The 144,179-nt window shown below is 43.5% G+C and overlaps 2 protein-coding genes and 1 pseudogene across 3 annotated transcripts; 1 reads left to right on the forward strand and 2 right to left on the reverse strand.

The window, feature by feature from the left end:
• Positions 1 to 13,704: 13,704 nt before the first annotated feature.
• Positions 13,705 to 19,026, reverse strand: LOC147896763 (sulfate transporter 1.2-like). Its single transcript, XM_087381146.1, has 14 exons — positions 18,697 to 19,026; positions 18,551 to 18,599; positions 18,275 to 18,418; positions 18,151 to 18,232; positions 17,798 to 17,975; positions 17,645 to 17,710; positions 17,129 to 17,242; positions 16,913 to 17,029; positions 16,227 to 16,353; positions 15,673 to 15,959; positions 15,233 to 15,423; positions 14,158 to 14,243; positions 13,983 to 14,059; positions 13,705 to 13,848 (listed from the first exon to the last, which is right to left on the reverse strand). Exons 1-14 carry the CDS (start codon positions 19,024 to 19,026, stop codon positions 13,705 to 13,707), a joined length of 1,992 nt encoding a protein of 663 aa, XP_087237272.1.
• A 26,569-nt stretch (positions 19,027 to 45,595) lies between these two features.
• On the reverse strand, positions 45,596 to 49,273 carry LOC147896764 (pentatricopeptide repeat-containing protein DOT4, chloroplastic pseudogene; annotated as a pseudogene).
• A 17,329-nt stretch (positions 49,274 to 66,602) lies between these two features.
• LOC147896765 (WW domain-containing protein) lies at positions 66,603 to 117,057 on the forward strand. 2 transcript variants are annotated; one of them, XM_087381659.1, is made up of 13 exons: positions 66,603 to 66,833; positions 76,434 to 77,796; positions 78,084 to 78,118; positions 78,326 to 78,398; positions 78,611 to 78,686; positions 106,766 to 107,136; positions 107,433 to 107,492; positions 113,683 to 113,851; positions 115,313 to 115,538; positions 115,651 to 115,815; positions 116,161 to 116,286; positions 116,419 to 116,470; positions 116,584 to 117,057. In XM_087381659.1, exons 2-13 carry the CDS (start codon positions 76,456 to 76,458, stop codon positions 116,734 to 116,736), a joined length of 2,847 nt encoding a protein of 948 aa, XP_087237785.1. In that variant the 5' UTR covers positions 66,603 to 66,833; positions 76,434 to 76,455; the 3' UTR covers positions 116,737 to 117,057. The 2 variants fall into 2 exon arrangements, with proteins under 2 accessions (XP_087237785.1, XP_087237784.1); XM_087381658.1 differs by having other exon boundaries at positions 66,604 to 66,833; positions 76,376 to 77,796.
• Positions 117,058 to 144,179: the final 27,122 nt, after the last annotated feature.

Raw genomic sequence — 144,179 nt, forward strand, 5'->3', positions numbered from 1 at the left:
ACGGAGCCATGGATGATTATTGTGGCATAATCCAAGATATTATTATGCTTGACTTTCGACGCTTCTTTGTGTATGTTTTGGATGTAAAGTGGTTTAAGGACGTGGTGGAAAGAGGCCCTAATGCAACAATCAAACACCATGCAAGTGGCTTTGTGACTATTGACTCCACAAAGTTTTGGCAAAGTAGGAAGGACACACTAGTACTATCGCAACAATGTGAATAGGTACTGTGCACACATATAAAAATACTCGCTTTTAAATATTTGATGCAAGAAAAATAACATGATTGTATTTGTGTTTGAATTAGGTTGTCTATCAACCAATGGTGGATAATAATAGATGGTGGCATGTCATACCTACTATGCCACGTTCCAAAGTGATGTATAGTACATTTACTAATATGGAGCGTATGGAGGATGATCATGGCCATGGACGTGATGATGACTATGATACGAGAGAGGAGGATGATCATGCGATAGGAGATATAGATATTGAGGCCATTACCCATGAGGACGAGCCTACCATTGGTGATGCTGATTTCGATGAGCACATGAGTAGCACAAGTAGTAGTGGGTTGAATGTATTTGTAGATCTAAACACTTGTTTGGATTTTGAAGTAGATAGATTGGCAAGGGTTGATCTCATTGAGGATGACATTGAACCACAGCCCCATCATTGATATTGGCAGAACTATTTTACATATTGTCTCATTCTCCTCACCTCACTTAATTCTTGTATATGTGGGCTTGCAAAAAAGCATTGATGTTTTTGTTGAAATTATGTGCTTTGGTAATCATGGGCAATGTTTGGAAAGCAATGATGTACACCAAAATCTCACTTTCTGTATTCTCTGGTTTGCATCTATCTACGCATCTAAATGCGGGTCTAATTCTCAGTGTAAACGCATAAATAACTGCGCTAATACATGTGCAAATAAACGCGATGTTAGACGGGCCCATATTTTCTCAGTTTAGATGCACAAATAGACGTGTTAATACATGCACAAATAGACGAGTTGTTAGACGCACTTTTAGATGCGACTGTAATTCCTCTACTAAAGCAATGCCTATAGATGCGCCTGCTATTTTGCACGTCTGCCAAGCACGTCTATAGTTGCTTTGTGTTGTTGTGTTGATAGTGATGTGATGAAAAGATGGGTGACAAGATACGAGGATGCAAAGGCAAGAAGACAAGAAGAAAGGGCCCTCTTTCGTACACACCACGGATCTCATATGCCATACCCTCAGTATCTAAGAGCACTTCCAAAGGATATTCATGTGGATTGGCTACTTGATGAAATGGAGAAAGCAGAGAAAGACGAGGGGATGCATATCACAATGGAAGAATGGGAGTATGCTAGGGGATGCATGAGCAAGGTCGGTATATAGAATCTTATGCATAAATTAGGAGCTTTCAATAATTTAGATTGCTTATTTAATTGATTTTTTCTTGGTGTAGTGCACTATGTTCAATGCTATATGGTCTGAGGGCAAGCATTTTCGAACACAACGGATTGATGATAAGAGAAACACACAGGATTGTGGCGTCATTGCTAGCTTTGAGGGAGCCAATGGAGCCATGGATGATTATTGTGGCATAATCCAAGATATTACTAAGCTTGACTTTCGACGCTTCTTTGTGTATATTTTGGATGTAAAGTGGTTTAAGGACATGGTGGAAAGAGACCCTAATGCAACAATCAAACGCCATGCAAGTGGCTTTGTAACTATTGACTCCACAAAGTTTTGGCAAAGTAGGAAGGACACACTAGTACTACTGCAACAATGTGAACAGGTACTGTGCACACATATAAAAATACTCGCTTTTAAATATTTGATGCAAGGAAAATAACATGATTGTCTTTGTGTTTGAATTAGGTTGTCTATCAACCAATGGTGGATAATAATAGATGGTGGCATGTCATACCTATTATGCCACGTTCCAAAGTGATGTATAGTACATTTACTAATATGGAGCGTATGGAGGATGATCATGGCCATGGATGTGATGATGACCATGATACGAGAGAGGAGGATGATCATGAGATAGGAGATACAGATATTGAGGCCATTACCCATAAGGACGAGCCTACCATTGGTGATGTTGATTTCAATGAGCACATGAGTAGCACAAGTAGTAGTGGGTTGAATGTATTTGTAGATCTAAACACTTGTTTGGATTTTGAAGTAGATAGTTTGGTAAGGGATGATCTCATTGAGGATGAGATTGAACCGTAGCCCATCATTGATATTGGCAAAACTATTTTACATATTGTCTCATTCTCCTCACCTCACTTAATTCTTATATATGTGGGCTTGCAAAAAAGCATTGATGTTTTTGTTAAAATTATGTGCTTTGGTAATCATGGGCAATGTTTGGAAAGCAATGATATATACCAAAGTCTCACTTTCTATATTCTCTGTTTTGTGTCTAAATACGCATCTAATTCCCAGTGTAAACGCGCTAATAGATGTGCTAATACACGTGCAAATATACGCATTGATAAATGCAATGTTAGATAGGCCCGTATTTTCTCAGTGTAGACGTGCAAATAGACGTGTTAATACACGTGCAAATAGAAGAACTGTTAGACACGCTATTAGACGCGCTTGTAATTTCTCTATTCAAACAACACCTACACAACAACACAAAGCAACTATAGACGCGCTTGGTAGATGCGCAAAATAGCAGGCGCATCTATAGGCGTTGCTTTAGTAGAGAAATTACGGGCGCGTCTAACAACTCGTCTATTTGCACGTGTATTAACAAATCTACTTGCGCATCTAAACTAAGAAAATAAATACCCGTCTAACATCGCGTTTATCAGCGCATCTATTTGCGTGTGTATTAGTGCGTTTATTTGCGCATTTACACTGAGAATCAGATGTGCATTTAGATGCGTGGATGGACGCAAACCAAAGAATACAGAAAGTGAGATTTTGGTGTACATCATTGCTTTCCAAACATTGCCCATGATTACCAAAGCACATAATTTTTTGCAAGCCCACATATACAAGAATTAAGTGAGATGAGGAGAATGAGACAATATGTAAAATAGTTTTGCTAATATCAATTATGGGGCTACGGTTCAATCTCATCCTCAATGAGATCAACCCTTGCCAAACTATCTACTTCAAAATCCAAACAAGTGTTTAGATCTACAAATACATTCAACCCACTACTACTTGTGCCACTCATGTGCTCATCGAAATTAGCATCTCGAATGGTAGGCTCGTCCTCATGGGTAATGGCCTCAATATCTGTATCTCCTATCTCATGATCATCCTTCTCTCTCATATCATGGTCATCATCACGTCCATGGCGATGATCATCCTCCATATGCTCCATATTAGTAAATGTACTATACATCACTTTGGAACGTGGCATAATAGGTATGACATGCCACCATCTATTATTATCCACCATTGGTTGATAGACAACCTAATTCAAACGCAAATACAATCATGTTATTTTTCTTGCATCAAATATTTAAAAGCGAGTATTTTTATATGTGTGTGCAGTACCTGTTCACATTGTTGCGGTAGTACTAGTGTGTCCTTCCTACTTTGCCAAAACTTTGTGGAGTCAATAGTTACAAAGCCACTTGCATGGCATTTGATTGTTGCATCAAGGCCTCTTTCCACCACATCGTTAAACCACTTTACATCCAAAACATACACAAAGAAGCGTCGAAAGTCAAGCATAATAATATCTTGGATTATGCCACAATAATCATCCATGGCTCCATTAGCTCCCTCAAAGCTAGCAATGATGCTACAGTCTTGTGTGTTTCTCTTATCATCAATCTGTTGTGTTCGAAAATGCTTGCCCTCACACCATATAGCATTGAACATAGTGCACTACACCAAGAAAAAATCAATTAAATAAGCAATCTAGATTATTGAAAGCTCCTAAATTATGCATAACATTTTATATACCGACCTTGCTCATGCATCCCCTAGCATACTCCCATTCTTCCATTGTGATATGCATCCCCTCGTCTTTCTCTGCTTTCTCCATTTCATCAAGTAGCCAATCCACATGAATATCCTTTGGAAGTGCTCTTAGATACTGAGGGTATGGCAACGAGATCCGTGGCGTGTATGAAAGAGGGCCCTTTCTTCTTGTCTTCTTGCCTTTGCATCCTCGTATCTTGTCACCCATCTTTTCATTACATCACTATTAAGCACGCAAAAGAGGTTGACACTATTATGCAACTCCGTGTCTATTACTTTGTTGCGTCCTTTTCCTTGAGGCACAATAGAGGTCATCCTTAGGTCTTCATCATCTCTCCATAGTCGTGGGAGAGAGCTATCCACATCAATAAGAAACTCAGAAATATATACAAGTGACTCTTGTACCAACCAACCCTCGGCCATGCTACCTTCGGGTCTTGCATTTTATCTCACGAAGCCCTTCAAGGTCTTCATGAAGCGCTCGAGGAAGAACAACCATCGTGCATGTATAATACCGCATATAGCAATCTCATCCACCAAATGCACTATAAGATGTAGTTGGCTTATGAGAATAGAATGTGGAAATGTCTCCTCCACTAAACAAACCACCTCCACTGACATAACTCGAGCATTCTCAAGCGTGGTGGGATCTATTTCCTTTGAGCTCACATACCTAGACATGAAAAAGTACAACATATTAGCAATATGCATTCAAACTTGCATGGAGCATTGATACGCATCATATTTTGTATCATGTAAAGTACCTCACAAGCTCACCCATCTTGTAAATACAATCTTTATGTCCTTCGATGCACTACGTGAAAAGCTAGTAGGTAGTATGAATTGAACCCATGAGGAGGTGGTTGTCTAGTTGGTTATAACTATTCACTCACAAATTTGAAAGGAAAAAGATATTATGCACATAAAATACTTACTTGGAGCATCTTGTGCCAGTCATGAGATTTCAAGCCATATAATTTCTCTATACCTCTTTTCTTGCTCTTTGTAAAGGCTCCCTTCAAACACCTCATGCATCCAGTGGGAGTACGAATTGTAGTAATAGCACGCTTCACCGTCGCCATCTCTAGCTTTGATAACATCCATGGTGCACGAGGTAAAAAAACATGCCCATTTGGTCTCTCTTGAGGCCGAGCTTCACGCATCCTCCGTGTGGTACGTAGATCCTCCCTTATGCCTGCGGAATCTCGTGTCCCATTCAAATGCTCCCAAATGGTGGATGCCACATTCTTGAAGATATGCATGGGATCAAGCAAGTGATTGATCTTGAGGTGGGACCAATATGGTAAACGATAAAAGATGGAGTATCTAAACAAAATAAAGTGTTAGCGGGCAATCTTTACTTCCAGCCAATATAGCACACAATAGTTACAAACCCTTATCGGCTCATGCCAAGTGGTGGAGTCGTCATGGAACCATCCCAAATTCTCATCCAATCTCCCACGGTGAGTGATTGTGGGAGGACTTCATTCCAAGGGGCACGTCCAAGGTTTTGAGATCTGCTCTATATCTTGCCTCTCCACAAGTAGGACACTCTCTTGCATCCTTATGTAGTCCACGAAACAAAACGCAATCGTTGACACATGCATGGATGCGCTTGTAATCTAATCCTCCAAGAGAGGTCACATGTTGCCTTGCCATATCTCTTGAGGTCGGTAGTTTATTGTCCCTTGGAAGAATTTTACACAATAGCATGCACGTGAAGACCATAAATGAGGAAAAGCATTCGAGTAAGTGACCCACTAGCATAATTCACCATGTTTGCAAAATAGACTTTAAAGCTTACTTGAGTAATGCATTCAAACTTGCATTGCTCCATCCATAGATGGTTTGCAAGTTTAGTAACTCAAGGGAGGCACGTAGAATAGAGAATGTGCACTCCTCAAACAATGGAGTCGATGCTGTAGTAAAAAGATCATCCTACTCCATGCTATCATCCCTCCCTTGATGGACATATAAATCCCGCACCATATCATCAAACACCTCCTCCTCCATGGCTTCATGAGGTAATGGCGGAGGGCTACTATCACCATCACTCCATGCATCCATAACGGTCCCTCCTGAAGATCCCACCTCATATCGCTGACACTTCGCCTCCTCATGGCGAGCATAGGGCAACATATGCGGGGATGGCACTGCATCCTGTATCAAATTAAAACGGGATCATAACTCAAACATATGAATACCCATAGGTATCTCAATCAACCTTAACTTACAAACCCTTACCCTGTTTACGGTCACATCCCATTCTCCATACTTTGAGATGTGATTGAGTGTAATCCTGCATGCACGATACATGTTTTCTTGACATCGATCACGCAGACATTTGATTTTTTGCTCCAACCACATTTTGCGATGGTGGATACGGAGGGATTCATCCTCACTGGAGCTACTTGTTGAAGTTGAAGACATTCTATAAACAAACAACCCACCAAATTTGCTCTTCTTCAAATGTTTAATTTTAAACTTTGTGGCGCGTCTAAAAGGGCGTCTAAAGGTGCATCTAAAAGCGCATCTAAAGGCACATCTACTCTGTGTATTTAGACGTGCCTATAGACGCGATTATAGACACGGCTTTTAAACTTGCTTTTAGCGTGCTCGCTTTTCTTTTCTTCACATTACTTATACTTCGCACGGCTTGCTTCCTTCCTTATTAGCAGATCCACAGTTTCGACGCATAAGAGGAAGGCTCCCATACTTACTTCCAAGCTTACACTTAAGAGGAAGGCACCCACACTTACTTCCAAGCTTAAAGGAGAGAAGGACGAACAAGGAGGAGAAGCAACTTTGAAAAAGAAGAAGAACCTTCTATACCTCTATCCAAGGTAAGTCTTTTTGTAGTTGATCTTTTTTGGAAGTTTGCTCTCTTTAGATTTGTACTTTCTCGTATCCAAGAAACGCATGATCTGGGTAGCAGTGTCACGTTTGTGTGTCGGGCGCAATGTCCTTTTCTACTTTTTAGAAATTCCGTCTATCGGAGCATGTCTATAGGCGCGTCTCAGAGCGCGTCTAAAATCGCCCCTACAGGCACGTCTAAACGCGTGTCTAGCCTGTTTGCAGACATAGACAGACGCATCTATAGATGTGCTAATATATGCGAAAATAGACGCGCTAATCAGATGCGTCTATAGACGCGCTCCGACAGTAAGCCTCTCTTCCCTTCCCCTTTCTTCTCAACTGATCAGTAATAGGTTTTTTTTCTTTTTTCCAGTTCAACATGTGGCCAGGAAGCGCTTCCAGCTCACCTGATCCCTGGGATTCTATTTGGAAGGACTTATATAACCTTTTAGGGCACCCTCCTAGTCCTGCAGAGTTATACGGGTATATGACGGGTACTCTAAACACTCCCTAGGAGTCAGCACTATAGACTCCAAACCACCCCACACTGCCTGAGATCACCCCAGCGGAGTCAGCATAGCCATCTTATGCCCCTTGCCCCATGCCATCTTATGCCCCTTCCCCCATGCCGTCTTATGCCCCTTCTGCCATCCTGTCTTATGCCCCTTCCCCCATGCCGTCAGGAGGTCCTTCTGTCTCGCAGAGCCATCGACGTACTCCTGTGCCATCGAGACTCGGTTCTCCAGCTACGAGTGGTCAGCGTAGTCCCGTGCAGTCTCTAGCTACGAGTGGCCAGCGTACGAGCTCGACATGACACGGTAGCAGGCGTAGTAGTAGGGAGAGCAGTGGGGGATGCATGGCACAGTGCTTTGGGAGGGGTGGTGGTAGGGACGATGATGATTCAGATGATTTAGACATGCCTCAGGGTGATGCTACGATATTCTATGACATCACTCAGACAGGAGGCATCTTGATGGATGCGCGGGGGAAGGACATCATGGCCTTCATGCACTCTGTAATTGCTAACAATTATAGAGATTGCTTTATCCACTTCAAAGACCAGCCAAAGAGGTTGGCTGATGAGACCCTCGCTACTGTTCGCTCTAGGTATCCTAACCCCCCCAATCGCCAGTTCACAGATAAATGGGCCAAGTCAAAGATTGTTACGATACTTGGCAATAAAAGATCTTTGGTTAAGAGGCAGGCACTAGCGGAGCTATAGTTGCTTGAGGGAGGTCAACCACCAAGGGGCCCGCCCCACACCGCTCACAAGCGTGAGTGGAAGAAAGCAATGAAGTCAGCGAGGGAGGACCCCAGTCTGTAGCACATGGAGGCACGAAGGATCCAGATGGAGGAATATGGAAGCGCGCATTTTGGAGCAGGGGGTGTTGAATCATAGGAGGCCCAATTTGTAAGTATCGATCTCAAATTATATTGCTTATGTAGTTTATTAGGAGGTTGTTTCTTTGTACTAATCCCTCCGCAAAGTGTGTCGTCTTGCAGCTTGAGATCGTGGGCAGATACCCTACTCCTGTGGAGACAGCCTACCACCGCCACCATCGTAGAGGAGATACATGGAGGCACTTCTATGATGACGGGTTGATTACTGAGGAGCAGTATACCCGGGCTACTGGAGCGGCCCCCAAGGTATTTGAAAGTAATTAAATAATGCCAAATTTATAAGTAAAGATTTGATTTTTCATACATTGATATATGTTGTTCCTTGTTTACAGGCCCGCGCACAAGACGACGAGGAAGACGAGGAAGGAGGCGCAGAAGGGAGCATGGAAGGCAGTGAGGCTTAGTCGTAGAAGTAGTGCTAGCTACTCTTTTTTGTACTTAAAGCCACTGGCTTGGCTTCGCGCCTCTTGTATATACACTCCTCTTATTTTTTGTACTTAAAGCCACATGACGTGGCTTAGCTTCCTTATTTTTTGTACTTGAAGCCACATGACGTGGCTTAGCTTCGTGCTATATGTATATACAAGCACTTTTTGAGCTTTCAATTTTATTGCGTTTTGGAGTTATAATGTTTTATTTGGAATTGTAATTAAAATGTGGTTGGCTATAAGAATTGAATTACACAATGTGGATATGGGATTCTTGTAACTATATAGCATACACAACATACACAACATTCTGTAAATTAAAAAAAATATATTATAAAGCGTGGCTATCGGTGCGTCTATAAACACGTCTATATATGCGTCTGTCTGTTCGACAAGCGTTTATTTTTGCGTCTATAAACGTCTTTAATAGCACGTCTATTTTAGCGTCTACGTGCACGTCGACACACGCGTGTGTCTGCTATATAGACGCGCTGGTAGATGCGGGTCTCCAGACGTGAAAATAGACGCGCATATAGACACGCCTGTAAGTTTTTTATTTAGTTCAGTAAACGTGTCTGTGTGCGCGTCTATGGGTGCTTTGTCTTGTTGTGCTATAGACACGCCCGCTATTTTGCGCATCTACCAAGCGCGTCTGTAGTTGATTTGTGTTGTTGTGGATATCATCTGTATAGACTTGGACAACCTATCCTTGGAAGAGCTCTGGAAAGAACATCAAAGACCAAGGCATCCCCATGTAAACATCATAACCCTATGACCTAGAACACGGGATACTTGATCTTGTAAAGGCCCAAAGTCAAGTAGACTAAAAGTGAGGCCTGTCACTTACATGAACCCAATCCAAGGGTAGGGCTACATCAATCTACTAAATTCTCCCTACACTTCCTCTAAGGTGACTTACTAATTGGATTCGAGGACCATGTGGAAGGTTTTTGAAATCCTTCTAAGAACCCACATACCTCTCCCATCTAAACCACTGCATATAATGGAAGTGCCATGGTTCGCCATGATGATCAAGTATATTGTCATCCACATGACAAGATGCCTATCAATCTCTTCTCTAGAGTAGGGGAAAAATCTCAAGAAAGTACTCTTAAAGCTGGTCCAAGCTTTCAAAATAGCAGAGCCATAAAAGGGGAAGATGGATCTATGATATTGAGACCCCCATCCCACATAGGGAGACCTTGGACCACTACATATAATGGAAGTGCCATGGTTTGCCATGATGATCAAGTATACTGTCATTCCACATGACAAGCTGCCTATCAATCTCTTCTCTAGAGCAGGGGAAAAATCCCCAAAGAGTACTCTTGAAGCTGGTCCAAGATTTCAAAATAGCAGAGCTATAGATGGATCTATGATATTGAGACCCCCATACCACATAGGGAAGATCAAGGTCTCCCAAGCCATCCTGGCATTTGGAGCACTTGTTTTGGGCCATATCGTCAAGGTGAAACCCGATCCCTTGCAAAGAGAGATTTAAGTAGAAGGATCTCTCATGCTTTAATAATCTTTAATAATTATGTCTACATTTTTTTAAAATAATGGTATGCTTAATGATGATGATATGGAACAAGTAATGGAAAAAGTGGCTCTTAACATAGAGTCTACCAATCATGCTTTTGGAACTGAGAGCGTTTTCTCAGAAGGATTGTAACATGTTTATCAACACCAATATTAAGTTTTGAGATTTTAAAGACTATCACATTAAATGAACCTCTTAGAGGGCTTTTAAGGTGTTCATCAACACCAATATTAAGTTTTGAGAATAGGGGCCCGAGAGGGGCCCCCAACGACAGAAAATGCCCTACTAATTAATTACTTGCGGGAAGCTTGCGAAGTACAAAATCCAATTGTTATGATTAATCTAAGAGTTGCGAGTACAGTCTGCACAAGTCTCCAGAAGCGGCTGGAGGCAAAAGAATCCAAAAGCGCTCCCCCTCTACAAATCAGTCTCCCCCTCTATAAATTGCTCACTCTCTCTCCCGCTCTCCTCCCTCTCTCTCTCTCTCTCTCTCTCTCTCTCTAAGGAGGAAGAGAAGGGGGAGAGAGAAGGGGTTGAGCGGAAGGCAAGGGAAAAGGAGAGGAGTGGGAGAGGGAGGAGGGCGGCAGCAAGGTGGAGGAGGGAGGGAGAGGCTAGAAGGGGAGGGAGTGGAGGGAAGGAGAAGCGAGGGAGGGAACATCGAAACAACGAGGTAGGTAGGGAGGCACTTAGACGGAGAGGTAGGGACAGAGACCGGAAGACTTAGGTTAATTCGCAAATGAGAATTGATAGCTTAGGAGCTTAGGTTAATTTGCAGTTGAATACGAAACAACAAATTGATTAATAGTGATTAGTAGAATGGATAGTTTTGAGATTTTAAAGACACATAAAATTAACTAGCATGAAACCCGTGCTTTGCACGGGGTTGTAAGCCGTTGGTTTGTAAATGTTATTTGCCGTTTCGATTTTTTTCGTCCATTCACGTGGTTGATCCGATTGTGCTTTAAACGTTTCGCGAAGTTTTATGCCCTCGCTCTGCCCACGATTGAGAAGCTCGAGGATCGTTAATGAGCCGCGGTGATAGCCTAAATATTAAGTTGACCTAATTCTTGCAAGATTCTTGCACCACCTCCGGCTACAAGCAACAGGACTCCCTTGATCTTCATCTGAACGCCACTAACCGGCACAACGATGCTCCATGCAAACTCCAACGTCATAATCAAAGGCAACTTTGGCAATGGCCAGCAGAAGCTCTCATAGCGACTCTGCATCCCTTATTCTCGACGGCCCAATCGCCGTTCTTCAGTTTCCAGCTCGTTGAAGTGCTGGATGATCGGGCGGAAGGCATGAATCCACCAGAGAACGCATGACCAAGGCATTATCCCAGACGGGAGAGATGCAGGATTGCACCCAGTACTCATCTTCGGTCTCTAGAGAAAAGGCTCGAAGCGCTTCAAGACCACGGTGAACGATAGCGTCTGAAACGCTGTAACCTAGCCTAATCAAGGACCAGAGAGAATAGCTCATAGCTAGGAATATTCCAGCCCAGTCACCCGTCTCTATGGTGACGCCCAACTCGCCACCATCTCCAAAGTATAGGCATTGTCGCGCTGCCTTTGTTGGATGTATTTCTCCACCTTCTTCAATGGATACGCTTCAGCTGTGATCGCGACGTTGCTCTCCAGCTCTGCCCACCAGTATCCTTCGAGGTACTGCATGGAGAGAAGAAATTCTTGGCTCCGCCTGATAGCTGCGTCCAGGAAAGTACAGCAGGACTTCCGACTTCTGGGATCTCCTCCGGCTTGAAGGACAGATCCTGATTGTAGGGATACATCGTGCTCAAGAGGTTCAGAGAGACAGAGAGCTCTCAACTTACCTGATGCAAGACGTTCCCACCTATGCCGTCTTAGTTTGTGAGATTCTCTCGTCCCGTCCTCCAGGTCTATCTCTCGCTCAAGCTTCCTCTCTGTCTCTCAGCAATCCCTTCGTGTGTCCCTCCTTCAATTCCATGGCCTCGGCTACGAACGAACCGTAGCAGACATCTCCACGATCAAATGATAAACAAAGAAATGGATTGTTTTTTACACACAACGTCGTATTATTGCTTTTGTAATGTTGAATTCTCTTTGATTACGAAAGTCCTTAGTCCCTTCGAATGTTCTTCGTCCGAACAGACAACGTCGCAAGCAATCCTTTTCACTTTCCAAACTGACGCTTTTGCAGGGAATGTAAGAGGAAAGAAGAAGAAGGGTATATTAGGAGAAGCGAAATACCAAACGCCAAATTTGCATGCATGGAAACCGCATGTTAACTACCAATTTTGCAACTTTCCCAAAAACATTCATCAAATGGCCCACGATTGTCCATTCTAATCTAAAGATGGATAATTCTTCAATCGTCCTCCCCCAAACCTCTCCTTAAGAGAGAAAAAGATCTCATGTAATGTCATCATCCTTCTACAATTTTACTAGTATTGGCTTTTGAAAACTCTCAAATTTACCCGAACGTCTTTCAAGAGTTTTTTTGTTATATTTTATTATTTAGAGGATTTCATTTTTGTTCAATTTTTATTCCAAAGTATTTATAAAGTTTGTTTCGAAGAGCACACTGGTCCAGTTTATTAATGGAATGGGTGTTAAATAAGAAATGGTGAGAAATACTTGTTCCATGAGCCGCTCCTTAATCTATAAGAGTACGTCAAGCACTCGAAGGGAAAATCTCTCCACTTTTATACTTTAGCATTTGGTTAATTGTATACATATTGAAAACCAATGTCGTTGCGTAAAAGAAACATTCTTGCAAGTTTGCTTGTGTATGCCAAAAGATTTACATGTGTTTTCAAATTTAAAGCCCATCACTTTTTTTACGTTTCTCTTATCCACTTTTGAAATGGACTTGGCATAGGTCCCTTTTTAATATTATTTGTCTAACCACACCCCTACTTATATCCACTTGATCTCTCTTCACCAAATCACGTCCATATGTAGTTGAAATCTGACTTGTATAAATTTAACGGCCCACTTGTATTAAAGGGATGGCCAGACCCAAAAAGAAAAAGACCAATATACAAAAATTTGGCTAACTATAAGGGCAACCCGCCCATAGCCTTCAATGCCAAAGCAGAGAGAGGATTTCAATCCATAGCCTTCAATGCCAAAGCAGTAGAGAGGATTTCAATAGGATTTCCAGAGCCTTTTGAAACGGAAATTCATAAATACAAACATTGTATATTAAATTTAGTTAATTATTTATTTATTTAAAATGCTAAAAAAGGGCTAAAAACAGGGATATTAAGGCTTCAGTCCTTCCGTCTGAATATATTTTCAGACACCAGTGATTGTGACTGAAGGAAAATATAAGAGACTCGGTAGAACTCGATATTTCGTTGCATCCCTTTAGTGAACTATTTCTTAATGCTTCCCAACTCTTCTTGAGAGACTATTTACAAATTCGCATAAAAAACCAGGGAGATTTTGTATTATTACACTATAAAAAACCCTTATTGTACATAACAAATTTAACTTTGTCGTCTCTATACCATGCTTAAGAGACATTATAAAAATCAGAAATTGATTTTGACTAATCTTGAGCAAACTTGAACTGCCTCGCCTGCAGTGAGGAAAAACCATTCTTGCCCCAAAAGATCCACAATATTGGCATCCTTCAATCTTTGAATCACTCCAGTTCCAGGGTTTGCAATAGCTACCTGTATACAACAAAAAGGGAAAAATATCCTAGGCTTAGTTTGAAACTACAAACCCTCTATAATCTGAACAGAGCTATCAAAATTGAGTTATCAAAATTGTCTGAACATAGCTATATGACCGGTATGCTAGTGACCTGTATATGTTTATTTTTCAAAGCTCTATGCAGATCCTCGAATGCACGGATCCCAGTTGTATCAATGTTTGTGACGGCTGTATAACATATAAACAAGAAACATCAAGAACGATGCAGCACTGTGATCCCAATAACAAGGTGAACTTGACTTCACCAACCAAATACAAAAACTTACGAGACATTTCAATGATGACGTACTGCAGCTGAATCCCATTCTCCTTTTTAATACGATCCTCTTCTTCATCCACCCACCTCAAAATTCTGCAGCAGCACAAAGCGAGCATGTAAAAACAGTTGCTTATAATTCCATATCATAATAGCCAGTAAGCAAGACTACAGATATGGTATCATCACTTAAATCAAAGCCATTAAATTATGTTTAAAAACAAGGGATCACTGTGCATGATACATCATAAGTTCTAAAAAATTCAAACCCAATGATGCCTGAATAATTCCGGACTAGAGGGTATGATGTGAAATTGACTGCAATTTCTTTGAAAGTGTTCTGAGGATGGCTGGTGTAAAGGGGGAAGTCTGTAAGGGGACCAATGGTACAGTGAGGAGGCTCAACTGAAAGAGAATGTTCATGAGGAACGTCTGTACAAGGGGACTAATGTTACAGTAGGGAGGCTAAGCTCCAAGAGAATGTGCATGAGTGACATTAGCACCACAATAATACTTATCCGGGTGCAAATTGGTACATCCGTCTGATGAGTTGCACGTACATAAATTGCTCTACATATTGGGCTATCATTTTATCACAAGTATGTTGCAGAATGAAAATACTTCTACTCTTATAAGTATTTTCGGATAGAACTCACGAGAGTAAGCTCTCAAAGAGGGTAAAATCTTGCAATCAAAAACACACAAAATCAAGTGTTCAAACAATGTGAAAAGGGGGTGAAAAGAGGACCATAAGAAGTACACAAAATCTATATCTTTATCCAAATTATCCAAGTAAGTGGTAAGGTTCATATTCATATCACTGTCACCCTAGCTCCCCCAATCCTCTAAACTTGGCAAACCTTATCTCATTTTTGCATTTAAAAGTATCAATTATGGACCTGGAAACATGGTACAAAGACCTGAGGTGGAGTTGAAAAAATAGTACATTGAGTAAAATGATTCAGCACTATAGCTGTGAGACAGTGAAGAAATTACAAACTTCAGCCAAACTATAACACACATGAAAAAATCACGAAACTGTTTATTCCCTAGATGCATATATCTAGACTAGAAACAACCATTACCTTTCACGTATGTAGTTGGAATTGGAGAAGTAGATAGCTGCGTCAATGCGCACAATCAAAATTCCAGGCACCCTTGTTGCATCTGGGTATTGTTGAACATTTCTGTAGATAGAAGTCCCTGGAATATTACCCAGCAAGGCTGTGTGTGGCCTTGTTACATGCAATAGAATTTTTGCCAGGGATATCACAACCTAGCACAGAAAGGAGAAGAAAATAATGTAAGCATAGTTCAAGGACAACATGTAGTTGTCATGTAGTTAATCAAATTTTCAGATTATTATAATGTTACAATAACGATAATGTATACTCTTCCCTCAGATCTGGTAGACAGAACCACGTGAAGCAAATAATGCAGATGAACCACTCAGGCATGAACAAGCTTTCAGAATTATCAAAGCGAATACTAACACACAGTTTGGGGTTAAGAACACTAGTAATACCGCAATCAGAAGACCAATTTCAACTGAAGCAAAGAAGACTCCAAAAAATGCACCCATGCATGCAAGGAAGTCCAATTTGTCAATCTTCCAGATCAAAATTGCTGCCTTGATGTCAACTAAATTAATGACAGCATTGATAATGATTGAGGCTAGGATGCAGTTAGGAGTGTTGTGGAAAAGGGGGGTTGCCACTCCCAAAACGATCAGAACTACTGCTGACAAAACCATGTTTGCAACTGGAGTTCTGCATCCAGCATTATAATTGACTGCTGACCGAGAAAATGAACCTGATTCCAGACAAGCAGAAAGTCAAAACAGTGATCTTTGCGAGGCGGACAATGATAATCATGCTTTGATTTGATTACAACCTAGAAATCACATTAATTTGAATTTCTCTTCTTACAACTTACAATCCTTTACAAAACTCCTCAGCATTGCATTGGATTTGAAACTACAAATGGACATTAAACAACAGCTGGATAACATAAGTGAAAAGAGACAACTGCCTCCCCCACATGCATGGGATCATGCTTCCATGCTTAATAAAAACTTACCAGTTGCAACATAGCAAGAGGTGCAGGATCCAGTTATATTCATGACACCAAGAGCTATCATCTCTTTGTTACCATCAAGTTGGTAACCCTTGAAAGATGCAAAAGTCCTTCCTATTGCAATTGCTTCCTGTACAGGTTTGGAAATGAATTCTTAAAAGAATACTTTATGCACAAAAATGCTAGAAGAAAAACACAGTAATCTTAAGCAAAATCTTTTGATATACCACGCATCCTTTTGTGTAAAGAAGAAAGGAAGGATAATGAATAAACAACTCTCAATATCGTTTCCAAGAGAGAAGGATAAAAGTGACATTAAGCAGCTCATAGTAATTTACATTTCCCTATCTATTACCTTCAGATGGCCAGAAGCACACATGACTTATACTCTGGCAAGAATGAAATGAACAAGCTCAGAGGGAACTTTCTATAGACGATTTTTGTAACTTCCATTAATCATGAGCTATAGAGATGACTTCATGAGACCAGAGTATAGCTTGTGTCCTGAGATTTATTGAGGAACCAAAGTAGGAAAGAAAAGAGCAGAGAGCGAGAGATGATGATGCTGATGGTAATGATTGTCCTGCTGGAGGACTCGACAGAGAGAGAGAGAGAGAGAGAGGACTCAAGGACCCAGCAGTATGTAGAAGGAGAAATATAAAATTGAAATCGTAAAGCGTGTTACTTACTGTCAGAGCTATCAACGCTGCCTCAAAGCCAATTGTGATACCATGCTTAAGCATGCTCCCTTGAAAGACTAGGCGTCCTACTGAAGAGGGATTTATTTTCCCGTCTATTTTACCAACCTGCAGCATAAAACGAGTCACTTAAACTCAAACATGACGTACTAAAATTCAAGAAGACATGCCCTTGACCAGAAATTGAGCCTTGGATTCGAGCCATACAATTGCTACTCCTTTCCGATCAACGTGAGATACTGTGACAAAGATAGTTGAAAGGATGACAGAGATGAGAGGAGCAATGGCTGGCACCCAGAAAAACCGAGGCTTTCTCTTCCCCTGAGCCATACAACAAGCATTTCTAAAGTTAGTATATAGGCTGTTAAATGATGCCAGTAAGTTCAAAGTTGTCACTGGCATAGATCGAAAGGATTTACAAAGGATTTCCAAATCCTACTGGCATGAAAATCACAACAGGTATGTATTAAAAATACATTTTAAAAACTCTGTTTGATGGTAAGCTGTGGGGGAAGAATGAGAGCAAACATATTTGACCCCAACTCAAAACCATTCTTGAGTAATTACAAAAGGAGTACTAGAAATGAGGGTAAGTGTAGACAGATGGGATGCCAGCATCGTTTCTGGTTTTAAATAGTTTACAGACACTTAGAATCGAAAAACGATGCATGACACAGGCAATTGAAACCTAACTGCTAGTTGTAAGGCCATTCTAGGACTTACAATATATTTGGCAGCCAGAAGAAAGAATAGGAAGAATAAGCCGATCAGAATCGTTTGCCAATTCCACTGCAAAATTCAGCAAAATTCATTTAGCTCGATGGCAGCACAGGAATCAATCATCTCAAGCGACAACCTTGTCTTGTTGGATCATACCTGATCAGTATGCTGCCAGACAGATCTCATGACAGAAACAAAGTCTGTTTTCTTCGTAAAAGAGGCAGTGGAAATCCCAAGAAGCCCTTTCAATTGCTGGAGGCCAATGGTGATGGCTGCCCCAGCCATAAAACCAACAATAGCCGCATGGGACAGAAAATCGACAAGGAACCCAAGCCTGTCCGAAATGTTCCAGGAAACTAATTAGGGGCGCGAACTAAAAGAAAAACGAAACATAAAAGCATTGAATCTTTCAGAAGTTGGTTCTTTCACCAGCACGTAAATATCAGAGTTTGGGGATAAAATCATGACTTAATAGATTATATTTGTAATGACAGAGATCTCAAGATGACCTAAGTAGCCCAAGTGCAGACTGGAATATCCCAGCGAAAAACGTTGCAGTGAAGGCAAGTGCCAAATAATTCTCTCGATAAGCTGCACAATCATTATTAATGAACGTTGTCGCGGTCGTGTCACACTTTGCCGTTGCAGAAGCTGGTAAAGGTAGTGCATCTTTCAAAAGTGTACCCAGCAATAACGAGACCACTGCAACTGGTCCAATGGCAATATCTCTTGAGCTACCTAAGACGGAGTACACCAAAGGTGGCACAAAACTCGAATCTGGAATCCAGCAAAACACAGAAGACAGATTGAATTTGCTTCTGTCAAATAAACGTCACTTTGATTAAACGTCCAGCAGAGCTTATAATGCTTCAAAATAAACATAAGAGAGAATCGAGCACAGAAACTTACACAGGCCATAGATGGGCGGTAGACCTGCAAGTTTGGAATAACCAATGTCCTGCGGCAGACAACCGTTAAATTATGTCGGCGTACAAATGGAAACGACTGACGAATGCGTATCCGATGCTGTAACTCAAAGGTTTAGGGAGGGAAACCTGTGGAATAGAAAGACTTCCGATTGTCAGGCCGGCAATAAGGTCGTCCTTAAAATAACGAAGATTGTATCCCTTTCCCCATTCCAGCACGGGAAGGATGGCTTTCAATCCCAGCGTTATTATGCGACGACGTGGCTGGTTCTTAAATGCGCGTAGTGGATCGTCTGGGAAAAATGTCTCTTTGATAGCGTCCTCGAACCCTTGAACGAGCGGTGCGCGCTGCGGGATGCCAACTCGATGTACAAGAAGTTCGTTCTCTGCGTTTTTGACGGAACCGGACTTGCGGATTTCTCCGTCCAATACTTCTGCCGCATCTTCGACCTTATTCATGACTGCAGGAGGGTTGTTTTAGCGCCGGGAGTCCAAACGAGGCATGGAAATAATATGGAAGCGCGGTCGGTATCTTGCAGGTGCGATGGTTGGTTGCAGAAGCTACACTTGCGCGCAGGCTGGGCTAGAGGTGGAGGAGAGACAATTAGGAAAAGCCAAAGCTACGGTTGGAAGCAAAGGCGTCGAAGTTCTCCGAGCGGGCGGTCTACTGGAAGAAGCAAAAGGGGAGCTGGAAAGCGTGGCAGGAAGGGAGGAAGGAAATGGCAGCGGGAGGGAGGGGGGGGATATGGCGAGGGAGGGAGGGTGGCGAGGAAGGCAGAGTAAAAGAGAAAGCTCGACGAGAAGAGACATGCATGCAGAGAGGTGAAAATTTATATAGATTTTGTGGCGAATCTAAACGAAGATTCTCTAGCGGCCGTACCACGTTTCGCGGCATCGTGCCCGCTTCCCACTGAAGTCAACCTTCGCCCCCCGGGGGGATGCACCTGGTCCATTTCCCCCCCCCCCGACGTGCCCCCACGCTGCCATTATCCACATCCCCGATTCCCGCCCTCTCCTCCTCGTGCACACCAAAATATTTTTGCCCTCCCCCTCGGCTAGGCCTTAAGCTATGGTGATTTCTGTAAGAAGCCAATCCCATTATAGTAATTTCGAAAATTTGGCCATCATTTTCTTCCCCTTTCTCTCTCTCTTTTCTTCTTCTTTCTTCTTCATCTTCTCTCTTTCTAAGCTTCTTCATCTTCTTCTCTCTCTCTCTCTCTCTCTCTCTCTCTCTCAGCTTTCAGTTTGCCAGGGAAGGCCTCTTGAATGTATTCACTTGTTAATGGTGTTTGGGTTAAGAAGCGAATTCGAAATTACTATTTTTAACCCTAGAATATCTCTCTCTCTCTCTATCTCTCCCCCCCCCTCTCTCTCTCTCTCTCTCTCTCCCAATTCATCTCTCACCCCTCACACACCCTCCCACTGTGTGTGTGTGTGTGTGAGCGCATGCTTTCAGCCCTCTTTTCCATGCTATGCATCCAATTCGTTTTCTTTTTCGATCTCAGGCAGGCCTCATGGATGATTCTCATCATTCAACTTGTTAAGTCAGTAGAAATTCGTGTTAGTTTGGGAGACGCCGGGTGTTTTGGGAGTGGGTACCCTAGTTAAACCACTCACATGTGGCAGTCAATTCGTATGGCTGGCCACGTGGTTTCTCAAGGCCTCCTCCCTCACTAAAGAGGAGGAGTCAGTAAAGAGGCCATCATTTGATCGACCGCCCTCCTCATGATATCTGCGACCTCCCACGATGCAAGGTGGAGGTTATAGCGCATGCTGCAGATGAGCACGATGTGGAGGTGGGCATGAAAGACTGACGGATGGCTCTCTTTCTCTCTTTCTCTCCACTCTTTTACTCTCTTTCCCTCTTCTTCTTCCACTCTCTCCTCCTTCTTTCTTTCCCTCCTCTTCTTTCGGCTCTCTTCTTTCTCTCTTTCTCTCCTTTCTTCCCCTACTCTCTTCTTTTCTCTCTTTCTCTCTTTCTTTCCTCTCTTTCTCTCTTTCTTTTGGCTCTCTTCCTCTCCTCTTTTTCTCTCTTTCTGCTCTCTTCCTCTCCTTTTCCTCTCCTTTTATGTCTCTCTTCTTGTTTTTGTCTTTCCGCGTTTCTGTCTTTTCGCAATTTTGCTTTTTCGCTTTTCTGCATGTCCATCTTTTTCGCTTTTTTGCATTTCCGTGTTTCTTCTTTTCCACATTTCCACTTTTTTGTTTTTTTGCAATTTTGCCTTTTCATCGTTCCGCGTTTCTATCTTTCTATATTTTTGTCTTTTTGTTCTCAATACAGCATGAGAGCGTTCTGAGTCTGGATAGTGCCCTTTGATAAATGGTACCTCAGTGACCTGAGATTGTCATACTTGAGATTGATCACTTGTAGGAGGAACATAGTGTTCCACATTGACCCGAGAGTGTCATTCAAAAGATGGATCTATTATAGGAGGAATTGTGGGAAGGCCATTAATTCATAAGAATGAAGTGTGTTGCTGAAGGCTCCTGCTATGATTTGTATCAAGCCACTATTCTAGAAGCCTTGTGTAGATATAAAGTTCGTCCTAATGAGTTTGTCGTAGCCATGAGTTGAGCAACGTAGAGGCAAAGAGATTCTTTTCTTTTCTCTCCTCCTAGAGGACCTCCACTACTCCCTCTCCTGCACCCCTTGGGGGTAGATCGGGGACATTGACAACTTTTCCTACTAGATAGTTGTCCCCTCTTGTCCCTTTTGAGGGATCATCAATCGGGCATCACCATCACAGATCTAGAAAGACTAGTAAGGGTTGAGGATGATGTGGTGGCATGGGAGATGTAGACGATGAGTCTGCACACTCCCAGTGCTCTAGGTTTCCCCCTATTCATGAGACATAGTTCCAGTTTGGTCTCTTGCCCACCCCTCTCACAAGCCGAGCATCGCTCTACTACCTCTCGCTCTAGCTTTGCTACTCCCACTCTACACTCTAGCTCTGCAACTCCCTCCACCACACATCCTTTAGACTATGTTTTGCTCGATGACCTCTGCTACCTTGTGAACACCATTGGTGAAGTTGTAGAGGATAATGAAGGGAGGAGGGTCATAAACTACATGAGGAGGTTGATGAGCATGCAGTTCCCCAAGGATATCTTGAAACCTTGGAGTTAGCAGGACCAAAGAGCTAAGGATACTGTCATAGATGCCCTCTGGTGAAAATTTCCCAATCCTCGTGGGTATGAGTTTGAGTGAGGTGCCATGCTCACGTGCATGGGAGAGCTCCTAAGGTCTCATAGATATGAGTTGAGGGAAGCTGTTAAGAAAGGTAAGAACAGGCCAGGGTGGGTAGACCCGAAAGCTAGAAGAAAGCAAAGAAGGACTTCAAGGAGAATCTAGATGCATTTGCGACTCAGTAGAGGGCGGCGAGGAGACGCCTGGAGATCGTAGGTGCTTTGCTCCTTGAGAGTGGCAGCAGCCAACGAGGCATGGGAGGTAAGTATATATTTATCTTCTATTAATATCTAACTTGTTCAGTCGTTCAAATGTTTTGTCATTCATATCTAACTCCTTGAATTTGGATCCATAGGAATTTGTGATGGGTAGGCCTCCAAACGACACCGAGTATAGAAGGACGTACACCATTAGAGCCAAGACTTGGTTTAAGGAGTAGGAGCAAGAAGGTCAATTGGCAAAAGGTGGCAAAGCGTCATGTGAGTATACCCTAATCCTCATCACTATCATTTGAGTATCATCGTTGTCTAACAATCGATGCTCTTATCTTATTTCCTAACTTGTTTTGTCCTTAGGGAGGCAAATTTGACCAATCCAAAGATCCGAACTTGGAGATCGGATCTCAAGAAAAAGAGTAGGGTGAGGGATCAGGCCTACATAGAGAGGCCATAGACAAGGAGGGCGAGGAGGACGAGGAGACTTCGAACAAGGAGGAGCAGTAGTAGGATAGGACATTTTGTCATTTTGTAATTTGGCACTTTAGCCATTTTGTAGTGCATTACTTCGGCAGATTTTCCATTTTCAACTTTAGCACTTTTTCCATTTTGTAGCACATATAATTTTGTAGACCTCTTTTGTAACATTTTGTTATGATTCTAATGAAAAAAAATTAATGATGCAGGATGGGATTGAAACAAGGCCCCATAATTTTTTTAAAAAAATTATGTCAAAGCATCAGTATATACCAATGCTTTGCAGTGTTGGTATATACCAATGCTCATATGGATGCCCATATCGACACTGAGAATATTGACCTACCGATGATGATACTGATGCTTTCTTTGCGGCGCACACACCGATTGACATTTTGATACTTTTCACTTGTTTTAAAAGAAAATTCTTTGTATTTAGCATCAGTATCGGCATCGAAAAGTGGCTTGTGTCTTGTAGTGGTTCATTATGAAGTGAATAAACATAAAACTATCAAAATAATCATATGTAACGAAAAAAAATTCTCACATCATATGAACCTAACAAAGTTAGAACTAAATTAAAAAATCATAGCATCTAGTAAGGTCACGAACACATTAAATAAACCACATCATGACCTACCTCACACTAGCTTGAAACAAACCTAGCACAATCCACAAAATAACACTATATACCCAAACTATGCGATGATTCATTTCTTTCATCATCTTTGTTTTATTTCTCAAGGTTTCATGCATCTTACATATTGAAGTAAGAAGACATTCTTGGAATACTCTCTCATGGGGGGGATCACCCTTGCTAAGGCTTAAGAGTGTCCATGTATTGGTGGTACATGATTGGCAAGATTTGCTTCTGGACTTGCAGGGGTTGGTCCATGTCTATTTCAAGCCTTTGATTGGACAGTCACGTTGTTGGCCCATGCATGGGCAACATTTGTTTAGTGAAGGCACTTGACAGTTCGGTGAAGAATTCTCTAGTAACTGCAACTCTTTGGATCTTTTTTTTAAAGGACTGAGAGGTCTTATGGAATTTCTCTCACATGAGAATTGATAGCATGTCAGATGCTTTGATTGTTGCCAAGCCTTCACGACTGGCTTTTATCTTCTCTCAGTATTTTGGGTGTCTCCTCAACTGGGTAGGCAGGTCACTTGTGTTGTTAATCGATTGTCTATGTACTCACTACAAAAATCTACATTTATAGTGAGCTGTGTTTGTAGTCAATTTGTAGTATTTCTCTATAGCGCATCTTCTTGTTGTGGTTTCATTGAGATAAATGAGTGCAATGAATAGTCGTGGGGATTCTAAGTTGGCACTATAATTTATGCAAAAGATCTTTATGGATATTGATAGAGAGAGAGAGAGAGAGAGAGAGAGAGAGAGAGAGAGATTGTGACTACTTTGGGTCAAACTATTGCTATCAATTCATTCCATCTGCATGCACTATAATACCAATAATTGGTATTAGAGCCCCTAGTGTGTCAGGGCTTTTGGAAAATAGAAGGTTTGTTCAATTCCTAAGAGTCCATGTCTAAGGTTTGTGACGTGTTGTCTCTTTGGTCCGCCAATCCAAGCTTAGCTTTTACACTTGAAATTCTCGATTGTATATCATGGCCTCTCTAAAGAAGGACAAATCTGAGGCAACTGTTGTTAGACTCAATGGTCAAAATTTTCTACTTTGTAGTTGTCCACTCGTCTCTAGTTTATGCACAAGAACCCATGGGGTGTGGTATTAAGAACTGGAAAGAAGCCAACAAGTTGTGGGACTAAAGCAGATAAGATTCTAGCTTGGGAACAAAAGAACGGATGGGCTTCAGAAATGATGGGTCATGCCCTTGGAGTAGAGCATTTTCACCATCTTGACATTTCAAAGACTGTAGCAAATACTTTAAGCAGAGTATTTTCACCATCTTGACATTTCAAAGATTGTAGCAAATACTTGGAGGACCTTAAAAGCATTGTTTAGGGTCAGAATGAAACATTCAAAGGCCTTGCTAAAATAGGAGTTATTCAACTTTTGTACAGATGAGAGAATCTAAAGGACTCAGGGTTTTCTTGGATCATATGCAAGCACTATTGAGGCAACTCAATGAGATTGGTTCCAAAATTGAGGGGGAGGATCAAAAAGCTATTATACTAAAGAGCCTACCTCCCAGGTATACTAAAATAGTCCAAATACTATGTCTTGATTATGGCTCTGATTTTCTTGATTGCGTGTCTCTTTTGCTAAGTAAAGAGAAAAGGGAAGAGGCTTTGCAACCAGCTAGTGAGCATGCATATGCTATGAAGGAGAAGTAAAAAGCTCAACAAGTTATCCAAATGAATTCTTGTGCTTGTCATTATTGTGGGAGAGAAGGATGCATTGAATGATTTTGTTTCAAAAAGCACAAGGATGAAGAGGTAAAGACAACTAGGGACAAAGTGTGTAGCATTGGCAAGACTCCATCGATGAATGAGGTTGTAGGACTTGTGACTGAAGAACCATTTGACAAGGATTAGGCCTTTTAGATCATAAACATGTTCAAAATTGCTCTGCATGGGCAATTGTATTAGATGATCATGATCTGTCCATGGATTTATCATGTTTTAGAGGTTTGTGATGTGGGCATTTTAATCTCCTTTATATCCAATTGTTTTGATAGTGTTTTGTTTTTGTTAGCTCCCCCATTCAGTCATAAGGGGGATTGTTGTGATACTTCCTCATGGGGGGGCTCACCCTTGCTAAGGTTGAATAGTGTCTATGTATTGGTGGTACATGATTGGCAAGATTTATAGTGGACTCGCAAGGATTGGTCCTCTCTCAATCCTTTGATTAGATAGTCACATTGATGGACCATGCATGTTTTCTCAATGAAGGCACTTGGCAATTTTGTGGAGAATTCTCTGGTAGGAGCTCCTGTGAATATGTTGAGGCAACTCTTCAGATCTTTCTTTTTTAAGAAGTGAGACATCCTATGTCTTTATTCTCTCTCACATGAGAGTTGAAAGCATGTGTTGATTGTCACCAAGCCTTCATGGCTAGATTTTATCTTCTCTTGGTTTTTTGGTGTCTCCTCAGCTGAGTAGGCAGGTCATTCATGTTGTCAGTCTCGATTGTCTATGTAGTCATAGCAAAAATCTACAGTACTAGTGAGTTGTGTTTGTCCAAACGGATTTGTCCCTTCTAGTTCTAATATATGTCGGTTTGTAGTATTTTTCTATGTTGCATCCTCTTGTTGTGATTTCATTGAAATATAGAAGAGCTATGAAAAGTCATGGGGACTCTAAATTGGCGTGATATTTTACACAAAAAATCTTTGTGGATATTGATATAAACAGAGAGACCATAACACTTGTGACTACTTTGGGCCAATTTATTATAATTTATTCCATCTGCATGTATTATAATACCAACAGACACAATTTGATGGAAAATGTAGATCAATCCATATCAAAGATGAATAAACATCATGATAAAATTTATTGACCTAAACATGAATCATTTTAAGTTGAAATTTTTATTGCCTATGGAATTGTGATGGTTTAATTGATCTGGACTCCTCACTTAACAAAACAATACTATTGAACTACTACATCCACAGAACTTCTTATTGAATCTCAATTCCATTTTGTAGATAAGTGCACTTTTGCCTTATTTTGTGAATCATCTACATTTTTCCCTTGATATATGTCGTGGACAATCAATTGCAAATTGGTAATCTTTGCTTGGTGCAATTAAAACCCGAGTATACTCTATTTTTCCTCCACTATATTCTAAAGCTTCCAAAAATCATAAATCGATGCCTGGTAGTTCAAATGAAGAGAATGAAAATAAAATTATCAAAACAATCATATGTGATAGAAAAATGTATGGGAAAAGAACAAGCACTTTACAAGAGAAAAATATGGAACACCATACATTGTTACAAGAGAGGGGGTTTTATGGGGCAGTTTTTTCTATAACAAAGTGTAAGTTCAAGATTTTGGTGCTTTTATCTTCCTATAATCCAACATGTAATATTTTAAATAGTTGAGATATAACTCACATGTAGGAATATCAATAAAAATAGTCTATTGAGATAGAACTCACATATAGGAATATTGTTGAAAATACTCTATAGAGACCCACTCGTCATATTCTACTTAAATTAAAACACAAAATAGCCCAATACAACCTCAAAAATTTTTAAGCTACGTTTGTGAAAACCTAGAAACTATTAGTTGCCTTGGAATTTCTTAAGATGATCCTTTAAGCTTTTTTATTATGGCTCCTATAATTTAGAACTATTTTTACTTTATATCATAGATCCTTGATTGAGCTTTCGCATTGATTCTAGGACTTCGCAGTCTTATGGTTCAGCTTGCGTCAGTTAAGTCTCCCATCTCCGAAGATATTGCTATTGCTGTGCTTCTCAAAAGCTTACCGGCACGATGGAACATTGGCGGTTATATATGAGAGGTGGGCATTACACATATACCAACAAGTAGCACCTGTTGGCACCACCACCTTCAGTCACGTTCCCGTCTTCGTACTCGAGCAATCCAAACGCCACGATTGCTGATTTCGTGCTTACATTGATTCAACACACGTCCAACGGATCCGAGGCTTGGAACATCTTGAAGAATCAGTACGAGACTCGCAATAGACTCAGATTCAAAATTTGAAAAATCAACTTGTTGTTGAAAAGATTGTAGAAGGGGAGACCGTTGAGACATTCATCACGAGGATCAAGAATCTGTGTGATCAAATGGCTACTGTGGGCATTGCAAAGACTAGCAAAGAGCTAGCTCGAAGGTACATTCAAATTCTTCCACACAAATTCAACGGTCTGGTGACTGCACTTAACACTCAAGTTCTAACTCTTGCACTCAATTTTGTGCATTACTACTTGAGAAGGAGATGCAGCTAAAGAGTCGTGATGGTGGGAGCCATATTGCTTTCACTACTATTACCAAAGGGAGAAGTGGCAATTCTTCAAGAAACAAAAAGCCGAAGAATAAGAAGTTTCAAGGGTCGTGTTACTATTGCAGCAAGAAAGGTCATGCTGCAAAAGATTGCAGAAAGAAGCAATACGATGAGAAGAATGGGACCTTAAAAGTAGAGGGCCATTTACATGATGGCTATGAGATCTAGCTGGATTGATGTTAGTTGTTTGCATTTGTCTTTCCTTCATTTTTCATGCGAAGTCCATCACTTGTTGAAAAATGATGGATCAAATCTAAAGTGACTTTGGACAAGTTATAGGTTGAAACACGTGTTAGAACAAAATAATTATGTAAGGTCACCAAGATAGTACTTAAACCACAACATAACCTAGCTCACATTACTTCAAAGCAAACCTAACCTAATCCATAGAGACAAAATATATCCCCAACCTATGCAATGATTCATTCCCTTCATCATCTTTGTTTTTTTTCTCAAGGTTTTCGTGGATCTCCATATAATGAGAATTCCACAGTGGCATTTGTCACCATCTTCCTTGGAGCAATGCTTTGACCCACAAATTACAACCATTGACAAATCCTGAGAGCAACCGACATGCGCACCAATGTGGAAAGAGTACAACAAATTCCTATGAATGTTAATAGTGCAACAAGGACATAGGCAAAGCAAATAGATGACTAGAAGAAACAATGAGATAACAAATGTGGATCAATCCACATCAAAGGCTAATCAAACATGAATAATTTTGAGATGTAATGTTTATCACCCGTGCAACTGTGATAGTTTAATTGATTTGTATTGCTCACTTGATAAAATAATACTAGTTGATATCACATCAAAGCCAAAGACACTAGATAGATCGAAGGAGTTCAAAAAAAGGAGGAAGTAGAAGGTGCTAGAGAAGTACAATAGGAGAAAGGAGAGGAGAAGAAGAAGAGGGGGCATAAATTGAAGATACATCAACTCTGTGTGTGTGTGTGTGTGTGTGTGTGTGTGTGTGCATGGAAGGGGGGAGGGGGGGTTATTTTATAAAGGGATAAAGGAAAGATGAGGAAGGGGGGAGGATAAAAGACGGGTTTGTTAGTAAAGTTAAGAGATGGGTGGGAGAGGGGGTTTAAGTCAAAGAAAGTGGGAGAAGAGAGAATTAAAGGAAAAGGGTGGGAGGGAAAGAACCCACGTGTAAGGGCAAGGAAAAAAGAAAAAAGAAATCCTATGAGTCCATTTGAGAGGATGAGATGACACTCAGTTTGGAGCAAATCTTGCATGTGTCACCTGGCTAGAAGTAGTTGCAGTCTTGAGAAGGGAAGAAACTACCATAGTTTGGAGTAAATGCACACGGATAGGAGAGGCACACGAATTACGAAGCCCATTTAGCTTTTAGGTATTGCACATTACAATAGTAGTAGAGGGCCAGCACGGCACCGCGACAATAAAGGCGAGAGTTTTAGGGCCCGTAATCAATTAATTGTAACGTCTAAAGTATAAAGTACCTGCATTAATTAGTCAAGTAAATCAAGAAGTACTATAAGCAGTGAAGTCGTGGGCATCGTGAAGTAGTATGCAACTGTATGGAGGTGCGAGCTTGTACTCAGTCTTGTAGAAGCAATAGATTACTACACAAAGAGGGGATTCTATGTAGAGGTCAAAGAAGGAGCGCACAGCCGTCGAGGGCCCAAAAAGTGGCAACTATGTTTAGTGTGCAGCGAGGGGTATTGTAGAGCCTGTAGAGGTAGGGGCGAGTCAGCAAGGCTGATGGTGAGACATGCTAAGCAACAGGATAGTCGAAACTAAATCATGGCATGGAGAAGGGGATTGGGGGGGTTAAATAGAGAAGGAGAGAAACTGGTCAGCCAGTTGATAGTCGTCGAGGTGGAAAGGGGGTAGTTTGGCTGCTTAATCGGCGTATTTTGTAGGGGAGGTAGTCATAGTGGTGGGCGTAGTTTAGGGAGTTGGGGTAGTAAATATGAAAAGCTTGAGGAATACTTAGAAACAAAAATTAGGGATACTTAGAAAAGTAGAGAAGACGTAAATATGAAAAGATTTAGGAGTACTTATTAACAAAAATTAAGACAAAAATTAGGACTCATCCAAAAATAATTTAGGAATAATTTAGAAAAAATTAGGAAAAATAGTAAGAAACTAGGAAATAATTAGGGGAAATTTAAAATTTAGGATAAAAATAAGAAAAAATAGGGTGAATTAGGAAATCAAGAAAAAAGGAGAAGTAGGAAAAATAAAGAAAAGACTAGGGGCAAGTAATAAAATTAGGAGAAATAGATAAAAAGTCAAAACAATTTAGGAAAAATTAGGAGAAATAGGGAGAAATAGGAAATAATTAGGGAGAATTATGAGATTGGGAGAGTAAGGAAAGTTAGGGAAAGACAACAGAACATGGGAAAAATACACCAAAAAAAGGAGATAATTAGGAAATTTTAAGAAATAATTAGGTAGAAATTAGTGAAAAGAATTGGGAGAAGGAAATTGGAGAGGGGGCCGAAAACGTTACGAAATATTACAAAAATAAGAAACGTGCAAGAGTGGGATAAATTGAGCAGTTTTTTAGGAGAATTTAGGAGAATAGCAGGGGAGAAGGGTAGAGAGAGAGTGAGGAAAAAATTTTAGATAGAGAGAGAAAGGGGAAAAGATAGTTTACAAGGGTTTTCAAGGGAAGATAAGTAATTAGTATATGTTCAAGAGGAAAAAAGAGGATAGTATGTGTGTGTGTGTGTGTGTAGTAGTAGTAGATATTAACAACACCCCTTTCCATAGTGAAGAGTAGACAAATTTGAAGTAGAAAAGAGAAATGTTTAATAGATAATCTTAGCAATAAACATCCACAAAACGTGAAGTAGCATCATTAAATGATGAACAATTATTTTCAAAAGAGAAAAACCGAGCTGTAGAGCTTTGATAATTCAAGAGGGGAGTCTACCTACCTGCCACCATCCAATAAGAAAAACATGGTGAGAACCAGTTAAACCTTAGTTGGGAAGACAGGTGTCATAAAAACCCCTCCCTTGTTATCGGTGTCAATAAAAATAAACACTAACCATTGACTTACAAAGCTAGTTGAAAAAACTGTAAATGCAAAATTGTATGGAGTAATGGTGTGATCACTAGGGGTGTGAAGAATTATGCTAAGGGGGTGATAAAGTGGGGATACAATGAAAAAATACACATAAGCAGAATGAAAGAGAAATTAAGTTTAAAAATGACAGTTATGAAAAATGGGGAGAGAAAGGAAGTTTTTGGAGAGACCATTTAGAAGAGATTATGCTAAAAAAGAAAAAGTTTTTCAATATTGAGTAAAGGAAAGGGAAGGGAGAAAAAACGTGATAAGGTTTAGAAGTAATCTTTACAAATTTTAAGAAATACATCTTTTGTGTAACAAATTAGAAGTATAAAAATGAGCTAATGGAAAAAAGACTATGGGGAGTGAGAAGAAAGAATAAACACAATGCTAAATAATTGTAGCGGGAGTTAAAGGGGTTAGAAATGGATTTTAAGAAGAGGGACTAATATAAGAGAGGAGAAAGACTAACTAAAGACTAATATAAGAGAGGAGAGTGAATTGTATAAGAGAGGAGAAAGAAAGAGGGGAGAGAGATAAGAGAGAGAGAGGAGGAGGAGGGGGGGGGGTGTTAAATGAAAAAAGGAGAAAAACAAGGTAAGGAGTCTTTAGAGAAGGGGTAAATGTAAAATAGAGAGGGGGAATTTTATGTATAAAGAAAGAAGGGGGAATTAGATGTATTTATATAGAAGGGGGGGAATTTAAAATAAGTAAAAGAGGAAAAAACCAGTAAGAAGAAAAGAAGGGGGTTTATTGATTGGGAGGAGGGAAAGTTTAAAAGTGAATAAATAGAAAGGGGAAGAAAGGGGAGATTTATCTATAATTTTCTTTCTAGAAAGGGGAAAACTTAAGGGAGAGAGAGGGGGAAAGGGCGTTTTTAAATCAAATAGTCAAAGTAGGAGCCGAGGGATGTTTAATTAACTAAAGAGATTTTAAAGAAACGAGAGAGGGGAGGGGGGGGTATTAAACAAGACAAGAGAAGGGGGTGTAGAATGAAAAAGGAAAAGTAAAAAAGGAACTGAGAGTCCATAGTGGGCGCAAAGTCCATGTGGATGCATAGAGCCTTGAAGGGGGGAGCCATGTAGAATCTAGATGCAGGTGAAGACCAGCGGTCCAGAGTGGCACAGCCCAAAGTGGAAGGAGTGGCACAGTCACAGGAGAGGTGAAGAAATGTACGGCTTTGGGAGAATGATAGGCGAGGGGCAGTCAGCAGAGTAGCATCAAATGGCAATGGGGGCTTCCGGAGCATGTGTCGTGGGTGGAGTAATAAGGAGAGGTTTGTAGGCTGCAGGAGTAGTAGGTAGTGAGTGAAGGCGAGGGGGTTAATATATAGGGATAAAGTAGGCTAGTCAAGGGAGTCGAGCAAGTGAGCATTGAGGAGCCCGAGGAAGCAGAAGCAAGAAGGATGGTGGGTGCATAGTTCGAGGAACTAGACCAAAGCACAGAGAGAGAGAGAGAGAGAGAGAGAGAGAGAGAGAGATAGAGAGAGAGAGAGAGAGAGAGGGAGATTACCATCCTCGGGAGGCCTCACAAGCCCATTGGACAAAGTACACCAAGAGAAGAGACCCATACAAGCCCTTTGTGGGCTGAAGCAAAGGGTGCTCTAGAGCCCTTGCTGAGAGAGAGAGAAGGGCATAATTTCATTCATCAATTGGTGAGCTACATGTCCTCATGAAAAAGTTGTTTGTTGACTTCAAGAAGGTATTACTTAGCTTATGGATGAGATTGCAAAATTAGGAGCATCCTGACTAGAATAAATGCACATGTGTGATGTGAGATCAAGGTGGAAATAGGGCTCTCAAAGGTCCTCTCACATGACACTAAAGTCAAGCAAGGCAGAAGATCCACCAAGACACTAAGCAAAGACCTCATGGGGTAGGAGGTAACATTAATTCTCCAAGCATGCTTGTCAAGAACCATGCTAGTATCCAAATATCACTTCACACAAAAGGTAAATTATAATCATGAAGAAGAGGATTTGCATTGAGTTTTGGTAGCCATCAGAAGATATTTGAAGCTTAGTCAAGAGGGCACAAAGTGTAGGAGAGGACATCACTTGCTTTGTATAAAGATATAGGCTCTCCCCTATTTGAGAGGTTTTCATGGTTGTTGTTAGTGCAATTCTTAGTCTTATTCTTCTCTGGTGGGATATGTAGACTTATATGTGAGTGGAGACCTACAAGTTGATTTTTATATTCATAGACATTGTAAGGAATGTAGACTTGTGTGTGAAATGAGACATAAGAGTTGCCACTCATGGAGATTGTAAGCATGTAAGCTAGAAGCTCAAAACGAGTCTTTATTAATCACATCCTCATGTAGTACAAAGATATGTTTTGCTGTGTGTCCTCACAAAATGTTGTCTTCATTGACAAATCGATTAAGCAAGATAGCTAATAGTAAGTGTGAATAGGATATCTCACTTCTTCTAATGGTGCCCCTCCCTAGCTTGCACTACATTTTCTCAAATTAAATTTATAGATGACATATAGTTTTAACTTTCGTGATGAGTTTTCCCCCCTTCATCCCCACATGAGGGATTGCTAACCCTATCTGTGTATCAATCTAAGAAGCAAGCCAAGGAACAAACAACAAGATCATAGTAGAATCATTTGTTCAGTAGTAGGGAATAGGACTGCTTTTTAATAAGCAATCTCTCTCAACTAGCCTCATAATGAGCATCAAGAAATTCGAGGAACAAACACTATCAAAATATCTTGAGGACTCATCTCTAGAACTTTGTCAAAAGACCATCTATCTATCTATCTATCTATCTATCTATCTATCTCTATATATATATATATATATATAGATAGAGAGAGAGAGAGAGAGAGAGAGAGAGAGAGAGAATCGTTAATAAGGATATCCTTGTAAGTTAACTTTGTAAGGAATTCTTAGTAAGGAAAAACATGATAGGAAATGCTTGACATGAAATCATTGATAACATGTTATAGAGGGAAAAAGTACTTGAGCCATGTTTAGGATGGAGAGAGCAATTCAAGAATATGTATGAATAGCTCATAATGGAATGAAATGGGGTTCAATGCTCATCTCACCTTTTCCTTGTGTTTGTGCTCCCTTGCATTATCAATGTGTACTCGCATGTCTCTACCCTTGTGACAACCCACAACCCTTGCAAGCCCTCTTACCCTTGGACCCTCCAACCCTCTTGCACCCTACAATACCCTCTCCTTGCTTGCTCTTTCCTCTACCTACCCTTTATTTCTCAAATCTTATCCCATTCTACCTTCAGAATCCTTCTCTTCTAGTCCTAATCTATCCTTGCAACCCTTAAATTCCTAGCATATACTCCTCAAATCTTAAACCCTTAATTTATAAAGGATATTACTCTCTTCTTTCTCAATCTTCCAAGCTCTCTAAACTCTACAACCCTTCTTGAACCGTACAAATCTTACTATACTTTTAACCCTTACTAAACCATACACATCTTTTTGAATCTTAAAGTCTAACATAGGCTTCTCAACACTTACCCCCCTTTATTTGTGAAGGAGACTAGCAAAACTCTATCGAGATCATAAACTTAGCTTAGGCTTCTCAAATATTTTCTTCTAAACCTTACAAACTCTTTTGAACCTTAAGCCCACAATGGAGATGAGAACCCCTATCCATTCCATTTCTCACTTGAGCTAATTTAAGTGACTACAATCTTGTAAGATATACGAGAAATAGTGGCAATATTTTGGCACCATTGCAAGGGAAAATAGTGCCTTAAGTAAAAGTTGGTCATGCATAAGCCCTGCATAAGCCTACTTGATGTGTAGCTATTTGAATACACTACAGTATTCATTGTTTTTACTTGTTAGAGAGAAGAAATCATTAATCCTTGTTTAGCACAGAGAGAGTAAATTACTAGAACATTATAAATGTCTCATAATGGAATCAATTGGGGCCCGTTTGTGTGCATGTGCGTACTCTCTTGCAGTATCAATGTGTACTAACATGTCTCTCTTTATGGAAACCCACAAGCCCTCTTACCCTCTTAGGTTTAATCCTATTCTTCTGAATCGTACAAAATCTTTCAAAACCTCAAACCCACAATGACGACCATCCATCCCATTTACCGACACTCCTCCACTTGAGCTAATTTCTATGACTACAAGATTAGAAGGTCAATGATAAATAGTGGCAATATTTTGCTTCCATTACTAAGGAGATTAACACCACAAGAGAAAGCGGGCCATGCATAAGCCTAGATGGACCACTAATCTAAAATATTGTGGTATTCACTACTTTTAACATGTTGACATGATAAATGGATAGATAGATAGACATCTAATAGATCTTGAGCTTAAGATAAGTGATTTCACATATTAATATAAGAATGAGTGGCATTCATAATTATTAAATGAGATTAACAAATATAAGCCAAAAATTTGACTAAAAAAGATCCAAGATGACCACATCTCATGCCACGAATGATTGAGAGTTCTCAAAGGAACGACGAAGAATGGTGATATACAACATGGCATATTTTTCACACAAGCTCCATTGCAAGTGACCAGATGTGATCATATTTGACACAACCACCCAAATTAAGATACTTAAAATGTCCTAAAGCCTTCACACAAATTTTAGAATGATGCACCACACACCATAGAGTTAATGAAACCCCATATCAAATAACGTCTAACTGGGGATTCTAATAGTGCCCATAAAGAGTATTAAGCCAAGGATATAGATGAGGCTAAAAGTAAGGAAGAGGAAAAGGGTGAGGATGAAGATGAGGCTAGGACAAAGAGAGGATGTTCTTACTTAAGACCACATTTATGAGGTAAATATGAAAATTTGAGAATGACTTTGTATATTTAGTGCTCTTTCTCTATGAGGAAATCGAGAGAAATATCAATTTTAGAAAACACATATGCAATAAGTAAAAAAAAGGCACTATTCTGAGGTGGATAGGAAAGCAATGGGTAGCCAATAACAAATGAAAGACTTCAAAAACCCAAGCATTAAGGAGTAGACCAAATTTGAAATATGACAGTTCAAGAATGCAATCCAATTAAGAATAGGTCTCTCCAACTTGAAAAAAGTCCTAAAAGTGATAGAGTGGGGGATTTTAGGCTATTGGCCAATGCCTTGACCTCTTGCACCACCCTCGGCCCCTGACCCACTATGCTTCCCTTGGCCCCTCATGCTCCCATGCCTCGCACTACACTCTTGTGATGCCCTTGGCCCCATCACCTCCCACATCGCCACACCAAAATCCCATTCCCCCCCCCTCGACCCTCCATGTTGCCCCTTGCTCCGTGGCCTTCTTTGCTTTACCTCCAATAGCCTCGACCTCTCATGTCTCCCTTAACCCTTTGACCTCCCTTGTCCCCCTTGGCCCTTCAATGCACCTCCCTCTTGTGCCTCGCACCCTTGGCACACCGACCTCCTACACCATGCTTGACCTTTCAATGCCTTGCCCCTGACCCCATCCTAGTCCTACTATCAGTGCCCCGACCTCCCACACTACCCTTGTCCTCCCATATCTCTCCTCAACCTTTACACATTTCCCACCCGTGCCTTGCCCCCACAACCCCATTTTCCCATAGCGTGCCTAACCTCCCAACACCTTGCCCTGACCTCACACCTTGCATTGCCCTCTCGACCTCCCACACTCCCTGGACCTTGACACACTGCACCTCGACCTCCCACACTCTCTGGACCTTGTCACCCTCCACCTCGACCTCCCACACTCCCTGGACCTTGACACACTACCTTCACCCACCTCTTGAGCTCCCACCCAAGCCCTCGACCTCTTACCTAAACCCTCAACCTCCTATGCCTCACCTCGAACCAAGCCCTCCCACGCTTTGCCCTTAGCCCCGACCTGCCACACCGTACCTAGCTCTCTACCCTCCTGTGCCTCATGCTCAGCCCCAACCTCTTGCACAACACTCAAACATCAAACCTCTTGGGATGCCATCCTACGTGTCCTGCCTAGGCCTTGGCCTCTCCAACCATGCACAGAGCCCTAACCTCTCATCCCACACCTAGACCCCCAACCTCCCGTGACTCGACCTCAATGCCTCACACTGAACCCCACCTTCTTGTGCCTTGCCCTCAACCTCAATCTCTCACACCATGCCCACCTCTTGTGTTGCCCCAAACCTTTGGCCTCTCGCATTGCTCCCAACTTCCACCTCCCACCAACAACACTCCCATGCATTGCCCCTAGAACCCTAGCCTATCATGCCACCCTCGGCCCCCCTCACCCTCACCATGACACTTGCCCTCATACCACCCTCTTGGGTCTTGCCCTTGGTGACGCCCGACACCATGCCTACCCCCCTTGAACCCCATCCTCCCATGCCATGCTTCAACCCCAATGTGTTTATCTCCTGCATGTCATGCTTGGGCTTGACCTCCTACATTACCCCGACCCTTGCCCTTGTGCTGAGCCTCTCACACCTCACCCCTTTCCCCAACCTCTCGAATCGTGCCTAACCACCCAATTCCATGCTACTCTGGGACCCTCGGCCTCTCACGTTGCCCTCGACTCCCTGCCCTCCTCTAGCTTGCATCAACCTTGATGCCTTGCCCTGAATTTGAGAAGTCATAACTTTCCCATATGACCTCAGATCGAGCTGATTCTTGAAGTGCTGCAATGGGCATCGCATCCTCTTCAAGTTAAGAGAATGGATTTCCTCAAGTGCAATGTGAGGAATGGAAGAGGAAATGGAAGATGCATAGCTATGTGAGGAGGTTATAAAGGTTCCGCTAGCCCAATCAATTGCCCAAGGAAATGAGGATGGGAAGCAGAGATTAGAATCAACATAAGCAATGAAAGCAGAGAGAGAGAGAGAGAGAGAGAGAGAGAGAGAGAGAGAGAGAGAGAGAGAGAGAGAAATTCTTACAAAAGGACAGTTTGAGAAATAGAAGCAGAAATAGGAGAGAGAAACGATGTAGGGAGGGGGGAAGGAAGCATATGTGGAGATATGATGGGGTTGAGATAATGCAAAAGAAAAGAAGGGAGAATGGTGGCACAAAAGAATAAAAAGAACCCCTCTAGGTTACAAGCATAGGATTAAGGCTGTGCAACCAATGGAACTCTTAGCATATGGTGGTGGAGCAAGGAAGCGTAGGGTGAAAGCTACAAGGTAAGTATGTTTGGACTATTATTTTAATTGGCACATGGTAGGAGATATCAAAACATTGAACTGTATGCTTGGAATGAAATTGAGTGCGAATGTAACATATCCATGTCATTATTGTATGCACTCACAACAACTTTGAGGCAGTAACATAGGAAAACATAGAGGGAAAGAGCAAATAAAAAGAGGAAAAGACTTTGGGAATGTTAAAGATGTAATGAATGACATTAGAGATGATCATTCTAACAAACGGATATATTGGAGCAATGGAGTAATGAGCTCTGCAATCAGGATGTTGTACCCAATAGAGATCAAATCGATAAAAGTTGGGATCCAATATTAAACATTCCATTACAAAGAGTGCATTTTTTTGTGTTGCATGCGAAGATGAAGCTCATTGATAAATTGCTTTATTTGCACATTGTATATGTATGGAACATGAAACCGGAGGAGAGAGCAGCATCATGTATAGCAAGGGTCGAAGCTTACTCTTGAACATGGGTCTCCATGAAGGGAATGTAAAGCTAATCAAAGACATACAATTGTCAAGAAAATCAAGAAATCTTGCAAATAAAGTGTCCATGGGAGGCTCAAAGGCACGAAGATTTTGTCCAACCATGGAAAAAATGAATTAAATATGCATTGGAATTATTGGAAAGAGTTATGTGATTGCACAACTAATTTGGAAGTTGATCCTCATGTGAGAACCTTAAGAATATGTGTTTGGAAAGCATTAGACAATATGGTAAAGATCTTAAGGAAGCCTTCCATAGACGATGATGATGTGCAACTATATAAAGTCATCATGAAAGAGTTAATTGAAGCCATGGTAGATGGATGGGGTGAATCCCACATAACGCACTACATGGTGTATTTGGTCTTTGCTTTTTTCAAATTTTTAATTGCAATTAATTTTTTCTTGTTTACCTCGTATTTTTCCAAAGTATGCAGCACATTCTTTATGCTCATGGTCCATGGTTTCTTCACCAATATGGTTCGTTGAATGTTTAGAGTGCCCAAGGGATGGAAAAGTCTCATTATAGAGCTCGACATGCTTATTTCAAGAGTATGTGGCATGGAGGTGGGATTAACGGAAGTAATGCTCTTCAAGAGATGTTTGAGTGGTTCTATCACGGTATAATTAGATCCTCCTATGCAAGGAATAAATCTTTGCGAATGGAGTTAGCCCAAGCAGTTCGTCGAACTCAAATGAGTAAAAGAAGGCATTCATGGTTATCTTCGCAAGCTTCCCATAAACATAGAAGTTGGATAGAAACCACAAGTTGTGTTGGAAAGCATTGGATGGCTAAACCAAATGTACATTAATGTTAATCAAAAGCGCACTTTGATATTTCTCGTGGAAATTTGATTAATTGGCTCATATCTTTTTAAAGAAGCATAAGTTTTGTATTGTGGACCCAACGCAAAATTCTTACATTCCTACACATTCAAGCAATATGTGTTACAAGCACAAGGGAGCTTAAGTTTTAGATTTGAGAGGGTAGTCACCGAGAAAGAGGCGAAGGGGGGGGGGGCAATGAGAAGGCGGGGGGAGGGGCAATTAGAAGGCGAGGGCAGGGGGACGAGAAAGCGGGAGGAAAGGGTACTTAATAATGAGATGCAATATAAATGTACCTCTATATAAATGCAAATACCTTCATTATCTTAGTACCATAGTACTCTCTCGTACCAGTTTATCCCTTCCTACCTTCACATCTCCCATAGCCCTACCATCATCGATATGGCAAGAACAAAGCAGACTGAAAGGTCCGTTGATACAAGAACAAGACTCCCAATCCCAGTCCATGTATACAATGCAATGTTTGAAGAAAGACAAAAGAGGAGATAGGAGGAGGATGAGAGATCAAAAAGTGATGAACACATAGATGATGACGAAGGAGATGATGGGGAATAATCAAACCCTTAGAGATAGCTAAAGGTGGAGCAACAAGAGGTGAACCAGCCCGAGGCACCTCAACAGCCAGAAAGTAGACTAGAATAACAAGAGCGCAAAAGATGCATATTGGAAGAATGGGCCAAAGCGCAAGAAGACGCAAGGCATATAAGGATCCGACTAGCTCAACAAGTAAGGCAACAAATGGAGAACCCCAGGAACAAACAGCATAGCGCAATGCCACTCAGGACTTTCCATGATCTAGACAAGGTGGAAAAACTTTGCCAAAATTGAAGCGAATAGCAAAAGGCAAAGGCAAAGGCAGTGGCAGACGAGGTGGTTGTGGTGGTGGTGGTCGTGGTGGTGGAGGTGGAGGTGGAGGTGGAGGTGGAGGTGGAGGTGGAGGTGGAGGTGGAGGTGGAGGTGGAGGTGGAAATGGAGAAGTCCCTGGACGAAGGCACCACATAAAACCTGGAATGAATGCACTTTTTGAGATCATGAAGTATCAAAAGAGCATAGAGCTTTGATCAAGAGAGCTCCATTCACTCGATTAGTCAAAGAAATTCTACAATCCTACAGGGATGATTATCGTATTCAATCAATCAGACTAGCTACCTTACAAGAGGCAATAGAAATGGCTCTGGTATCCCTTCTTGAGGACACGAACTTGTGTGCAATCCATGCCAAGAGGGTTGTGATCATGACAAAAAACATGTAGATGGCAAGGCGGTGACCCACTACCTAAGCCATAGACAGTTTGGTGCAATTTTGTGGAAAGATGGTTGTAAATATTTTCTAGTAATACAATACCTTTGGACACTGTAATTCTTCTTGAAATTTTGGATCTACGCAGAGTGTTTGTGCAATAATTTAATATTCTCTCTGAATTTTTTTAATTTGTTAATAATACTTTGGGCAAATTAGTATGTTCTTAATGAAATTAGGACTTGCACATCCAAGGAAGTTTTCACAAAAAAGGCCCAATCAAGAGCATGAAAATTTGCATCAAAATACCCATACTTTCAATTATTTAGGGCTTGTAAACCATGGGGGATGCTTTCCCAAAAAAAATTTCAAAAAATGCCCGCAAAGGGGGTATGTGAGCACAAGCGCAAAATTTGGCTAGACGGGGACCCCCATCTGGTCCAAAGTCACACATGCATGCACATACCCCCTCTGAGGGCATTTTTTGAAAAAATTTATTGGGGGATGCTTCCCGCAAAAAACAGTAAACAAAAATGCCCCAAAAGAGGGCATGTGCGCGCAGGCATGAATTTGGGCTAGATGGGGGGCCCTGTTTGGCCCAAATTCGTGTCTGTGCGCACATGCCATCTTCTGGGGCATTTTTTGGAAAAAAAATGGGGAATTCTTCCCCTTTTAAAAAATTTTAAAAAAGGCCCCAAAAGAGGACATGTGTGCGCAGGCACAATTTTGGGCCAAACGGGGGAAGCACAAAAATTGTTTACAATGAGAACACAAATTTGACATAATCAAATTCAATGATATTGCAAAATACCCAACATCTAGGAAAAAAGAAAAGTATATATTATATTTTGATATGTATGTACAATCTTTCTTGTATACTCCAACTATTGCACTTTTAACAAAAGATTTTCTTGCTTTGCTTGAGCTAATATTGCTGCTCTTCTCTGAGATGAAAGACAGTGGGTTCTGTGAATATTTTTACAAGCTGTGTGGCATCATAAACACCCAAAGCAATGGTCGCAATAAGTCTTCCTGCTAGTCTCTCTCCAAAATCTTGCCTTACCAAAATACACTTGTGCGCAGATGGGGGTAAAGACACAATGGAGACTAGCTTTGAAAGTGCCTTGGACTTTATCATCTCCTCCTTCCCATAAGGAGAGAATGAAGTATGGAAACACACTAGGCTATGGTGATGGAACATTCCCATGTAGTGTCCTAGTGTTGAATCCATGATGATGTTTTCACCTTGACTCCCATGTCATTCCCCAAAGCATCAACTTCAATGAAATCTTGAAAGTTGTGATAACATCAGTAATGTTTTTTAATCTCAAACTAAGAACATAAAATCATTCATATTGACAAAATATCATGAACTTACAATGCGGGTAGCATCTTTTTCTTCATATCCCGATTGAGAAATATTGATGGAGCTTTTGATCTCATCAATTATTGGAGGTGGTGTCGATAATTAGGCCGTCGCAAGGGTCTCAACTCTCTGGCATTTTTGCTCCCTCTCTGCCTACAATCTTTCTTAGACCTCACAGAACTCCATCCCTGTAATTGCTACATTACTGGAGTCATGCATTTCCTCCCACACAGTCAAGATCGGATGCTCCAAAGTGTTTGTAGGTGCCAAATCTATGCACCTATCCAACCCCTCTTTTGGGTAGCCTAAGTCAATACTACTCTCCCAAGCAGAGAGTGCCCCTAGTACTTCATCTGCTCTCAACTTTTTGATGTATTAGATGTTAATCAAAAATAGATATTCTCTATTTTCAATCAAAATATATGGAAGGGTTTTAATCAAAACCCCATCTGTCATACCTTCCTCCTCTTCTTCCTCTTTTGGTCCCGTGGATGATGTTCCGCTTGCTTCTTTGGGCACCATAGCGACCTTTGTCGTGTGCTCCAATTCTACTATGTGCTTTCCTTCGTCTAATGTTGCACTGACCACTCTAAAGCAAGGGCGGCTTCTACAACAACAACATTGAGATTCTCTTCAACTTCAACATCTTCCTTTGCTACTAGAAGAAGAGGCGGCTCTACCTTGATAAATGGAGGTGCATTTGTGTCCTCCATTTCCATAAAAATTACACGATAGGCTATTTCTAGGGATACAAAATGGGTTCTTATAGGATCCGCTTGCAAATCAAACTCTTCATCCTTCGAAATTCTTCTAAACTTTTTCAGACTAAGGGATTTACAAATTTCTTGCAACCTATGCCTAAAAACACAATCAGCCTGATGACATTCGATGAGGAGATTGATAGGAACCCATTCTACTCTATCTATGTTTAGCCGGATCATGTAAGGCTTAATTTTCTCTCTGATGTAATCTACCACATCTCTGAAAAGATCCAGGTGCTTGTGGACTATGCCAATGACATCTATCTCGTGATCAAAAATCTCATACAACTCCGCCTCTCTACTTGAATAATGAGTAGAAGCAACGAAGTCATGGTATGCCTCGCAGGGTGTGGCCATTGGAGGTTTGTGGAAGATGGCAAGAGCAGGGAGAGGTTGTGTCTAGGAGGTGAGCACAATAAAGGCTATGTTCATTTTATATAGTTGACTTCAAACTCTTTAAAGGCCCTTAAAAGTCTACTATAATTTAGGTAATGAAATATTTGACAATGTAATATATTGTATTATTTTTTAATAGATCTAGTTCAAATCTATCACCATGATTAGATACTATAAATCATGAGGATAATTTAGCACAACACTATTACCAAATGCAATCAACGTTTAAAAAGATTCATAAAGATAATGTGGCCTCATTGCACAAAATCCATAAATTGTGAACTAAAACCTACTAATTTTATTGTGTTAGTACAATGACATCACACTTAACAAAAGAGAGATACAATTTGAAGAAAAGAAAGTTCGACTTGCACGGTCCAAGTTCATGTCTCGAGCCATGTACACATGCTTAACCTTCACCTTAAGTCCTTTTTTTTATATTACAAAACCCAACAATGTGACCCTTCCAATGTTTCTCTTTCTTTGCTCTATCCTTTCTAGAAACCTTGAATGGACCTATTGCAGATGGTTCCATTGTGACCCAAGACATTAGCCTAAACTATTGAGGGGTCCAAACATCATTGTCATCCTTCAAAATGCGACCCACCCAAGATTAAATTGATAGATTTGGCCTAGGGGAAGGGCTTCATCATTGTAGAAAGAATGGGAGCAGGCAAAGAAATAGAGGTTGGGAGGAGGGAGAGGTTGAATGGAGGAGGCCGAGAGGAGGAGGAGGTTGGGAGAAAGTTGAGAGGAGGTTGAGAGGAGGAAGACGCTGAGAGGAAGGTGGGGAGTCTATGGGGATAGTTTGGGGAGACTCCTAGGAGGTTTTTGGGGTGGTAGGGACACTTTTGGAAATTTTAAAATTTTTTGGAGGAAAAATAATGAATTTAAAACAAATATTGATTTGACATGAAACCAATTACTAGGATGTATCATGTGTATCCATGTTCCATTTAAGCTTTATCTATGTTCTCACAACTCCAGTCATTACTATATCTTTGAAACTCGTCGCATTTAGATATGCTCAGGTTCGAAATCCATAAATTAGAAAGTTAACATAGTATTTGAACTTTGAAATGTACCGTATCCCTCTTCAAAATACTTCTCCAACATCAAAGTCATTATCAATAATTTCTCAGCTTCATAGTTCATAGTTCATCTTCCAACTTCAAAGTAGTTTTTGTAGCATAGGAAAAAGAATAAATAATATAAAACAAATATTGATTTGACATGAAATCAATTACCATGGATGTAACATGTCCCATTTAAGCTTTTTAACTTAAAGCAATAATATATTCCATTCAAAATGGCCAAAGGCAAATACAATAGAGGTAGTAGAGTAATCTCCACCCCATAAACTCTACAACGAAACTAGAAAACAGGCATAGGTGGGGGTGGAACAATCAATCCCTAGCCTTTCAAGAACAACAAAAAACCCCACAACTTGCAAAGAGAGAGCCTACCTATCCCTTTTCAATGTGTTGACGCGACTGGCAGAAGCCCTCCAATGCTGCAGCCAAGCCCAATTGAAAAGAGCAGGGAGAAGACACTTCATGCCCTTCCCAAATAGTGTTAACGTGCAAGGAAAGTAGGGGGAAACAAAGAACAACGCGCAAAGTAGAGGGATCTGTTGCCCCTGAACCCGAAACAAAAACACCACAACAGACCATCTCAGCCACGTTCAAATCTGGAAATGAAGCAGGTCGGTCTACTCAAAAAATGACGACGACCAAGAGGAAAGAGCAACTTTTGAGTGTGAAGATGCAGCAGGTTAACTAGTGTGAAAGGGCAGCCAACAAGATGATCAGTGGCTCATTCAAATGGGTAAGAGAAATAAGTGGATTACCCACCACAACGATTGACAGCAACAGGGACCAAGGCTAAGAGGTTTGGGGAGGGGGCGAGGAGAGAAAAGGGCAACACGAGCCTAAGCATTGCCCCCACTCAAGAGCAATGGGAGAGATGACGGGAGCAGCCAACAGGAGAAAAGAAATTATACAAGAGGTGGGAAAGTAAGGACTCTATCCGTCTACAGTGCCACGACATCCCAAGTGGGGTCAAATGAAAAAACAGGGAACAATCCCAACCCCTCATGAATGAGAGAAATCTGTCTTGCATCGCTACAAAGGACACAGTACATCTATCCCACTGACTTCTAATGGTGAAGATAAGTTCCGCCCAAATAGAAGCCAGTATATCAGCCAAGTAGATGACTGGCCAAATAAAACATGTGCACATCTCATATACCGAATCTACCACAATGTAATGACGGATACCACCTCCCAAGCCGAACCACCTTGTGAAGAAAGCAAGGAATCCTAAGCTGGAATAGGAATCAAAAACAAATCCTAAGGATCCATGATGCTAAGCTTTGTGGACCACGTCTCAGACGATCTATTATACCATTGTAATCTTCAAATCAGATCGATAGAAGGCACTCTACAAAAAAAAGTATTGTTGCAAAACAAGATAAGAGCTGCAATTTGCAATTTTGTTTAGGGCAAAGAAGTCTAGGAAATGCTCGCAAAAATTTAAATCTCCAAGAAAAAAAAAGGGATCTTGCTTCTGAAGTTTGGCATTGTGATATTCTGATGGAAAGATATAAGAGAGAGAAGAAAAAAATTCAATCCATCATTCTATATAAATTTTCCTTTTTTTACCACATGGAATTACCCTTAGGTCCTCGTGGTAAGTTAAAATCTTAATTAAGCAGGGACCTATAGTTGAAAGTTCCATTGGGAAAGAAGGATTGCAAAATATAAGCTCCCAGAAAGGAGAAGAAATCTTAATTTTTGCCAACATTGTTACAGCACCAGTATAATATGCTTTCCATCACTTAATGTACTCTGTAGAAATTTCAAGAAAGATTGAGACGTCTTCATTTATTGAAGCAAATGCACAATGACCCCTTCTACGTTCTTTCAATCAATCAAACGAGAGAGATTGTGAGGTCTTCACTTGTAGAGGCAAATGAACAAAGCTCCTTCCAGAAGTGAGAGACAAAACAAAAGCCACCAGCTTGATTTTTGACAATATCAAAATCTTATAAGAAGCTTGATGGCAAGTTTCTTGACACTTATCCCTTCTTTTGCATCAAGAACTTAGTGTAAAGACTTTGCCTTTACCATTGCAAGCAGTAGCAGTAAAAAATATTTATGTAATCGTCAATGTGGCTTGGACCTGTCACACACTCCTTCACCATTTCCAGGGACTAGATCGTACCTGTTGAATCAGAAGCCTAAAGGTCATAGCAGGTCATACCACTCTGGATGGTCCCAACACAAGGTACCTTTCTATACTGACCTGACACGTGTACATACTAAATCGCACTTTGCCACGAATATCCCTCCTCCCCTGTTAGAGTTCGTATTCTCTTTAGCTTAGCATAAATTTTGTCACTCACTTCATGAGTTTTATCTCCAACAACAAATTCATGCACCTTATTTCTTACTTCAATCCAGGCTTTGCCAGGCTTTCTCCATGACTGAGCAGAGGTTTTCAGCTCTTCTATGTTTTGTAGATGTTCACACATGCGAGTATCAGCATAAGTGTTGAGCATGAGCACATAAATCCCTGAACTGTCAGGATCCAACCGTGCAGATTCATCAAAGCAGTGCCTTCCTACCTTAACATTACCGTATGTCCTGCAGGCAGCAAGTAAAGACCTCCATCCAGCTATATCAGGCAGGGTTGGCATAGTTTGAAGTAGGTCTTCTGCTTCCTTCAAACATCCTGTACGGCCAAGAAGGTCAACCATGCAGTTGAAGTGCTCAATACTCGGTGTTATGCCAAGATCTTGCATAGAATTAAAGTACATGCGGCCTTCCTCTACCTGGCCTCCATTACTGCAAGCCGCAAGAATGCTAGTATGAGTCCCACCATTTGGCTTTAACCTATCTCGTTGCATGTCTAGAATGCATTGCTCAACCAGCTTCCAATTGCCACACTGAGCATATCCTGCAATTAGTGCATTCCAGGACAATACATCTCGATCTTGTAGCTCACCAAGCACTTTGTGGGCTGTCTCTAAGCTCCCACATTTGACATACATGTCAATGAGGGTGTTACCAAGGACCAGATCTATTTCCATTCCGTTTTCAGTCATCTGGTCATGAATGTGCTTGCCTTGCTCTATGGCCCCTAGGGCACTACATGCTTTCAAGATGCAAGAAAATGTGAATTTGGTTGGCTGTATGCCCTCGAGCTGCATTTCCTGAAACAGTTCAAGTGCAGCAAGAGCATTTGTGTGTTCAACATACCCTGCAATCAATGCATTCCACGACACCACATCTCGATCCCTCAATTTGTTGAATAATTTGTGTCCCTCCTCCAGGTTGTTGCATTTGGCATACATATCAACAAGGGTGTTCCCAATGACCAGATCTGTTTCAAGTCCACTTTTAATGATCTGCTCATGTATCTGTTTCCCTTGATGTATTGCTCCAGCCCTGCCACAAGCTTTTACGACTAATAACAATGTGGTTTTGTCTGGCCTTATGTCCAGTTTTTGCATTTTCTCAAACAACCGAAGAGCAGAACCACACTTCCCATGATGAGCATATCCAGCAAGCATGACATTCCATGACACCACGTTTTGATTTGGCAATTTCTCAAACAGTTTGGATGCAATCTCTAGGCTGCCACATTTTACATACATGTCCATAAGTGCACTCCCAACGACCACATCTGATTCCAATCCCACTTTAATGGCCTCTTCATGTATCAGCCTGCCTTGCCCTATGGCTCGAGTACTGCCACATGCTTTCAAGGCACATGAAAATGTGACATGGTCAGGCTTTATGCCTTCTTGGTGCATCTTTTCAAAAAGTTTCAAAGCATGCTGGCCTTTGGCATGCTGAGCATATCCTACTATTATGGCATTCCAAGACACCACATTTCGATTTGGCAATTCCTCAAACACTTTGAGTGCATCATCAAGGCACACACATTTTGCATACAAGTCAACAAGAATGGTCCCAACAACCATATCCGATTCAAGTCCACTTCTCACTACACTGTCATGTATTAATCTGCCCTGTCTCAAGGTGCCACTGCCACTGCATGCTTTCAGGATGGACAAGAAAGTGAATTTGCCCTGCTTTATTCCTTCCTGCTGCATTTTCTGATACAATACAAAAGCCCTCGCAAGGTTTCCAAGATTGGCATTTGCTGAAATAATTGCATTCCATGCATATTAACTTCATTCCGCAAGAGGCATATAAACGGATAAGGTAGTCAACCAGAAAGGCCTCTGAATCAAGTCTTTATTCAACCATATAAGAATGCACTTGGATGCGAGAACCCAAAAGAATCTGTATTAGCATTATATAATTGTATGGATCGATGTGGATTTGTAGGGTATTGTCACTTGGTAGGAAAGATTATCCTTCAAGGACGGGCGCCTCAAAATGAGTCTTGGGAAGGGCCTATCACACACCAGTTTGGAACGTTCATCCCAAAAAGCTTTGTTGCCTTGTGCCCATGATGAGGATGCCAAGCACGCAAAATGATGGCAATAAGCATGGAGGAAAAGTAAAAGTCAAAACCCTGAGAAAGGGCGCAGGTTTCAATGTGATAAAGACCGGACTGCATAAAGAGAAGCCCAAGGAGAGAGAGAGAGAGAGGTGGGGGGGGCAACGATTGAAGCACAAAGCCCAAGGCTAGGTAGTGCATATCCAAGTTATTAACCCCACTAGTGAGCTGGGGTCTTGAGGAGGAGGTTGCATAGTAGCCAACTGCCCCTTTGGATTGGTCAAGTGTCCCATGGATTGCTGATCGATATCGTCTTCTCAAGTTTATTAACTTTTCTTTGGGGGAAAAACCTCCTCCATTACACACCCTATGATGAGCCCCTCCTATTACATAAAGGATTAACCTTCAAAGGTCTAATGCAAGCTTACAAGAGGCCTAATATCCATCATTCTCAGAGCTACACTATCTTGAGGTCTTCAAAATAAAGTCTCCATTCTGCACATTGGCAACATCAGCAGTCATTGGACAAGTAATTGCAATCCACTAAGCAAAGCATGCAAGCATGCACCCATTACGCAGGAGTCGTGCCTTTCCCAAGAAGTCTCTTTGTCCAGTCTGTATTTCTGGAAATAGATCATGTAGGAAAGACCTGCCCTGATCAGCCGCGCATAACTGACTGATTATAGGAAGACGCTCTCTGTGTAAAATTTAGAGATGTATCCATGATCGACAGTAGTTAATAAGATTGAGTGACGCGCATTTCCTACAAAAACTATAACTATTTGCCACCAAACAAGCCGCTGCCATTTGCAAAGCACTTTTGAAGTAGAGTGGCCTTCATTGAGCGGTTTTGGAGAACTAGTAAGGACCCACGCGTTGAACATGATTCTAGCTAGTTCCTCGAAGGAAGCAGCAACAAGCCGTTGTGCATTGCGAGAGCTTGTGTCACCACCGCCAAAAGCTTCTCGAGAATACAAAAATGGGCAGAACTGATGGCGAGGGGTGGGAGTGTGTTGGGCAAGGCTGGACATTGCAAGGCCTTTCCGCAACTTCCTGCCTTGTTTCTTGGTGTGTTTTTTAGCCTGCCCCAAATGGGTAGGCCTTAGGGCCTTAGCACATGGATGGGTTTAGGATGGGACTCCAAGTGGTCTAGGATGGATTTAGAATGGGAGTAGCCACTTTTTCTCCCATCTTGGACCATGGCCTCGAGTCCCTCGGAGCCAAAATGAGTTCCCCTTTTTTAGGGATTCAAAAACATGCAAGGATAACATGTATCCTTGTCCCCATGAGGTCCCCACCTCCTAAACACATGAAATGATGCCATGTATCCTCTTCCACCTAAACCCATCCCTAGTTCTTTTTTTGTTAGCACATGGTGGGATGGGAATAGGATAGAAATATGCATGGGACCACTTGGGACCACCTTTTCCCATTCCCATCCTATTTGTTCCCATGTGCTAAGCCCTAGTAATCGTTTAGCCTTCAAAGAGAAAAATCAAGTATTTAGTTATTTTTGGCCTACCCTTAGGCTAGCCTTAGCAACGCTTCAAATTTGGCAAAGCAAAAATTAGACATTTTTAGAAGTTTTGGAAGTGCATTTTTACGGTAGGCAGCCTAGAAGGAAGTTTTCCTTTTCTAAGCCCTCGTTAAGCCATGTGTCATAATTATAGGCGTTGATTTTTATGAAGATCCAAGGGTTTGAAACGTGCTTTCTAGAAAAGAAAAACTTTTATGAGCTCTCCTTTTCTAGAAAACTTTTGTGAGCTCTCCTTAAGCCACGTGTATAACTTTAGGCCCTTTATTTTAGATTGATCTAAAGGACTAAAACACTCCTTCCAAATTTGACCTAAAAGCATACTTTTTTATTCATTCTTCCCGCAAATCTATTATATAAGGAGGGAGATAATTACATGTTTTCTTTCTTGCCATCACTTGATTGCGTAATTGTTGGACAAAGCTCACGATCTTGCTACTGAAACTCCAATTGGATAATAGTGAAGATTCAAGTCTAATTTGGAGTTAGAACCATGATGAAAAGGCTGCCTACCACAACCTAGTTCCTATTGGACAATATGTTGACTCTTCTTCATTGGACTTGAATGAAGACTTTAAAGTGGTTGACTCTCTCTCTCTCTCTCTCTCTCTCTCTCTCTCTCTCTCTCTCTCCCCTTCTTTATCTCCTCAAGTCTTCTTACACACCATCTCCACCTTTTCTCTGTTTCCCCCCCCCCCCCCCTTCTCTCTCTCTCTCTCTCTCTCTCTCTCTCTCTCTCTATCTCTTGTAGTCTTTCTCCACACCATTTCCTTTTGTTTGCTTTTTTTAATCTTGGGTAGGCCTTATGAATGATTAAATATCATTCACCTTGTTATGTTCACTTTTCTTTGGCATGCATTGATTGGAGGAGCATATGAGAATCCCATGAAATTCTTTCTCTCTCTCTCTCTCTCTCTCTCTCTCTCTCTCTCTCTCTCTCTCAGCTTGCAATTCACCCCTTTTTCGCTCACCATCTAAGGTAGGCCACATGAATGAAATTCATCTCGTTAAACCTCGTTTCTTGAAGCTTTATGAACGTGACAAGTGTAGAGAAAGAGCATTGAATTCTAGAGACAAGACAACTTTAACAGATTTCAAGTGTTTGATGATGCGAAGGGCTATCTTAAAGTTCGTTAAGGGCACCTATTGTTAACCTTAAAACATTCTTCTTCTAATAATACCCCATGAGGAGCCCTTAAACCCACACGACTGTGGCATGGATTGTAGTGTAAGTTTACAAAAGAAAAAAAGGTTGCTATGTTTAGCCCATGAGCCATAGACTATATAAAAGAGAGAGATCTTGGTTCCCGTATGACATTTCAAAGATACCTCAAATGGTTTGCTTTGCATCTACTTTCATGTGGCATCAAAAAGCTATACCTCAAGCTTTTCTTCATGCATAACTCAAAATGTAAAAATATGATATTTAACTTACCAAGGTCTTAAACATCTCCTTCTTAAAACTCTCAAAGTAATCATCATCTTCAAAACCACTTTAGCTTGATCTACATTATGCTATACATGCTAATACGGCCTTACCATGTTGTCTCTTATAGGAAACCATTGTTTCATGCGAAGAAAAGCCAAGTTCCACTTTTATTGGGGCAAAATGGTAGCTCAAGAAGTGGATCTCTTTTGACATGCAATATGAGGGACATGGAGTTCAAGTACAATAATGATGCCTTGAGGGTGAGATTTACACAAAGTGAACTCCTTCAACAAATAGGTCCCCCGCAATTGAAAATACTTCAATAACATATTAATTTGAAGAGAAATGAGGAGGGGGCAGGTGGAAAAGCAAGGGGATGTCCTCACTCTAAGTCCCCCCTTTGCATGGTCTTTTGAAGTTATCCTTAAACCTTAGCTCAATTCGGGTACTCTACCTTTTCATATAAGAAATCAATTCAATTTCTCTAGTGAAAGTATTATGCTTATTATATTTACAATTTTCCTCGATCTTAGTTTCTTAAAACTTTATTCTACAATCTCTTTCATCTATCCCATTATAACCTTTTTAGACTCTACAACCCTATTATCTAAGCATGAAAACTTGAATAACATACACCTACGGTAAGTAAAATATCATATCACAAGCATAGGAAAATGAAAATCAAGATGCAAGGGGCACCTACAATAGACATCATAATTACAAGTGCTATAGAGTAGATTATACCCATAACAAGAAATGACAACATTGATAATAAAATGTGAAACATGATACCTATATATAGTCATGTTAGTAGAGTTTGGGGCTTACCCCTTCATAGCTTGCTGCATCCTTTCAGGTGTTCACATACCTTCACAGAGTCGGGACTTTGGCATGACTACATTTGGCATGTGCAAGCTACCTTAGCTAGCATTGACCTCATCTATGGCACTAGAGGCAGAGGGGGATCAAAGGAGTTGGTACGCTTGAATGTGCAAAATGGTTTGTAGGACTAGGACTCCCATAGACTACCATTGTTTCAATAGAGTCTTTGTGGTGAACCACAATCATTAGAGATGACCTCCTAATCTCCACATGTACTAGACCTGACTAGCACCCCATGAGCTCAACTTCTATGTAAATCATTGCCTGTAAATTTGAAAGGAGATTCTTACCAATCCTCCTAGCTATACTTAGATCCATCTCCCCATGCATTGAGGATCTTGATCGGGTAATTCTAAGTATCCCTTCAAGCAGTGTATTAAGAAAAGACGAGTAGAGGGCACTCCATGCAAGACAATCTATGCAACACATAGGTTATTGAGACACAGGAGCCATTTGAAATTAGATGCCTTGTGTACTATGAGATCTCTGGATGGCATCAATATCTATTCAGGAGCAAATTTGAACCACTCATAGATTTCTTGACCCATCTTGATCAATGATGCATGTTGTCTTTCATCCTCAAGGCCCAACAACATGGAGAGCGACTCCTTTAAGTGCAAAAGTGAGACCAAGAGGGCCCATTAAATTCTAGCTAGGTAACACGACACAACTGAGACCTAGAGAGCACAACATGACAAACTCACCCTCGAGTTGGCCCTCACATAAGGACTGTAAACATCTCCTCCTTACTATTTGACTCGAGGAGATAGACTACTAGAGTGATGGTAGTGCTCATCGAGTGATGAGCTATCTCCTTAAGACTATAGAGGCAGAGAGCAAGGCCCTGACAAAACTAATGAGCTATCTCCCTGAGACTATAGAGGAGGAGAAAGGGTCCCAAATAAACTGATTAGGCTAAGCACCAACATTACCTATTATTGATTTGCTAAATGTCACTATACCTTGTGTCAACAAGGTCCTATCCATTAGTCATTGTGTAAACTATTTGTGGAGTAGCACCAGAGCTTTAATTACATATGCATATTAGAAAGGTATGATAGGACAAGTGCACTCTAAACTCGCTCTAGGAAAGATCATGTAAATCTAACTCTAGAGAGAGAAGTCCCAGGTCTACTAGTGAACTGAAAAGTGCTCACTATGAGGCTGACAGGAACGAACTCTCAAAACTTTCAAAATGACTGGAGGAATGATAGAATCTCTCTCATGAATCCTACATATGATTCCTACATGCAAAGAGTGACCATGCAAATCCTACATATGATTTTTACATGCAGAAAGAGAAAGTCAGGTAAATCCTACATGTGATTCCTACATGCATAGAATTCTATATGTCATTCCTAGATGCAAAGGGAGAAAGTCACACGAATCCTACACTCAAAGAGAGAAAGTCATGAAATCCTAGATTTGATTCCTACATGCAGAGAGAGAATGTCCTACAATTCGTACATGCAGAGATCGAAGATCTCAGAACTTGTCTCATAATGGAATGAAGCCCATACTCTTTTGGGGCATAATGTTCAGCTCAACTCTGGTTTTCATGTGCAATTGTCTCCAAGTATCCATGCTGCCTTGCACAATTAAATTTCAATAGCATGTCCTAATCTCCCACAACCTGCATACTCTTTTGGGGCATACTGTTTAGCTCAACTTTGGTTTTCATGTGCAATTGTCTCCAAGTATCCATGCTGCCTTGCACTATTAACTTTCAATAGCATGTCTTACCCTCATCTCCCACAAACCCCTTCTCCAACCTTATAAGTGAGAGTGCTCTCAACAGAAGAAAAAACGGAAGAAGGAGAGAGAGAGACAGAGAGCCACACAAGTTTTGGTGAGTGCAGAACCACCCTAATCTTCTTTTTCATTCATTTATATATTGTGTTTGAGTATTGTACATAACCTGGGTAAAGGCACAATGACCTTTAACCCCCACAACCTCCCACTTAAAGGACAATGTGCCTTTAAGGGAGAATAACCAGTGAGCATACTATCCAATGCCCATCAATACACGACAATACTCAAACCGCTGACTAGGTAGACTCTTCGTCAGCATATCTGCAGGGTTATCATCTGTATGAACCTTGACAAGCCCTATGCGCTTGTCCTCAAGTACCTCCCTGATGAAATGGTACCTGACCTCAATGTGTTTGGTCTTTGCATGAAAGACCGGATTCCGTGCTAGCTGAATAGCACTCATGGAATCACTATGCAATGTCGGTACACCTGTATGAATCCCCAAATCTCCCACTAGCCGATCAAGCCATATAGCGTCCTTGCAACCCTCTGTGGCTGCAACATACTCAGCCTCTGTGGTAGACAAAGCAACGCACTTCTGTGCGCGAGACATCCACGACACTGCACCACCTGCAAAGGTGAACACATAACCAGAAGTGGATCTCCTACTATCCACATGCCCTGCATAGTCTGAATCTGTGTACCCAAGTACACGCATGTCTCCTTTACCAAAGCAAATGCACATCTCCTTGGTACCCTTCATGTACCTCATGATGCACTTAACTGCCTCCCATTGCCTCTTTCCTGGATTAGCCATATACCGGCTAACAACTCCCACTGCAAATGCAATGTCTGGTCTAGTAGCTATCATAGCATACATAAGACTCCCAACTGCTGATGCATAAGGAACCTTGGCCATCATGGCCCTCTCCTCATCTGATTTGGGACTATCTGTATGACTCAGTTTCACATATGGAGGCAATGGAGTACTCATTGCCTTCCCCCCCTCCATATTGAAACGCTTCAATACTTTTGTAACATACTCTTTTTGTAAAAGCCAAAGGAGTTTCCTACTCCGATCACGCGTGATGCGCATACCAAGAATATGACCTGCAAGTCCCAAATCCTTCATATCAAAGGCCTCATGCAACTTGGCCTTTAATGCATCTAGCTCATAAGTATTCTTGCTAGCCAATAGCATATCATCCACATATAGTGCCAAGATTATCAAGCTATTATCCTTAGCCCTTTTAGTGTAGAGGCAGTGATCAATTTCACTCCTCCTAAAATCCTGGGACCGAATGAAAGCATCAAACTTCTGATACCATTCTCTAGGCGCTTGCTTAAGACCATAGAGACTCTTCTTTAGCTTGCAAACTAAATGCTCTTTGCCCTTTTCTTCAAAGCCTTCCGGCTGCACCATGTAAATTTCCTCATGCAAATCCCCATGCAAGAAGGCTATCTTGACATCCATCTGCATAAGCTCCATATCCTCTGATGCCACTAGTCCAAGCATGCATCTAAGTGTGGTCATCTTCACAATCGGAGAGAATATCTCATCAAAGTCCACACCCTTCTCTTGCTTGAATGCTTTAGCAACCAAACGGGCCTTGTACCTAGGCACATCATCACCTGTGACCTTCATTTTGTAGACCCATTTACATGGCAATGCTTTCTTTCCATGTGGCAAAGAAACCAAGTCCCAAGTCTTATTCTTCATAAATGAACTCATCTTTGATTGCATAGCATACTTCCACTTGCGTTGATCCTCACGCATCATAGCCTCTCTGTAGCAAGAAGGCTCCCCGCAATCAGTAAGCATCACATAGTCTACCCGTGGAACAAACCTATCAGGCGGTCTAGACACTCTAGATGATCTTCTCAAGGGCATTTCAGCTTGCTGTCCCACCTGCATATCAGCCACATTTGGCTCATCATTTCCACCAATAGATGATCCATCATCTACCCTTGATTGTATACTTGTGGGAGTACTTGGTGGTACCATTTCTTGCACACTTGGTGCATGGACAGCTTGCTATCTATCAACATGTGCAGGTGGATTCACATCCTAGAAAGTGATTCTCCTCATTTCCACATCCCTCATGGGTGCCTTATGCATCTTCTTCTCATTGAAGACTACATCATGGCTGTGTATGATCTTCTTTGCTTCTGGATCCCAGAGACGATAGCCCATCTCTCCACTTTCACCATAACCCAGAAAGATGCATTTCCTAGACTTAGGATCTAGCTTCTTTCGAAGCTCTTTTGGCACATGTGCATATGCCTCACACCCAAATATACGCAAATGAGAGTAAGAGGGCTTCTTGCCACTCCATGCCTCTTCAAGAATACCACCATCCAAACTCTTACTAGGTGATCTATTGATCACATGCACTACAGTCTTCATTGCCTCAGCCCAAAAACCACCAGAAAGACTTGCATTGGAAAGCATGCATTGCAACCTTTCTTGAATGGTACGGTTCATCTTTTCTGCAACTGGATTTTGCTCTGGAGTACGAGGGGATGTGAGCTCCCTCTTAATCCCACGTGTATCACAGAAATGCTGAAAGTCATGAGAGAGATACTCTCCACCATTGTCAGTCCGTAGGCATTTAAGCATTCTACCTGACTGATTCTCAACCAAGGCCAGCCATTTCTGAAATACCTGGAACACATCACTCTTTCGAGCTATAGCATAAGCCCACACTTTCCTAGTTGCATCATCAATGAATGTCACATAGTATTCAGCCCCGCCTAATGACCGTGTAGGCATGGGACCGCATATATCTAAATGCACCAAATTAAGCTTTTCAAACTCTTTCTTTCCCCTTCTTTTATGGGCTGATTTAGTCTGCTTCCCACAGAGACAGTGCTCACAAAATTCAAAATCAGAGAAACTCAAATGCGGTACATAACCCAAACGGCATAAGAGTTTCATTCCATTCTGGCTCATGTGCCCCAACCTGCAATGCCACAAAGAAGTGCTTGGCTGCTCGGTTATTGCAACAACATGATCAAATACCCCTGATACATGTAAGGGATACAAAGTCCCACACTTGGCACCCCTGGCCAAAAGCATAGAGCCCTTCTGAATTTTCCAACTTTGAAAGCCAAAAGTGGTGTAAAAACCAGCATCATCTAAAACTTTATGTCACCTGCTCCCACTATGTCACATGCATAGTCATTTCCAAGATGCACACAACCTGTCTTTCCACTATCATAAGTGGAGAACCATTCCCTATGGGGAGTAACATGGAATGAAGCACCAGAATCCAAAATCCAATCCTAGGAATATGCATCATTTGAAGTGGTAAGCAACTCTGTAGATAAAGTAGACATGAAGAGAACATCATTGTCACTATCATGTGTGACTGCATTGATCTCCTCGATCTTCACTTTTCCTTTGTCCTCCCTTGGACTCTCTTCCTTTTGATTTGCACCCCAATTTGCATTCTTTTTCTTATCCTTTTGCTCTCTTTTCAGCTTGTAGCAATCCTTTTTCATATGGCCCTTCTTGCCACAGTGGTAACACTCAATGTTTCGTGCCCTGGATTTGCTACGAGACTTTCCTCTTTCTTGGGACTTCCCCCTGAATTGTGATCTACCCCTTTGCACATTTAAGGCTGCATCCTGCTTGTTGCCATCCATAGACTTCCGTCTAATCTCCTCGGCCAACAAGCTACCCACAACATCATCAAATTTCAGTACTCCACCAGGTGCAGAGTTACTGATAGCTGTACGGAAGGTATCCCATGAGGATGGCAATGAACATAAGAGAAATATTGCCTTAGTCTCCGCATCAAAATTCATTTTCTGAGCCTGAAGTTGGCTGAAATTAATATTGAATTCATTCAAGTGAGAAGCAATGGAGACCCCTTCTTTCATCTGTAGCTCAAACAACCTCTTCATGAGGTAAACTTTATTAGAGGCAATTTCCTTCTCATAAGTGGCACACAGTTTCTTCCACAAATCTTCCGTAGTCTGCTCATTTACTACTGTGAAATAAACTGACTCTGCAAGATGAAGTCTAATAGTAGACTTTGCTAATGCATCCAACTCATTCCAATCATCCTTAGACATATTTGCAGGCTTAGCTTCAATCCTTGCCAAGGGTTTAATCTGCTTCTTTTGAATAAGCACATCCCTTATTTGTTCTTTCCACAAAGAAAATTTTGTCCCATCAAACTTTTTAATGTTGAAAAACTCCTTTTCAGACATGGAAGAGATGCCATGATGCAAATAAAGCAAAATCCCAAATGTTAGTGCCTCAAGAGAGAATCACACCAAATACCAGGTGCACCCAAATGTGTATGCCATAATAGAGTGAAATATCACCAAAATTCAAAGCTCAAAGCATCAAAAGATGCATCTGACTCATGTGCATATACTATGCATCCATATGAGCATGGACCAAAAGCTTCGCCTATCTCAGGAGCCACCTCAGAATGTTTGGCTCTCACATTGCATGGACAACCATATGGCAAAGAATGCCTCATCCTAAGGTCCAAGATCAATGTAGAATTGAATCAAGTGCGAAGGTTGTGGTGCCGCATTTGTTTAGTTGATGAGCATGATGAAAGTATTTGAAACTTCAACACCTCGCCTTGGCTTTAAAAATGTGAACTGGCATCCATCTCGGTGTAGAGGCAACTTTTTCTCAAAACCATCAACTTTAAGGGTTGAATCCCATTCTAGTCCTGTCCCAAGCATTGAAATTGCTAAGAAATTCCAAACTACATCAAGAGCATTGATACCCACTGTCCTACCATTCCAATACAACAACATGAGGAATTGGACACTCAATTTGAATATGATGCAGAGTATCCAATATATTTTCTAGAAGGATAAGAAGACTTGATCCTTGTTCATGCAGAGAAAGTTTCTCCAAACACATACCGAATACCGATCAATTGTTCCAGATGTGGAGAGAATCATTGAATTGCAGAATGCCCTCATCATGGTAGCCCCACTACTTCCAATCAATCTGCTGGGATTGTGGCTACAACCATGCTTGTATGGATCATCCCCTCAAACCCAAGCCCCTAGTACTGAATGATGCTGATTGATGTGAATTATTGGATTGAATGAAAAAGGGAAGGTCACACAAGCATTTTGTCGCAAACTATGAATGCCATTATTTGACCCCAAAAGAAGAGACAACCAAGCATCATTTTGCCTATGTTCAACCAAGAAGGCCTCTACAAAACAAAACACAGGTGCCCATTCCTCAACTCAATAAAGAGGGGCTGAGTACATCAACAAAATCCTTTTGCAGAATTTTCATAGACTTTAGGATAGTTTCAAAGGATGGATTGAATGAGAAAAATCCCCTCCACCTGTGGAAGAAACATAAGATACCCATATTTGATTTCGTAAAATACATGACATACACAATATCATTGTGCCTTCGACCAATAAAGCACGTGAAGGAATCCTAGCCATTGTGGCAGTAGGTGTTAATGTCTTGTCAAATGATTGCTATGATGAATGGGGCTCCCACCAAGGAAGAAGGCTCCATTCACATTGGCCTCGTAGATGATTCTCAAAGAAAACCCTTGGGCATAGTGGATGGGGTATCACAAAAGTAGCCACAATCTTAGACCTTACCAAATACCCTATCAAGACTTACTCAAATGCCCTTGGTTACAAGGAGTGTTACTACTTCATGATTGGCAAACTAATAAACTCACCATCCAAAATTGTGACATAGCAGTGAGAGTCAATGTGGGAACAAGAGCAACAAAACCCATTGTGCCTAGAACATTGTGGATGATTACCTTCTCTAGCAAGTCAACCCTCCCACAACAACTGGTGATATGCAAACCAACATCAACAACTGGATCCAAGCACTGATGACCATTGAAAATTGCCATGCACTAGATCCAATCTTCTTGGAGCTTGATGCAAGGGTCATACAATGAGAACCACCTTTGGGATGAAAGCCCAATCGACCCCAAATTCCAATGTTCATGGTTGATCTTGCATGGGACAATTATCTAAAAGAGGTTATCATTGATATCTATGGCTGTGACTTTCTTTTAGACCTCAAATTGGAGGTTATGTATGGCTATGAATTTCTTTTGGACCTCAAAATGGAGGCTAACAAAGCTCATTTGGAAGACCAAGTCTTTCATAATGATTTATCCATTCTCAATGCCCTAATGACCCATCGAGCTTCCCCAAGTTGACCCTCCAAAGGTTGCATAATAGAAGCAAAAGATCTTGAAAGAAGACTGAAGGAGAACACCATCACAAAGCCAATATCAAACACTTCAATAAGTCCAAATGAGGTGCAAAAAAAGATCATGGAGTTGTACTTCACCAAGCCAGTCCACTAAACCGCCTCCTCTTGAATCGGATCTTGATGGTCTTGAAGGCATTATACATAGTAGTAGAACCATTACTTGGGAATACTTAAGTTCACCCCACAATTCCCAATGCAAAAAGTTCCAAAAAATCAAACCATATGTGAAGATGAAGCTAGATTCTAAGACCATAACAATATAAAGTCTTAAAGATACCCAAATGCTCGATGATGGTACTATTCCACCCCACTAATCATATCACATGACAGGCTAGTTCAACACAATCAGATGATAATGTTTGCAAAATATTCAACTACTTAAAAAACTACACGTGGGAGTGTCCCCATTGCAAGTTGTTGCAATAATAAGAAATATAAGAAACCGATAGCATTACAAAGACTCCACTGTATTAGGGATCAGCCAAAACTAGAATGATAAACCTTGCCATTGTATAGCAAAGAGGGAAAACTAGTATTCATCAAGGGACAGCTCACCCATTGAGCGAAAAAAAGCTCCAAGTTCTCTTAATGGAATACTGGGACTGATTAGCATGGTCTTACGAGGAAATAAAAGGATCAATGGAAGTGGTGGTACACTCCATACTTATTAGGGAAGGTACTCATCCTAAGGTATGTGGACCTTTTAGAACAAATAAAAAATATGGCACCATGGTTTATGAAGAAACACTTGGATACATGCTTCGTCTACAAATTAGAGCACACCAATGGGGTTTCCCACATCATCATCATGCCTCAACACAAAACAAGAAGATGTGGATATATATTAATATAAAGAATGTGAATGCTATGAAAATGAGGAGTCACTATCCCATCCCCTAATAGAAATAGTATTAGAAAGGGTTGTTTGATTAGAGATATACAACTTCTTAGATGGATTCAATGAACTCAGTCAATTGCAAGTTGCTCCTGTAGATTAATCCAAAATAACATTTGCCACAAAGTGGGGAACCTTGCCTACAAATTCATGTCATTCAAACTATGCAATGCCCCTTCCACATTCCAAATAGTTATTGTTATGACCCATAGTCAATTTGATTAGCCAACTCCAATTCTAGAGTGACCAAGCAATAAGGTATCACCAACCAAGTGTCCGTGTGGTGAGTCTCTAAGTGATAAGGATGAGAAAACCATGCATGTGGGCCAATTGGTGAAAACACTTTGTAGATATTCCTAGGTAGATTTTGAAAGGAGGCTAACAAGAACATGGAACCTAGGTAGTTCTCAGTTTTATTTAAGTGTAGAACCCAATGTAGAATGGGTTTTGATCAATGTGTCTAAGTGGAGTCCTAGATAGAGTATAGAGCCACTGTTGCTCAAGGTAGAGATAAACCATGTTGAGTGAATTGAAGCAGAGAGTCTATCCGAGACTTTATGATACAAATGCAAGCCCTCATTAATCAGCTAAGCACACCACCCGATGACAAATCCATGCACACTTGGTTGATTAATGGATGCATATACATGGGATTTGCACTCCCTTGAGATTGTAAATCCAACAAAAACATATGGAGAGCTATTGCTTTGGAGAAAAGTGTGTCGGTGATAGGGAAAACTTAAGGTAATGCTGAGTTTAGAGCGTGGGTGAATCAAGGGCATTTGGAAGATCACTCAGCCATGTGCAACAATGCATGGATAACTTGGAGACAGGTTTGAAAGCCATGGTCTTGCTGTGATCATAGAATCTCAATGGCACGGTTCTATCCACGGATGATGCTGTTGTTTTGTTGTGATGATTGACTGTGATGATACTTGCTAATCTCATTTATATCACCGATGGCTCATTGTGTAGGTAGTGTGTGAGTTGTTATGTATCTCCAACAAGTTGAGTAGAGTTGAGGAGGCATTAATGAATAAACTATCGATCATGAATAAGAGTTTTCCTTCTTCTCGATGTTGTTTCATTCTTTAAGTTTCCTTCTATTATTTCATGCTAGGAGTAGAAGGTTAATTCTTGGTTCATTCTACATGCAATAGTGTTTTGTAGTTCTTGGACCTTGAGTGGTATCAGAGCTGAGTTCGAGGAACTGGAAAGCAAGTCTGAACATACTATGAAGTTGATTGCTTACAACAACACGAATTATCCGACCTAGCAGATCACACTTCGATTATATCTGATGGAGAAGGGCTTTTTGTTGAATATCTCAGTACTGAAAAGAAATCGACAGGAAAGAAGGATCATGACTCCCCTGACTCAATAGATCAATGGGAGGAGAGGAATGAGAAGGCCCTCTATATCCTTGGGTGAGCACTTGGTGGGAAATACAACCACCATCTTGATTTCACTAAGACATCATTTGAGAACTGATAACAATAGAGACCCTGTTTGGTTCGAGGCTTAGGAATTCAAAGGTTCTACTCAAGCAACAACTTTATACTCTCAAGATGCATGTGATGATCAGAGCTGGGGGGAACACATGAATCATATGTGTTCAATTCTCCAACGACTGATGTAATCTCAGTGTTCGTGTGGAGGATGACAACATAAAGGTCATATTGTTCTCGAGCCTCCCTTATGCCTATAATGATGTTGTTAAGATTTTGGGAGTGAATAATGAGGTCAGTCTTGTAGAGATGACTTCCATGCTTTTCGATGAGCAACAACGAAAGGTGGTGACTTTCAGTGAAAAGCATGCATACACAAGCCAAGCATCCACAATGACAAAAGGTACGAAAGGAGAGCATAAGTGTGGATACTATGGCAAGTTGGGACATAGAGAAGAATACTATTTGAAAAAGTGGGTAGATATCACTAAGAAAAACAAGGAAAAGAGCAAAGAGAGTGTGCATGTAGTCGAGGATTACCAACAACGATGGAGAATGGGTGTTTTGAGCTTGTAAATGTTTGTACATGATCGACAACATAATTTATAATACCTTTGTTGGTCTTACCATATGGAATATGAATTGGCAATTTTACAAATTTAGTCTTCTTCAGAGTTATTCTCTTGCTTTGAGAATTACGTCTCTCATTTTCTCACTTGTTGTGTGATGAATTTTTTTGGGAGATTCAAGCTTATGCTATCTCATGCTTGCTGTGTCGGGAAGCATTTTGTTTATTAATAGTTTATGCGTTGCCCTCCCTTTCATTTGAGGGGGGTGCTGGTGATAGGGCAAACTCAAGGTAGTGCTCATTTAGAGTGTGGGTGAATCAAGGGGGGTTGGAGACTAGTCATCCACATGGAGCAATGCATAGCTACACAGATAGCTTGGAGGATGGGTTTGGAAGCAATGGTCTTGCTATGATCACGAACTCTCAATGGCACGGTCCCCTCCATGGATGATGCTGATGTTTTGCCGTGATGAGTGATGAGCATGGCGATATCTACTAATCTCGTTTATATCACCGGTGACTCGTTGTTTAGGTAGTATGTGAGTGGTAATGTAACTCCAACAAGTTCAATAGAGCTGAGGAGGTGTTGATGAATAAGAGTTTCTCTTCTCCTTGCTGTTGTTTCATGCTTTAGGTTTCCTTCTATTATTCCATGCTAGGAGGAGAAGGTTAATTATTGGTTCATTTTGCATGCAATAGTATATTGTAGCTCTTGGACCTTCAAAGTGGCACAGCCAAGTCTAAGAAAAATAAGAAAGATGAGGCAAGCAAGGAAGACATCACCTCGTGAAAAAGAGATAAGCTCAAGTTGAAGCTCAAGAAAGCTTTATAGGTATTGGGTATTTGAGGAAGGCTCAAAACTACAAGAAATTCCATGAGTAAGCATATACATTTGACAAGCCAAAGTTATTGGGTATCTGAGGAAGGCTCAAAACTACAAGAAATGATATGAGTAAGCATATACATTTGATAAGCCAAAGGTCAAAAGGAGTACAGACGACTCCATGAATAGATGATAGTTATCATTTGGAAGGTATGGTGGTTTGCCCAAGTTCATCAAATTGGCAGTTAGATGAATATGCAATTGCAAGTTATGAAGTTCTAAATGCAATAGATGGTACCCTGTTAAAACCATGGATGTTCCATTGATGTTAATCAAATGTCCCCAGAGGATGATGATTTTCAAAACAAATTGGTTTGGATATTCCTTGCAACTTACATTTTGACAAGCCATACTTTGATAATCATTGCAATCAATGCAATTTTGAGAAAGCATTTAATGTATAACAAAATTCTAATGGAAATGATTGTGGCAACATGTTAGTAATGCATAACAACATTCAAGTCCTACGGACATACAATTGTAGTTCAAACAAACTCAACAATTGCTTATCAATCAAATTCAGGGTTTTGATTAAAGAGAACAAAAGCAATAATGTCAATAATTTTGACATCTTGGCACCACCTTTAGAATAAGACCCATCAATATTGCAAGCATTCATTTAGTCAAGAAAAGAAGACGTATAACGTGCTACATCTCACAAGACCATCAACAAGTTTACTCCTTTCAACATCAATTTGGATTTTAGTAGCACCAACTAAATTTAAGAGGGGAAGCAATAAATAAGTTGTACTTTATAAGAGGAAGTGGTAATATGTACATCATACTATTCCCTTGCATGATCACCATGCTTAGGAACATACTCTAATTTATTAAATTTTTATTTTCCAAAATTTAATTTAAAAAATAATGAAAATCTAGAGCAATGTATCCTTTCCTTATTTAGAGCAATGAAGAGCAACTGTTAAAGCTTGTAAAGTATCATTTCCTTATATATTTCAATTAAAACCAAGTATAGAAGCATGTAAATTGCATTGTCCTAAGTGCATAAACCCTATCCACTCCCATGTATATATATAATTTTCTATTCATTTCAAATTAGTCTATAATTAATCTACATTGTGTTTTCAGTCCTCTCTCCCAAATTTTTTTCTACATCTCCATATTCTCTTTGGAAGGGACCCATAAACCCATTCCATATCATGAAGAGTAGTTTCCATGATTGGTTGCATTACATTCATCGTATTGTTTTCTTGTAACTCCTTATCTTTATTGATGACTCCTTTATCTTCATTGAGTAGCCTAAGGGGTCTTCTTCATAAAAGGCAACTCGCTTCCAAACCTTGCCCCTCTTGTACAGTACCTTCTATGTAGGTGGTAATACATGTACTACTAAGTTGCTAGATGGAGTTGCTTTGACCTTAATAGAGGAATACTCAAAGTGGCCCTCCTTTGCTCAACCTTGGGAATCAACAACATGCAAATAAAAATATAAGCTCTTTTAAACAAGCTTACATTATGGATTGCAATCAACTGAATTTTCAAGTGTTTGGACTTTACATGTTGAAAACGGACTTTGAGAAAACCAAAACATTGTTTCCAATCATAACGTTGAGTATTTGGTCTCTGCATAACAACAAGCATGTGCGACACTTAAATCTAACAAAATGAGTCTAATTTATAAGAAATGAAAAGACATAATTTGAAAATGGTAGCAAGCATACCCATGACATCACAATTTGATGATTATGGTTTTCAAGGCCTTTTTCCACCTACCATTATGTTAGTAAACTTAACATAGCTAATTCAGAGTTAACCCTAATGACACATGTCCATTTCCATTGGTACCCACTATGCTAGTTAAAACATGTAGTGCTTGTTTGCACCTAGAAGGTGCTTGTCAACACCTACCAATTAGCACTTTCATCTACCACTGACATATGCTAGTTAGCATATGCAATGATGTTAGTGCATGCAATGTTTATTAACACCTACAATGCCTGCTAGTGCCCTACTAAGTGTGCAGATTAGCACTATGCAATGCCTGTTAGCACATGCAATGCTAATTACCACCTTTAGAGCATGTTAACACTTGGAATTCTAGTTAGTGTCCCTACTATCTATGCTAATTAGCACATGCAATGCCTATTTGTACCCGGAATGCCTGTTAGCACATACAATGCATGTTGCACCTGGAATGCTTGTTAGCACCTGCAATTCCTATAAGTGCACCTACCAACTATGCTAATTAGCACCTGAAATGTCTATTAGCACATACAGTGCCTATTAGTGCACTCTCATCTACCATTGCCATATGCTAGTGGTCTTAACTAGAAATTTCGAATCATGTTTTGCACAAAACGGTTTCGCTTTATACTATGAAGTCTATTCTTTGAGCTTATGATCACAATGGCTTCTTCTTTTCAAAGGCCTTCAAATGTGTACCCATGTTATATAGTTTCGATTTGATCTGACCCTTAATGAAGACTTACCAAAAATCTTACTTAAAATATCATTCCCATTGTCCACTGTTAAGTTAAACCCTAATTATCTATATTTCACATAGCTCCCACAAAGGGTCCTTAAACTACCTATTTCCAGGGGTTCAATTTCATTCTTAAGTGAAACCCTAATTATCTATATTTCAACCACAATAGGTCCTTAAAGTACTTGTTTCCAAGGGGTTAAATCTTCAACATCATTAATATGCCATTAGGAGATTTAACATAATTGGACACCCTTGAACCTCCAAGTGATACTCAAAGTTATACTAAATGTGTTCAAGTTTATGATATTTATCCAGGCTCTAAAGAAAATAAGGCCTACCCATTTGGGGCAGGCCAAAAAGACTAGTATTTTGGCTTTTTCTTGATGCAATCTTCCCACTTAAAAGTATGATTCCAACAAGAATACCTCTACTATACCAAACCTAGCTATGAGAATATCAAAATTATGAAGGTAAGCGTATCTGATATCAAAGTTATCTGATAGTGATGTTGACAAACGCGTTGGCCCCAAAACAGCTTGGTGCGCAGAATTTCGTGAAGTCCTGTGAATAGACTTTATTGGAAGACCGACAATCCTTAGGTACTCTCCTTGACTTTGAGCATGGTATCGAAGCATTGAACGATTGATCACATTTTGGCAGATTGCTATTGTCCCGAGGGAGAGAGAGAGAGGGAGAGAGAGAGAGATGACAATATCTATGTTAAAGCAAAGGAGAGCTACGAACAAGTTTTTTTTGTTGAGATCTCTATAGCGTTTCGTCTTTTTTGTGCCCCCACTTTTGTCAATTGAATAGTTAAGCACGCACAACCATTCCATAAAGAGAATCAGAGTGAATCAACCACAAATTCAAGAGTGAAGCATCAAGACAAACAAGCAACCCAACGTTAACTTTCTCACTCGGCTCTTGTTTGTCTGCTGTGTCAACTCCTCAAAAATGACTGCAAACTATCTGCAATGCTCCTCTGTGTACATTGGACCTCAATACCGTTTCAATTAACTTTTCTGCATCTTAACCAATCTATAGTAAAGGTGTTTTACCGTAAAGTGCAAGCAGGAAGCTTTCATAATATGAGGCCGCACGTTTAAGCTGGGAGTCGACTTGGAATTTACTTTTCTTCGGTTTTGTTTCAACTTCGGCCATCTTAGTAAATCTTTGAAACGATTTTGTATTGTAACCTTGAATACATTGTAGATGTATGAAGGGATTTTTTCAGCCTCCTTCAAGGATTCTTTCTGGACTTTCCTGCAAGCGGTGACCTCAAATACCGAGTACAAGAGGAACTTGCAACCTACACCATGTGGACAGCAGGGTGCTGATCCACTGGTGCTACATCTAGTTCCTCTGGATGCTGCCCTATCTCATGCTCCGTGCTCCCTCTTGTTGCGTGTCTCTTGATTGAGGGTTTCAGTCCCTATGACTGAATTTTGAAGTGATTCTAGAGCTTGGCAAGTGTAGAGCACATTCCAGAGGCATAACAGAGCAGCAGCAAGAGAGTTGAGGCCTATATTTGGCTACCTCCAGGGAGGGACCTTTTATAGAGGGCACAGAGTCCCTCTTGCTGGCTGATCTGGCCTGTCAATGGCTGACTTGAGTCTTGTGCAGGAGGGCCAACCAGCGGCCTACATGGCCGTCCACTCTAGAACTCCTGGCCGACCAGGGCCTGGTTGAGGCACATAAACCTCCATATCCCCAGCTTGCAGCCCCATGTGCCCTTCATATTGTGCCTGTTCTAAGCCCTATTTGCAAGGCCCATGAGCAGCCCCATTGAAGGGTAACACCACGGTAGTCCCCAAAGGACTGATCAGCCTGGCCTATGGGCACTAAACAAATTCAAGAAGGATCTCTGTTTTGCTGCCTACATGGCATCCGATAGAAGCCTTTTCTTGTCTCTTTCTTTCTTCATACCTGCAGATGTTACTTTCCATCATTCCTCTCGTTTGGAGGCTTTCATGTGGAGAGTTGACCCCAACATGCCAACACCCCCTCTCAATAAGCCAATGTAAGCTGCAGCCAACCAAGGTGTATGCTCCATCTGCTCCTCAGGAAGAGCATTCAGGAACACATCAAAGCCATAAATGTGAAATGTAAGATGGTGAATCCAAGTTATAACTTAGCGTTGAGTGTTTCTTTATGATCTGGAATGGTCTGTAACAGTATGGCCACTGCTGGGCAAACATAGACTTTATTATTTTGTGGCGATGTGGAGCTATGAGTAATTGACCCATGTCACCTTCATTAACTCAAGATGACGTCTGCGTGTATTGGTGGAACATTGTTACAGTGCTTGCGCTTCGCTCATTTGATCCCTTACTTAGAGTAGGGTATCTTGCATGTCTTGAACAATTTGATCAGCTAAGGCCACTCTGTGTTGAAGTACAAAATTTGTTGGTACTATCCGAATCTGTCGGTTGGTTGCTTCAAAAGGAGTCATGTTGATAGCATCATGGAAAGAGTTGTATTCGAACTCAAAGAGTGATAAATACTCTTCCTAAGAAGAAAATATTGACCCAATATAGTGATGCAACATTTCTTCCAAGATTTGGTTAATTCTTTCAGTCTGTATGCTGAACTGAAGCCTAATGCTGTATGAAAGACTCAAAGAGAGAAATCCAAAAGCGACTAGTGAACTTGGGATTTGTTTCTATTTTGATGTGCTTCGGCGAACGATGGAGTTGGAAAATGTGAGTATGACTAATGGTGCGGTTGTCCAAAGCTTGAACACTCCTCTTAAAAGGAATGATATATATCATTTTGGCCAATTGATCAATAATAACCATAATATTGCGTCACCTTTGGAGGAACGGGACAAGGTTGCATAAAATCTGTGATGCTTTTCCATCTTTTAGTTGGAATAGAAAGCGGCTGAAGGAGTCGTGGTGGTAGTCTTCTGCTTGCTTTCATTTGTTGACAAAACAAACAAGATGTAACCATCTTAGTGACATTTTTTTTCACTCGAGGCTAGTAATAAGTACCTTGTATGTTTTCTTGATGCCTAGATGTGCTACATATGGAACTATGTGATGCTCTTTCAACAAAAAATGTCATCAGGAGGAATCTCCCTTGTATAGAGAGTGAAGAGCCACACATGAAAAGGTGTGTGCTCCAACAGCTGAGGTGTGTACCTCTTGTGAAGGGTGCAACCCTTGATTAGAGGGTACTTAACAATGTTATAAACAGAAGCTTTCTTTTATTCCTCTTTGGAAGAGGTGTAGCTCTTATATAGGAGGAATATCTCTTATATAGAGAGTGAAGAGCCACACATGAATAGGTGTGTGCTCCAAAAGGTGAGGTGTGTACCTCTTGTGAAAAGTACAACCCTTGATCAGAGGGTACTTTACAATGTTATAAATAGAAGCTTTATCTTGATAATTGTATTCCTCTTTGGAAGAGGTGTAGCTCTTGTGAGGTTGTGCCTTATGGGAAGTGATCTATCGAAAGAGCATACCCTTTCACATTTGTTCATTCATCCAAACATGCATGACTGTAAGGTTTTAGGAAAGGAATCTGTCACGGATCGTGACATACTTATGTAGAAAAACATAGCGTAGTTGCTTGCTATAGGCCAACTCCCTTGTAGCGGAAGATGTACCCTGAGATTAAAAAACACTGCAAGAAAGACACAACTCAAGTGTGAATAGCGAAGAGAGCAACACAGATTTGAAAGAGAACTCAGATATGCAGCCAAAACGGAATATATATAAAGGTAGATATGGAGTACAAAAACTGCACTAATACCTTCTGTAAATGACGTCTGAGGTAACTTGTAAGGTTCCAAATCTGGCTCTGATTGCTATGCCCTATGAAGTAGACGGCGTCACGGCTCCTTTTCTGCCTCCTGCCTCTGTGTACGCTTCAGTAGCTGTAGGCTTCAATAGCTGCTCAAAGGTAGAGTATTCCTGCAAAGTTCTGCTTCTGAGTTCACTGCTCCTCCTATACACCTCCTTATGCTCATCTATAGAGTGTAAGTCTGCACCTAGGTATGGTCTGGATCGATGGGCTTTCTGCTCCAACAAGAACTGACTCTTTGGCCTCATGGCTGCTCTGGATGCAGCCTAATCTGAGGCTCACTTGAGTACCAAGACCCAACAATGGGGCCTATATATAGGGGCTGGAATGTCCCACAGACTGACCGACAAGTCTCTACCTCAGCCAACCGACCCTGTCTCATTTGCTGTCTGCCAACCTTGAGGCCTATAAATGGCCCAGTATAGGCGCCATCTGCAGCCCTACATGTGGGCCTTTTTGTCCACCACATTGGGCCTGTCAATAGCCTTGCAGAAGCACATTGGTGCTGTCCATGTGCAGCTCATACCAAGGCTAATTATGCGACCTTCCACCAGGAAAGAAGGCCATAGCCAACAAATGGGTATACAAAGTGAAGTACAATCCAGATGGCCATATTGTTGCTGATAGGGTGGTGTTGGATTAGGGTTGGTCACCTCCCCACCTGTGAACCCCCAAATGAGGAGAGCATGGGGGGGTGTACCTAGGGTTCGAGGGATTGCCACATGGGCAGCATGGTGGCTGCCATGTGTGCATTAATCAGACAAAGCAAAAGGACAAAAGAGTTCCTGGCAGAGAAAGCACTTCCAAGAGGGCAGAACAGAGGTGGATCTGCCATGTGGCAGTCCATGGATGGAAGGAGCAGATCTGCGCAGGATATCCAGTAGGAAAAGGCTGCGCTGACCTGGCGATGACATCAGCAAGGGTATGGTCTGTCTCCGCCACTGTACGGAACACTGCAAGGCAGTGTATGAGGCTGTATGGGGTGCACCAGGGCCTGCACAGAGGCTGAACAGAGGCGGAACCAGCAGGGCCTTGAGGCGCATGAATTGGGCAGGTTTTGGGGGCCAAAGGTGGTCGGGCTTTAGGGCTGCAGAGTCTGGGCTAGTGGCCAGGTGGGGTCCACAAGGGCCCTAAAAAGGGCTGCCAGCAGCCGGTATTCCCACAGACCATGGGTCGGCCCAAACAGACCAGAAAGTCGGCCCATTTAGACCTACCTGGTCGGCTATTTTGAGGGGGCTTTGCCCCTATAAAGGGGGCATTTGGGTCCCCATTAGGCATCACTTGGAGCAGCAAAGAAAAAGCAGCAAGGAGCAGCAGACCAGCAACTTTTGGGCCTACATCCAGGAGGAGAAAAGTGGGCTGGAGGGCTGCAAAAGCTGCCCACCTAGGCTGAGTATCCGGGCAGTAAGGTGGAGGGATCACTGGACAGAGAGTCTACATAAGCCCAGAGGAGCACGTGGGCTCAGAGATCTAGAAGGGCCAAGGTGATAGTAGCACAGCATTTGGTAAGGACTGAGGACCACGGTTTGGTGGGACTTGGGCCCTCTTGTCTCTTGTATCGATTTTGGACGGAAATATACTTTTGTTGGTGCTATATCTCTCTTAGATCTTGGTCTATTTACTGGCTTGCACACACATCTATGATTGTGAAGTACACACAAGTAAAGAAGTTTGATTCCATAGTGAAACACTTCCGTGTGTAATTCCTAGGGACGCTCTATCAGTCTTCCGTTGCTGCGGGATACCCTCTGGTGGGATTTCATTTCGAACATGGTGTCAGAGCCTTGATGGAAGTTCACAAGAATGAAGGCAAGGACCTTGCTCAAGGACGACCTTGATTCATTGCTTGGGGGAATCAACTTCGACGCATGAAGGATTGTACTCAGGCGGGAGGCTCAGGTTTTAGGCAGGTGTTTGAAGGATTGTACCTTGACAGGAGGCTTATCTTCAAGCAGGTGTACGACACTCTAACTTTAACCTTTTCAGTTCATTGTCATGGCCAATAGGTATCAGATCCCTAACTTTGGAGACATGGGCAAGCTCGATGGGACCAATTACCCATTGTGGAAGATGAAGTTTCGGAGCCACTTAGTGCTGAGGGAGTCGTGGGAGATTGCGACGGGGAGAGAGCTGATGCCTCAAGCCACTGTGACTACTCTAGCCACATCGATGACATCAGTGGTGATAATACCGACATACACTATCTTAGTGAGAGCATGGCTGATCCGTGATGTGGAGGCCCTGACTATCATTGTGGGTACTAGGGCGGATGTGGTGCTTCCTCACATATAGACGATGAACACTTCCTTCAAGGCGTGGGCCACGTTGAGGGACATGTATGAGCTCAACAACGAGGCGAGGATCTTGGAGCTCGAGACAGAGCTGTATGGCATGAGCATGGATGAAGGGGAATCGGTTCATGATCACATCACCAAGATGAAGGTGGTGCGGGATCAGCCAACGACAGTTGGTCAAAGGACGAGCTTGACTAGGATGGCAAGGCTATTGCTAGGAATGCTCCCCCAAAGCTATAGTAGTTTTGTTACTGCAATGATTACAGGGCAAAGGGCGGCGCATATAGAGAAACGATAGGGTTTGCAGTGGAGCGATCAAAAAGTAGACAATACTCAGACACAACTGAAGAACGAAACTCAGAAAACATAGTGCCTATTGGTAATATGAAAAACTGAATACAAGAACCTCAAGTTGTCGTGTCTCAAGGACCGTGGCTGAGGTGAATCAGAAAGATGATTCCATGTAGAGAAACTGTAGAAAAGATAGCAGCAGAGGGAGCGTAACGCAGTCCTCCGTGTAGCTCGATGATGAAGAAGATAAGGAGCAGATCTGGGGCAGGAGGGGACAGATCTGGAGCAGAGGAGCAGAAGAGACAGATCTGGAGTAGGATGGGACAGATCTGGAGCAGAAGGGACAGAGCTGAAGCAGAGGAGCAGATCTGGAGCAGAGGAACAGAAGTTGGGGCAGATCTGGAGGAGAGGATGGAGCAGCCAGGAGGCAGGAAGGAGAGGCAGAGAGAAGGCGGCAGCCAAGAGGCAGAGAGAAGTAGATCTGAAGAGGAGAGGTAGAAGTGGAGCAGGCGGGGCTGCAGCAAAGCATGGAGGAGAAGAGGAGCAGCTGCAAGTCCTGTCCTGAGGTAGGAATGTGGGGGCTTGTGCCTTTATAGGCCAAACCTAGCTGGTCGGCCGACCAGCTGGTCTTTCTGGCCACTTGTTTGGCTGAGGTGGCTGGCCTTTTGGCTGGCCTGTGAGCTGTTAGATTGCCCCAGAAATTGGGGATTGTTAGTTGCTTAATACCCCCTCTCAATTGCCAATTTGGAGGGGCAGACATTGTGTGCTTGGAGCTTCGTGTAGGGATGTCGATGGTGGTGTTGGCTATCCCTGTGAAATGCCCAAGAGGTGATCACAAGAGGAGTGCCCTTGCAAGGGAATTGTTCACTTCCTCAAGTGTCTGAGTTACACGTATGATACCATATAGAAATAAGAACACTGTGAAGCTTGAGAGAATAAGCCACCCAAACTCAACGCCAAAAGGTAGGATTTCACCAAAGGAAGAGGTCGTAGCTGAACAGTGATCCAGTGTGTGCCCGATCTTGAACCTCGAGAGAGAGGAATCTATCCCCGCCTCCATGAATGTAGAAGAATTCGAAACAACAGTCATCAAGACACATCTGAATAGAAAGGGTACTCCCTCGGGAGAACTTGTAGATCCTGGAAGTCGATGCCGGTGGAGATTTGATAGAGGTGAAGGATCATGACCTCCTTGTTCGAAGGAATGGGGAGTGTCAAGCCTGAAACCGAAAAAAAGGAGGGAGGGATGGGTGTAGAAGATAGAGGTAAGAAAGGGAGGGAGGGATGGGAGTAGAAGATGGAGTTCTGAAAGGGAGGAAGGGATGGGAGTAGAAGATGGAGTTCTCTCCCTTAGTGCGCAGCGGAATGAAGAGGAAACTGATATGTTCATAGGAGTGATGCTCCCCGTACCTATGGCCTCCTTGAAGAAGCAGGATCTTTAGATCACCAGAGATCTGGGGTCTTTAGATCACCATGGCTCTGATACCATATAGAGAAACGATAGGGTTTGCAGTGGAGCGGTCAAAAAGTAGACAATACTCAGACACAACTGAAGAACGGAACTCAGAAAACATAGTGCCTGTCGGTAATATGAAAAACTGAATACAAGAACCTCAAGTTGTCGTGTCTCAAGGACCGTGGCTGAGGTGAATCAGAAAGATGATTCCATGTAGAGAAACTGTAGAAAAGATAGCAGCAGAGGGAGCGTAACGCAGTCCTCCGTGTAGCTCGATGATGATGAAGATAAGGAGCAGATCTGGAGCAGGAGGGGACAGATCTGGAGCAGAGGAGCAGAAGAGACAGATCTGGAGTAGGATGGGACAGATCTGGAGCAGAAGGGACAGAGCTGAAGCAGAGGAGCAGAGGAGTAGAAGTTGGGGCAGATCTGGAGGAGAGGATGGAGCAGCCAGGAGGCAGGAAGGAGAGGTAGAGAGAAGGCAGCAGCCAGGAGGCAGAGAGGAGCAGATCTGAAGAGGAGAGGTAGAAGTGGAGCAGGCGGGGCTGCAGCAAAGCATGGAGGAGAAGAGGCGCAGCTGTAGGTCCTGTCCTGAGGTAGGAGTGTGGGGGCTTGTGCCTTTATAGGCCAGACCTAGCTGGTCGGCCAGCTGGTCGGTGGGCCTGCCAGCTGGTCGGCCAGCTGGTCGGCCAGTTCTGGTCGGCCAGACCAGCTGGTCTTTCTGGCCACTTGTTTGGCTGAGGTGGCTGGCCTTTTGGCTGGCCTGTGAGCTGTTAGATTGCCCCAGAAATTGGGGATTGTTAGTTGCTTAATAGCGCCAATGACTTTCGAGGAGTTGGTTCCATTGTTGCTGCAATAGAAGCTTGGGAAAAGAATTATGATGGAATGGATGATAAAGCCCTGGTAGCTCAGGATAGGAGCAAAGGCAGGGCAAGGGTAAGCCTGGTAAAGGCAACCCCAAAGAATCTGACAACAGAGCGGACTCTTCAAATGAAAAGAACAAGAAGGAGAGGAAGAAGGAAAAGAAATGCTTCTATTGTGATGAGCCGGGGCATTTTGCAAAGGACTGCGGCAAGGAAAAGGCTGATCAGAAGAAGAAGGGGGCCAGCTCAGTCTCAGAGGAGACAAAATTCAGCTCAGTTGGTGGTCAAAGAGGATCTTTTCTTGGTGGAATTCTCCCAGTGCTTCTGGGAGATGTTGCTGAGATTAAGTATGTGGACCCTGGTGTTGTGGTCAGGATGTCCGACATTGTGCTTTAGGTCCAAGTATCCTGCTATTTACCAGCAATCTTTTCCTCCATGCAAGTCGAACTGACTTATGTTAGTTATTATTGAGTCCAGGCAATGGTTCAAGTGGAAGTGTACCCTCTCTAAGTAAGTGGCAGTCTACTCCACAAAGAGTGCCATATCTTCTTTGAACTCAATGTCCAAAAGATGATTTCCCTTGTTGTATTCCCAACCAGCTTGGACGCCTTTGACCTCAATTGCAATAGGGTCTTTGCTATGAAAAGGAAGAGGAAGGGTGCTAAGGGGGACCTTGTCAAACCAAATGGGAAACAGAGAAGGTCTCACTTGTGTGAGAAATAGTGTCTGCATAAATTGCTCAGATGCTATGGATCCACCATGCTGAGCTCATTGTGCCCTCCAAGAAAGCCCAATCCACTCCACCATAGGCCTCTCGAAATCTAAGAGGAGGATCATGAGAGGTTGTGAGAGCTGCCATGTTCAAGAACTGGGCACCTGAAAAGTAAAGATGTCTAGGATGCTATGTTCTTGAACAAACCCAGTTTGTGGTGTCATGTATGAGATTTGCGAAAAGGGGTCATAGATGCATACTTAATTTCAAGATGTTCTGGTTGGTTGCTATTTGTCTCTTCAAGTATCCATGCTGTATTTACATATCGTTAGTACAGATAATTAGTGCAATGTGTATGTTACTTTGGACTGGTCTGACCTACAGTTACAGTTTCTCTTTTTTGCTTGAATCAGAAACAAGACTATTGGTTTCATTTCCTGTTTAGTACAGATTAAGTTTCGCAGGTTGACAATTTTTGCATCGATGCAAAGTTTCATGCTTTCTCCTGAAGAAATTGGCTTTTATGATCTTGGTTGGATGCAAGAAATTTAAAGCATTTTTCTGCTGTCCTCTCTATTTGTTACTGATTAATTGGATCAGAGAGCTCAGATTTTTCTGAAATTTTGAGAGCTTGTATTGATGGTTTGTTCGAGTTCAAGCTCAAAATGAAATCAGTGCGCAATATATAATTTTTTGCTGCTAATCTCTTTCATTGCAGGATTGGAAATGAGTGCTCTACATCTTGGTCCAACTAACAATCAGTCAGATTCTGGCAGCCAGGTACAGTCATCTGTTCCAATGCCTCTGCCATTTCAACCTCCAACGTCCTTTCATCCTCCACATCAACAATGGTCACAGATTCCTCCTGGTCCACCCCCTGGGCACCCTTCTCAATATCAAGCTTTCACTCAATCAGGCACATTGCAAACACCTGTTCCTCGGCAGCAGATTCAACCTATCCGGCCTTTCCCCCCACCTCATTCTGGTGCTGTACAACCTACTGCATGCCCTCCCTTTCTGTCAAATGCAGAGCAGCTGAACCATCTGCCAGCTCCATTACAAAATAAAGCCCCAGGAACTCCAGCGGCATCAAGACCTCAAATACTCTTTCCATCCTCTGCTCTGGCTCAACCTCCACCTGGCACTTTTCCAATGAATCATCAGCTACATATACCTCAAGACAACCTTAATGCTCCAGGCACCACCCAAGTCCAGCTGAATAATTTAAGGCCTTTTTATCCTCAGCCAATTCCTGCACAATCTTATCCTGTCTCCCAACACTTCGCAGGGCAAGCTTCCCCATCACTACAGACTTCCTTTCCTACCAATGTACACATGCAAGTCCAGGGAGGTCCACTTCCATTTGTAAGGCCTGTTCTGGAGCCAGCAGTATCTTTCAGACCAACTAAAAATCAAGGCCATCCTCAGTTTCAATTGCAAACTGCTCAAGACCCATTGCCACCTGGCATGCAAACGCCACTGCAGCAAAATACTGTTCACCCTTCTGCTGCACCTGCTTCTCAAAATGAAAGAGGCCACATCATGATTCCTTCACAACAGCAGACCCAAGGGCAATCGAATCAACATTGCCAGCAGGGCCCAGATTTTGCCACATGCAATCCTTCGCAGCTTCAAAGCCATGGGGGTCCGGCATCATGTCCCCCTGAGTACCCACCTGGACAATCCAAGCAAAACCAGCCTGCTTTTAACCAGAGCAATGCCTCCCAAGCCGAACAATCAAATCAATCAGACAGGCTGAAGACTGAGTGGCAAGGGGAAAATACTCTAGAGCCACTTGTGATTGAGGAGCACAAGCAGAAGAGGGATGGCAAGCGCAAGACACGATGGGACCCTGCTCCAGATGAGTCAGTCCAAGGGGAGGATGCAAAGCCACATGTGACAAGTTTGGGTCTAGCTGATACTGTAGAGCCTGGGAAAGTACCAAGATCTGAAGCACCTCGACAATCTTCAGATCATGAGATAAGATTGAAGGCCTGGGATTCCTCCTTACCTCCACGTCAAACTTCTTCAGGACATTCTACAGATTCAAATAGCATTGCATACTCTAATCCTTCTGATCAAATGAGGGTCGAACAGAAGCTTGAAGAGGCAGTCCAACACGCAGTCCTTCTTGAACAGGTGACTTTTGCTCTTTGCATGTGCTAGGAAAAATTCAGACACAGGGTCAATGTGTGCATACGCGAGAGAGAGAGAGAGAGAGAGAGAGAGGTAGATGATATGTCTAATGCTAAGGATGGTGGGGGCAATGCGAGGACCTCAACAAGATCTCTTCTTTGTCCTAGTGGGGGGGGTGGGGGGGGGGGTTCAGTTCATTTCCTGCTGACGCTTCATTTCACTGTTGTGTCTCATTGTTCTTCTCATTTTTCCTCCCTGGCTTCGTGATTTACTGTATTTGCCTTTTACAGGAGACAGCTGTACAGAATATTATCAATCAACAAAGGTGAGGTTGGACATTTGGGTTGGATTGGAATGTGTTTCAAGAGATATAGGTTTATGGGTAGTCCTGATGAAGTTAGGTACCTCTGATCGAATAAGGGATTGCATCGTTTTAATGTAAAGATCCCATAATTGTTTGTTGGGTGTCTCTTGCGTTTGGTCTGGATTGCCATTAGCTTACCTTGCATCTTTTTCGTATTTCGAATGGAAGGCGGCCAGTTGATACTTTGGAGGCGGCTGAAAGAGATATATTCTCAGAGCGACATGATAGTAATGCTCTGAAGGTGAGGGGCCCTGGTGCCATTCAATGTCTTTTCATTCACTTTGTGAGGCTTTTATGTCCAATTCTTGTCATACCTGTGATAACCATGTCAGAGTCGTTGACAAAAGTTGCATATTGTTCTGGACATTATGGAATAGGTGCTTATCTGGACTTGTAGGATGTCTCACAGCTTATTACTGGAATTTTCTGGAATTGGCCTGATTGTGACTACAGGAGAGGCTTTTGAAGATGAAATCGGATCATCGTATTGAGCTGGCAAAACGTGGGAAGGTCGCCCATCATGAACAAGGTTGTGCTTTTTGCATTCTGTGATATTGATTATGAAGATAACAGCACATACAAAGGCTCAGTTGTTCCAATTGTCTCTAAGTGGATTGCAGTATGTGTATGTGAGCATATGCAGTAACTGAAGTTATGTGAGGGGTTGGCTCACATCTTTTGCTTCAGTGCTTGCACACCTCTTTATTAGATATTTGAGCTCGTGACATGTTTATTGTGCTAAACTATGAAGGAGTCGTATGCTATTCATGACGAGTGAGGGATAAATCAATTACCATTTGGGACTAAAATATTTGTGACAAGTCAATACAAACCAATTCATGAGATCCCATAACATGCCTTTGGTAAGCTATAGTTATAAGTTTCTTATCGAGCAATGGTCCTCAATGGTTAGGATTGGTTTTTTTTTGGGGGGTCTATGGTGAAGGAAAATTGGAACAAATAATTTATGCGTAGGAAGAATGGGTGCTAGAAGCAAGTATGGGTGAAATTTTGGCAGGCTAGCATTTTTGAACGCCTATTTGATGATGGTGAGTGTCTGCTTGGTGATAGCTACACATGCAATACTAGTTATGGCAGGACTTGCACAGGATGACTGCCACTGGTGACTCTTCGTTGCTGCACTATACAAATCCTAATCTGCGATGATCCCCCACCACATGACGTCCAAGAATCCAATCCTCTGACAATGGACTGATCAATGGCCTTGACTATTTATTTTGATGGATTTCCCTCTCAATCTATACCCCTCTCAATCTATTCAACCGTCGGTGCCATCCAAAATTGCTCGAATGTGGTGACCCTCCACAAACGCTTCCCCTACTGTAGGCCATTCTATGGGCTATCCATAGGTGCCACTCATTCCTTGGTATGTGCCTTGTAGGCCTGATTACAGTCAGTTAGGTTAGTTGGTACAGTTAGTACATGTACCACTTAGGACAGTTAGTACACTTAGTCCAATTAGGGCATTTAACCCTAGGGTTTTGTTATGTTGGCTCTCTCTTGAGTCTCCACTCTTAGTTTTGTAGCAATTCATTCCATTGACAGCTTTTCCAAGCTGCTTGAGCTCTCATTTCTGCTGGTTTGCTGGTTTTCTACACACCCGTGAGCACCTATGGCCTCCTTAAGCATTTCCATCTCGAAAACTCTGTTCTTGGCGCGGGAAATCAGCATTTTGGAGTGTTTTTTGCAGAAGATCATGAAGTGGTACAGAATTCAAGCCATTTTTGCTGCAGCCGCCTCACACGTGTGAATCCGTACAGCCGTACGGACTGTACGGACCAGCTGCGACTGCATTTAATGCAATTTGTCATTGTACGGCCTGTACGAACATTCGTATGGTGTATTTAATGCACTTGCAGAGTAGTATGGACATGTACGGGGTGGTTGTACGGAGTAGTATGTACGGACTTGCTGACACCTGAATTTAATGCTGTACGGACCTGTACGGACTTCATTCCAGCCTGCTTGAAGCTCTTTCTTGCGATTTCTTGCTGTCTTGAGAAGCGTGCTGGTGTTTGAAGACATTTGGAGCTTGTTGAAGCGATTTGGAGGCCTCTCCTTGAGCCCATTCCTTCTCATTTGGCTTCCCTTTGCCTCGGGCTGCGAGTTTCCCTCCATTGGATCACTCTCCTCTCATCTCCAAGTGCTCTCCTCCTCGTGGGAGCACTTTCTCTTGCTGTAAATCTCATTTCCAGCCCTCTCTTGGCATCCCTAGTTACTTTCATCTCTCTTTCAAGGGTGAAACCCTTTTGCTCATATCTGGAGCCTTTTTCCCACTATTTTTCCGAGCTACACCATTGGGTAATCCTTTGTCGCATTGGTTCTTTCCAATTTCTGCTTTATTTGCATTATGGAAAGACCCCATGTTGCCTTGGAAGGCCTCGTGTTGCCTTTGGGGGAATTTTCGCAAAATACGTACACTTTTGATTTAGTAGAGTCTTTGCAGTGACAAGCTTTGAAGCTTGAGCAGAATTTTGTCACTTGATTTTGAGAGGTTGCCTTTCTTTCGTTTGCCTTGCCAGTTGGTGCATTTGCCTTGCATTTCAACACCATGACTAGCAGCAAGGATGATTTGTTTGGGATGCTTGGGGCTGAGGACAAGCTTGATGGCACAAATTACCCCATGTGGGCATACATGTGGGGCATGTATTGGTTGCCAAGAATATGTGGCACATTGTTTTAGGCTCTGAGGCCAGGTCTACACACAATGCAACTTCTGGTGCTACACCTACCACCTGTGGTGCTATAGGTGCTGCTTCAGGCTCATCAGGTGACGGGTCTAATGCTACTTCCGGAGCAGCTGCATCTTCTACTATAGGTACTTTGTCTCCTACACAGGAGCAGATTCTGTGGGATGGTCGTGATGCCAAAGCACATGCCTTGATTGCTCTTTTAGATAAAAGGCTCATTATCTGTCATATCTGGTCTTGCAAGATAGCAAAGCAAGCGTGGGATCAGCTTGCATCCTTATATCAGGTGCGGAATGAGGCTAGGGTTGCCAATCTCCGCAAGCTGTTGAAGAAGCTTGAAGAGGGTGGTAACATGGATGCCTATCTTACCTGTGTGAAGGATTTGAAAGAGCAATTGGCTAATATTGATGAGTGGTGCCTGATTCTCAGCTTGTTTCTAATACCCTTGACGGGTTGCCTAACTCTTATCAGGGCTTTGCTACTACATTGAGGTTGGTTGGAGGTGGCAATGCCAACCATTATTCCTTTGACCGGCTGGTTACTCTTCTACTTCAAGAGAAACAAAGCCGTGCAAATCACAATGCTTCTATGGCTAGTGATGAAGCCTTTGCTGCCCAGCATAAAAACAAAGGCAAAGGCAAGACTTCCCTCGTTCACATGTTGGTCACTCCCATGGTGCCTCTTCTTTGGGGGATAATGAGGAGAAGAAGCGATGCAACTATTGCAGGAAACCTGAGCATGATATCTTTGAATGCAGGAAGAGAATTGCATCTGAAAAGAAGAAGAAAGAGTCTGGTTTTGCAGTATCTGGTTCTCCTAGTCCAGAAGATCGGCATGAGTAAGCTAATTTTGCACAAGACCAGCATTGGGCTTTTTTGGTTACATGTCAGTATAATCCTGATGTTCAGGATGCCTGCATGACACTTTCTGATGTATCTGATGCTTGGTTCTTTGATAGTGGTGCTAGCAAGCATATTACTTCCTACAGGAAGTTATTCAGCTCACTTGAGCATGCATCTAAGGGGGGGACCGTCACATGTGCCAATAATGCATCATATACAGTGAAAGGCATTGGGCAAGTTGCTCTTACTTCTGTTTTTGATGGTCTTGTCACTCTAGAGAATGTGCTTTATGTTCCAGGCATTCGCAAGAATCTTATCTCTATTTCAGCCATAGCTACTTGTGGCTATCTGGTTCTTTTTGATGGTGTTGGGTGTGCAGTGTATGATGCTACACATGCCTTTACCATGGTCTTGCCTAGGACATTGACTAGTGGGCTGTATAGACTTGATGCCTATGATAGATGCTTGGATGATGCTGGCCTTGCAGATACAGATGCCTTTGCTGTTGATTCCTCTACCATGGCAGATACCCATTTGTGGCATGAGAGGTTTGGACACCTCATCTTTGGGACTTTGAGCCTGATCAGCGGGGGGCCCCTACTCCCCCCCGTCCCCCTTCCCCTCCAGATCCCGCTCCCTCTCCACCTCCCCTCCCTCTCGGATTCCCCTCACCTCCCCCTCCCTCGCCCCTCCTGCTATGGTCATCCTCACCACCCGCCCCCCTCCCTCCGCCTCCCTCCCTCCCCCTTTCCCCTCCGTCCCCCTCTCCACCTCCTTAGCAGGTTCTTCAGCCCCCCCTGCCTCAACACCCCTGCCAGCAGGCAAGGGAAGACAACGTCCCCTTCTGTTTCCTCACCGCAGCATCCGGTCTAGTCTGGGAGGGAGCCAGAGGGAAGGGGCTTGTCCTCCCCATCTCCAGCTTGGACGTCCCTTACTGCGGGACTTTTGGAGGCTGGGACCCTGGAACTATTTGGACATTCCGGACTTTTACCCTCTACCCCTAGAGGTAACGCTTCTGGTCTTGCAGCCCTAGAAAGGGGGTTCGATCAGCGTAGTGGGCTCCCAGACACACCCAGTTTGGAGATTCCAGTTCTCATCCATAGGGTTGGAGAAGTGGTCCCTAGTGGTGTTTGATGCTATTATGGGAGATTAGATTTCACGCATGATGGATGAGTGGATGGGGCCACAGGGACTAGACCTGTGGCACGCCCATGGTGCGGAGGTGAATTTTCATCTGAGCTTCACGTGAGAGAAGCCGATGTGTGGTTTGGCAGTAGGAGTTATCAGATTGCCGCTTGAGGCAAAGGTTGATAAGGCATACGAGTGGCCACTCCAAAGGGTGGAAGTCTCCTTCACGATGAAGTGGGCATGGAAGATTGGCATTGAGCTAGTGTCCACCTTAGTACATCGACATACAGACACGGACTACTCGCCCTCTAAACCCCCGACAAAGGCACATAAGGTAGTCTTTCTGGAATAGGCACCCACCCACAGGAGAGCCTTGTTTTCTGCATCCCCGTCCTCATGAGCTGGACCATAGTGAGTTGGAACGTGCACGAGCTCCACGACCGTGCTTGTAGTCAACTGCAATACCCGATCCTTCGGCAAGAGTTGCAGAGGGCATTGGTAGGGCGGACTGTGGACATCCTTTTGATTAAGGAGCACATGTTCTCAACATCAGATCTTAGACGGCGACACCACCTCCTCCCAAGGAGAGGCCGGAGTTGTGGTCCTCTGCAATAGGACGGAGTGGAGGGGTCTGCATCTCGGTCTCACAGGCAGTGGCTCTAAAGGTCTATGATCAGGGCGAGCTTATCCCAGGACGGGCAGTTTGGATGGGAGAGTCCAGGATTGGGATGCTAAATGTGTATGCCCCAGCGTGCAGACAGCACCGTCTGGTCTTTTGGAGAAGGCTTTCGGAGTGTCTTCTAGATGTAGATTCTTGGATTGTTGGAGGGGATTCAACAACCTGGAGTTTGGGGAGGATAAGCAAGGCGGCGCCTCCTTCTCTGAGATGCCAGCTACAGAGCGGAGCCCCTGGGAGCAATTCATTTTCATGATCAGTGGCAGAGACCCATGGCGAGAGCCAGATTTCAATAGGATACCTGGCAGCCTTCTCTTCTCTTTCAGACAGAGGAGACATGATGGACTACTTGAGAGGCTAGACCGCTTTTATGTTGGGGACTGGGCATTGCATAGACGTGGCTCTATAAGGATACTAGCAGGTACCACAATGTCAGACCACTCTCCAGTAGTACTTCACTTAGAGCAGCCCCATCGAGGTCTTTCCCAAAAGGGGGTTTGCATTCCAGAGAACCTCTTGCAAGAAGAGGAGATTCAGCAGGTCCTGGCAGGGATTTGGCAGTAGTCAGAGACGGCATTGTGTGAGGGCTGGGCTTTGTGGGTGGCCGATGCGATCTAGAGGAGCAGTGAGGAGTTGCAGGCGCATGCCCTTAGGCGGAGGATGACTCTTGAGGAGCGTGAGCGGGCATTGAGGAGAGACCTCGTCTCCATAGAGCTGCTCAGGGAGCAGGACCCAGGATCTTAGTGGCTTAGTGACAGGTTTGAGAGCGCTCCTTGAGCTTCAGGACACGGAGATTTGGCGGGCTGAATTCTCCTATCACTCTTCTCGGGCCCGATGGGTATAGCAGGGGGACAGGATGATGAAGCAGTTTTTCAGACTACTGGGCCCCGATCGGTAGGCACACAGCTGCAGCATCTTTGAGATCCTCAGGGCATCATGCACACTGACGTGCATGAGATTTTAGACCTGACCACAGGTTTTACAGCCAGCTCTTTCAAACAGAGAGGATGACTTTAGCTGGTCTTGTGGCTCAGGAGGTAGTTTGGGATCATGTTCCAACGTTAGTCTCACAGGATTTGTGCAGCAGTCTGGAGGAGCCCTTCACGGACGAGGAGTTGTGGGAAGCCTTCAAGGCTCTCTCGACCCAGAATTGTCCTGGCGAGGATGGCTTGACCCCGGCCTTCTTCCGAAACTTCAGGGAGATCACCTCCACCCCTTTCCGACTAGCTTGCCAGGAGATTTTTGACACGGGCTCCCTTCCTCAGTCCCTGAGCAGGGGGTGGATTTGTTTGATCCCGAAGGGGGAGATAGGTCAATATCCGGCAGTGGAGACCGATCACTTTGCTTGATACCGCATATAAGATCCTCGCCAAGGTCTTGAGTTTGCGGTTACGGCCCCATCTAACTCACATTATTCACAACACACAGTCTGGGTTCGTCCAAGAGCGTGGCATCTTGGACAACATCTTCACGTTCTGGGAGGTAGTGGATTGGTCCAGGGAGGAGTCACAATTGCTGGCCGCCGTCCGCCTACGATAGGGTGGAGTGGTCCTTCTTGGAGGATACTATGCGGAGATTGGGTTTCTCAGCTAGATGGGTCAGAGGAGTTTCTGCGCTTTATGGGGGGAGCTCTAGCTAGATTATCGGAGGACACACGGGTGAGGCCTTTCCTCTCTCTCACTCGGTCCGCCAGGGCTGCCCCCTCGCTCCCTTCCTCTTCTTGTTTGTGGTGGAGGCTTTGGGTACTATTTGAGATCGCAGGTGGCGGGCCTCACAAGGTTGAGGCTCCCAATCTGGCAGCAGGAGCTGCTGAACTCCGAGTTTGCAGATGGCGAGTTTGGAGAGAGTCAGGGGAGCCGTGGCTATCTACTGTGAGGGCTCGGGTGTGCAGATCAACTGGATAGGTTTCTTCACAGGCTCTGAGGAGACACATTAATAGAAGGTTCCTTTCTTTGCAAAAAAAAAAAAAGTTGGAGGAGTGGCTCACGAAGTGGGAAGACTATTCCGCTTCTACTCCAAGTCTTAGGAGGAGCACCACAACGAGTTTGGAGAGAGTCAGGGGAGCCGTGGCTATCTAGTGTGAGGCCTCGGGTGTGCAGATCAACTGGATAGGTTTCTTCACAGGCTCTGAGGAGACACATTAATAGAAGGTTCCTTTCTTTGCAAAAAAAAAAAAAGTTGGAGGAGTGGCTCACGAAGTGGGAAGACTATTCCGCTTCTACTCCAAGTCTTAGGAGGAGCGCATCATTTTTGTAGGTATGCATATGCAGGATTATGCCCACACATGGTGGCGATACATGAGGGATTTGCCTTAGAGACCAACCACCCAGAGGGGTTTCAAAGAATTGATGGTCACTACATTCGCACTCGTCTTGGATCAATACTTGGCTGAATTCTATGCCTTGTCACAGACTGGTACGGTCCAAGAGTATTTACAGCTCTTCTGGAGGCTTTCCTTGTTTGTGCAGGACGTATCTGAAAAGGGGAAGCTACTGCGTTTCATCCAGGGGTTAAATCCTTCTCTCGCTGCAGATGTGAAGGTACATAACCCTCAAACTATTGAGAGGGTAGCTCAGCTAGCGGAGGTATTTGAGCCGAAATATTCCAGCAAGTATAAGAGTAGAATGGGCAGCATACATGGTGCTGCAAATGAGGCTGAGAAGAAGACTAAGAGGGGTGATTGGCATGATAAAAGATTTGCAGCAGCGCCCTTTCCAGGTTTCCTACTGTTTCAGGTAGTAAAATGCCCTATGCTAGGCCATACAGGCCATTAGATGCCAAGCCAGGAACTAAGCCTACTGCTGGAAATGAAAAATCAGAAATTAAGCAGTACACCAGGGCCATAATGGACAGCAGAAAAAAGGCAAACTTATGCTTTAAGTGTGGGGAGAAATGGACCCCTGAGCATCGGGATGTTTGCAAGATGCGGAATACTGGTTCAGCCAAGCTCAATATGATCGTTGAAATCTCTGATGATGATGATTTGGTTGATGCCACAGATTCATTCGATGCCTCTCATGATGAGACAACAAGATCACATGATGCGGATGAGGCTTCTGACAATGGAGCCACCAAGGGGATTGATTTCCCTTTTAATCCGGGTGGTGCAATTGGTCATGATATTCATGATATGCCATCAATGGACATTTAGCCCACTCGTGGTATGCGAGGTCGTAGACCTACGTCTTTTCTTACGGAGAATCAGGTTGATGGGATATCTCAAGGTGTATGCCTCAGGCACACCTTGGGTTCTATGTGTGTGTGCTAGAGGCACAGCTACATATGGACCTCACCTTTCTTCATTCCATATGCAAGCAAGCATTCTCTCATTTCGTGTTCAGCTTCATGCTTTCCTTTCACTTCTTCAACATGGTATCAGAGCACTATGATCCTCCTTGAGCCCATTTATGCCATGTCATCTTCTTCTTCTTCTTCTTCTTCTTCACCTTCCTCTCCATTTTGCCCCTTTTTGTCCAAACACTTGGAGGGCTGAGTTCTCTACGTACAAGCAACCATTCCCAGGGTCCTTCTGGTTGGAGAGACCCTTCATATGGGCGACCTTCCACGTCAGAGGAATTAGACAATGGTGCCCACAAAACCGCGCAACAGTCGCCTTCTTCCTGAAGCTATTTCGTGCAATACGACTTGCTGGAGCAGCCATTCCAAAATTCCTCTGAGCCAAGCTTGCACAACAGCATGAGCTAGCCCCTGTCCAGATTTGAAGTGAAATGGTCCACCAGGGAGGGAGAAACAGACGAAAAACCAGTCGACCTTCAAGCTCCTGGCTATGGCGACGTGACACGGCATTTTGCCTCTCTTTTTTAGTGGCTCTTCTTTGGTATACCAGCTTTATTTCTACCTAGAAAGCCCTCTTTTCTTTGCTTTGAAGAGTGAGATACAAGCCCTCCAAGATCAGGCCTCTGTTTTGGACATTTTTGACAATGTTGTGAGTTTGGTGCTACATTAGATGCTACTTTAGCATTTCTGATGTTTTAAAGTGTTGAATAGCATCAGTACAACTGTGGCTACAACTTTCCTTTAGGTTGCTATACTTGGATTTGCTTGGAATACTTTCATTTAGCCACCTCTATGAAGCATGCAAGTTGAAGTATCATTTCCATTATGATTTTTAGTATGGAATTTGGTTACAAGTCTTTGCTACACTAAATGCTTGTACTTTGAAGCTTTTCAACTCTTTCTAGCCTTGTAAGAGAGTAGACATTGCCCATTTTGGGTTAGACCCTCTCATGGCTACCTTCTTGAATATGGATAAGTTCAATGGTAAAGGCTTTCACACATGGCAGATGAAAGTTAAGTTTGCATTGATGAGGGAAAACCTCTGGGGGCTTGTCAAACCTGCTTCAACTTCTTCTTCAACAGCCTCTAATGCTGGAGAATCCTCAACTCCTACACACCCGGCACGAGATCTTGCTAGAGAGGAGAAAGCCTATGGCATTATTGCTCTTGGCTTAGGAGATGACTATATTCATCACATTTCTGATTTGGAGTCTCCTTCTGAAGCTTGGCAGATGCTTGATATTATTTTTGGTGCTAGCTCTCACATCTCAAAATTGTCACTTAAGATTGCTTTCTTTGAATTGAAAATGGCTAGTGGCACTCCCTTGGCTGCCCATGTCAATCACATGCGGAGTCTCATGACTCAACTTGCTTCTATCAACTCTCCAATCACTACAGATGATGCAATGGCAGTATTGCTCAAAAGTATGCCTGAAGATTATGATCATGTTGTTACCACACTGAAAAATCTTCCTAATCCTACTCTTGAAGGTCTTATTACTGCTCTTCAAGAAGAAGAAAGGCACAAGGAACTCCGAAGAGGCAATGACACAGCCTATGCCGTAAAAACTCAAATGGGCAAGTTTTCACCTTGCAAACATTGTGGGAAGACTAATCACCTCTCAAAAGATTGCTTCAAGATCAATCCTTGCAAATATTGTGGCAAAAACAACCACCATGAAAAGTTTTGTAAGGCCAAAAAGGAAGCAACTTCAAAATCAGAAACTGCTAATTTACTTTCAGTTGATGTGCCTCCACAAGATTAGGCCTCCTATGATGATTATGCTTTTTGAACCATCTCCATATATGCTCCAGATCTCTCTTTTATGTTGAGTCAAGGTACTCAGCCTGGATAGTCCTCCAAAATGAATGAAATAAACTATTGTGTTCTTTGTAAACACCTCTGGTCACCATATGATGTAGGCCATGTGTATGTGTTTTTGCTCCATGGTACCTCCTGCAGACATTGTGTGCATATACATGCAGGGGAGATAACCATTGGAAGGTCTTATGTATCCCTTTGTTGACTTCACACCCTTGGGAACCCTTGCTAGCATGAGATCTTAGCCACAGATTTATCCTTGACCACCATGAGATGGCATGAGAAACTATGAGACTAGATGTATCCTTGACATAGCCTGAGGCATTCCCTTGAGGGGGGGTTCGATGGGATATCTCAAGGTGTATGCCTCAGGCACACCTTGGGTTCTATGTGTGTGTGCTAGAGGCACAGTTAGGTGCCCATAAGCACTGTTAGGTGGTGGTAGATGCCACATAGGATGATTGAGAGATTCTAGGAGCTGATTGAGGAGATGATTGTGGAGCTTGGTGGCTCATGTAGAGGTGCCTACATATGGACCTCACCTTTCTTCATTCCATAAGCAAGCAAGCATTCTCTCATTTCGTGTTCAGCTTCATGCTTTCCTTTCACTTCTTCAACACAGGTTGCTAGGGATTTTCATGGACGTGAGGATTCTCCTGGAAATGCTCTTGTGGACGAAGATGAAATTTATTGGGATGCCCAGCCAACACTCTATACCATCTCTCTTCATGCCTGAAGGGTGCTAAAAGTGCTGAAACTATCAGATTGAAAGGGCAAATTAATGGCAGGACTGTTCACATGATTGTGGACAGCGGTAGCACTCATAGTGTCATCAATTCTAAGACCTTACAGAAGGTGGGACTTATTGCTACTGAGATTGACCATGGGCTGAGAGTAGAGGTGGCAAATGGACAGCGTTTGGTTAGTAAATTTTGTTGCCAAGATGCAAGGATTAAGCTCTCTGAGGATTATGATTTTGCTGGGAATCTCTTGGCATCGGATATGGGTCAAATCGATGCTGTCCTAGGCTGTGATTGGCTGAAATCCTTGGGCTTAAATGCCTTGTCACTCAGCTTTGTTCACAGGGGACTTAAATGCCTTGTCACTCAGCTTTGTTCACAGGGGAAAATCTATAACATTGCATGGACTTAAATGCCTTGTCACTCAGCTTTGTTCATAGGGGAAAATCTATAACATTGCATGGTATTGCAACCCTTAAATAGCAGGTAATTCTGTGAAGCAGCTGGCCAGAGAGCTCAAGAGGGAGTGTGCCATCTATGCACTGAATGTGTCAGTTTCTCAGGAGGTTAGCACTTCCCATGTTGAGGATTGTGATATGCAGAAATTGCTCTCAGAATTTACAGATGTGTTTGATGATATTACTTCACAGTTGCCTCCACGAAGAGATGTTGATCATGCCATAGTGCTTGAGTCTGGTAGCAAGCCAATCAATAAGGCTCCGTACCGTCTCTCGAAGGTAGAACAAGAAGAAGTGGCCAGACAGGTGCGAGAATTGCTTGAGAAGAATCTTATCTCTCATAGCACTTCTCCTTTTGCATCCCCAGTGCTCTTGGTGAAGAAGAAAGACGGTTCATACTGCATGTGCATTGACTACAGAGACTTGAATAAGGCTACTGTCAAGAACATGTTTCCGATCCCTAGGATAGATGACTTGTTGGATGAACTCAAGGATGCTCAATTTTTCACTAAGATTGATTTGAGGTCAGGCTACCATCAGATTAGAATGAGAGAAGTGTTGAGGAACTGAAGGGAAAGCATGAAGTGAACACAAAATGAGAATTCTTGATTATGGAATGAAGAAAGGTGAGGTCCTTATGTAGGCACCTCTTACATGATCACTGACATCACTAATGACCTTTGAGCTCCACAATCATCTCCTCAATCAGCTCCTAGAAGCTCTCAATCATCCTATGTGGCATCTACCACCTAGCAGTGCTTATGGGCACCTAACTGTGCCTCTAGCACACACACATAGAACCCAAGGTGTGCCTGGGACATACACCTTGAGATATCCCAACAAACCCCCCCTCAAGGGAATGCCACAGGCTATGTCAAGGATTCATCTAGTCTCATAGTTTCTCATGCCATCTCATGGTGGTCAAGGATTAATCTATGGCTAGGATCTCATGCTAGCAAGGGTTCCCAAGGGTGTGAGGTAAACAAAAGGGATACATAAGACCTTCCAATGGTTATCTCCCCTGCATGTACATGCACACAATGTCTGCAGGAGGTACCATGGAGCAAAACACATACACATGGCCTACATCATATGGTGACTAGAGGTGTTTACAAAGAACACAATAGTTTATTTCATTCATTTTGGAGGACTATCCAGGATGAGTACCTTGACTCAACATAAAAAGAGAGATCTGGAGCATATATGGAGATGGTTTAAAAAGCATAATCTTCATCATGTGCAGACTCATCAAATGAAAGTAGATTGGTAGTTTCTGACTTTGTAGTTGCTTCTTTTTTGGCTCTACAATACTTTTCATGGTGATTGTTTTTGCCACAGTGTTTGCATGGATTGATCTTGAAGCAGTCTTTTGAGAGGTGATTAGTCTTCCCACAATGTTTGCAAGGTGAAAACTTGCCCTTTTGAAATTTTATGGCATAGGCTGTGTCATTGCCTCTCTGGTATGCTGTGTCATTGCCTCTCCGGAGTTCCATGTGCCTTTCTTCTTCTTGAAGAGCAGAAATAAGACCTTCAAGATTAGGATTAGGAAGATTTTTCAAAGTGGTAACAACATGATCATAATCTTCAGGCATACTTTTGAGCAATTCTGCCATTGCATCATCTGTAGTGATTGGAGAGTTGATAGAAGCAAGTTGAGTCATGAGACTCCGCATAAGATTGACATGGGCAGCCAGAGGAGTGCCACTAACCATCTTCAATTCAAAGAAAGCAATCGTAAGTGACAATTTTGAGATGTGAGAGCTAGCACCAAAAATAATGTCAAGCTTCTGCCAAGCTTCTGAAGGAGACTTTAAGTCAGAGATGTGATGAATATAGTCATCTCCTAAGGCAAGAGCAATGATGCCATAGGCTTTCACCTCTCTAGCAAGATCTCTTGCCGGGTGTGTTGGAGCTGAGGATTCTCCAGCATTAGAGGCTGTTGAAGAAGAAGTTGAAGCCGGTTTGAAAAGCCCCCAGAGGTTTTCCCTCATTAATGCAAACTTAACCTTCATCTGCCATGTGTGAAAGCCTTTACCATTGAATTTATCCATATTCAAGAAGGTAGCCATGAGAGAGTCTAACCCAGAATGGGCAGTGTCTACTCTCTTACAAGGCTAGAAAGAGTTGAAGGGCTTCAAAGTACAAGCAGTTAGAGTAGCAAAGTCTTGTAACCAAATTCCATACTACAAATCAATGATGCTTTCACTTGCATGCTTCATAGAGGTGACTAAATGAAAGTATTCCAAGCAAATCCAGGTATAGCAACTTAAAACAAAGCTGTAGCCACAGTTGTACTGATGCTATTCATCACTTTAAAACATCAGAAATGCTAAAGTAGCATCTAATGTAGCATCAAACTCACAACCTTGTCAAAACTGTCCAAAACAGAGGCCTGAACTTGGAGGGCTTGTATCTCACTCTTCAAAGCAAAGAAAAAAGGGCTTTCTAGGTAGAAACAAAGCTCATATACCAGAGAAGATCCACTGAGGAGGAGAGGCGCAATTCCACGTCACGTCGCCATAGCTAGCTGCTTGAAAGTCGACTGGTTTTTTTGTGATTTCTCCTTGAATATGCAGCCATTGCTACTCAAATTTCAACACAAGATAGCCCAAGGTATGGAGAAGCTTCCCCTAAAAGGAATTAGAGAAAGGTGGAGCAGAAATAGAGAGCAGAAATAGAGAATACGCAGAAGAGAGTTTCGATGATTTTTGGGAAATGGTGACCAGCAGAGACGACCTTTCTTCAATTCCTTGCAGGTGAAAGCTCGCCCATACGAGGGGTATCTCCGGCCAGAAGGACTTGGAGAATGGTGAAGCGACGAGGGAGAACAAGCTCTAGCAAGTTTTGGGAAGAAGGGGAAGAAATGGTGAAGATGAAGAAGAAGAAGAAGATGGAGAAGAAGAAGATGATGTGGCACAAATGGGCTCAAGGAGGATCATAGTGCTTTGATACCATGTTGAGGAACTGAAGGAAAAGCATGAAGTGAACACAAAATGAGAATTCTTGATTATGGAATGAAGAAAGGTGAGGTCCTTATGTAGGCACCTCTTACATGATCACTGACATCACTGATGACCTCTGAGCTCCACAATCATCTCCTCAGTTAGCTCCTAGAATCTCTCAATCATCCTATGTGGCATCTACCACCTAACAGTGCTTATGGGCACCTAACTGTGCCTCTAGCACACACACATAGAACCCAAGGTGTGCCTGGGGCATACACCTTGAGATATCCCAACAAGAAGGAGATGAGCACAAGACCCCCTTTCGCAGAGGTTTATATGAGTTCAAAGTTATGCCTTTTGGATTGACCAATGCACCGGCTACTTTCCAGGCACTCATGAATAAGATTTTGCAGCCTCTTCTTTACAAATATGTGCTGGTTTTTTTTAATGACATCCTCATTTATAGCAAGGACAAGCATGAGCATATCAGACATGTCAAACAAGTCCTGGAAATCATTGCATCAGCTTTATGCTAAAGCCAGCAAATGCACTTTCATGGCGGAAGAGGTTGAATATCTTGGCCACATTGTGAGCAAGGATGGAATTCAGGTGGATCCAGCCAAGGTAAAATGCATAAGGGATTGGCCACAGCCGCAAAATCCCACCCAACTCGGTGGCTTTTTGGGTCTGGCTTCTTTCTACAGGAGATTTGTTAAACATTTTGCCAAGAGGGCAGCCGCTCTCACTGACTTGTTGAAAAAGGATGCTTTCCAATGGTCAGGAGAAGCACAACTCAATTTTGAGGGCCTCAAACATGCCTTGAGTAATGCACCTGTATTAGTGTGCCCTCACTACCTTTCATTGTAGAGGCGGATGCAAGTGGCAAGGCCTAGGGGCTGTTTTCCAGCCCTATGATTTTGACATTGAGTACAGGAAGGGGAAAGAAAATGTGGTTGCCGATGCTTTGTCTAGAATGTGGGCTTGCAGTTTGCTTGCCGTTTCCACCATCTATCAAGATTGGATTCATGGGAATCAAGAAGAGTATATGCAAGATTCAAAGGCAGCTCCCATATTTCTGGAGTTACAAGAGCCTTCAAACCAAGGGCATGCTGAATTTAAGCTTCATAATGGGCTGTGCCGGATTCAAAGTATAAACGGCTGGTTTTGCAGGAAATGCACTCATCTCCTACAACAGGACATGCTGGTATCACTAAGACATCAGACAGAGTTATATCTGGGATGGCATGTGGCAGGATGTGGTTAAATATGTCACTGAATGCTTGCCTTGCCAATAGAATAAGGTGGACAGCCAGCTATCCGCAGGTCTCTTACAGCCTCTCCCTATTCCAGAAGGAAAACGGACTATATCGCTATGGATTTCATCACAGGGTTGCCTTCTACAGAGAGGGATGGGATAGCATTTATGTGGTGGTGGACATAATGACAAAACATGCTCGTTTCATACCCACTAAGACCCAGTATTCAGCATCACAAGTTGCTTGGCAATTTATTGACCATGTTTTTAAGCATCATGGCTTCCCTCAGGAAATTGTCAGTGACAGAGATGCAAAGTTTATGGGTCACTATTGGCAAGAGTTATTTATGGCGATGGGTACTCTCCTCACACCTAGCACTGCTTACCACCCAGAGACGGATGGACAGTCAGAGAGGGTGAACAAATGGGTGGAGGAATACTTGAGGCACTTTTGTCATGATACACAGAAGTCATGGGATAAATGGCTAGCTTTGGCTGAATTCTTCTACAACAGTACCAAACATCTTTCCATTGGCATGAGCCCTTTTGAAGCAATGTATGGATGCAAGGTTGGGGTGTTGCCTTTAACGACAGACATAGCTGTGAAAAATCAGCAAGCAAGGAGTGACTTGGAAAGAATGGATGCCCTTTTGCAATTGGCTAAGAAGAATATGCAGGATGCCCAAGCCAAGCGGAAGAAGTATGCGGATGAACGCAGGAGGTATTTGTCTTTTGAAGAAGGGGATTATGTGCATAAGAACTGTTATGCCTCGTTGAAAGGTAACACCAATACAAAGCTTGCTCGTAGGTATTACGGTCCCTACAAGATCATCCACAAAGTTGGAGAGGTGGCATATGAATAATGAGTTGGAGCTACCCAGTACTCCCAAGATTCACAATGTTTTCCATGTGTCCTTGCTGAAGCCGCATGTAGGACGGCATGTCCAAGTTCTTCCTGAGCTACCACCTATGGATGAGGAGGGTCACATCCTATGCCCCGGAGCGCATCGTGGGGTTCAGAGACCAAGTGCTCAGAAACAAGATTTATGTAGAGCATCTTATCAAATGGCAAGGTTTCCCTGAGGATGAAAATTCATGGCAGCTAGAAAGCATTGTCCAGGACTACCCCTATCTCCTTCCGGGCTGATTAGTAGTTGCTGTTTGCTGCACCGTTTGGACAGCTAGGATGTAAAATTTTGTGGGCAAAATTCAATGGGAAGGGATGGCTGTAATGAAGGGGGAAAATGGGCTAATTTAGAGGCTCATTAGAGGGATTTTAGGTGGGACATGTGGAGGGACTATATAAGTCTCCATCCACCACTCATTGTACACCTTTTTTTTTTTCCCGAAAAAAACAGTGCTGATTATATTACTTCGAAAAATCAAGATACATGAGGTCAGTTTTGCAGCTGACGGGGCTGCGTTCACAAATCAGATGCAGCCCTAAAAGGAAACAAAAAGCTCTCTCACGGAGGGATCAGGCGGGTGTGAATAAACAACCAGAGAGGTGGTGAATAACGCCACTGAAGGCCCTGAGAAGTATGCTCGAAGAAGAGGCCCTGCGTATCCCAATCTCGGAGGAAACGTCTCCGCTTCTCCCGGCCAGCCTGGGAGTCTCCCGGTATCTAGTCCCACTGGCCTCTGAGTGTGTGTATAATCTCACTCCAGATGTCGGCCATGACCTGGGCAGTCGAAAGAGAGGTACCACCGAGGATCTGCGCGCAGCGCGAGGTCCAAATGTGCCAACCAGCGATGCTGCTAATAATCTCGTAGACTGGTTGCCTCTCCTGAGATCCTGTGTCCGCCTCTGCCAGGTGCGGCGGGATGCCCTTAAGCGGCCCCCAAGTCCCTTGTGTGATAAGGAACATGGAGTCCTGCGGGTCTGCCTCGAACAACTGATGAAAGCCAGGTGTGGTGCTGCACCAGCAGAACGCGCCCTAGGTGATCAAACCTAGCTCCGGTGCTGCGCGAGTAAGGATCCCGAAGGTCCACCTCCGCACTTCCTGGGCGCGAGTGCAGCTCCACAGGCAGTGTTTTGGTGACTCCTCGTCCTCATGACAAATCTGACAAAGTCCATCCTGACCAATCTGCCGCAACCAGCTCCCCACTGGAAGACCCTTGTGGGCGAGTAGCCAAAGGAAGTAGGAAATCTTTCGCGGCTGCCAATTCTCCCACAAGGCCTTCCAGAAGGCCTGCAAAAATAGCTTGGAGATACCCTGAGCATACCAACTGGGCCGTTGGGTGGGCGGGCGGCTCTGCATCCTCCCGAGAACTCTCCTGCCCAATGTCGTACTGTAAGCGAAGAAAGGGGTCGGCCCCTGGCCTGCTACAACCTCTGGCCATCTCCACTCACCTGGGTCCCAATCAAGCTCTGACAGGGCCCGGCCCTCCCAAAGCCAGAGTCGCCATAACTGCAGCTGATCCTGCTCTATACTAGGATCGATCCGCCAAACCTTCCCCACGAGGCCTATGACCCGAACCCTCTGCCACGAGAGAAGGGGGTCGATGAGCACACCCTCTCTCCCAAGTCGGCCGTCCCCCAAAACTGCGAAGAAGGAAACAGAGGTGTCGTCCATCCGGCCTGCAACCACCAGTGGGATGCCACGGGGGGTGAACTGTCCAAGCCAACGGTCATCACGAGGCATGAGGATCTGAATCTCAGGTGGAACCAACCAACCGGCAGGAATCGCTCCGTCTATCTCTGTGCGTCTCGCCTGAGCTCCACGGACACCTCCAGCTGCGGTTGCTAGAGCAACGGTCTCCAAGTGTCTGTAAGTGTCCCTCCAAACTTGAAGGGACCGGGCTGACCCCTGCATCCAACCGTCCCACAGGATATGTGACCTCTCACCCAGCTGAAGGCCCAAGGCATCTCTGACCTGATCGTTCCAGATGAGCGGCTGGCGGTCGATCTCCTCCTGACTGCTAGGAGGGGACTGGAGGAGACTGAGACGGAGTCGCCTCCAAACCGTGAGAAGGCTACGAATGAGCGGGGAGCGGGGGTAAGTAAGCGGTGCAGAGGTGAAGATCCACCGGATGGACGGTAGCCACTCTACACCTCGGCGCGGGATGCAAGAACTGATCCCCTGTTGAAATAACATCTTCCACGTTTGCCCCCCCGGGGTCAAACCGCGGATAACTAACTTGCCTAGTAGGGCCTGACTCTGAAGCTCAGGATCAATGAGCCCCAAGCCACCCTCAACTTGCGGAAGAATGACTGTCTGCCAAGCTACCCTGGCTCTGGTATCTCTGAGACCATCCCCCCCAGACCACAGGAAATTCCGGACCATCCTCTTGAGCTGTGCCACGCTAGATCTCGAGAAGCACCAACAAGAAGCCACATACCAGGCCTTGGCCTGGAGAACCTGGTTGACTATAAGAGCACGACCTGCAAGAGAGAGCTTAGTAGTGCTCCAGAAAGCCAGCTTCCGTCGAATGGAATCTAGCATCGGGAGAAACTGCTGAGCTGGCGTGATGTCCAGGCCGACCTGAAAGCCGAGATATCTAGCTGTCTGCCCCCGCGAGATCCATCTGAAACCCAAAAACCTCCCCCACTGTGAGCATGCCCCAGGGTTTGTGAGAAAACCAACTGATTTGTTCCAGTTGATTTTCGCACCGGCTGCCGACCTCACCCTCTCCAGCATCATCTCATCATCCTGAACGTATAGCGCTATGTCATCCGCATACTCCGAGTCCAGGAGCTCCGTGTCCTCCCTGATGGGAAGGCGAACTCCCCGGATCTCGATCGACCTCGCTTGAAGATAGTATGTCATCGCCTCGGTGAAGAAGAGAAACAGGTAAGGAGCGAGGGGGCAACCCTGCCGCACTGATCTCTCCAATCGAAATCGCTCTCCCATCCTGCCGCCGATGATGACCCTGCTGGAAGCTATCCTGTATAACGCTGAGATACCCTGAATCCATCCTACTGGGAATCCCAGTCTCTCCAAAGTACCCTCCAGGAAGGACCAGTCCACTCGATCGTAGGTCTTCTCAAAGTCGAGAAGTAGGATGGCTAAGTGCGACCCGCTGTGCTGAGCCCACTCCGTCGCCTCTGAGAAGGTAAAGACATTATCCAGGATACTGCGATCCTGGAGAAAGCCTGTCTGAGTGTCATGAATGAGGTCAGGAAGTAGTGGCCGAACTCTGGCGCTGATCATCTTGGCAAGGATTTTGTAGGCAGAGGTGAGGAGAGTGATCGGGCGCCACTGACGGATCTCCTGTCGGTCTCCTCCCTTCGGGATGAGGCAAATCAATCCCGAAGAGAGGCTCTCTGGCATATGTCCGCTGCTGAAAATCCTCTGGAGGGCTGCTAGGAGGGGCTGATGGATCTGATCCCAGAAAGAGGTGAAGAAAGCGCGAGAGAGCCCATCCTCGCCACGGCATTTCTACCCATCGATGGCCATCAAGGCCTCCTGCATCTCGACAGTAGTGAATGGTGCCATCAACGTCGTTTGCATGCTGGGTTGAACAAGGGCTGGAATGTGCCTCCACACCTCCTCGCGGGAACGTCTAGTACGGGGGGCAAGCTGCTCCTGCTGGAAAAGAGTCCTGTAGAAGTCGGTAGCCAACCCCAAGACCTCTTCCGGATCAGTAACGATGTGCCCCTCAGTGTCCTAAGACTCCGGAGCTGATCACTTGCTGCCCTCTGGCCATGCGTCCTGAAGAACTCTTTGCTCATTCGGTCGCCCTTCCGAGCCCAGTAGGAGAGGGAGGCGTGATAAGAAAACTATGAGCGACGCTGGAGAGTCTCCTCAAGAAGGGCTCTGGCTCGAAGGGCCTGGATCCGAAGCTCCTCCGAACCCGGAGCTGCCTGCTAGAGTCGCTGAATGGAGGCGAGGTCCCTACGAAGAGCTCTCTCTCTGCCCCACCACTCCTGGCGAACCCGAAGGGCTGCGAGCTGGCAAATCTGGCTGGACTCCTGCAAAGCCTGCGCCACCGACTCTATCAGATCCACGCACTCACCCCAATCTTTGTCCCAAAGGCTACCGATACTATTGCGCACCTCCTCCCTAGAGAAGATGGAATCAGGAATCCTGCACGAATGGGGAGGAAGGGACTGAGCTGTCGAGTCTAGTGATAAGAGCACTGGCGCGTGGTCGGAGAGTGTCGTCCCTGGCACTATACCCACCTGGCCACCTCTGCTGATGGCCCAATCACTGACATAAAATCTGTCCAGTGTCTCCAGGAGTTTGCCTCCTTCCCTGCGGAAGCCCCACGAGAAGTCCAAGCTCCCGTGCCATCGACGGAAGGACGGGTCTCTCCAGTTGTCCCTACCTCCTGTCGCGAAGATGAAGGAGTCCCAAGCGGACTGCTCTGCCTGAGCTATACCTGTAAACTCTGGTCCATGTTGTGAGTTTGATTAGATGCTACTTTAGCATTTCTGATGTTTTAAAGTGTTGAATAGCATCAGTACAACTGCTATAACTGAGCTATACCTGTAAAGTCTGAAATTTCAGAATGAAGGCGCTGACGCTTTTGTGAGGGTTTGGAGGGGGAGGCGGGGTCATCCTGCCCATTCTTCAAAACTTTTAGCAAAGGCGTGAGGCCTTTGGTGCCATGGACAAACGCTTTCTTGAGCCAACTCGAGATCTCTGAGGTAGTCATCCCGTAGAAGGCGCGAAGTTTCTGAGTAGTCCAGGCTCTGACATCCTGGGGGAGGGGCCACGACAGAGGGGGCCTGAGGATCACAATCAATCTGAAACGCTTGGTGGCGCAACGCCATCGCAGGCGCACGTCACCCTCGGACCACTGAGTCTCGAGAAGCTGTCCACCCGACGGGCCTATCCAGGAGCAAATCTGAGCGTGCGTATGCTCTCTGAGAGCCTCCCAGACCGAGTCGTCTGTCCAAGTCTCGGTGCCGTCGCTGAGAAAGGTGAAAGCAAAGCTGGGGCCATCCCTCGGGGCCAAGGCTGCGATCTTCCCATCTGCCCCTTTACGGAGCAGGAAGATACTGATGTCGAGGTAAGCAGGGAAGGTCCCGAGGTCGGCCACATCCAAGTAATCCCAGGGACCAGATCTGTAGAAGTCGCGAGGAAGCTCTCTCTCCTGGAGCTGAGGCCCGCCAGAGTTTGCAACTGAGGGGGTCGGGCTAGCGGACAAGGAAGACTGCTCCAGGGGTGGTGCAGACTCGGGATGCCCTGCCTGGGGTGGGGAGGGGGAAGGAGGCTGAGGGGTAGGCAACTCAGACTCCACGGAAGCGACTAGCGGGGGGGGTGGAGGAGGGGGGGTGGGGGCTGCCCGCGGCTGAGGAACCACCGGTGCAGCTGACACTATGGAAGAGCTGAGAGGGGCGGGGGAGGGGGGATGGGGCTGGAGCTGGGACTGGGGCTGAAGAGGAAGAGGAGGGGGCTGAAGAGGAAGAGGCGGGGACTGATGCTGCGGGTTGGGAAGAGGGGGCTGCGGCTGGGGTAGGGGCTGGGGTTGAGTGGGAGGGAGCTGGGGATCGGAAGAGAGGGGGACCTGAGGCTGCGGAGGGCAGGCTACAGGCGAAGAAGAAGCTCTCCCAGGACCCTGGGGCGGCTGCCTGTCAGGTCTCTGAGGAGCTGCTGCAGGTTGGGTAACCTCTGCCTCCGTGCCTTTGTCAAAAGTCTTCTTATTCTTTCCTCTTTTCCTTCTGACCTCAGTCCAGCCGCCAGCCACCTTTGGACCGGACTCCGGCTGCCTCTGCTCTTCCTGACGTGGCTGCCTGGAAGGGGGGGGATGGGGCTGCGGGGGGGGACGGGGGGGGCCGAGAGGAGCTAGAGAAGGGCGGACAAGCAGCAGCCAAGTGCCCAAAGCCATGACACCTCAGGCACTGGCCAGGCTGACCTATGACTACCATGCTCTAAGTAATGCCTCTAAGTAATGCTGCCAGCATCTGTCACAATCTCAATCACTGCAGGGAGGGACGCAGGATCTGCCACGGCCACACGGACTCTGGGAGCTCCTGCCACAGCGACCGCGTCGACAAAAGTGTCATGCATCACCCGAACCCAGGTCCCTGACTATTGGCCGCAACTCAACAGCAAGGCCTGGAAATACTAGCGTCACTGGGTGGTGAGGTATGCGGAAACGAGCACCAAAGTCCGCTGCGCTGAATCCTCGGTACCAAGGGACTATCATGATGATCTTTCCATCCACCGATGTGGGGGAACCAGCAATCAGGTTGCTCGCAGCTTTCGCAGTGGAGAGCCCCTTCCCATAAGGGCCACCTCCTCGATGTGGCTATCCTCTAGCATAAGTGTGGATTGAAGCCAATCCCTGATGGCTGGTCTGGAGGGGGAGTGTCCAATGACTCTGCCATAGACTGAGGTGTGGGCAAAGTCATTGGCAACCTGTTGTACCCGGGACGATTGTTGCTCTGTCAAGATCACGCGGTAGGCTTCTGGAGAGGGGGGGTCCAGCTGGGCCTCCGGTTCCGGGTAGGGAGCCGCCATACCGCCAAGACAAACTGCGAGAACTCCAATGAGGAAGAGGCTGCCACCAAAAAGGGAGAGGAGTTAGACGAGGGTGGAGCCTGGGTGTGGATGAGGAGTCGGCGAGGGAGGCGAGAGCGTGGCGAGGGCGAGCGCGAAGGCGAAGAGAGGCGTGGGCGAAGGCGGGGGAGGGTGTGGTGAGGTGAAGGAAGGGGCGGTGACGAGGCTGGCGAGGTGAGGCGGGCGAGGTGAGGGCGAGGCGAGGCGGGCGCGGCGAGGCGGGCGGGGTGAGGCGGCGAGGCGGGCGAGGTGAGGCGGGCGAGGTGGCGAGGTGAGGTGGGCGCGGCGAGGCGAGGCGAGGGCGGGCGAGGCGGGTGAGGCGGCCGAGAAGCGAGGGCGCAGGCGGGGCGAGGGGAGGGCGCAAGGCGAGGCGAGGGGAGGGCGCAAGGTGGGGCGAGGGCGGGCGAGGCGAGGTCGCAGGCGAGGCGGGTGAGGGGAGTAGGGAGGTAGGCTATGGCGGGTGGAGGGGGGCTCGCAGGAGCAGCTCTTACTCACAAGTGCTCATTGTACACCTTTTGATGTGACATCTAATCCTATCACTCCCACCTCCTTCCTCCTACACTCTCCCCCCTAGTCATTGACCCCAGTTGGTGTAGATGCTCGAAGGATGAGATAGACATTGACATAAAGGAGCATGAGATAGACATTGACCCCAGCTGGTGTAGATGCTCGAAGGATAAAGTGGTGAATGCACATGGTACAGCATTGGAGCATTTGATGAATGGTATGCACATGTTGGTGGTAAATGGCACAGCCCTTTTCCCAAAATCTAATTCCCTACTTGTTTCCCTGCCAGTGGGGGGGCTAGTGTAATTGACTATGCATTGATTCATCTGGAAGCTTGCAATCTTATACACAATTTCTCACTTGGCCCGAAGTCTCTTGATTCGGATCACATACCACTCTATGTAGAGCTTAATATATTGCTGGCCAAGGCAACTTTGGAGAAGCATAAAGCAGCTGAGTGTGGCTATCAGGTGAACGAGGCAAAAAAGGTGGAATATGCTGAAAGTTTAGAAGCATGTCTGCTGGGAAAACAGAAATTTGGCTGGGCACAATTGAAGAATGCCATTCTCACCACAGCTAAGACAGTTTTAGGGTGCAAAAAGAGCAGTAAAGAGCGTAAGAAAGGGCTGCCATGTAATGACTGGTTTGATGCTGAATGCATGCTCTCACACGTAAAAAGAGGCGTGTTGGGCGAACTTCCACCTACAAGCAATTGAAGAAAAAACGTCTGTGGTGGCTGCCATTCTCCAAACAGCGAATTTCTTCTGTTGCTCAATACTCCCTGCCTGCTCCGCCATTGCCTGAGCCCTCTTAGGAGTAGATGGGCGACCTCAAGACGAAGATTTTGAGCCATTTTTCAGGTCATTTGGTTCAGTAACGAGGGAGAAACACGCCATTAGGTGTGTTATCTGACCAAGTACTTATCGGATGGGTGTGCCTCATTGAGAACATTTCAATACCACCTAGGTTGAGGCGTACGAAAAGTTTTGTGCCCATCGGATATCCTTTGCATGGTCGATCGAGCATTAAATACTATTTTTACTCTAGTGTCATGCACATCCGTCAAAAAACACGCTGCTAGGTATGTTATACGATCAAGCACTTATGGGATGGGCATGCCACTAGAAGAGCATGGAAAGGAGTTAAACAAAGGCCAAATGACATCATGGGAGATTTTACAGAAATAGAGATGCTTGAGTATGTTCAACAACTCTACATGCATCCCAAGGCTCGACCCATGGCGAGCATGTCTCTCAGTGGTAATACTCAAGGTATTTTCTCATTGGAAGATGTGCAAGATGGCCTAAAGAAAATGGCAAATGGGAAGGCAGCAGACACTATACACCTCACAGCAGAACTCATTAAGTGGTCCAAGGAACACACACAAAGGCACATAGTAATGGCACTAAACCAAGCATTCGTGTATGGTTTCCCAACCAATTGGCAAGAGAACTGGATCAAGCCAATTTACAAGGGAGGTGACCGCAATCAAGTGTCAAACTACAGAACCATTATGGTATGCTCTACTCTAGCCAAGCTATATAGTACAATAGTAGAGGCAAAGCTGAGTGCTTGGGTAGAGAAAGAAAGGAAGAGGGCAATGGGACAAGCGGGTTTCAGGCCCAAACACTCCACTGTGGATCATCTAGTTACTCTCCGAGTGTTGATGGAGGACAATCGCCTTAAGGGGAAGGCACTCTTTTGTTGCTTCATTGATTTTAAGAAGGCATTCGATACGGTGCCTAGGGATGTGCTATGGGAGAGAATGGAATGCATAGAAGTGCCTCAGGAAATAAGGTTTGCTGTCTTTAGACTTTATGAGACTTTATGAGAAAGTAAAATGTCAATTAAAATGTAAGGATGGGATGTCACAAGAATTTTATAGCAATATGGGGGTCAAACAAGGATGCCCACTCTGTGTCACCTTGTTTGGTTTATGCATTGATAGACTTGAGGAACTGATGCATACAGAAGCAGGTAAAAGAGGGTTGTCCAGCCTCTACCTAGCAGATTTTGAGATTCACTTGCTTCTTTATGCGGATGATGTGGTTGTTTTCACTAATAGTGAGGGTAAGATGCAACAAATGATGGATATCCTCAGCATGTTTTGTTTGGAAAGTGGGCTGGCTGTGAATGTTTCCAAAACTAAACTCATGATAGTCAAGACTATACAGCCAAGTAATCCCCCTTCAATCTGATATATGGGTCAACTTGTTGATACAGTGCACTCATTCAAATACTTAGGCATTGAAATTCCAGCCAATAACAAATGGAGCAGCTGTGTGCAACGGAGAATCAATGCAGGATGGGGAAAGTATTATCAATTTGAAAATGACTGCAGCAATACCAACACAAGAAGGTGGCAAGTACGAAACATGATTTTTGGGGCATATGTGGTACAAACAGTGCTCTATGGGGTAGAGGTGTGGGGGGGGAGTATACCATCATCAAAATGGAATGATGTAGAAAAAATGCAGAAATCTTTCATTAGAAGACACCTTGGCATCAAGGCTACCACACCCTACTCTCTTCTACTCCTAGAGACAGGATGCATACCCATAGAGTTGCATGCCTTGAAGAGAGTACTCAGATACATCACAAAGGTCAAGCGCATGAATAATGAAAGGCTGCCAAAGAGGGCATGGGTAGAAAGTCAAAGTCCCAAAAGACGAATAAGGATAAGATTTTGGCATCTGGATGGGCACTAGATTTAAAAAAATGGTTCCAAAAATGGGAGGTAGAGAGGTACTTGGACTACTCTCCAGAGGAGGTAGATGAGGATGCCTTTCATCATGACCTGCTGAATGCACTACACAGGAAATGGCAAACAGCTGAAAACAGAGATAAGTTTGAGTACTACCGTACATTTATCAACCCCGAATATTGGGCTACTTATACAGGAAGAGAAACAGCCACGCAGAAGTACATTTGCACACCTATGGCAATACATAAGCGAAGAGCTTTGGCCTCACTTCGCACCCGATCACACCAGCTGCAGATTGAAATAGGAGGATAGAAAGATATGCCAAAAGAGAGCAGAATATGCCAATTATGTGACCAGGGAATGGCAGAAACTGAAGAACACATGGTAATGATATGCCCTTACTATACTCACATCCGGAAAGCATTTAGCTCTCTTCTCGAGGGACATAACAGACTGGCTGATATGCTACATAGCGGGTCACCCCCAGCTTTAGGAACGTTTGTCTATGAGCTTTTCAAGCATAGGAACTCACCTAAGACATAAAGGTAGTTTCTCTTAATACCCTCCCCTCCAAGGGAGGAGTCTTTGTGTACGAGGATTTTGTATTGCTCAGGTCCCATAGGCCGATTTTTGGTCTTTAGAGGACGATAATATATTCTTCTTCTTCTTCTTCTTCTCTCTCTCTCTCTTCCTCTCCCTATACCCCTTTCCCTCCTATCTCTCTCTCTCTCCTCCTCCTCCCCTCTCCTCTTCCCCCTCTCCTGCCATCTCTAGTCTTCACCAATTCAGCCCCTATCCCCTTCATTGCAGCATAGGCGATCACCTCGGTCAGTACTACACGGTTGCGTGATCAGATCGACAAATCTTGGGATGTTTTATTCAACCTGAATTTTACAAGTAATTTACTTCATGGACTGGTTTTGATACCGGTTAGCAATGTTCGAGAATTTCAGCTCAGCTTTAAGAGGCTGGAAGCCCACTAGAGCTCCTCATTGGGAGAATTTTTGGATTTTTGCTAATTTGCAGAAATCCTTTTGGAAAAGACTATGGGAATCCCTCAGGAATAGAAAAATCACTCTTCTTTTGGCTTTCTATTCATGGAGGGATTGCAGTGAACCAGTGGAGGCCGCCCATGTTTGGGGCAGATTCTACATGTATTCATTGCCTTTTTGTTGAGGAGTCTATTTAGCATTGCTTATGGGACTGTAGATAGGCAAGGATTATCTGGAAGGGGATTGCTAGATCATTGAGCACCTTTATGCATTCTTCTTTTTTCAGACTTGGGGCTGGGTAGCTTGGTTCTCTCTTTCGTGGCCACATGTGTTTTACGAGGGACACGGCGCTTCTTGGGCTATTTCGGTACGATGACATTTGGTAGAGTCATGTTCTCTGGATGACGTTCTGGCTCTCCATGGCATATTTGGAGATCCAGACACATAGAGGCTATGGATGGTTCCCAGGTCCACCTTGCACACACATTGGCCAGTACCTAGATAGGTACGGTATACACCTTGGTGGCCATCTGGGAGCATGCAGGGATCTTCACGGGCAGCCTCCACTAGGAGGAAAGTTTTCTTTAGGGAGTGGAGTGGCTCCCTGGTTTTCTCGGAGTCCCCAACAGGGTTGAGGTCTTCAACCTTGGATTTTTCCTAGCTCGCTTACAAGAGCTTGATTTTGGCCTACTAGGCTATTTGTTTTCTCATGCCTCGCATGATGCACTTCTCCCTTGAGCTCTGCACTTGTAGTATCTTTCATACTTAACATAGGTCTTTTGTTTGAAAAAAAAAAACCTCAGTTCATAAAATGTTTGACCCTTATTCACATTTTTGCCTTATGAGTATTGTAAACTTGTTCAATCCTCTCAACACAATATAAAGATGGGTGCCAGGGTAAAGATTCGACCATAAAATTTGAGCTAGTTTGTGGGGTTTTTAGAAGTTACGTCTTCTTTTAGCGCTCTTTCAGCCTGGGAAGGTCTTTTTAAAACCTTTAAAGTGACTTCTGGATTTTCTAGAACCATGCAGTAAATCCTATGGCAATGGTGTCCTTATTGCTTTTGGTCATTTCTTCAGGCAACACGGAAATTGGGAATGGTTATGGTGTACCTGGTGGAGGAGCTTATGATAGCGCATCATGTCCTCCTATGTTTGATTCTGTACCGGCTTCATCTAGACCTGATAAAGGTTCAGCGTTATGCAATAATGCTGAGAAAGGTGTAGTTCTTGCATACGCAGCACAAGGCGTTTGGGAGTCCACTACTTCCAAGAATGGGCTGCACTGCTCAATTGACAACAAGGTCCAGAACGGTCCTTTGGAGCAAAATCAAGCACCCTATGGCTCAAAAAATGGTACGGAGAAACAGGAGCTCCCTGAACTTTTGAAACAACGGTTAAAGGCACGTGGAATTTTAAGAAGTGAGACCAGTGTGGAGGTTCCTGATCAGGTTAGTGTGACGTACTTTTAGATAGCTATCTTGAAATGGCTTATGATGTGCAGTTTTGATTGAATGTATGACACTGGAATCCCAACTTTGACAAATTATGTAACTGTAGGAAAATTTAGAAAAACTGGGAAGGATTGAATTAGCATCTTTGAGATCAAAACATGCTGAAGTTGTAGTGAGTGTTCATTTGTGCATCAACTTAAATTCTGCCTTATTTATAAAAATGCATCTGGGAACTTGCTTTAATTAATGGTCTGCCAAATTTATGCTAATATTTTGCTGGCTCTGCTGAACAGGACTCATCCGAAGTGGGCCCTGTAAAGATAGAGTCTATCTCACTGCTGCCTTCAGGCTGGGTAAGCCATGATTTATCACCCCTAAGCAGGTTGCGGCATTGCAAACCGTTTTCTTGTTTATAGTGCTATAACAATGGTTGCTAACTATATTGTGGACTGCTACCTATTTGAAACACTCAGAAAAGGTAAAATAACTTCCTTTATGCAGGGTAGCAATGGGAGTTGCTACTGGGACGGAAAGCAAGATGGAAGGAGGGGTAGTGGTGGGGCTGGGAGGCTTTGTGTGGGGGGAGGGGCAGCCCAGGGGCTATGATAGGCAGGAGGAAAGCTCACAAGGAGCTGCAAGGGAGAATTTGGGGTAAGTAGGGCAGTGAAGGGGCTGAGGCTTGAGAGAGGGCAGTAATGAAGTAGGAGCTGAAGAGGAGCGTAGGGGGGAACCAGTTCTTGAAAGGTATAAACTCATATTGTATGGGCTGAAGATGTACCCAGCCTACCATGTCTTGTGCCAGTCCTCATGCATTGTACAAGCAAAACTAATAGGAGGCAAGTATTTTCTCCCTTTAGTTATCCAAGCATTGAGGGAGTCGTTTCTTTAACCTCGTCCCATTTCAATCTTTAGATCTCAATGAAGTTTTATTTCTCACAAGATACAAACAAATGATTGCGTTGCACCTTTGGTCATGGTAGGATCTCTCCACATGTGCATGCAGTATTCCTTAAAACATGTAATGACTAATTTTGCTCAAGAACATTGTTCTGCGAGGTCAAACTGCTCAGAAAACGTGGTCTGGGTGCATGTGTGCCCTGCTGGATTTGTATGGTTATTTTTTACCATTGGGCACTCCTGATGCCATGGAGCTCATATTAAGAATGCACCCTTCTGCAATGATTTTGTATATGCACTTTTGCTGCAAATTATGGTCTGGTAAAAGGACTTAGGGAGGTATTCTGAAGTTCATGTTTAGAGTGTTTGGCAGATACAACAGTGGGACATGGCCCGCAAGGAGGGGACGTGTGCGGTAGTACGAGATGGACGACTCTTCACCGGTCCCCGTTAGGCATAGGCATCTGCCTGCCCTTCCATATAGGGGGGTGGGGTCTATGAGACTCAAGATATTGAGACTTTGTCTTGTACCATTTGAAACTGCAATGGTGCCTTGTGGTCAGAGCCAGGGAACTTCTCGGAGTCCTACGTGAGGCGAGACATAGTCTTCTACACAAAGACACATCAGAGTCCAGAGCGCCCACTACCGGTGGTTAGCGGATACACCTGGGAGGCAACATATAGAGACGAGAGGAGGGATGTATGCGGAGTACGAGGATCAGGAGGGATAGTGGTACTCTACATATCATCTCTTATCAGTGCAATCTTAGTAAAGAAGAGGGGCACACACTCTAGATTCCCCTGGATCCGGATCCGCCGATGCACAGCCAGTCATGACTTGTTCATCGTAGTATGCTATTTCCCAGGTGAGACATCCCACTTTGCCAGAGATGTACGGAGACGTCACCATACGCAACCCTTCATGCGGACATTGTAGACTTCTCGAGGCGCGGAGAAGTCCTCCTTGTTGGGGATTTCAACGCGAGGACAGGCGCACGTTTGGTACTATTTATGGACTTCCGAAATGATGCTATCTTGCTACCAGATCGGACGATGCGGGTTGATGCGAGTCTTTGTTGACAGGCAGGCTCCAATCACATTGTGTGGACAAGCATTGTTGGATATGGGTAGGATACATGATCTTATTATTTACAATAGTGTCAATCAATGGTCTTCTTCAGGTGGTTTCACTTGTTTCCCACATGGGGGGGCTGTTAGAAAAGACCCAACAGAGGGTACACACAGCGGAAGACTTATAGTAATGCCCAGGAGCTCACACAGTGTGCGTGTGGGGTGTGGAATCACAAACTTCTTAACTTAATGTGCATAAAATAGATGTGCAGACTCATCAATAGACAATGAACTAGCCAGACAGAGAAACCACCAAAATAATATATTTCCGTCCAAAGCTATGGACACAATACAAAAGAGAGAGATCCAGAGTCCCACCAATGGTGTGGTCCTCTGATCTTCCTATCTGCTGGCTATCTCTAGACTCGAGCCCGCGTGCTCCACCTCAAGTGTCTGTAGACTTTCTGTCCAGAATGGTTCTCTCTACCTTACTGCCTGTAGATCAGCCTAGGTAGGCAGCACTTACTAGCTCAGTCTGCAGCACTCTTTAGGTCTCCTTCACCTTCTAGGAAAAGGCCCAAGGAAGCCCTTTCTACTGCTCCTATCTGCTGTAAATCTGCTGCTCCAGAGAATGTGATGATCACAACACCTTGCTGCCCTAGAAGACAGCCAAGGTCCAGCCTCTAGGGAACTCAGTCTGCAGCTCACCTTCCAGTCTCCTTCACCCCCACTGTGAGGCCCAAGGGAGTGGCTTCTGGCTGCTCCTGCTCTGGCTGAACGTTGTTCCAAGTGATGATGATCACAGCACCTTGCTGCCCTAGAAGACAGCCAAGGTCCAGCCCTTCCTGGCTAAGTCTGCAGCCCTTGTTGCACTCTCTCACCTCCTGTAGATAGGCCCAGAGAGTAGGCTTCCTGCTGCTTCTTTCTGCCCGGAATCGCTGGCTATGCTGGATAATGAAATGCGGCAAGTGCCTCTCCTTTTATAGGGCTCAAGGCCCTTTCAAATGGACCGACCAGCCAGCCCTAAATGGGCCGACTGGACAGACCTGGTTGGTTGGCCCAACCGACCTGGTTGGCTCAGCCCAACCAGCCCTATATAAGGGCCCTAGCCAGGCCCTTTTGGGTTGCTGCTAGGCTCCCCTTTGCTGCTGCTGGGGACCCTGCTGCAGGCTGCATACCTGCCCATAGACCCCCACTATGCTGCGCTATTTCTTGGCTCCCTGATCTGCCCACACGTGTGCGCCTCAGCTCCGTACTGTTCCGTACTGTTGCTGATGTCATCCGTGAGCTCATGGCCTCTTCTCTTGGGTCCCTACTGCTGTCCTCTGCTCCGCCTTATGCTCCTGCAGATCAGCCAGGTACCCTCCTCTCTTCTTTTGGGGCACATCCTACCCTAGGTCTCCCTCCCCCATGCTCTCCTCATATGGGGGCTTACAGATGGGGAGGTGACCATTCCAATAGGGGCTCCAGCGAAGTTGACTACATCATGGGATCCCTTGCCTTTACATCTTGTATCACTGACTTCTCTATTTCACCACCTCCTCTAGGGGCATGCCACACCTACCTCTTCTTTAGCATCACCACACTTATGATACCACGCACACCATCGATCACTCACACCACCTACCATGACATACATTTTGGCCATAATCTCTCACTTAAGTATTCCTCATGTCTATGCACATTGCTAACATACATTGACCACATATCACTACTAGAGGACCGCACCGCTCTAATCACTCATTCACTTCATGAGACTGCCCTTCACGCCTTCCCCTACACCACCCACTCCACCCGCTCCCTGTCCGTTGGTTTCTGTGTCATGCAATAGTCAATACGATGGTGAGTGCAAGGCTTTTCGCCGCTAACTCCAATTCGAGACCAAGCATAGCCTGCCGAGCGAACCAGAGACGATCCGTGAGTACCGCCAACTGGTATGCTCGAAGAAGCCGGTTTTTGTTCGTCGAAATGAAGGAGCTAATAAACATTTTGTTTAGCAACAACTCCAAAGACTTTTGGCGAAAATTTCTTGAGAGGCTATCAACGTCACCCCTCACAGCACCCATATTTGGCATACCTATGCACACACACTGTATGACCTCTCGCACTCACCTTTACCTATCTCCTGCACTCTTTTCACCAAGGGTGGTGTCAATAATGCAGTACTGAAGCTTCATAATAGTGTCATGAGGGGCTATGTATTGAGTTTATTGCATATGGAATAAATATCCTAGCCTGATCTTAACAAAGCTTTTTAATGATACAGTCTGCCTTGGCGCTTCACACCTAGACTCTTACTATTATCGTTCTCATTCACAAGATAGGAAATCCCATGAGCCCTGAAAACTATAGGACCATCATGATTAGGCATGTCATGTCTAAGATATATGCATTAGTACTTGATATAGAGGTCAACTGACCCGTAGAGATGCAGGGGCTCGGAGCAGAGGAGTAGGTTGATATTCGACGTGAACACGGGACCATGGATCACATACTCACACTCCGGAGTGTCATTAAGGAGGCTAGGGCACGGAGGTAGAGGGTCTTTTGTTGTTTTGTCGATTCTTGCAAAGCCTTTGACACAGTATGGAGGGCCTGTCTTATTGCATTGTACAGGAGATGGGATACAACCAAGATATCATATGGGCTGTTATGGCACTCTACGAGAGGGTTTTAGGCAGAGTCGGGATAGAAGCTGGATGGACAGAGGAGACCATGAGTGATATTGGGTCAAAAACAGTGCCCCCTATCACCAACCTTGTTTGGCCTCTGCATAGATCAGCTCGAGACATTTATGGAGACACTAGGGGGGTTGGATGCTCTCTTGCTAGTTTCGTGATTCCGATTTTGTTATACGTAGATGATGTGGTGCTATTGTCTTCTTGAGACACTTAGATGCAGTACAGGCGTTCTGTGAGTTGCACGGTTTGAGGGTCAATCTTGGTAAGACCATCTATGCATAGAGAGCGGTTCACTTTTGATGGATCACCAATGGAGATTGTCTCGTCATACACTTATTTAGGAGTTCTCTTCTATGGCCCTATTTTCACGATGGGTAGAGGATATGCAGGCTTGTTTGAGTAGAGGATATGCTTCATTAGCCTGACTGGAGAGGCAATACATCCACTCACACTTTCCGGACCCTCGAACCAAGGCTCTCCTTTTCGACTCCTTGGTTCGACCAGCAGGCATGTAGCCTTTGTTGGGGGCTGGATCTAGAGTTGTTGAGCGACTCCAGGTTCTCATGCTTTTGCGGATGTTCGGCAGTAAGCCGTTAGTTCCCCACCAGATCATTCAGGCTGAGTTTGGGTCATCTCTGTTGCAGTTTGATACGACATTCTAGGTCATCACATATCTATACCGGGTCTGAGGGTATGGCGATTGCATCAGAGGCCGACTTAGACTACCATGGGTAGCACTATCCTCTTTTATGGCCCTAGTAACGGAGGGTGATCAGAGATGCTGGTATGCGCACACCTGCACGCGGTTTTAGAGATTGGGACTCCACATGGACAGATTATTTCCCTTCCAAAACATTGACGCACCATTTCGCCCACTCAGATATCACAAGGTCAACCAAGTCATACCCGAGGAATTTCTACAGCTACACGCATTCAGGCACCGACGAGTGAGCTCCCAGTGAAGCTTATTGGCTATGTCTGTAAGTAATGGATTACTGACTCAGACATTTCTTTGTACCATGTATTTCTAGGTTTGAGATAGTTCACATGAACTGGGTAGTATAGTTTATGGAAATTGCCTTTGGGTTAAATAAAAACGTGGGTAGATTTATTATAAAATTTCCCTGGATTCAGGAATTAACATGGTATATTCATTATCGTCTTTTGTGTTATTAGTAAAAACTTTTGGCTTAGGGTTAAAAAAATGCGATGCCATGCGCACCAATCTGGCCTTTTGAGATTTCAGTGGTGAACGCTACAAGTTTGAAGTGATCTAGGACTGCAGTTTAAATGTTTAACATCTTATCAAGAAAAGTCACTTATCTGATAAGAGCTTTTAATGTCATTGTTTAAGGTTGACTTGGAAGCTGCATAAGTAGTTGAAAATATGCTTAAATAAGGGTCATGGGGAAGGTTTTTTTCCTCATTCATTCAAGCCTTGGCCTTGGCAGAAGTGCAGAGGGCCCACGGGCTTGCAATGGTTTTCCTGCGTCAGAGAGTCCTGATCCATGTGGGGCATCCTTAAAAATGATTGGGTCTGCTGCATTTTTGGTCTGATTTGCTATGCACACCCTTTTATCTCTGAGGAGCTTTTAGCTGATAGCTTGTTACATTAAGGATTGAACATCATTTGGAATGCTATTATGAAAAGTCTCATTTATTTTGGTGAACTTGCACCTTTTGGTGTTGCTGTCTCCTTGCAAAACGATATGGAAGTCTGTGTGTACTTGATTTGGAGTGTCAGCATTGTCTCGAGTTTATTTGCCAATTTCTTTGATTGTTTATGCATATCTTAAAGAGTCTTTTGTAGTTTGGTAGTTTACAGGTGAATATTAACATTGTATCCATAACAAAGCTTTTTCGAAAATCATGCTAACACTAATCATGTTTCCAGGCTGAAGGAAGAGATCCAGAAACTGGCTCTCCTTATTTTTACAACCAAACCACTGGAGAAAGCCAATGGGAAAGACCAATATCAAAGGTTTTTATTCCCCCTCCTCCACCACCACCCACATTGCGCCCACTTCCTCCTGATTGGCAAGAGGCGACAGATACTGCAACAGGTCTGTTATTACAACGTTCTGAGATGTTCCTATTATAACGACACATGCTGGTCTACTTTTCTTTTTTTTAATGATGTTTGCTATGGAGTTTATCATTTTCACTTTGAGTGACTGTTATGAGGACATTCTGGTATTGCTTTTAAAATATGAGTTTGAGCATATTCTTGGATGGATCTTTCGTCCAAGGTGTGGCCTGCTGGTATTGTATTAATTCTTTATATTTTGAGTCCTACAGGCACTCTTTTGGAAGTTTTTTGGTTTAAAACTGTGTTTAGGAGAGACTAGAATGAATGTGTATTCTTTTCAAAGCAGTGGTAGCTTGCTTGATTGGTTGTTGGCTAGTGGTTGCTGGCTAGTTATTGCGTTTGGGTTTCTTTCCTCACGAAGAAGGGTTGATTTATGTTGTTGGGCAGTGGCGAGGGAGGCTATAGATTGAGGTGGTTGCTTGATTGCACCAGAGTTCAGCTGTTGGGGGCTTTGTCTTGCAGTTGTTCAGCCGTTTTGGCTGGTTGGGCACTTGGTTGTGCGATTGCAAGAGCGGTTCAGACAGTGGATGCTATTGGGGTCTCTGTTGCATGCTTTGGTTGGCTGAGGATATAGGATTGTCTAGTGATTGGATGCCGTTCACCGTTTGAAGTTGAGCAGGGAATTACAGGGTGGGCTGGATGGGGAGTCTGCGGGCATTGGTTTGCAGCTTCCCAGAGACCTTTGTAATCAGCTGCTTGGATTCAAATGAATGTTAAATAAATACCGCAAGGGGCGCCAACGTTTGGGGCCAATCGGTGTCCTTGTTTCTGAGTAGGAGCGCTCTAGCTCCCTTGTGATTTGTTTTGTGGTGCATATTTACTTGTCTATTTGCTGTGTATGCTATATTTAAGTGGATCCTACCACCCTTTACATTGTTGAGGCTGGTTTCAGAATCGCACTTAGGGTAGCAAGCATAGCCACTACAAATTGTGTTTTCTTTGTGAGATTGATGCTTGACTTCGATATTTGCAAGATGGGGCCATGGTTGTTTACTGCGATAATAAGAATGCTTTTTTAAGGGAATAACCAACTACAATGGTTTACTTAGATTAGTTTTGCATTTTAAGGGCAGTAGGGTTGGCTTGTAGATAAGCAAACGTATGTACTCTATTTTCAGTTTTAAGTTCAGTTGCTCATTGTGAAATAAGATTTTCCAAGCTTTCTTGCTTCTAACCTGTACTATATTCTTCCATGAGTTGTGAAGCAATAGTATTCATTCTGAAGCTCATTGAGAGACTAGCTAAGCTGCAATGTGATTTTTGTAACTTTTGTTTTGTAAACTTAGTTTAAAAAATGGCTCTTAAGGAGCATTAGGAATATGAACTGGAGTGTTACTATGAAGGCATATGACTGCAGCTTTAACTTCATTTGATATATTATATGCAAGCAGCAGTGGTTTTGATTAGATATGTTTTTCATTTCAACTGCATGAAGGACAAAAGTACTACTACAATGTGAAGACAAATGAGTCAACTTGGGAGCATCCAATGGACTATCGTTCAGAATCTCCTAAGAACAAGATCAATGTAAATGGCGTGTCTGGGAATGTTGGTACAGCAGAGAGCAATGGTTCTGGTTCCAAATTCAAAAAGTGTGCTGGATGTGGGGGCTGGGGGCGAGGTCTTGTGCAGGCTTGGGGTTATTGCAATCATTGCACTAGGTGAGTACTGTCAAGCTCATAAAGGGCCCACGTGTGGGAAGTCAGAGGTGTGAACCTATGGATTCCTGTAGCCAATTAAGGCTTTTCAGAGTTTTGGCTTCTGCTTTTGTAGGGTGCTCAATATCTCTGTACCGGAAAACTTATCTCCAGCATTGAGTTGTGCCCCAGCTAATGCTGAGAGCGACGATGAGCAAGAACCAGAGTTCAAATATAAATGGCAGGCAGACATTGCTGCTGCAGTTGGAGCTGAAGCTACCAAGAAGGATGCCAAAGTGAGGTGTGTATGACCTTCCATTTGACCCAGCTGCTCAATGACTGATGATATTAGGATGGCTATTTACTTCCACAAGTTTAAAATCAAGCAGCTTATTCAAATGCATATTAAAAATGGGAATAGATTGCAATTGAGAGCCATATGATGATATGCATATTTTAAATTCTGATTGTAAAGTTCTGCCAGCATTCTTCTTTTTAACGTATCACATTGTGATGTGCAATTTCAGAACAAGTCCCTAAATGCTATATAAGCATGGCTATCATTATCCTGCTCCTATATGCTAGAAAGAGATGGGGATGGATCAGTGTATGCCAGTTCTTTAATCTCTGTTCTTTGATGTGACAGACTAGCGACCAAGCCTCCCCTGTCAAAGGCCAACAGAAAAGAGCAGAGAAGACGGGGCCCATCAGAGACAGATGAGCTTGATCCAATGGATCCTAGCTCTTATTCCGATGCACCTCGTGGAGGCTGGTACTTCTAATTTGTTGCTTTTGCTTGTAGTGGATAATTAGTCTGCATTCACTGTATATGACAGGCTTTTGGAAGTGATCTTTTTTCTGTCCCATCCACATAGTTCTGATGATTTTGATCTGTCATCATCAGGGGTGTTGGCCTGAAAGGTGTCCAGCCCAGAGCAGCAGATACTACTGCTACAGTAAGTGCTGCACAGGACATTTAGGAATCAGGGTTGGTCTGTTTTAAGTGTTTTACACCCCTTCATTTTGAGAGGTGTATGTACCAACATGCTTTTGTAATTGGCTTTTGTAGGGACCTTTGTTTCAGCAGAGACCCTATCCTTCACCTGGTGCTGTCCTACGTAAAAATGCAGAGCTTGCTGCTCAGCAAGGCAAGGCTGGCCCTAACTATGCTCCCATTCATAAGAGGGGCGATGGCAGTGATGGCTTGGGAGATGCTGACTAGAGTTCATGAATCTGCAAAATCTGTGAGCACGTTGCTTGGATCTCCACAGTGATCAGAGTTCACAAACCTGCAAGATACTGATGCAAGAGTTGAAGTCTCATATACAGTTTTCTAGTTGGGCTGATTGTTCAAGTTGCATTATACTGTGCAATCTCTGTATTAATATTGTGGAATGAGGTCTAGATCAGGAGGGCCGTCCAGGAGCATGCTTATTATAGTTTTATGCCTACTGGCTTTGTAATGACAGATAATTTCCCATAATGCAAGGATACCAACAATATCTGTGACCTGTGTGCAATAAATGGCTAAATGACTACAAAAATCACAACTTGAACACCTTTTTCGTAAGCAAAACTCCCTCCTCCTCTTTTGTTCTGTTTCTGTTCCAAATTTGTTGCTACACCCAAACCTATAATTATTGATACAAACTGTGCAATCTTTTGATAATATGATATATTTGAATCGTAACACCAGTATACTGTCCCATTGTTTTTGTGGCTATTAACTGTTAATGACCTTGTTTACATTTTCTTGATGTAATTAACTTCACCACCCAGGGGCCCAGGGTGCTTCCAAAATACAAACTGTGCAATCCTTTTATAATATGATATATTGATACAAACTTATAATTATTGATACAAACTGTGCAATCCTTTCATAATATGATATATTTGAATCGTAACACCACTCCATATTTAGAAAGAGCCGAAATTTTTCACAGTCAGCTGATTTATAATCTCTCTATCTCTCTGTTCTGTCTCTCTCTTTGCTTTCTCGAAAACATTTAAAGTTCTATAGCGTATCCATATTTAGGAAGAGCCAAAATTTGCCATGGTCAGCCAATTTGCAATCTCTCTCTCTCTCTCTCTCCCTCTCCGCTCGTCAGCCCCCGCTAGCCCTCTGTCAGCCTCTGCTCCACCCTCGCTTGTCCTCTTTCGTAGCAGCAGCAGCGTTTCGAGGAGCAGCTCGCCTTTCTTTTCACACAACCTTAGGCTGGGATGAATCCCTAGCCCAGCTTAGGGGTTAGCTTCAACAAAGGGGTTTTCTCAGATTGATGCAGGCCAATACGGAGTCTCCCAAGACGATGTTGTTCTTCTCTACCCCGACCAGCAAGCCTTCGTACTCCTCCGTTGCAGCAACACCTAGCCCCTATGCATTGACATTCAAAAGAAGGATTGGATCAGACCCACAGGAACAAATCTACTACCTACAGCATGAAATTAGAGAGCTTAAGCTTATGGTTGCAGTAGCTCTTGGAAGAAAAGTGAAGGAGATGGAGAGGAAGGACAAGCAAGAGATTATTGCAGAGGTTATGGAAAAATGCAGCACATCCCCACCAACACCAACACTCGTTTCTACGGTCAAAGAGATGATCAAGACTCAAGTTAGCTCAGCCAAGGAAGAGATGGCTATTGTGGCCAGCAATAAAATTAATGAAGCAGATGAAGTTAAAGATAAGGAAGCAGTAGTACATAACAAGAAAATACTACGCATTGGGGGGTTGCCCAAAGATTGCTGTCATAGCTGTAGTGAGGATGTAGCTCTCACAGAAGATGATAAAATATTATGCCTCAAGAAGAATATACCTCAAATTGAATGGAATGAAAACCACATTAGCTACACCGCTCAAAAGGGAACACAAGTGCAGGTTTATTTCAATGAAAGGATAGAGAGAGCCAATATCCTCTGACAGACAAATAAGCTGAAGGGTACAAAGATATGGATATTTGAGGAGCTCACTCCGACTCAGCTTAAACAAAGGAATAGTGAACTCACCAAAGTCAAGGACACGTAAAGCTGAAAAATGGGCAGTCTACCGAGATGGAATAGCAGTTATCCGAGATTTCAAATCTAATCCTAAAGACCCTCAATCTAAACTGATGTAATGAAGGCCTTCTTGATATAGGACAACAACTTGTGCTTTAATAAGCTCGAGCTGAGTTGCCATGTGCACTCCTTGACCCTCCCTAGTTTATCTAGATGATGTAAGGATTTGTGTTTTGCACTTTGTCCCATAAGCCCGTGAGGCTTTCTGCAGACGTTAATATCTCTCTCTCTCTCTCTCTCTCTCTCTCTCTTCTCTCTCCACGAGTTCCCTCTCACACAAGAAGCATTTGCTCTGATCATAGAGGTGAGACCAGGATGCACAACCAGACTCCACTCAGAGCACAATCATTGAGTTTTTCCAGCCTTACATTTACAATCTCTCTCTCTCTCTCTCTCTCTCCATGAGTTCCATCTGAGACAAGGAGCATTTTCTCAGATCACGAAGGCGAGAATAGGACGCACAACCAGACTCCACTCAGAGCACAATCATTGAGTTTTTCCAGCTAGACAACACAAACTAGTAGTGCTTAGGGAGACGGTGGACTAGCGGACGAGAGGAGGGACGTCAGACTTGTTAGCGGATTGAGACATAGACTAGGGGACCTTCCTTCCATGCTCACTAGATTGGACGAATGGCCGATTGGTGTGACATTGGAGTGGCATTGGTCCATCGCATGGCTGTTGCTAGGAGACCACAACGGACCACACATACTGATAGCCATTAGCATGCCATAGCAGCCTTGGACACCGTCGATCCTCTCTTAGGCTTGAATTATCCACCAGCCTTCCGTAGATGGTCGTCACACTGCCACCAGACCTCACCCTCTCCATGAGCTCAGAGAGTTCTCTCTCTTTATGTATGATCATGATTTTTCTTTTGTGTTCATCATGGGTGTTGATGCTTGTTAAGAGGCTCCACCCCTCAGGTCATTGTACCGTTTGGTCTTCCGAATACTTTTAATGAACTCTCTCTCTCTCTCTCTCTCCCCCTGCGCGTATAGCCTCTATAGGAGCAAGTGACACTCAACGATAGAAAAAAGGCCCTCATCAAAAAGCTCTGTTGCAAAGACCCGGATTAGGTACATGGCATACATTGCATAGCAGAGGTGTAAGATGCGCAAGACTCCCATTGGGGGTTTTGAATCTTGGTCGTTGACGGCAGACATTGCGTAGTAGACATGTCCTAGGTGCATGGCAGTAAATGCGTACGATGTGCAAGACCCCGATTAGGAGTTTTGAATCTTGGTCGTCGACGGTGGCCATCGTGTAGCAGACACGTTCAATCGAGCCAATCTAGGCGACTGGCATAGCAGCACAAACACTTGGTACATACCCTAGGTCACGCCTAGGGCTTGCGTTGCTGCAGGGAACAGTCCCAGGTCTTGCCTAGGCTCTTCTCCAGCTCACAAAACAACCCACGCACCTTTGCTGCACAAAGTGTCCGTCCTGTGCGCATTATTGCAGACCTACGAGCACATCTACAAAAGCCCTCTTAAAAACAGACGAGCTCCGCCAAAGACCTGCAGAATTAACAACATCGAGAATTTGCAAGATTGCAAAACTCCGAATCAAATTTGGAAACCAGGGTAAGCGCAGTTCAGTTCAGTTCAGTTCAAGAATCCCAAGAAAGATCATTGGTCTCAAGATGAGAACCTGAAATCAGAAAGTACACTAGATCTCGGATACAAATGCAAAACGTTGTGGAAGATACCAAAAACCTATGTTGATAGAATGCTTGAATAAAATCTGGTAAGAATTCACTGATACTCTGAACAGCAGAAAAGGGCAGAGAAAGAAGATGTTAACCCCAAATGTGTGATGTTTACCCTGAAGAAAATACCTGGTAGTAATATGTCACCATATGCCTAGTTCTACAAGTCAATGAGAAGGCAAATATATGAGGCTATGATACAGTTGCAGAATGAAAACACAGCACTGATGCAAGAAGCCAAACAGATGCAAGATAAAATTCATGAGATGCATTAGAAAATGATTGATCGAAATGGAAAAGAAAATGGAGATAGGGTATGCCAAACTCAATAGCATGAAAGAGAAAATGGGACAGCATGTGCATGGACAAATTATGCTGAAGGAGAAAGAAGAAATGCAAACTCCACCAGAGTCACCAAAGCAGGACATCATTAATACTATTGATGATCTGGTCAATTATGGCACATTATAACAAGGTATGGGACCTACATGACATGAATCTTCTGGCCCCATTCCACATTGACACTTGGTTATTCCTTATTGATCTCTTACAGTCTACTAAGAACATAAAGCTGGAGGCTAAACAGGCAGCCCAGAACTTTGACATCCCAATTGTCTATAGCCATGCATTAGGAAGATGTCCATCCCCAGTAGGAGTATTTGGCAGATGCAAGAGCAAGATCAATGAATCTGAAAAGAGAACCCCAAAGTATGTCAATGATATTTTCAATGTGGGGAGACCATATATTAAATGCAGATCAATGAGGAAAAATCAAGGAGGGAGGGAAACAAGCATAGGGACTCGAGACCCTAATGATCAAAGTATGGAACTTAGGAGGATGGACTATGGACAAAGTCATTACATTGGAAGAGGATATAGCTGAGACAGACATACTTGAAATTTTGGAGACATGGGACCATGAAGGGAACACATTTCTATGCAAAAACACACATAGGGGAACGAGGATTTCGTGGGATAGCATGCTATATAAGAATCGCGTGAGGAAAAACAATCAAGGTTGTAAAGGAAGACCCATACAAACAATAAATGTGGTTGGATATCATGGCAAAGGAGAGAAATATCAAAATGGCAATGTGTTATTTTGCACCACCACAATCAACTATCTACAAAAACAATAGCAACATATCTCGAGAAGACCCCCTCATGCATTTTCAGGGAGGATATAGCTAGGTTTTCTAAAGAGAGTACAATTATTCTAGCAGGAGACTTCAATGCACGTACAGGATCAATGTAGGGCATCATAACCACTGAGGGAAGAGACCCAATATGGATGGATGAAATAGAAGAAGATAATGAAGAAAGAAGAGGTTGAAAAAGGATACCAAGTGATGCCTATGGGAAGACAACTCCTTGCATTGTGTGGGTGCGTTGGGCTACAAATATGCAATGGCACAAGAAATTTTCAAAACACACGAGGGTACACATACAAAACAGCTCAAGGCTCAAGTGTAGTTGATTATGTAATCACAAACTCACATGCAAAACACACGATTGAGTACATCAAGATTGAAGATGAGTCTCTCAAGTCGGACCACAGAGCAATGTCCATAGGCATAATGGGAACAAGCAATGTTGTGAAAAAAAAAACAGAAAATAATTGCACATCCCAGGCTAAGAATGGGCTACAAAAAAGCACATATTTATGAAAAGGAGATCGAGGCAGCGATGGCACAAAGGCCAATGCCCTCAACATGTCAAGAAATGGGCAAATACATAATAGATATGCTGCTGTCAACAGCACAAAAATGTTTCTCTTAAAGCAAGGGGAGAAGTCATGTAATCATTGGTACGACCTGGACTGCAAGGACGCAAATAGAGCCTGGAAAACAGAAATGCTACAGAGGAGGAAAAAGCTTGAACATACAGATAGATAGTCAGACACAAAAGAGGATATATCTCAAGACCAAACAGCTTGAGAGCTTTGAGGAGCTGAAACAAAATCCCATAAAGTCTTTCAGAAACTACATGGCAACAAACCTCAAGAGAGGAAAGCACAATGGGAAGACATGATATGATTTGTCAAAAGCCTCTATGAAAGAGAAGGGGAAGAAAAGATCAACCACAACTATATTGTCAAAGCAACAGATGAAATCATAACGAAAGAAGACATGGGAAATGGTTTGAAAACGCTAGCTAATGGGAAAGCTCTAGATACGCAAGGGCTAGTAGCAGAGATGTTAACATGCGAAGGGTGAAAACAAAGAAAATGCTTACGAGGCTTATGAACATGTCTCTAGAGGAAGGGTTTCCACTAGATTGGCAGATAAGTAGAATTGCACCGATCCATAAGGGGGGAGATTAGAAAGATGGCAAAGAATTATCGGACAATCATGGTAAGCAGCCTAATGGCAAAGTTATATGGCACGATCCTTGAGCAGAAAATCAGCAAATGGTCGGAAGGAGGAGGAGTGAGGGCGCCATCCCACGCAGGGTTTCGCCCCAAGCACTCAATGGTAGATCATCTGGTTGCCATATGGGCTGCACTGAAGGAGTCAAAGGTAGGAAAGAGCCAGTGTACTGTTGTTTCATAGATTTCAAGAAAGCCTTCAACACAGTGCCGCGAAAGAGGCTATGGGAAAGATTGGAAAAGGTTAAAGTCCCTCGAGAACTCAGAGAATCCACATACCAACTTTATGAGAAGGTTCTAGCTGAGTCAGCATAGCCACGATCATGCTCCAAGGGGAAAGCTATAATAAGGAGTGACATAGGGGTTAAACACAGCTGTCCCCTTTCACCAACACTATTTGGTCTTTTTATCGATGAATTGGAAGAGTGGATGAGAATACACAGTAAAGAAGGTGTTCATATTGCGGCGTATGCTTTGTTAATGCTTATCTATGCAGATGATATGGTATTTTTTGCGAAGAACAAGGAGAGTCTGCAAGCACGTCTGGATGCACTAAGAGAGTTTTGCAAACACTTAGGAATGCAGGTCAATATAGACAAGTCAAAGGTAATGGTCATCGGGACACGTAACAAATAAGTGGATGTCACATTTGGAGGGGAGTCGCTGGAAGTAGTCAATTCATATAAATATCTAGGGCTGGATTTCACCACCAACTGCAAATGTATGCATGGAAAGGAGGATTTTGGGAGGTCTAAAAGCCCTATATAGCTTCCAAAATAAATGCAAGAAGGCACACCTATGGAATTGGGAAATGAGAAAGTTTTTGTACACCATGCTTGTGTAGACAATAATCCTTACAGATGCCTTGCTTGGGCACCTGGCTGTCTAGGATTCACTAGGAAAGAATAGAAACTTTACATAAACGATTCCTAATAGGGAGTTAGGGATTAAGGCACAGACACCAAACCCCATCCTGCTGGCCGAAACATGTATGATACCTCTAGAAGGGGAATCATTGTGTCAATTCATGGCTTACTTCAACAAAGTTGAGAAGATGGACGCCGACAGGATACCACGCAAAGTGATGGAAGCTACACAAATTACAGGTTGGGATATAGAGAGGGGTTGAAGTGGATGGAATCATGGGGTATAACAACCACTGATATACTAGAAGATGCATGTGAAATAAGAGAGATTGTGGCACAAAAAATGATACAGAAACTATGGTAAAACCCAAGATAAAAAATGCAGTTTTATAAGCAAGAAGTTAACTCAATAGACAGCTGTGGAATGCAGAAATATCTCGGGGAAGACATATCAACGTTTAAAAGACATCTAATCTGCAAAATCAGAACTAGTTCACATGATCTTGAGGTAGAGAGGGGTAGATGGGCAAGACCCAAGGTCCCCAGAGAGGAAAGAATCTGCAAAATCTGCGGCACAGGAGAGGTAGAAAATGAGTAGCATGTACTCATGAGATGTAGAGCATACGCACACATTAGAGAAGGCTATGGGGTAAGCAGAGATCTACAAAATCTGCTGGAACAGCCAGCCAAAAAGCTAGGAAGCTACTTAAAAGAGATTTTGGAACATCGCAACAAGGTACTGGTTCTACCTCACAAGCTAGCCCAACAAGTACTCACTACATGACGAGTCTGTAAGATTTTTCTCTCACTGGATGTAAGGGATCACTATTAGTTAATAGTGATCGCCAATCCCATAGATCCTGAAGGGTCTCACGCGGACTTTAATACAATCATATCATCTCTCTCTCTCTCTCTCTCTCTCTCTCTCTCTCTTCCCCTAGGGTTGGCACTCTCACTGGCTCCCACTCAGAGAGTTTTTCCCTTCTATGTACCGATGCCGTTATGGGCAGGGTTATGGATTATGGATTTTGGTTATGGATTTTGTATATGTCTTGGGTGTTGATGCCCGGTTAGTGGCTCCACTCATTAATTCATTGTATCAGCTTCTTTTAGTCTGCATAGACCCTTTTTAGTCTTCCAAAGACTTTTAATAAACTCTCTTTCTTTCTTTCTTTCTCTCGCACGGCTATAGCCAGGAGATTACAACGGGCTGCATGTGTTGACAGCCGCTAGCATTCTATAACAGGGTTTATGCCACCATAGCAGCCTCACAGATTGACGCCCCCCTCCTGTGGATAGGCGTTCTTGTCAGCTTCTACTTCATGAGCTCAGAGAGTTTTCTCTTTATCTACCGACGCCGTTATGATGAGGATCATGGATTTTCTTTTGTATTCATCTTGGGTGTTGATGCTCCCTTTCTTTCTCCTTTGTCTTGCTTCATGTGTTCCTCATAGAATCATGGCAAAACTCTAGCTAAGGCTGTTATATATGGTTGTAGATTGAACATCCATACCATTATTACTGGATAACATTTGAGTTTTTACTTAACAATCATTGTATCTTGTGAAGTTTCTCAAAATATTGCAAGTTCACTAGCTTTGTTAATAAAATTTCTTCTAAAATTTAGAATTTGGAAGTCCAAATTCCAGTTCGAAATTTGGGAATCTGAAAATTGTCTGAGTATCACTCCTTTCAATTTGTGGTTTGCTTACTTGGATGCCTCTTTGAATTCCTGAGTAGTTGAAGTTGGCCTTGCTTTGCCCTTAGATTTATGGATATAATAACACCGTCTATCCAGACCTTGGTATAATGTTATGCCTATGCTGTTGGACTTGGTTTACTAAGTGCTTGTGGGCTGATGCACCCATTGGTCTGTCAAAAATGTTGCTTTGTCGTACGGAGGTATTGTTAGAGTATCATTGACCCACTTGTGAGTCCCCAAATGAGGAGGACAAGGGGTCAGGGCATTGTAGGAGGAAGGAGTACCTGGACTGAACAGTTGCACATAGTCTGGAAAGTGGTTGACGTGGAACCAAAAGCTGGAATGGCCGCGCTGCCTACGTGGTTGTTTGCGTGGCATAGAGCTGGATAAACAGCAACAAAAGAGCAAGATTGCTGCACTGCCAGGGTCTTTCCAAAGTCTGGGTAGTAGGCGCCTGCAAGAGCCATGAAATTCACCCCAACCAGATTTGGCAGATCCAGATACCAGTTGGGCAGATCCAGCAGACCAGTCGCGTGGTAACGGCAGACTGGGTCGGCTGATTTTGGCAGACTCCAGGCTCTCCCACTTCCTATAAATAGGGGACTATTTTCAGTCACTTCTATGCATTTAGAGTCTGACAGATATCCTGTTCTTTAGATGTCAGTAAAAGCAATCTTCCTTGATTGCGGATTTACCAAGCACCACCATTGGCTTGATGTTCTAGATCTTTTCAGAGCAGTTTTTCCCACGCTTGGGAGATCAATCTTTCTTCTCTACATTGTCATGACAAGAGAAATCACTAATCCGTGATTAGTAGACATTGAGAACATTATTATATATTATACGCCAATGGTATAACATGTATTTGTATTTATAATGGACACCGACCGATTTGTTATGGCGGTGGATCATCTCAGTAGATAGGACTAGTCGAGCTAGAGCCATTGCTTCAGATGGCATCGAATTTGGACATGTGATACTTATTTTATTAATAAAAATGTGCACACACGTGTCTAGGTCCTAGGGGCAATAGGAAGGGAAGGGTGCATTAAGGTGCATTGAATGGTAGATGCATGGGTCATAGGCTAAGGGTAGGTGTAAATGGGAAGATGGAACTTGAGTGATCTCAAGGGACATTAATGAAAGGGTATCACCCTTTCATTATGAATCTCACGTAGCATTGTTCATTCACCTTGCATTCATCCGCCCTCTCTCACACACACCTTGCATGTAGGTTGAATTAGAAACAAGTACTCTCACGAGGGCGCTCTTCCCCATTGGAGGGCCAATTGGCATTCAAATTCTGCATGCATTTTATTGCACACATTCGCATTCTTGAGAAAGGTGGTTCTTCACATTTGGTATCAGAGCAGCGACAATCCATGAAAGGGACAGCAGGAGAAAAGGAAGAGTGCAGCGGAACATGCGATGCACGGACTGCCGCGCAGCATAAGAAAGGGTCCGTACGTGAAGGACGCACGATAGCAAGCGACATACCTGCAAGCCTTGTAGCATAGGAAGGCAGACGAGTGGACGGAACATCGCATTGACGACGAGGGCACGCTTTGTTAGGGGCGGTGTGGAAGCTTGGGGATGGGCAGCAGAATCCGACGAAAGGGTGGTAGCAAAAAGTTACGCAAGGCTGCCCGAAGGGCGCTATCTTGTTTCTCCTTGGCTGGGAGCAAGGGCGAAGTTATCACAGCGCAGCTGCTGAATTTTTGAGTCATGGAGGTAAGTGTTTTCTATTATTTTTTTTGTCTTTGGACGGGGAATGGGGTGACCCCCCCCCTGCCCGTGCAAATAGACCCTTAAAACCCTTAAACCTTGGGAAAAAGAGACCCCCCCGTTCTCCCCAACGGAAAGTCGGATTGGAACAAGATTTTAAGGGGGTGATCCACCCATCAAGTACCCCCTATAACGGTATCTAGAGCTCCAATCCACTCAAAATAAGTAGTCCAAACAGAGCGCACCAGTTTACAGCAAAAATACAAGAAGAAAAGCTTAAAAGAGAAGGAAGAAGAGGTCAATTGAAGTGGTTTTTCGACACAAGCGAAGCAGGGGTCGGATAAGTACCACCAACTCTACAACACTTGACTTTTGCTGTAAAATAAACTCTCTTTTCTGAAATTACAGCAAGTCATTTTCTCTCTTGTATTACTAAAAGGAAAGAATGGAAGGGAAAGGGATATTTAATAATGAACTTGTCCTTTTTTCTCCACTACCAGAAGGACATAGGGAGGGAATATCATCACCTCCTCCTGAAGAGGATGATGTAGATGGGAGTTTTGCACATATTGAGTATGATAACCCACGTATAGAATTACCTTCATCTCTCCTTCAAGAATCTCTTGATAGGGAGCTTTCCTTCAGAAATGAAGGGAGAAATGAGTTCATCCAAGAGCAAGGCGTTGAGTTTACGCCTTTAACTCAAAATCCCTACACATGGATTATAATCCAAGTGCAAGAGGGAGAGAGGAATCTCCCGTTGATAAGTTGGTTTCTTAGCTTAGCCATATGATTGAACAGTCCATTATGACAAAATTAGGGGCTAAGAGAGTGCTGAATTTAAGGGATGACGATTTAAGTATCCCTTAAAGAGAGCTAAATTCCAACCTTGAGAGAGAATAGAGTTCCCAAAGTATGATGGAGCAAGAGAGGCGGATAAAATCCTCAATTGGATTTGTCATTTTGAGCTATATTTTGCCCATCAAGATAAGACCGACCATGAGATAAGGACGAGCAAACCCATGCTGAATCCTAAGTCTGATCATACATAATCAAATCAAATACATCTGGATGTAACAATGAAAAGAAAAGGATTGGAGCGGAGCGGAATTCTCCGTATGTCATGTCGCCCTAGCTGGTGCATAGCCGGTGATGGGACACTGGTGCCCGTCAAGGGGTGCTGTACGTCTCGGTCTCTTGGACGAGGCTTGACGCAAGACCAGAGTCACCGTGACTCCCGTGGGACGTATCCCGGGTCTAAACAATGACGGGAGGTCTCCCAGAGTGATCTGTGTGTCCCCTCGATGTCTCATGTGTCGTGCTGCGGTCGTTGGGTCGGGGTCTCTGCCACGTCTGTGGCTAGAGACTGGACGATCAATGTCACTCGATGAGAAGAACTCTGTGATCTTGCTCTGAGAGGTGTCTGATGATGTGGCCAAGCCCCGTCGCCTGAGTAAGGACTCTCTGTGTCGGACGCCCTCATGAATGAAGGCCGCGAGGCATCTCTGATCTGGGTAGGTGAGGAATCTGGAAAGGAGCCCAGAGCCGTCTTTGAAGAGGCAATGGTAGCGACCTCAGATCTCATAGTACACTAGGCACCTAAAAATAAAATGCTCCTCGTGACGGAGCTTGGATACATCCAGTCTTTCATGTCATTAGAGTGAAAGAGGCTCTGGGTGCTGGAGATAACCTGGTCTGTGAGGATGAATTAGATTTGGAAGATCTGTTCTCGTGTGTGCCCCATGAACTAGAATACCTTCCGGATTATAGGGGACCACAGCTTAGGAACATGACTGTTCTAGAGCTGACAGTTAGGTGGAAAGATCGTTCGGATGAGGATAGCACTAGGGAAAGTGTCAATTCTCTTTGAACGCCAATTCCCAGAATTTATGTCTCAGATCTTCTTTGAATAAGGGCCGAGAATGTTATGTCCACGCATCAACATAACGGGCTAGTGTTATGGAGGCCAGGTTAGCCTATGGTCATGTGCCCTAACCAGAGGACAGTTAGGACACGTGGTACCTTTGGTACACTAAGGGGAGTCCTAGGCTTGAGACACCTACGACACCCTATATCTATACAAGGGATTGCCATTGCTCACTTGGGTGATTCTCGGGAGAGGGGCCTCTCCAGAATACCAAGCTAGGTTGAGAGCCCATCCAGACTTGTGTCTCCCTAACGACATTTCTGCATGCAGATGGGGCTGTGTGGTATGGGAAGCGGACACCATATGGTCCCTATGTTTGTGTACTGGTGTTGGGGGCTACGCTTGCAGGTTAGCACGGTGATGGAGGAGATCCTAGAACCCCAGGTTAGGGGTTGTTTCACTTCTATGCATTTTCTGAATTGTCTCGAGGCCCTACAATTTTATAGTGTGTGGCAGGTATCCTGTTCTTTAGATCTCAGTAGAGCAGTCTTCCTTGACTGCAATTTTATTCAGCACCATTGGCTGGATGTTTAGAGCTCTTTTCAGAGCAGTTTTTCCCATGCTTGGTGGATGAATATATTGAGAAATCTTTCTTCTACTTGCTGTGTTTTCTGTGTGAGTTTCTCTTACAGAGTGCTGCTTTGTCTGATGGAGAACAGTGAGTGTTTCAAGTTTATTCCGTACAGTTAGGGTTGCTGTCGAAACAGTCCCTAAATCTCTACTTAGAATTGGTAGAAAATTTCAAATTCCGTATTATTTGCAGTTGAGTGGGTACCGTTTGTGAGCAGTTCTTCCAGCCCCGTTTGTGCATCTTCTGGAGCAGTTCTTCCACACCAGTGAGCAGCTCCTTGTGGTGGTTGTTGAGCAGTTGTGCCCAGCTTGCTTGAAAGACATTCTACTGCTAGAGATACATTAGACTGTTGTTTGATCTATTTTAACTGATTTTCTTTTGAGAGTTCCCAAGGAGAGTTACTATTACACATGATTTTTGACAGCTAGTTGGTGTTACTATCAATAATAAAGATTTTAGCAGTAAATATATTGGGATGTGGCTCTAATTGTTTGATGTCACCTAGTTGTGGAGGGTTATTGAGATATTTACTCGAAAGCATGCTTGAATATTTTGCAAGTGCTTGAATTAAGTTTGGGTAAATTTGGGTTCTTGCACGGATAACACAAGCTCTGCCTTGTCAAAGTGAAACTCAGACGTGTATATCAGAACCAACTAATCAAACATGCTCTGCTTTATTCAATTGAAACTCAGACTTGTATAGCAGCACCAACTATCCTTTGCATTCAGGTGTCTAGGAGTGTACATAAATTGGTTTTGCTAGCATCCTCTTCTCAGTAATACTTCTTACATTAGATTCTGTGTAAAAGAATTGTTTGTAAACTGACAATGCATTGTTTGGTGTATCTTCAGCTGTTTTGTATGTCTTCATTCATTTGAACTGATCTATTGGAAAATAGTGATATATCTGTATCGATACAATGATATTGGGAAGGTAATAGTTATGAATTTGTTCTAATCTACTGATGTAAGTTGATCGCAACTACTATCTGCTTGTTTTGGTGGCTGGATGGCTGCTCCTCTTCTAGTAACCCTTCTGAGACCTCATAGTGGTATTGTTTACTGGCTGGCATCTCTAAAGGACTTAATTAGGCTTCTAGAGGCTAATTCATTAATAAATCCAGTCTTTACTGTAGGCAGCCTAGCACCGAATTTCCTTTTTCTAATCTCTCATGAAGCCACATGGCTCTCTTGAGATCATTGATCCTGATTAAGATCCAATGATGTGTCTTGTGCTTGTTTGGCTTTATTGGATGGCCTTTTTGTGACCCTTCTAATCTATTATTGAAACATAGCTGATCTCATTACTGTGTCTGTCGGCGGCGGCGATGGCAAAGAGCCGCTCAATGTCACCTGATCCTCTGATGCTGCTCCCGTCAGTATTGATGAGGATGCCTCGATCAACCTGTGAGTTGTCTCAGATTCTTTTGTTTTGTCTTTTTGTTTTTTTAAATCTCTTCCTATTGGTTGATAGGGTTGGATCTGCAGCAATCTGATATTTGACTCTTATCAGGAAAAGGAAAAGAGAAACCAATTTGATAAGGATGGAAATTCATGGACAGTCGCGGCTTCTGAAGCACAAGGAGACACAAAAGGTTTGCCTTATCATGCGCCAAGGCTAATGTGTACAAACCATATGGATCAAATGCTCTTCGTTTCCCGTCTCGACTGAATTGATTCGGGTTGTGCAGCTATAGGCTTGTAGGAATTTAAGTTTTGAACTACTGTGGAGCCTCCATGTACAAGGGACTCCAAGGACAGACTCCGCTAACTGTGCTGTTTATGCTCTCCCTTCAATTTGTGATGCCCATCAGTTAACATGACAGAAAGCTGCAATTCTTCGCTTCTCTCGCTTTGTTGTGGCGATACATTATGTGTGCTCTTGCCTTCAAAGAAATAGGAGAGCTTTTCGAGGGCTCCACTGTGGACATGTTGGTGATGTATGAGTCATTAATTGGTCTACCATATGTATGTGTCTACATGCGTAGGTGTGGCAGTATTCTTTGATCCATTGTGTGAGGGTCCTATCCAATGTGAATATGTCCTTATGCACTTCAGGCAGCCCTATTAGGGTTTCCTAACAATTGCTTTATATTGTATCATAATAATGAACGTATTGGAGAGGGTATAGCACCCCAACTTTCTCTCCTAATATGATGTTGTGTGAGTGTTCTTCCACATTGTTCAATGTTGTATCATAGCCTATGTTATATCACTCTAGAACAACGAAAATCTGAATTTGTATGATTGGTTATATTCTATTCTTACAAAGGTATATTTTTCTAGCGGACATGCAAATTCTTTGAATTTCGTCCAAGTGGTGATCGGCTGTTCAACTATAACGAAATATTTTACGCAGGTGCAGAAGCCCCAACAGTTAAAAATTTCTCACTCTAGAACAACAAAAATCTGAATTTGTACGATTGGAGTCTTACAAAGGTATATATATGGTTCAGTCCAGGGCTGAGTGGATGTGAAATAGGGATTTCTTTGCTGTTCCACTTGAGTGGATGTGAGGGAAAGCATTTCCTGTTTCATTGAGTTTGAGATTTTCCAACTAGAAATCTCATTTTGTTGGACAGAAGACAGTTTCCAGCACTTGCTTGGATGGAATTTCGTGTTTGGGAGAGTGAAAGAGGGAGAAGATCCACTATTGTTTGCATTGGAGAGTGCATTTCGGAAGTATGGAGACTTGTGCACATCCTTGGAGTTTGAGAAATGGATTTTGGAAGCAGACGGACATGAATTTGTCTTTTGTGTGCAATCCGAGTGTTTTGTGATTCTGGGTGCAAGAGCTTTTTGAGTGACAGAGTTTTAGTGTATGAGTTTCGAATGATGTAGGTCTAAAACCCAGCCTGTATATCCTGTAGCAAGGCATTCTCTAAAAGCTGAATGGCTGAAAGGTGGGTGCCAGCTCAGTGCATCCGCCACTACATTTTCCTTCCTGGGCTTGTAGTATATGTCAAAATCAAAGTTTGCCATTAAATTCTTCCACGTCGATTGCGTTGGGCTCAATTTGGGCTGAGTCGTGAAGTACGGTTTGTCACATTATCTGTAAAATTGTTTGGCTGAGTCGTGAAGTGAGAGGTGGTCACATTATCTGTAAAAATGTCGAAGTGGCTGCCCATGAAGCAGTGCTTCCATGTGCATGCACAATGCATCAAAGGTGTCATCTCCTTCTCATGGGGGTCAGCTAATGGGTCTCCTAATCGAGGAGCTTCCGGCTCTCATATGCCATTGGATGGACGAAGACACAGCCAATCGCCACATCGGAAGCATTTGTATGCACCTCAAAGGGACGGTCAAAGTCCAATAGAGCTAGGACTGATTTCCGAGCTGAACAGCCTTCATCTCATATGAAGTCTTTTCACACTGGGCTGTCCAGCATTGCCAGTGCTGCTTGCTGTGGGTAAGGTTGGTGAGTGGGTCTGTTTTTTCGGAGTATATGTTGGTGATGGTTTTCTAGAAAGAGGCAAGCCCATTAAGCTCTTCACAATTATGGACTGATCATGGACTTGGCCAGTCCACTTGCCTCATCCGATCTATAATTTCCCCTCTCTCACCTTGAACCAAAGAAAGCATACCATCTGATTTGCAGAGATGCATTTTCACTATTTCAGATAAAACTTATTCTCATGAAGTATCTGGAAGTACCTTTCGAAGATGCTTCATGTGGTATTGCCAAGGTACATGACCACAAAGTCATCAAGGAATGCCTCGAATACGTTGTTCATAAAAGTCGAGAAGGTCACCGGGGCAGTCCAAAGGTAAAAACCAACCAATCATAGGACGCATACCACATACGCATATGGCAGTCTTCCCCAGACTATTGGGACCTGATAGTACTCAAAGTGGAGGTTGATCTTTGTGGATCGCATTGCATGCACAAGATCGAATAGTTCCCTCATGTTTGGCAAGGGGTACCGGTTTTCCACGGTGGACTTTGTTAGAAATCACCCAATAGAGGGTACACACAGCGGAAGACTTACAGTAATGCCCAGGAGCTCACACAGTGTGCGGTGTGGGTGTGGAATCACAAACTTCTTTACTTATGTGCATTCAATAGATGTGCAGACTCATCAATAGACAATGAACCAGCCAGATATAGAAACCACCAAAATATATATTTCCGTCCAAAACTATGGACATAATACAAGAGAGATAGATCCAGAGTCCCACCAATGGTGTGGTCCTCTGATCTTACCACAAGGTCCTTCTCCTATCTGCTAGCTATCTCTAGACTCGAGCCCGCGTGCTCCACCTCGAGCGTCTGTAGACTTTCCGTCCAGTATGTTCTTCTCCACCTTACTGCCTGTGAATCAGCCTAGGTGGGCAGCCCCTGCCAAGCTTTGTCTGCAGCACACAGGTCCCTGTTCCACTGGCTGTACAGTTCCGTACATTGCTGATGTCATCGTGCCTTCCATAGGGTCCTGCTACAGTCCACTGAGTGCCTCATGCCAGGCCTGATCCAAGACACTGTGTCCCCGCCATCTTCCTGCACATGAGCTGCTCCTGATGCAGCCTTTCATCCTTGGGATACCCCACCAACCATGAATGCTCCAGATCTGTCCCAGATCCACACATCCAGGTAATCTCTCTTTGGGCACATCCTACCCTAGGTCTCCCTCCCCCACGCTCTCCTCATTTGGGGGCTTACAGATGGGGAGGTGACCTTTCCAACAGACTTATTGAGTGACTGTCAAGCCTCAGGCTTCCATCTTTTTCCCTTACAAACAAATTCGGGGCACTTGGAGGGCTTGATATACAGGGCATCAAGTAGTTCTACAAGGTGCCTTTTCAACAACACATTTTCTCCCCATCTCAGCCTGTAGGGTGCGCCTTCACCGTGAGTCACTAACTGGGTACACGTCAATCCGATTATCAATGCCACATTTTGGAGGCGATTTACTCAGGAATCACGTCTGCCAATCTTCCTTAGCAAGCTGTCCACCTCGGCTGGCCTGTGGACTGCCTCTCAGGTCTACTTGGTTCTTCACGCCCCTCTCTGATCATCACTAGGCACACTGCCTACGCCTTGCAGGCTGCTCTCTTGAGCTGAACTGCTGATAGAAGCTGAGGCATAGAAGCTGTAGGGGGCTGCTTGGGTGCAGCTCATCACATGCCATTTCTCCTCATGCAAAAACGAGCTGCTCCACCTTACGCACCCGTGCATTATTCACATGCAACCACGTCTGCCCAAGTATTATGCTAAGTCATCATTCATGGGACAACATTGAATTCAGCCGAGCACTTGGCCTCACTGATAGTGATTGCCACATTGCATGCCACGCGTGCTACCATCACATCTGGAGCATTAATTGTCTTCATGGTTCTTTGGATGCCTGCTCTCTATACTCTTTGGCCTTTTATGGGGTCACAAATTTATGGGTGGCTCTAGTGTTAACCATGGCCTTTGCCGACCTTCCATTGATGAAGGTGGACACACACAACACACACCAAGCCAGCTGCTTGCTGTGAGTCTGTTACAGCTATGAGGGTGACGTGGTCTGATCAGGAATCTCCTGCAGTACTTCATGGTTCTTTTCTATGGGCTGCAAAGACCAAGTTTCGTGGGGCAGTCCCTGGCGTAATGAGAGCCAAATAGATAAAGCAGCTAATCTTTCAAATTCCACAGGGACAGCATTAGTTTGGCTATGTCAACACTGCTCTTAGTGCTCCAGACTACAGCTTTACCTTTGTCCTTAGCACCAATCGGAGGGGCCGCCTGTGCAGGAGCATTGCTAGCTATATTACCACGAGGCCTCGTCCTCTTGCGATTGCCGCGAAAAGAAGCTTATGACCATTTTTTTCCACAAGATGGGGCTGCATACTTGGGCCTGCACTTTGCTATATGCTTCTTTAGGAACCTCCTCTTCTGATTTTCTGCCAATTGGTTACCCAGTCTGCCACATCCAATGCATGTTGGAGCATCTGCACATTCTGTCTAACTAGCTCATCACGATCCCAAGGCTTCAGCCTGTGTTCATGAAGGAGAAGAACCTGTCTTCATCATTCATGTTTTTCACCTCAAGCATGAGGGTTGTATGTGCCTTTATGTACTCTCAGTCTGTGCCGGTATGCCTCAAGCAATTCAATGCCTGCATGGCCTTCCATTCAGCATTAAGGGGGAGAAATTGACGCCGAAGGAAGTGTAACCAAAAAACGCATTTCTAGCATGCGAAACACTTAGACGAAACGTTTCGCCTAATCGGGTGAAACGCCAGTGCATTAGGCGAAACACCCTAGTACAGGTTGTCACCTGTGTCTTGACTCTTTTGAGAGTGCTTAATGTGTATATGTGTAATTGAGAGCTCTTTTTAGAGAGAGAGAGAGAGAGAACCTGAAGATAATTATTTAAGTTTTATATATAATTCATATAAAATACATTTAAAGAACCCGTTTCGAGACTAAACGTCTGGCAAAATCTAGAAACGTTATGTTTCTTGTGAGACTGGCCAAAGGGTAGTCTTCATCTTAGCCCATTGTTTGATTTATTTCCAGGTGTATCTCTTTTCGGGACCTAATCGGGGCCTACCTACTCGAGGAATTCCTTTCCCCCGACCGGGCCAGTTCGTTTGCACCCTTAAACGACCTGGACCTGATGCCCAAATCTTTGACCCACCCAAAGAGCATACGTGCTCCAGATCGGGACCAATGAGAAGAAGATATTTGGGCTTCCAAGACTTTTTTGACACGTGTACGAGCAGTAGAGCTCCGAATTGCTATGTCACAGCAGCTTGGGTAACATAGAGGGAAATGGTTGTTTCGGACTGTGGGAATCAAGGTTGCCAAGGTGAGCCATGATCCGAGACTCTAGGCTACTGGATCCTAGTAGCAGTTCGGGTGCGAACTGGTCGGCATCATGGGATATGGGAGCGAATCCCCTCCTTGGAACCCTTTGGTGTAGGGTGAACGCGTGCCACGTAGTCTTGAGTGAAGCATCTACACTAGAAAAAGAGATCGGTCACCAAGTCGGACTCAACGATCTTACCCGACCGAAACTCTAATGAAGGAAGTGAAGGGTAGTTGGCCGAGCCGTGGCGAAGCAAAGCACGACGGGGATCACATTCACATGGTGAATCGATGAAGCCTCAATAGGCGCATCGAAGCCTCAATAGGCGGACGAAATGATCGGATGAAGAATGAATGGACCCAAGAAGTCTCGGACAAACTGAAAACACAAAAAGGTGGAACTGTCAATGAAGGGTGATCCCATTCATTCCGGTGGAGATGCTAAATGACTACAGTCCGGAGACAGCCTATAAATGACGTCCTTCCTTGACTCTTCCCTCGATACCACCTCTGGTGACAGTGACCTTCACTGGATTTGAATGGATTTGCACCAAGTTTGAAGTGTTTGAACATAATGGCACCTCTGCTCTTTGATGTCGGGTCGGCTTGGATCTGCTCCTCTTGACTCTTAACTGCGGAAATTGGTCTAAGCCGGAGTTGCTTCAGATTGGCCTTAGGTACGGGGATCTGGAACAAGTATCCCTTTAGTGGAGCTGACGTGTCAATCTGGTAGACTAGGCATTCTATAAGATGTTGGGCCATGAAAGATGTAAAGATGATGTGTGCTGGATGCTCGGCTAGCTATTAATCGGGCCCATTGGTTGGATCTTATGTGGATCATCCGTGAGCTTGACTATCCATACATGTGAATAAATTGGCCTAGTATCTATCAAAATTGTAGTGGCTCTTCTATGGAGCCGAAAATGTTGAAGATGGAGATAGAGCTATTGTGGTCTCATTGACGTAAGTTCTATTTGAGCCCTCCCGGCATCAAAGCTTATTTTGGGAAACTCGAAAGGCCCCTTTGATGACTCGATGAGCCTGGGATGCTCTGTCGATACTTCAAAGTTGTCAAAGACACAGGAGCAATGCCCTCTCCCATGGCCTGAGGAGTTTTAGACCTGCTGCTCTTTCCAACAACAAGCGGCGAGGGTGCTTCTTCCTCCTCGCTCGAGCAGCTGCATGGCGAGCTCTGCACTCCTTTCTGCTAAATAAGAGAAGAAGAAGAGGGCACATCTTGCTAGATCCTCTAGATGTTGGGCCAGAAAGGCAATGCAGAGAAAGGGCTGGGTGGCAAGGAGCGCACAACAAGACTCTACTACCCCGTTAAGATGGAAAAGCAATGTCCGCGGTTAATGAGATGGCAGATTGAGATGAAAACTAAGGAAGCAAATACCTAGATGAATCCAGGAACATTTCCAAACTCATCCTCTAAAAACACAACATAGTGCAGTTTCAATCTCATGATAGTCACAAGGTTGAAAACTGAGGAAGCAAGAGAAGAACCATTGAGTAAGATCACATTAGATGTTTGAGAACTTATCCAACCCAGTGCCAAGGCATTTCCCAAAAATCAAAATGGCGAGAAGCGACAGCCCTGAGCCATTTTGAGTTTTGGGAAATGCCTCCCTTGGACATTTTCGAAAAGTCGAAGTACAGGGGGAGGCACATTTTAACCTATGTCAACACATTTCAGTCACACGTGTTAAAGACGTTTTCAGTTCCCAGCAATGCTAGAAAAATACCATATTTTGCACCTGTAGAAATTGCGAAATAGGGCTTAGATTGCTCATCTTTTGAATACTTCCGTAATTTAATGTAAAACTTTGCAACTGTGAGATGCAAAAATTGTGCAACTTTGAGAGTGTCCTTATTTTGATTGGTTAGGAAGAAAAATTTCTGCTAGCACTCGTAATTTCCTTACTCTCCTTTATGGTGCTACACGTCAAGACATTTTCAGTCTCCCCTACCTCCTTTACAAGCATGTCGATTTCAGTCTTAATCACCTTTACATCTCCTCTACGAAGCTACTTTTTGGCTGAGCTAATAGAAAAAACGAATTCACCATGTTAGATTTCATAAAGTTTAGTGAAAATGTGGACTTTGTCATTTTCAACCCTCAAATGCTTCACAAAGTCTTTTTTCTCACAAAACCATTGACCTCAAGAGCTCACTCGTTTTGTGGGGAAAAAAAGCTCGGGGACCATATGCTACCTTGGTATCAAATTTCTCATTTCCCACAAAAATAGAACAATGTTGTAAGGCCTTAAGGCTCTATGGAAAGCTAGGATTTTTAAAAGCTAATCAACTCACATGTTTCGCTTTGTGTGTAGATAGTCAACATGACATTTTTGAACTGACTATAGTAATGATATGGGTATATTGTGTTAGTATTACCTCAACTATCCTTCCTTTCATTAAAGTAGTGCCATAGTATTGTGTTAGTATTACCTCAATTACTCTTCCTTTCATCAAAGTAGCACCATAGTGGTTTTGCCTTTCTTTAGTACTACCTCAACTACTCTTCCTTTCATTAAAGCATGGCTAAAGTGGTTTTTCCACATGGTTTTTCTCTAAAGGGGCAACTTCATATTATATGAAGGGGGTGCAAGGAATTCAAAGGAAAAAAACTACAATGTTTTCTCTCTCTCTCTCTCTCTCTCTCTCTCTCTCTCTCTCTCTCAGAGATGATGGCCAAGGATTGCATGAATAGAGAAGAAATTTCACCGTGTCGGGTTTAAAAGATGGACTTCTCCGTTTGTATGTACCTGGCACACCAACTCACCTATTCAGATGCACCGAAAAAACTACAATCTTTGGTGTGCATTTTTACCTTCCTATCCCCCTCACATTTTGGTCACTTTCCTTCTTCTTTGCCTTGCAAAAACTTGACATGCCTAATCTTACGGTACATAGAAGCACATCGTATAGACTACATTCGATAGTATGATTCTTTGATTGTCAAAAGCTTGAGAATGACATTGACTGTCTTACAAGCAAATGTCATTTGAACCACATACATTAGCTGTCTCCTACTTAAAATTTTAAAGTTGAAACAAAACCATCAAATTTTAAGGTTTGAATATGGCTTGCAAAGTGTTAAGTCGTAACACAAGATTAAAGAGTGGCAACTCTAATTGGTAACATACCAATTTGATGAAAAGTATGGAATTCATTTCACTTTTGAAAAAGTTGAGTGTTCTTTTGAAAATGATGGAGAAGCATAGCTCTAATAAGAGCACATTCATGCTAATCACGTTCATGACCTTGGTTTACCTAAGCAGACAGTAATTACAACCATGCCTACAAGTTGGCCATGATGCTTTTTAATGAAAAACCACTATTATAGTATGAGACCTTTCTGATGCTTTGTATTGATGATTTTTTAACAAAATTGACGGGCATTGACACCATGTTAGAGTCGAAACATGAGTCAATAAGCTTATGAGATAAACTCTAAAATTGCAACCTTGCAAATTTTTCCATCTCACTTTGATAAGATACATTATAATTCTTTAAGTGTATTGTATGAAAATCGTGTTAAAATGTTTAGTATATGAGAAGCTAGATTTTAACCATAATATTATTCATGAATATGTATTGCAAAGTCAATAATGTGAATCATTACATGAATCTTTTGCATTATTCTCTAATAACACATCGATACCATGTTCATTATGTGCTAAGTCTATATGTCCTTTGCATCAAAGACTAGATCTCCGACATCGACATCTGAGTAATGATCCAATATCTTAAATTGTCAATTTGTATAGCTATCATTGTCTCATAAGGTGGGGGAAGAGCATTGAAAGAGCTTGTCTCCATGTCAGCTACTATGATATTTGGCATCTCTTTATTGGCATTCTTATCTTCAAAAACATGTCGCTTCCTCGGTGCAGCTTGAATCACATAGTACCATTTTGTGTCTAAGCGATTCGGTTGACAAATAACCGAAGAATAACTTATTAGGTGCATCAATAATCGATATATCTATGATCGATAATCATTATGAAGTGCATAAAAATTGCAATATTTACTATCCAAACTAACCAAATAATGGCAAAAAAAAACATTCGAACCTTTCTCATAATTGCTGGAGCCCCTCTACACACAATTTGACATCCAATATAAACATGTCCACGTGTTGAACACTCACTTTCATAATAGCTTGTATGGTTTCAATGTACCTGACTTTTCATTGTTTAGGTATCTCTCACATTAGCTAGACTCTCTTGGGAGAAGTTTTCTATGAATCCATGATCAAATGTACTATGCTTCACATCAACCTTCTCTTTGTAAAAGTGACACCAATGTGACCACAATGCATTGAATGGAGCATATTGCACAAGAAATCAAAAGAAAGATTAGTATTTCAATGAAATCAATGCAAAATCTATTTTCACACCATGAGAATAATGTGTTCACTATTGACTCCAATGCAACATTTATCTTTCTTCACTTGCCTTTTCCTTGTGCCACATTTTCTTCAACTCTTGGATCATCCCTATCATACATACTAAAGTGGAGCTATTAAGAGCACGAGAAACTCTATGATATAAAACATTGATCCTTGTACTAAAGAATCTTTTTCCATGCTATGTTCTCTGGCCATGCCTTTTTACTCAACCCTTTGAACACTTTTATGAAATGCTTGAGGAACAACATCCATCGATTATGCACAGTTCTCACATATGCTAGGTGATCCACCCAGAATGCTTGTTTGAAATGCTTTCTCAATCAAACGTATTGCTTTGATGGCCTAAATTCTTATTGGCTTGATTGATTAATTTGCAATATCCTTTGATAATATCCAGCTTAAATATCCTCAAGGTATTCAAAAACACATGCACATTTATGTATGTGGAAGAACGTGAACAAACTTCAATGGTGGATCATGATTTTGAGATGCACACCTCATAAAAGAGCATAACTTGTTGATGGCACTCCTGACCTCCTTTTAGGAGACCCCAAAGGGCTATTGGAAGCATATGTTGTTGCCAAGACAATGTATTAATGTATGCACAATGCATATGATTAACTATGGCATGATAATGTGAAGCACACCAAAGATGTTATAACATTTTGTCTAAATCATGAGAATTTAGGCCACTTAGTCTTCCCTTGGAAACATATCCTTTAGAATGCATAAACCTTGTTGGGATTTTCATGCTTACAGCCACACTTTTGGCATACTTGTCTTCCATTAGAGTAAAATTGCACAATACCTTTGGCAACCTCACCTTTCTATTGGCCAGCTCCTCTTTATCCCCCTATGCCTTAATTCCCATCGTTGCTTCCAACTCTCTTTGTCTCCTACCATATGCTTCCTTAGGCTTTCAGAAGCATTTTGAATATGTGCATCGGATCCAAAGTATAGTTCATTTGTAAATGTCCCCAATAATCAAGGATGTAGAAAATATAATTTCTTTCCATGCCATGTGGAGGTGTCTTTAGTAAAAGACGAAAGAATAGCTCGCCATGTGGAGTATCAGTGTATTAGGATCGTGCCATTCCATTAACCAATCCCTTGCCTTCATCATTAAAGGTGCTTCCTTCATGTCAGCCTCACCAAATGAAGCATGGATGTGATAGGGAAGATCCATAGGGTGATACATTTAAAGGTTTTCATACATTGCTTTTCCAAGGTGGGCAGAGTGGTGACTCTCCAAACTATCTCCACAAAATGTTAAAGCATAATATCCTTATACTGTTAGACCAACACAATCATCATGTATCCCAAAATAGTTATACATGGTCCTTAATAAAATCCCCTATAAAATTAGGGCTCATTCACTGATGGGTCATGAGATATCATGCACTTGAGCACCATGCTCCTTAACCCCTAGTTAACAGATGACTTGAGTTAGGTCACAACGACTTGGGTTGAGCTACGAGACCAAGTAGGCAAGTGGCATTAGGATTTTGCCAATAGTCAGGTCACCACGACTTGGGTTAAGCTAGCTCGGGGATCGAGACCAAGTAAGCAAGTGGCATTAGAATTTTGCCAACACCAATGGGAAGGTGGTGCACCTCTAAGCTTTCATAGAGAGGTGAAGGGTCGAGATCAATCTCGGGACAATCAATACGAGCAGTCTAGCAAATCGGTGGAAACAAGTTAGGAAGGTAGTTTGGCTCGATTGCCTAAGTCCAATAGACTATCTTAGCATATAAGGAATGAATGTGAGTTTAAAGGGGCCCTTTCCCATATTAGAACTAGTTTGGTTGTCATAAGTTGAGGTGAGTAGAATTGAATTTGTGAGTCTTGTGTTATGGTTCTATGGCCATGAGCTGTTTGTATTGGAAAAAAACTACTTTGTTATTTATACAAGAACATTTTCGTACCTGAATTGAGTCTTTGTATCTTAGTTGCATTCCACACGAGTGATTAACCACCCATCTTCATACGGTTGCTCACATAGCACACAACCCCGACTGCTAGTGTTTTCTTATGGGCATCTGTTTTCGGACTTGAAATGAGTATGAATATTGGCAAAGAAGCCCTAGGAATTGAAGAGAGAGAATCTTCTTTTTAAGACGAGCACTCATCTACTTCGAGTTGGGCACATGGATTATAGTCAAACTCGATGAGAGAAAAAGACCAACATTTGACGATCTTGAGTGGATTGAGTGTAGGACTATGTATAACTAAGTGCATAGATTCTCAAATAGTAGTATATGCTAACCCAAGCGCAGCTACAACAATTGTTTGGTTTGATGAACTACTGTTATAGATTTCTCCCAAATGTAGTTCAAGGATTTTTTAATCTTGCATACCTGTTTGATGAGTGGAGTTTGGACTGAGGATTGTCATCTAGGTGCTAAATAAATCTAAAATGTGCTCGGTGGGGTGAGAAAGATACATGGCCAGGAGAGAAGCACATCTAAACCAAGGCTAAAGAGGTTGGCAGAATTTGGATAACCAAATGGCTGCAATGAATTCATTGGCTCTAGTAATGGATGAACGGTGGAACCAAGATAAGGTAGCATAGAGCCACCTATAGAGGAGAGCTCAAGGTAGAAGAATACCTCGCCATGTGCAAGAGAGACATAGCTTTTGACTATCACACTGACCCGAGGAGTGAGTCAATTTCAAATTTGCATCCGAGATGACTTGAGGATTTCTATAGAGAAGCGACTTTTAGGTTTTGATAAGAATATTATGAGGAGTCGTCTACAAAAAGTCTAGATTATGAGGAAGGCAATAACTATGCTCATGGACTGATGAGTGTAGATCCCCAAGTAGAAGATATGAATCTAGCATAGAGGCAAGACATGTGTCAAGCTAGGACTAGCAAAGAAGATCTGTCCATGACTGAAAGGCAGAGCATGAAAGCACTGATGGTATTGACTAAGCTTCTGACCAAGAATTAAGTCATGGACATAGAAAAGTTAGCAAAGGCTCACACCCAAGTATTGCGTCAGATCAAAGGACACCTAGTTGTTCTGCACCATCAAGTCATGGACACAGTATAGTCAGGAGAAGCTCACACTATAGGACAACAACAAGTTAGAGGACAACTAGTCATATTGCACCATAGCCAAGGACCAGAACGTCGAGTGCTGCATTAATACTTGGATGTGGTCATACAGAGCATCAAAGACCAAGTCTAGTGGCTCAAAAGATCCTACTCGTCAGAAGACAAGTGCTTCAACCAACACCTATAGAAAGGCATCGTTGTCACAACACCTATCAACCAACACCTATCGAAAGATGTCATTGCCACAAGCGTGTTCACACTGATGATTACTGACATAAAGATAAGGAGGTCATAATGATGAGATGAGCGATCTCAAGGTCCTACAATGGCAATTGTCAAGATGAAGCCATCTATGCCAAATGAAGATTAAATTTTGGAATTTTAAGGGAACTGAGGAAGAGGACCCATATAGTCATTTGCAGACTTTTCTACGAGTCTATCACATTAATGGTGTTGTAACCAAAGAAGAATATATG

Source organism: Dipteris shenzhenensis, chromosome 11 (assembly GCF_047967505.1).
Source record: "Dipteris shenzhenensis isolate YYH24624 ecotype China chromosome 11, Dip_SZ_1.0, whole genome shotgun sequence".
Lineage (NCBI taxonomy): Eukaryota > Viridiplantae > Streptophyta > Polypodiopsida > Gleicheniales > Dipteridaceae > Dipteris > Dipteris shenzhenensis.

Coding starts and splice junctions, on each gene's coding strand:
- LOC147896763 (XM_087381146.1), bottom strand. CDS start 19,026: ATGAATAAGGTCGAAGATGCGGCAGAAGTATTGGACGGAGAAATCCGC. Junction 17,243..17,644: donor TTCTGGCTGCCAAATATATT/GTAAGTCCTAGA, acceptor TGTATGGCTCAG/GGGAAGAGAAAGCCTCGGTT. Junction 15,424..15,672: donor AAATTGGTCTTCTGATTGCG/GTATTACTAGTG, acceptor TTTCTGTGCTAG/GTTGTGATATCCCTGGCAAA.
- LOC147896765 (XM_087381658.1), top strand. CDS start 76,384: ATGAGTGCTCTACATCTTGGTCCAACTAACAATCAGTCAGATTCTGGC. Junction 113,852..115,312: donor GGCGACAGATACTGCAACAG/GTCTGTTATTAC, acceptor AACTGCATGAAG/GACAAAAGTACTACTACAAT. Junction 115,816..116,160: donor AAGAAGGATGCCAAAGTGAG/GTGTGTATGACC, acceptor TTGATGTGACAG/ACTAGCGACCAAGCCTCCCC.